Genomic DNA, 121,896 nt, shown 5'->3' with positions numbered 1-121,896 from the left:
TAGCGTATCATTTTTCAATTATAAATTTGAACAAAAATAAAAAAAATACCTAAATGTTCAAGAGGACATATTTTTAAAAAAAATCCTATCATATATTTTCTACCAAATACAAACATGTTATAACATCTTTACAGTATATAAAAAAATAATAAATCTCAATTAGTCCTATTGATTATCTCTAGAGTGACCGATCTGACCTCATAAAAGTTTTCCATCGACCATCAGAGTAAATCGAAAAGTGCACACAGCAGCCAACTCAGACGCCCAGCATCCTTTGATTACACTCCCCATAACTTTATAGTGTATAAGAGCTTGTTATAATATCTTTAATCAAAATTATTATATATAAAATATTATTATATTAAAATAATAACAGTTAGTCATTACATTGAGTGGCATCCACCTGGAGAAAGCATGTCACAGCAATATTTACAGAGGTAAACCACGACCAGCGCTGGAAATCCAAAGAATCAAGTGGCCCCAATGGAACAGGGCTCATTTTAGATCAGCCTGAAGCTTTATCGACATGTACAGCAAGGCAAGTATTGCACCCTGAGGAAGGGGAGTAACTCTGGCAAGATTAGACCCAATCCACATTGCTATCACGACCACCGCGACGAGGTTACTGCTGTTTTTCCCACAGAGCCAACTCGCAAAACGGATCAATATCGAGAGCATGACACCGGCTTGGCCGCCCATAAACCAAGCGATCAGGTAACCTGTCTTGTACCCAGCATCCAACCGATTGTCTAGGAAGGCAATGGCGCTGCAGATTGTAAGTGATGCTTGGTACCCAATTGTCTTCATCAAGAAGAGGATGAGGAAAGTGAATCTTAACACTCCGATGAAGGGACTCCTCTTGTAATGTGAAGATTCTTGGTTTCGCTCTCTCTTGTAATACTGGGAGTATGCCTTGTCCCGCCTCTCATTCCACATCCGTTGCTTCACTTCTGCCCATCTGCGGATCCTTCTCCTTTCATCATCTTCAAAATTCTGCGACTTATTTCTTCGCCATGTTGTCTCTGTATGCCCAACAAATCTCAGTTTCATGTCATATCGAGCCCTTGAGTCTTCATCCGACAGCTCCTGAAATGGGGATCATAATATATGGTGAGAAAGAAATCATGGTACAAACTCAATTTCATGTTTCCTGAAATTGCCAAATCATTGCAGACATCAAATCTTTCTGGATTGCGATTGCATATAATCTATTCTCGTAAACAATTTTATGCCAGGTAAAATATGTAACAAAATATTGATTTCTCGTAAGAACATACATTCACAGAAAACCTAGTTAGTATCTAATGCCTGCATATGTTCACCATAGCGCTTTGTTCAACCAACTAAAAATGAAAACTAAATTAAATTGCGAGTGTGATTTATCTGAACAGGAGTCTTGTTATTAATCTCTTGATTAGGTTGCAAAATAATAAATAATACTAAAAATAAAAGGTAGATCCGCTACCTCAATGGCCCCCCTAGAACTAGCCCCACGGATATGGAGAGAGGTTCATGCAGGTATATAAGCGTGAGGCGCATGGCGGGATCAACACTATGTTGAGTGTCGTGGCTCCATCAAGCACCAATCCCAGGTGGAGGAGCACACCTAACATTGGTGGCTATATCGAGCACCAATCCTAGGCAAGGAAGGAGAATGAGGAAGAGGAGAAGGAATTGCAAATCTTTTAGAAGCCTCAGGGATTGATCAAAAGCTCCATCATCGTTGCATGAAGCATTTTGTGGTCTTTGTCCTTGCATGAAGCCTCACATTGTCATGGTGATATTTTATCATTTTAGTGAGTTTCATTTGCCAGTTGGGGCAAAATGAGAAGCTTCGCTTGTGTCGACCAACACAAACCAAAATTATAAACTATGTTCATTGGTCTCCATCCTCTTGATAGTACACACAATTGAGCAATTCTTCCACTCTTGTCGTACAATAATAGTGACATTGAGAAGTACTACAAATCTTTCAGAACTTCTTTGTGTTGGACATAGCATAATTGCATCTAAATGGGTGTCCTCTCCTATGTGATCCTTTTACTTTTTTCAGATCATAAAGACCATTATTTTTGTTGTTTATGGTTGTCACAGTGTCACATTGTCTCCTCTAGTTGAGAAAGCATTTTGTTGTACCCCACTATGAGTCCCCTTGGTCACACTAGTTCTTCTAGTTTGACAGGCCCTCATGAACTCGCCATAAGTGCAACCCCTTGATGATGCTTGTGCTGCTCTTGGTGAGCTTCAACTTATGGATTGTCGTGTGGCCCTAATAGTGAATTTAATTCCTCATAGATCAAATTTCAGCACAAATCATTGGGTATCCTTTGAGCACAATGTGTGAAGCAATGAGTTGATCGCTTAAGGTGAGCTTTTATTCCTTTCCCTTGTATTGGGCAGTGTTTGTAGCGTTTAGGCATTGTAGACCTATGACTTTCTGAACTGTCATTTTTGTTGTGCCTTTGCCTTTGTTACTATCAAGTGTACTTGTCATTTTCATTTTTCTCTCTGTTTAATCTTTTTTTAGTTTATCTAACAAATTGAAAATAGATAATACCTATACTCCAGGTTGAGGAAAGTTGTTAGATTTAATACTAATAGAGTATTAATACTAATAGTTAATAGTTAGTAAGTCATGATTACATGTTCAATCAATTTAATCACGCATTAGATATTTAGTTATAGGATGCTGTGATTGAGTCTTAGAACAATAGTACAATATTTCGTCCCTCTCAACTATATTAATAGTAATTCCCAATATAAACTAATTGATATGGAAAAACAATCCATGCAGCATGCCAAGAAAAAGTGAAAATGCGAAAAAGACAATTTTCTATTAACTCATGGAAAACTACTCAACCAAGGTCCTAGATGATTATCATGATTATGATGATCCATAAAAAATCACTCGTGCAAATAACTACTTGATCTAAATGTTCAGAACTTTTATACCAATGCAATACAGATATTGGTGGCAACATAAGCAAAAAATTCCAGACCGAGAGCAAGAAACAGTATGAGAAAATAAAGCAAATAATCGATGTTTGTAACTATACATAAATGTTTGAGCATGAATCATATACCCAACTAGATGTTGTGCATGTTCTGGAGAAAACTAATGCAATATTGATGATAATCACCTCATATGCATAACGGATGCTTTTAAAAACCTCACCAGCTTGCAAGTTCTTGTTAACATCAGGATGATACTGCACAAAACAATATTATGACAAACCTGTTAGCAAGGAGCTCAGGTCTCAATGCATAGTAAACAGTTCATAATAGATCAGATAATGCCAAATTTCAAAATATTTTAAAGCATAAATACCCTAAAATTGATCTGAATGCCTGATTTTCTTAGGTAACAAATCCCACATTATTTGAGAAACTCCAAAATGGGTTTTTGACTATGGACCCAGTTGTTGAACCAGATGAAATTGAGAGGTTTACTTTTAATTTGTCACATGCTCAGCATGATCCATTGTCACTACTAGTTGGAAGTATGATAGATGGTCATATGAATTTGACCACTGAGCCCATTTCACTACTGTCAATATATCCATATTCATCCAACAATAGTGGTGTACTTTTGCTACCAATATTGCACTGGTGTCATCCTCTCCACTATTCTTGTCAGTAGAAAGAAGTGCATGATGGAGTAACCAATGCATTAACACGGTGTGTAGCTCACCAGATGTAAAGTTGAAATTCAGCTGCATAGTTATTAGTTTGACATTGTATTTGTTCCTAATAAGAGCTGCCTAGCATGATCATGTGATTTTGCTGGTTTTATGTGAAAACTTCTCACTGACTTGTTGAGATATTGTACTCCATGAAGTATCAAAATTGCATTTTCTGCACAATTCTACAGGCCATGGCACCTTGTATAAGACTAATTTATGGAGTACAACACATGGTTCCATGCTTGATCAACATGTACTTATACCCATTAGAACTATCCTAAACTTGGTCAACCAGCATTTAGTTTACTCTCTACTCTCATGATCTTTTTTTGAATTCCATCTCCTTTTCTAGTTGTTTAGCTTAAGCTTTTAGGAAGAGGATACAGTCAAATTCTTGCACATCAACAACGTTTCCTTATGCTCTAATTATTTCACTTGGTACTTTCCTAATTGCTATTTCCTAATTATGCTCAGGTCCAAATTCTGATTTGATTTGGCAGTGAGTGGTTTGTTAGATAATAACCCTACCTTGTGGGAATAAAAATATAAATTGTGCCCCTTCCTAACACACTTAAACTTTTGAAGTAAATGATGATTCAAACAATTCTCAATAGTCCAAACACACCAGAAAAATGATAGAAAGACACAATTCTTAGTAAAATAAGATGAGAACAATGAAGAAGAGGCCAAATCCAGCCACAAACTGTTTCAAGACCAAATTGAGCGCTGAAAGACTGAGTAAAACTTGCTTGAAGGTACATTAACATTAAAAAAAAAGCTTCGAGGTTAGGGAAAAGCAGAGAAGGCAATCCTCGACCATTCTATTGCCACATTTTAGTTTATTAAATCTCGACAAGACGAGTCCAACAAAAATGGAAACCGTGAACTTCCACGAATCCTTTCAGAGAAACAGATAGACCCGAAGCAAGAAGAAGAAGAGGATAATGATGATGCAAAAAGATCAGGGACCTTTCTAGCAAGGAGGCGGTACGCCCGCTTAATCTCGGTGTTGGAGGCGCTCCGAGGAAGACCGAGGACCTCGTAGTGGTCCTGCTCACCTCTTCTGTCCTCTCTCCACGAGGATGCCGCCGCCGCCGCCGACACATGTCCTGCCCGTTCGGACGGTCCCCGAACGGGGCCAGTGGCCCAGGCCCAAAGACCCACGAACGCGATCGGGGCTCGGGAAGGAAGGCACAGCCGCCCGCCAAAGCCACCGCCGGCGGCCGTAGAGGACGTAGCCGTGGTGCTCGTGCCCATCGGCACTTGAGACGAGAGGAGGAAGGCGGCAGATCTCGACCTCGGCGAACCGCTCCGGCTCCCTCCACCACTAAAGTACTAAACAATCACTGAAAATGGTCCATTTTACAAAAGCCCCTACACTTTTATCAAAATTTTTGCTAGGCTATTTAAATGGATTAAGTGGGTAAAAAATATTTTATAAAAATATATTTTCCTTTTTATGTCGTAAACATTCTTAAAGTTAAATAATCATTTTATAAAATATACTATCCTTGATTTATTTAATTGTTTAAGAATAATATTTTGATCTTATAGCCAAAAAAAAAAAAGTTCAAGTTGTTAATAGAAAATCGACATTTGTTTTTTGAAGGATTAGATTATCACTTTTTCAAGCACGAGAAACCCTTTTTCTTTATGGTAAGTTGGACCAAGGTTAGCACAATTCAAAGGGACTCAATCTAAACACTATCTATTGATACTACTCATTTTATAGACCCTGAAGGAAAATTTTTATTTTTTTCATTTTAAAAAATATATTTAAATTTACTATTTATGAATGATTTGAATTATTAAAGGTGAATAATACAATAAAAATTTATTTATTTCTTTAAAAATAAAAAATTACGTATAAAAGGTAAGACCTAACTTAGCCCAAGGCCAGGCTGAGAATTCACTTGACACATTATGGTCAACCTTAAAGATTGACTGTTTAGCTTAACTTTACAGATTGACCAATTAAACCAGCCGATCCAGTCGGTTAGTCTGGTTCTGAGAACACTCCCTTAAACCCAAAACAACTATACATTAGCCTTATTTCTTGATGCAATTTTCATTTGCCTGAATTAATATCGTATGCCATATGTAATTTGGCCCATAAAAGACAGATACACAACTATCAGATATGAAGATTGTTTCAGAGGCTGCAACAATTCAATGGTGATGCACCACATGGACTAAGAAAACTGACCTAAACTTCAACCGGGCTCAATTCTTCAGCTGTGTTCAAGTCTTTTTCCGTCGTTCCCAGATTGTCGGAAGCAAGCTTCTTTCTCAGAGCTGCTAGTTCTTCCCCGGCATTGCAGATATAGGCAGCTGCCTGCCGGCCGGACAGAGTGGCACCTTCCATGCTATCAATGTAATCCTGTGTGAAATAGGAGCAAATGCAAATCAAAGTTTCATCCACTTAGTGACCCATTTCTGTGAAATACAATCATAAATAAATATCAAAGTTTCAGAAGACCAAACTAGTGTTTAGTATTTAATTGCATAGATGTAAAGGAAGAAAGCAGTGTAAATCTTGTAGGAAGTCAAAGCTCATCCTAAAAAGGATCATTCACTACGATCACTTGTAACTCTTTTGAGTGATTATAGTAGCATCGCAAGAACTTAGAAAATGTTAAGTATCAACCTAAAAACGAGAATAGTATTCAAACAAAGTGCCTGATCCGAAATAACTTCTTTTACCCATGGGCATCCAAATCAGATGGCCTACCCACACATTCTACACCAAATACTATAGGATAGGCTGGAAGGTCATGACGGCCACGATCACCGCATTAGCCAGTCGAGATGCCGTAACGACAGCTTAAAACAGTTTTTATTCCATATGGTACAAAAACGCAAGCAAAACCCAATTTTTAATATGCAAAAAATATAAATATTCTTATTTAAGAAAAATAGTAGAAAATCCTATTCAAACTTTATCATCTGCATAGCCAGACAAATGACTGGCTGTCAAATTCAGTTTAATGGAGGAGACTGGAGTGTGGAGCATTTAAACATGAAAATATTACAGAATACTGCATAAAAGATAGTAAGAGAAATTTGATTAATGCCAATAAAATATATTTAGGGAAAAAAGAATATCAGCCCATTTACCTGTTTTGTATAAGAACCAGAAAGGAAAAAATTTATGACTGGTGTCCTTTGATCTGGCCTAAATGGGTCTTTTCCAGGTGCCTCCCGATACAAAGATTGCCCAATTTTAACAACTGAAGACCAAGTAACTTCTAATCCTCGAGAGGAGGGGAACAAATTTAAGACCTGATAAAAAAGAAATGAAATGAAATAATTTAACTGATCACATGAAGTTATTTCCTTTTCCTGATGAAGCAGTAAAAGAGGTACAAAGATTCTACAACAGGGATATTCTTGAATAGAAGCTTATTTCAGCCAACAATTGCTTCATATATGAATAAAAAGTCCATATCATGTTTAAAGACAAACTATTATGCGTCAGACATTTAATTAGATTAAATGAACGACTCATGTAATAACCAGATGCAGATTATGTGATTCCAAGGCGAGAAGCTCAGCTTCAATCTTTTATTTGTTAAAACCAATCTCAAGTTTCAAGTACAACACTTCTTGCTAAAGCATTTCAAGAGGTGATTCTTATTCTTTTTATCAGCAGTAACAGTAAAAATGACAGACTATTAGTCAAACAATGAAAAACAGCAAACAAAGAGAAGGATTATGTGTTAACTTATAAATCTACCAACAGGCATTCAAAAAAGAGTTTAAAAAAAAAAGAAAAAAGAAAAAAAGGAAGAGCTAATAAACCAATAACTCACTGTGAGCATACCGGTCAGATGACATGAAAACAATATTCTACAAGATAAAACATTGCAGCATAAGGGTAGGGAACAAGAAAATATCCGTTGTACTATAATCACAGGAAATGGATGTAAAATCTGAACCTTGCAAGTGAATCATGCAAATGATTGATCAGAAAAAAAAAATAGTTTGGACCTAATACTCAATTATAGTTAATGCCCACCTGCTTTTGGACTTTTTCGATGATCTCATTGTTAGGCAATGGCATGTATGGGTCACCAGGTGTTAGTACAGCTCTACAAAAAAGAAAGGTGGATCAGTTTTCAATCATGCACCTCACATCAATTCTACCAAGGACAGTTTCAACCATGGGAACAGAGGGTAAGGGTGTATGTGCTGCATGGATGAGAAGTAAACAGCATATTATCAAAAGAAATGACAAAAAAAAGCTTGTAGGAATATGTGCTGCCTAGTGCTAACTTAAATTACAAGTACAGTATAGCACCTGCAGAAATAGATTTTTGATTTGTCCTATTGTCAATATAGATGATATTATGTATCGCTTATGAAGCAGCTTAGAATGTATTAGCAGATCAAATAATTTCTCAGAACTTGAAGGAGGCATATATTCTCTTGAGAATGATATAAATCTGAAAGTGATCACAACATAGGTATTCTTAAGAACGTTCAGCATTCAAGACCCATCAGTTGATAACAATTTAATTCTAAATAAGATGCATCACCTGGTTTCAGTCAGACATGAATAGCAAAAGAAATTTTCTACTATTGATGTACAAGATGCAAGATAGTAATTTAGCTACTTTTTACACATTCAAGTTCTCACTTCGCTGCAATCTTTAAAATATATCATCTTCAGATGAATAGCTTTTGCATATTGTCACACCACCACCAATTCCCTATGCATTTTACTTTCTTGGACTCTCCAACTATTACCTTCTAATCTTATTTGTCACAAATTTCATGTTGCATTAATATTATCAATCTATTCATTCCAAACTTATTTCTTCATTGTAACTCTGAAAATGTTTACATTAATGTCCTTAAAAGTTACACCAATCTATTTTCTAAACTAGAGGCAATTTTTTACCAGCAGTACCTAAGATAACACAAGCACAATATATTTACATGAAAAATCACAAGATGGAAAAGGGAAAAAAACATAGGCAAGAAGGAAGATGATTTCAGTTCACAATTGCATATATATCATAACCCTACAACCTGGACTCTTGGTCTCCACTGACTCGCATTTTTCTGCTTGAAATATTTTCACTAAACGTGGCAAAGCTGTGGGACAAAATTGGACACCAAATTTGAGTCACACGTTACAGTTATTTTACTACAGGCCGCAGCCAATTATTTTGACAGAACATGAGTTTTCCTCATGAAGTAAGATAAAGCTTGTGGATCCTGGGGGAACGACTACCCAGCTCTAAGATGACATTTTTGGCAATGGTTATTCATCACATTGATATTTCCACTTGTTTCTCCAAAAGTGTTGATCAAGTCAATATTTAGACATAAGATCTGATGAATACTACATAGCAATGTATTGTTCCATAAATATATTGTCTATTGAATGGTCTAGCAAAGCATTCAACTATATAGTTGAGGATTGTTAACAAACGTTCTGATTCTAACCATCACGTTACATCATGAATGATGAGACTTGAAAATGGAACATATTTATCCACTGTTAGACTGCCGAGTGAGTCTAGAATTCTGATCAAATTAGGAAAAGTTCATAGGAAAAGGAAAGTTACCAAACAAAAAGAAGAAATACTGCATCAGCAAAAGCACAGTATTTTCAGAAGTTAATACACAGCCATATGACGGAATAAGTATTCTTACTGGATAAGTGAGCCTTGCCCTTCGATGTAATAATCTTCTGGTGATGAAAGTGCAAGGTCCGCAAAGCAAGAAAAATCTGCATCTGGGGTGTAAAGAAGGTTGTCCAATCCTACTGCTTGAGTCAGTTGTCTGCAATCACAATGGCATAAACTTTTTTGAAAGGAAATAGAAAGAGAGGATCATAGGATCAACTTAAACACAACAGGCCAATTATCCAGTACTAACCTTCGTCTTAGTGCAAGGTTAGCACTGGATAAAGTCCCTTGCACTATTAATGCATTGTAGTGAAAATGTATAAAGATGGAGTTACCTTGATATCTCGAAATCTTGCAGCTCTGTTACCCATCCATTGTACCGCAGCTGAACCGTGACAACTGGGACTCCAACTAATTTGTAGATATTGTCAAACATGTCCCACTCTCTCCACTTAGATGGAAGCAATCTTTTAATACCAGGAACATCACATGCTGAAATACGATGAATAGATCATTTCAAACAATATGATGAGGTAAAAAGGATAGAAACATAATATGCAAGATAATGATGGTAGACCTGCAACATATGCGTCAGCTTTCACAATTTTCTGGTGTGTAGCCTGGTAAGTTAAATTTACAAAATTAAAAGGTTGGTAATTGCAAATAATAACAGAAAATTGACTTTTGAAGCCATTCATATAGGAAACATAGACAATGCAGATGAAATATAGAATCAACTTCAACATAATAGTGGCAGAATATGGTAGGAAGAACACAATAAATAATGCTACCACAGGTTCAAGGTTTGGTGAATGTACCCTGTGACCGTACCTCAAAGCTATACCTTTTCTAGAAGTTTAAAAATACATAGTATGGTTCCAGGGCGACCATTGCTCTTCCGACAAGTTAAAAGCATTTCAATAGTATAGTTATGATATGCCGGTAAGGATCAAGTTCTTGGCCTATTACCTTTCACACTCCTAGTCACACAAAAGCTTTTAGAAAATCTGCCAGATACCTAGATTCATGCACGTGTTGTACTACTAAATGAGATTGAGCAAACATAGTTGCTTGCATTATGATATACAGGTGACATGACTTGGACAAACTAATAACTTGTTTGAAGCATTGATGCAACAGAATTTGCAAACCTAACAATAGCAGAGAACCAATTATGAATGCATCAATTTTACCGGCTTTCCAATAGTTTGCCAGAGATCTTAGAGTTTTATGCCATAAAAATGCATAAATGTGCAAGGTTGTGACAGTATACAGGAAATCATATAAATGACAAATGTATTAATTATAATTTAGATGGATGAATGTATCCAACATTTTGGGATCACTTATACTGAAAGGCTATATCACCAGTAATACTAGGGTCATTTCAATCACATTTTTTATATCAAGTAGGGTTAGCTTGAGTCTTATCTTCAACCTGTCATAACTGCAACTCGTATAATTCAACTTAATTGGTGTTCAACCATGATCTCTGAATACCATCTTACAACGAATGAGTTTGACCACATATAATGAATACAGGATCATCGATCAACCTTCGATATAGCAAGGCCAGTGACATATGTTTCGCCATCACGTGATTTCTCATATAGTATCTCCCTACAGCCCCATCTCAAGTGAACCCTATTGAAAAAATTGAAATGGTGGAAAATATAATCAGCCCTGTGACAAAGAATTCAAGTTAATATTAACCATTGAGAAGGTCTTCTATTCATGTCATACCGGCCACCTTTCTCCAGTATATATTTTTTTATAGGCCCACTTAAATATACATCGGGAGAACCCTTCAACATTCGCAATAAGGAAGCTTCTGTCTTGGTAGCAAAAAGTGCAAAAATAGTGAGCATGCATCGGGCACTTATATTATCACAGTCAATAAATCCAAGAGCATAAGCAACAGGATCCCACATTCGCTGAATACTCGTACGTGTACCTCCTTTCGACAAAAACCAATCAGAAAAACTAACCTGGAAAAGCACAATCACAGAAATTTTATTAACTTCCATATGCAATTAGACAGGAAAGCATAATTAGCAGATTTTTTTATACCAGCTGTAGGAAGGAAATTATGAAGAAAAGACAATTACAGTGATAAGGATATCATCCAATCAATATATCAGATAAGATGTAGGCAAATCCATGTCAATATATACAAAGTGTTATGTAACCACTTCATAAGATGATATATATTGCTATAGATGTCTCTCAGTCTTCTGACTTGCAAGAATCATTTGAACGAAGCTTCAGTTAAGAGGGAGGCAATATTATATTATTGTTATAAAGAGACAACTATTACATGACATATAGGGCAACATAATATTCTATAATTAAAATATTCAAAGTGGGACCAAACTCACAAAACATCTACGTAATGACTCCAATAACTGTATTCATCACAGTTCAGATACCATAAATAGCAAAAACTTACAGTATCTAGGTTCCTTATCTCTTGCAAGGCACCATCAGGATCAACAAGAGCTCGAACAACAGGGCTTAGAGCAAGGGCAATAGCATTCCGTGATTTATCATAGAGCTATTAAAATGTAAAGGAAACATCAAGTGTCAACAACTAAAAAAAACAATATATTGCAAATCACAAAAAGGAGAATGGAAATGCATTCTCAAACAGAATAGAAGAAAATTTAGAAAAAAAGGGGAACTGCTGAGACGTGCTCATACATAATACACCATTAGTATCCAATCCAAACATGTTACATAGGGATACGCCGTTTTTCAAATAAAACACATTATTTAATTGTTAAACAAGAGTATCTAGTTATTAAAGATTGATTTTTTTCTGTAGCATGATAGGTTCTAAAAACTTTTTCTGGTGTTCTAGAAATACTAAATAGGACATGCTGGTTCAGCACTTCTGTGACTGTCTCACTTTACATGAAATTATCACCTTGAAGCAAGGATGACAGATAAGCATAAAAACATCAATATGACACAGACTGTACTCAAAGTGACAGCATAATATGGAAATTAATTATTATGTTGCAGTCTGTTGCATAGTTCAAGAATGAACTTTATTTCAAACAATTTGCAGAGAACTATAGATTAACAGAAACATCAAGCAAAATCATGGAACATGAATACACATATAGGATAAGGATGTTCATATTCACATTAAGTTGGTAACTTTAGTATACGTAATGGCCACACAGTTATGTGACTATTCAAGAGTGAATACTTAATAAGCTTTGGAGGAAAAGAACTACTGTGATGGCTCACAACTAATTATTGAGATAATAAAATTTTGCAGAGTTAAGTTCTCAGTGATCTCTAAATTTGAACCTGTAGTAAGACGAATCAATTTATACTAAGTAATCACATTGGAAGTGTAATAATAGTCCTCCTGGCAGTAGTATAAAATGTATCTCCACTGGAAGTGAACACAAAAAAGAAAGACAAAAAAATTGCAACACCAGAACAATTAATAAAATATCAAATATTTCTTAGCAAGTGAATAGATTTTCTGAATGTTTTCCATTTTAACAATTAGGCAACTTTCCCATGTTCCATGACCTCATAGACATTATTTTATGATCTTTTGTACCAAGTATAAGTATAAGCAATATCAAGGAACACAAAATACTGATTAACTCACACCAAAGTAGTTTAGCATAAGTATTTAAACTATTCCAATAGACTATGCAATCACAATGTAACTGATGAATAAGCTACCATCATTTTAGTGCTTAAATAACTTCACTTAATCAAGTTCACACCTCTAGTTGTGTGGTTGCTAGAAATGCTCGTATACCATGAATTGGTGCCCCCAAAGGAAACCGAAAATCAAGTTCTGCAACAAAAGATTAAGTTTATAGATATGAAATTTGAGAAAATGTAACATGCAAGAAACTCTTCTCCATCATTTTTTGAATGAAAATATCCTAGCTTTCAATCCTTTTGCTTGAAAAATATCAAAAATAACATTTTCATGCCGTACCACCAAGTTTACCCCCCTTGTTCACAAAGGTGTGAGTGTGATCCTTAACCAACAAATTTCCATCAGCGCCCACCTGGCAAGTAAAACATAGAGAACAAGCTAAAGAACAATATATCTCCATGTGAGCAATAAAATATAAATAAGAAATTAGCAAAATACAGTCCCAGAAATTAGACAAACAGATAACTTAAGAGGAATAAACCTATATAATAGATAAAGCGCTCTCTCTCTCTGGGGCTAGAATTGTCTACTCAACATAGAAGTTATCCCGATATGAACATTACGTTTCAATTAGATGTCACCAATAATAGACACAACAATAAAAAATGTACTGATGTAATAATATGTTGCGATAATATTTTTTTATGTCATAGTATTTATTTTATTTAATTGCAAGAGAAGGAGCTTTACTGTGATCTAAGTGATCAAGGTTCTAGTCATAGAAACCATCTCTCTTGTTTTCCTATGCAAGAATAAGACAATTACATCAAACCTCCCCAAACCCAACATCAACGGGGAACTCTTTTACTTGCAACTCCTTTCTATTGTCATTTTCTTGTGACTGTTGTGTTTCTAATAGCTACTCGACAACAGGTACTCCAAATCTCATCTTATTATCATACTCCCATAAGTTTCTTTTGCCACGCTTAACTAACTTATGATTTAGTTGAGTGTATCAAAATGCAAAGTAGTCAACGCCAGTGAGCAATAATCATTCTAAAAACAATAAAAATGAAAAAAAAAAAAAGAAACCAGAACTGATGATCAAGAAGATAGCAAAAGCTTTCATATGATGTAGCAAATCAACCAAATGAAACTTCATTTGAATAGTCCTAGAGAAATATTGATAGAAGTTTTATTCAAGTAGAGAAGTCTAAGGTAGAATTTCAATTCAATGGGAGAGCAAAGAACAAAAAATAATAAGGCAACATCACCTCACCCGACACATTGTACTTCACTTGGCACCATTAATTAGCTTGTTCCAACCAAGCACCAAAACTATGATATGGAATGAGATTTCAAACACTGATACTATTTATAAAAAGAAATATTTTTAAAGGAAAAAAAGCAGTCACAGAATCTAAGACCTATTATTCAAGATACAAAATAATAACCAGAAAAGCTAGTCTGAAAAATCATCATTTTGGAATTTGAAGATGTGAATTACCATGTTAAGTGAGGATTCATATTAAAAAGTTATAACTGTACTTTATGCATACCAATAAGTATATGTATAACTTTAAGAATCAAGAGTGCTCAAGTACTTCCATGCATCATATCATCTGAAATGGATAGCGTACATCTGATTTTCTTGTTCATGTGAAGAGCTTTTACCTTTTTCATAAGACGGAAAAGATTGCTGTAGCAGCCAAAAAATACATGCAAGCCCATTTCAATATGATTTCCTTGCTTATCAACAAAAGAGCCCACTTTTCCACCAATAAAAGGTCTGCTTTCATAGATGTCAACCTGCATGTAAACATCAGGAGACTGTCATACATACATGTAAATATATTGCAGATGCAAGTTGTCATGGTCATGGTCATTATCATCAAGCTATGTTTAACCAAACTATTTGAGGTCAGCTACATGAACCTTATCCTACACAAAGCTATATGCATATTGCAAAATAAAATATGTTCTAAAGAATCAACCACTGTTTACATAGAAAGCTGATCCAAAACCTGACAGATGTTGTGAAGGAAAAAAGGGCAGCATAAAAGATTTAACAGGAACTAGGTAAAGAGCAATACCACTGACGCAAGCATATGACACCAAAATACATAATCTGATTGGGTAATAGATATACAACAAAGTCACTAGTAAGAATTAGAAATTTTGGCCAGTATATTGACAAGAAAGTTGAAGAGAGTATATTAAAAAGTACTTAAGTATCTAACCTCATGTCCTTGATCCAAAAGCTCAACTGCAGTTGACATGCCAGCAAGCCCACCTCCAACAATTGCAACTTTAAGCTTAGGCCCTGTGTAGACTTCAGGTTCTGGTGGATATAAACCTTTTGGAGCTGTCATTGGATGAAAATCCATCGATATCATGCGCTAAAGACTTTGAAAACAGAATGACTATTAAATACACTCATACTCAGAACCAATGAGGTAAATGATCATGCACTGATGCAGCTAATCTTATCTAATTAAAACACAGTACATGTTAGGATTCCAAAAGTCAAAATAGAGAAACACACAGAATTTTATTAGGTTTAACACAAATAGTACAACAAAGAACACTCAAATTTGGTAAAGAAACTCTCTCAACCAGCCAGAGCTGATGCTCTCTTCCACAAACCAGAAAAAATACCCATTCGCCCTCCTCTAACTTCACACATACTTATAACCACATATATTTATGTAACTAACTCTAAAACATGCTAACATAACTACCACACAGATATAACTGACTCTAAAACATAATTGTCTGCTATATAACTTCCTGTGTATTAATTTTGTCCAGGATCCCTTTTGTTTTGCTCCTCCTAAAATATACAAGCCATGTTTTGGGCTTGTTTCTCTCATGATCCAGCAAAGTGCCCACATCTGGAACTTGGTTCCTATCAGTACATATAATGAAATGTGAAAGATGTACATTTGTTTTGTAAATAATGATCCTTCCGTAACCAATAAATGAAGCAAATATCCCATTGCTTATTTGTAATTGCTACAACAAAACTAAAAGGATTTAAGTACCTACTATTTGGAGATTGACATACGGAGATCTCTCTCCATCAATCCTTAGAAGAATCAGCTTAAGCAATACAAACTGCAATATCAAAGTATATAAATAATGGCAGCAATATAGCCACCATGGTTGAATATTGAATAACTGATATTGCCACCATGGTTGTATGAAGCATAAGTATTATACTTGGGCCAAAACGGAAGCAATATCATAAGTTTGATCAGATTTGGACAAAACATATTCTTTTTACTGCTAATTAGCTACAGTTTAATCAATATCGCCGCAACTTGAGGCTTCAATGCTTGATCCAATTCCCGAGTTATCAAATCCTCAAACATGTTTTCCAGTCCATCTTTGTTAGAGTTTATGACCTAAATTCTGTTAGGCCCAATCAGAAAAGCTCCTGGTGCAACGTATATTGTGCAACTTCAATTATGAGAATTTTTGGAAATTTGTGGCGGTAGTGGAGGGATTTGCCAAAATCTGGGGCTCACCACAATCCAAGCGGGATGGTGGAGGCGGCATCCCAATGTATGGACCTTTACTACTACTTTTGCACACATATTTATATATAGGTAATTAGGGTTTCACAGTCATGTGATAAAGTTGCAACTCTCCTTTTGCACCAATTTCAATATAGTGGATTCTTTTCCTCTATCTGTAGTTTTTTACCCACCTAGAGTTTTCTGTTTGTTTCTTGCTTTATGCTGATTACCTATTTTTGATATTATTGCTACAAATTTCTTAGACTTCTGATGCTAACAAAGAGAACATTGAGTGTCAGGCCTTCCCAGCTTTATTGGCAATATAAAAGCATTTCCAATGTTTCAGAAAACATCATTAGCAGCATTTTATGGATTAGGGTGTGTAAAAAAGACCTTTTGAGTATGTTTCTTTCAATTTTTTAGGGGTAATAACAAAATTGACTTGTGACTAGAAAACGAGATCATGACTGAAGCATACTTCCTTGCATAGTTCTCTGCAAGGGAAGAAGAAAAAAAAGAAGGGGTCCAACCGCTTGAATTCACGACAACAATACAATTCGGGGAAGTGGCGTTCTTAAAAGAAAAAAAAAGAATGAATTTTGTAATAAAAGAACGGTAAGAGTTGTAAATCCCTAACAAGCGTCCCAACCCAAGCCAATTATACAATAAAAATTGACAAGGGAAGGCAAAAGCTCAGCTGAAGAAGTTCACCGTTATTTCTCATATCCGAAACCTGGCTATCCAGCGAACATCGTGCCGCCGCTGGCGGAAACCGCGGCGGTCGCGACTTGGACAGAAGCGCCCCCCGGCGTGGGCCACGGAACGAGGTAGAAGGAATACACAGGGAGGGGCAGGAAGCCGAAGCCATTCCGACCGCGAAATCGAGCGGAGCGTCCCCTAGGGAGGCGCTCGAGAGCAGCAACAGCGGAAGCGAAGAGCGCGACAAGCGGAGGTATCTCGAGTGGCAGAGATGCTGGCGACTTGGAATTTGTTGCGACACAGAAAGGACAAGGGGGGATCAGGAGGCGGAATCGAAGAGCAGGCTGGCGGAATCAGGAAGGGGTCGAGCTATCCGATCCGCGTTAATGGCGAAGCGAAGTGGGAGGTGACGGGATCCGGTGGCGAGGTGTCGCGCCTGTGCCGTAGTGCGCCTTATCCCTCCACTCCCCCCCACTGCCTAACCACGGTCGGCAGACGCACGGGAGGCAGCAAGCCCCGACCAGAGCAACGACTTTGGCCACGACAAGTCTGCGGCACCGACAAGTCGGGGTCGTGCACTAAGTCGTAGGACAAGCGGCGACGGAAAAAGAAAATCAAATTTAGCCACACAACCTGCGCCATCGAGAAATTCAACAGTGATTCATGCGCGCTTTATAAATAATTAATAAAAATGTCCACGTATTCCGCGCGGATTTAAATTAAAATTTGGTTTTATATTTGCTTGTCATAGTACATTTTTATTTTATTTTTTTTTATAATTTAAATATTTAATTTTATTTTAATGAAAATAAAAAAATCTATAAAATCAAATCGCATTTAATTTTTTAAAGTTATTTTCTGATCAGAGAAAAATAATTATGGAGGTCATGTTTTTTAATTTATTTTGATAATTTACAAACAGTTATTTGCAAATCTACCTAAAGTAAATTGTAATGATCTAAAATCATTTTTTTTATAAAGAGTGTCAATTTTAAAGACCTTTCTCATTATTAAAGATTAATTAGTAAATTAATTTATCATATAGTTACCGCGCTAGATACAGACAATTTATATAACATCTTAAGAAGTGTCATTGAGATTCCCGTCAAAGGAGTAATACATTGGTAAAATGCTTAATATGAACAGATATTTTAAAGATGATCAATTTTAAATATGTATAAATTGTATTTTAAATTTATATCCTTTAAAATCTAGACCTCTGAATTATCAAAAACAATGTGATACCGCAATTAATACTAAAGCATAAAAACGATGACAAATACAAAATTATGAAATAAAATTTCTATAAACGTTAACATTATAGAATCAACAAATACAATCTTATATATCGCAAACAATTTAGCGTCATATAAATTCAAAATATATTTAAGTACGTCACTTAATGCCCAATATGGTCGTACCAAGAAATTATAATGTTGTTTACGTTTTTATAAGAACACATAACAAAGGGCAAAAGAGAAAAGGATGTTTTTTTTTTTTAAATGAACGTTATATTTTAATTTTTTTTTATCAAAGCACCCGTTTTATTATTATAATTATCTAATTATTCTAAAAATGCTTATTTAATATTATTATCTCTCTTATAATAACTACAATTTTGTAATTGTTACAATATAAATTTTTATTCACATTATATTAACTATAATTTTATAATTACTACAATATGAATTTTTATTTATATTGTGATAATTACTATTTTATAATTACCATCATATATTTTATTATTCTTATTTATGTTATAGCTGCTATGATTTTATAGCGTCTTTTAATAAAAAAATAAAATGGGCATCCTTCCATGATGTTTTTTTTATAATTTTTGTCCAATAATAAATATATTTATAATGTCTCTGTTTTTTACTTGTCATTTTATATTGTTACGCAACAAGCTTGACTTAATAAATATCTATATTTTTGTTTGAGAGGAAATTTTAAAGAATACTTTTTGTTAGTTATATGTCTATCTACATTTTAGAACAATTTATTATTTTAATATCTATAAATATATAATTATTTTTCTTCACAAAAAAAAGATTTACTGAATAAATTTGTATACGCATTTAAATCCAAAAGTTATTACTAAATTACACAATTATTGATAAAATTTAGATGGTGAATTTTAAATTAATATAAATTTCGGGGGGTAGCTAACAATGTAATTGTAAATTTCTAGTTTTAGCAAAATAAAAGAAAAAACCCAGAACGGAGGGGCGACCAAATCGACGGACCGAGCCGTGGAGCTCAAGGACCATCATCCCCTCGCTGCCCCTTTCACGGTGGGAATTCGCCGGTGCTTTTATCCGGTTAGCTGGCCGATGATCGTCCTCCAATCCAAGGCCTTCGGCGTTCTGCGCCCCGTCAGTTCCGCCGCCATGCAAGCAACGGCCCTGTTCTCCTCACCTCTCTACTCCTCTTGCTTCCCTGCCGGCGGCTTCCGGCTCTATCGGCCCTTCGGTATTGTGCCGCCGCCTCCACTTAGATCTTGGAGCCCACGTCTCTCAGTCTCCTCTTCGAGCTCCGGCGATAGGATCGTCGCCCGTCCTCCCTCCGAGCTACGAAAAAGGCCCATCGGCGGCAGCAGCGGCGCTGGAGACGAGAAGCTTCGGGCTCTCCGGGAGTTGTTCACGAGGCCAGATGTTGGTATAGATGCTTATATCATCCCCTCTCAGGATGCTCATCAGGTTAGTGTTCGCCAAGGCAAGCAGGAATCGGTTTTGAGTTTGTTTTACCATATGGTAGTGTAATTAGATTCAGTTCGAACCTCAAGTCGTGGAGAAAAAGTTCAAAAACTAGAGATTTTTATACACGTGGAATAATACTGAATTCATGGACTGTAGCTTCTATAAAAAGAAATAAACAATGGAAGAATTAAGGTCAATCAATATGAAATTTCTGCAATAGGATCAGGATAATGTATGTTGGTTATCTACTCATTCTAAAGGATAATTGAGGATGTCATGGCAATTGTTAACATAGATCAGTATGCACGAGTGCTGTTATCGCAACATGAAACTTTGAATTATTTTTGGTAATCTGCATTTCTCTTTCTTCATCTTCACTTCTCTTTTAAAGTGATGATATTCATGCAATGATGCTAAGAAAACAAGGAGTAGCATGATTTCTGGAAACTTTGTCTCTACCCATACCTTGTATTCATTAGCTCTCCTTTCTTCTAGTCTTGTCTATTTCATCATTTCACCAATTTTTTGTTGTTGTTTTGTGTGTGTGGGTGTGAGTACAATACTAAATAACTGATTGAAATTGTTTAGACTACAATGGACTATAGGCTTTTCCTGACTGAGAAACATGTCAAACAAGGTCAGTATTGCACATGATTTGCTTAGTCTTGTACCAGTATGAATTAGTTTACTTTAGGTGCATAACTTGGTACTCTACATTTTTTAAGAGAGTGTTTTAGTCAAAACATTTGCAAAGAAGTGATTATTTTGTTGCTCATATTGCTATGTAATTAATGAAACATGAAGATTTCAAACTAAGCCTAACATTATGTTGTGCACATCCAGTCCTTTGTTTAATGAACTTTTCTAAAGATTATGTTCCAAACACCAACATTCTAATCAGACAGCTCCACATTGGTTGGTACATACTAATTTAATTAGGTATCTTGTTCTGGAAGATATGAATTCATGCATCTTTGTTAACCATTCATTAGTTTGTTTGATTACATAAATCAACAGTACTGGATGCTACTTGTTCTATCATGTACCACTTCCATACTTTCTATGTCGTGAATACTACATTCAGTATTATATTGATATTTAAAAATTGGCATAGTTCCCTTGGAATTAGTTTCAATGTGAAGAACAATGATTAACTCAGAGTCTCCATAGAGCATTTCCAAGGTTCTTTTTTTATTCACTGTATCTAGAATTACTAGTAACAATCAGTCAGAAAGATAACACCAGTGTATTCCACTAATGATGTCATATCATCTGGAGTTGCTAACCAATTCCAATAAAACCCCCTTACGGTATCTATTTGTTTTGCAATCGGCAGAGCGAGTTTATTGCTGAATGTTTTGAACGACGGGCCTACATAACGGGCTTTACTGGTAGTGCTGGTACTGCTGTGGTAACAAAAGAGAAGGCTGCTCTTTGGACTGATGGACGCTATTTTCTTCAGGTAGGTTATTCTTCATGCCATGATTGCCTGTATTATCTGCTTCTAGTTAAAATAGTGGGTGTTTAAACAAATACTTGTGCAAATGTCATAATCTGTGTTATCAACAAATAGGCTGAGCAGCAACTGAATCACAATTGGATCCTTATGAGAAGTGGCAATCATGGTGTTCCCACCACTAGTGAATGGCTTAATGATGTCTTGGCTCCTGGATGCAAGATTGGCATTGACCCTGTGAGTTCTCTTTTCAACCTCTATACGGCTAATTTACAATTTAGAGAATTTGAATGTTAACTGATCATTTTTACCTTATCAATAACCACACAAGATTTATTTTTAAATATATGAAAGCTCTATGGGTTACATGATATAACTAGGGTACTAGGGTATTTGACCTATAGAAAGACATAAATCCTTTATTATAGGCTATTATTTTCTTAGTTATTTCTCATGCTGTCTAGCTATAAATTTGTTTAGTTAGCCTAGGCTTTTGTGAGCTTAGTTTTGTTTTTCAAACTGAGCAAAACATCCTAACCTAATAACTTGATAAAAGCACTAGGCCTGCGGCCTAGGGTGTAGTACAGATGGTGAGCACATGGTATTGCTGGCGTAATGGTCAGGGGTCGATTCCAAGAGGTGATGACCTGGGGGTCGATCCCGCCATGCACCTAACGCCTATGTACTTACATGAACCTCCCTCCATATCCATGGGGCCGGCTCTAGGGGGCCGTTGAGGTAGCGGATCTACCTTTTTTGATAGAAGCACTAGGCCTGTGCTGACTTTTGTTAGACTACACCAATTTTGTCCATGTCACGAGCTGTTTAGGACAGTCTCATGATAATGACGTTGCAAAGAGACACCATATATGTGATGAAAAATAGAGGTTTTGTTGCTTATACAAATACTTATACCATTGCTTATTAATGATGAAAGAGATTAAGTCATTCACATTTCCACATCATGATCATTGGTAGATTCATTTGATAATAGAAAGGAAAACCATCCTGTGACAGTTAAGCAAATTTTGGTATCATTAGTCATTAGCTGAAGGGCAACACTGATAGTTGTTTAGTTGGGGAACAATATCTTAAAAATCATATTGCATATTATATTCACTATAGATCTGCTCATTGACTGTGTGATCAAAATGAGGTTTATAAATCTAATGTGCAATCTAGGTGGGCTATCATATGGGTTACATCTGCATTTGAGTTCATATAAATCAAATTGATTGTGTCAAAATCCAGTCAAATAAAAGATGTTTGGCCAAAATTGTTTATCCTTATCTTATCTCCAAGCAAAGTAAAGTTTTCACGAAGGTTATAAAGTGAGCTTTCTTGGTTATTCCCATTTGCATAAACAGTATAATTGCCATTTCCTAAATTATATCATGCTTTTATTGCAACCTATATGACATTTGTTAAGTGCACTGCTTTTTTTCCACCTCGAGTATGCAATTAAGGTACTCTGATGACACCCCAGTTTGGTCCCACATGATCAGTGAAGTTTCTAAGAGTAGATAGATAAGCTACTATTTATTTGGGGTTAACATTTTGTGTTAGTGGTTGAGCTTAGCAAGTTAATGGGGTACTTCTCCTGTTTAGGTAGTCATGACTTTGCTCCTATCTTCACTTTGTTGTCTATCCCATCATCTTCCAGTACAAAGCATCTGATAGTGGCCACTCATCCACTATAGATCTACAAGAGATGACCATGATCCAAGCCTGTTATAGTCATTGCTCGGGTCTCCATTGTCTTACTACAACTCTATGTTATTCCAAATTAAACTTCAATCTTGACCTTCCTAGTGCTATAAGGAAAGATATTGCCAGTGAACCACCGCACATCCTCTTTCTCGTTATAATCTTATGCTTTCTTGTCACTATAATATTATGCTTCTAATTTTTCTTTTGCTCCAGTTTAGGTTTCTTACACTATCCTATAAGCTCCATCTAATTGGGGTTGCACAGGATCCATGACAGATGAAATAATGTTTTGTCTAATGATACATGAGACTAGTTTCTCTTCTTTTGACATATTTGTTGTCGTTACAAGTTGGTGTGTACTTTAAAACATTCCTCATTGATTCAGTTGATAGACTTAAAACTTATCAATTGTGAAGATATACACAAATATATAATGTTAACTATATTGGACACATTCTTTTCATCTAAGGTAAATTTATCTTTTTCTCACTTAGACAATTGTGTGTTGTTGGTTGGTACTCATTTGATTGTCTTTGTATATAAAGAATGGCTTATTGGGATTGAAGGAGGATGATTTTTTTAACATGTTAAATTCTATGATATTTTTTGAGTTAGAATCAGATGGAATGTTGAGGAGCTGTTTGCAATTATGCAATTATGCAAATATGTAATAAACATCCTTAACCTAATACATTATAGGTAGAAAGAGACTAAAGTTCAATTGATTTTTCCCATTATTTAGTGGTGACTAAAGTGGGCTTTTACACTTTTCAAGGCCCGTTGTTCCTAGTAAGACTCTATATGAGGTCAAGGAATGAAAAGAATTAGAACTCTAGACTTTACTAAAATATAATATACAATTATCAATTAATTGAATATCCAAAAGTATTTGATACTATTAATTTTGATTTTGTTAACATAACTGACTTTGTGTTTCAGAAAATTCCGGAGAGATTCTTTACAATAAATGCCTATGTGCATCTATGGCACTCTTACTCTTATAAAACCTGACCTAATATTTCATTTTGACTGTCATTCAGATTGATTCACCGGTCCATATGCAACATCTATCACTATCATAGTATAATTGCATGCATGGATCTTTGCTCTAGCCACTTATCTTTTTTGATTGTGTGTATGGATCTTTGCTCTAGCCACTTAATCTTTTTTGATTGCATGTATGATTCTTTGCTCTGGCCACTTAATCTTTTTTGATTGCATGTATGGATCTTTGCTCTAGCCACTTATCTTTTTTGTATTAAGTTTCTTGATTATCACACTCATTTATTGCAAGGTGTTATAGAGTCTATTGCTGTGCTTTTTTTTTAAATTTATGAAATCTTTAATTTTGTTTTTTGTCAAATAATTTGTACTTTTGGTCATTGTAGCAGTATCTATTATTATTTTGACCTTGTGGTGTATACAACTTAATGTCCTTCACTTTTTGAAGGGAGCAGTTTCTTTTTTCGTCTACTGCAGCAGAAGAATTGAAAGAGGAAATAGCCAAGAAGGATCATCAGGTAGTTTTTCTCTATGATATCAACCTTGTTGATGAGATATGGGGAGAATCAAGGCCAAAGCCTCCAAGTAACCCAACTAGAGTTCATGATGTTGAATATGCTGGGGTTGATGCCTTGTCAAAGCTTTCGTCCTTAAGATCTGAGCTAATGGAAGCTGGCTGTACAGCTATCACTATATCTATGCTTGACGAAGTTGCTTGGCTTTTGAACATGGTAATTTCTCTCACCTACTGAAAATTATTTGATGGAGACAATTGCATTGGAAGCATGAAACCAAAATCGAGATATATACCATGGCTTTTGTTAGAGTGTTCGGGCATGCTGTAGAAGATAGATAGTGTTAATTGCAATAAGGACGTTTTCATGAATGCTAGCATAAAGACAAGCTGATATCTGATTACAGTTAAATATACATGCCAGGCTTTGATACTTCAATTGTCAATTAAATTAGGAAATAAGTCAAATTATAAACTAGGAAACAAAATAAAATAAAATTGAACCTCTACCAAAACTTCCCTACAATCCTAGATAAGATAATTGCCAAATTTGAGATTTTCTTTAAATATTATTCTTGTAAAGAGAAGAACTTACCAAAAAAAAATCTTATAAATCTGAAAGCTTTTTCCTAATTTGCATTGCCTTCTTCATGTACCTCTTCAACTACTTTCCTTCCTGTTGCTTGACCCTAGTTGGCGCCACCTCGTATTGACACACTGTATGTCAATTGGTACTTAAACCACCATCTTGTTTTGGTCATTAACCAAAACCTTATGGAACGAGATTCTAAGCATTGAGTTGAATCAATCTAAATAGCCATTTTATACAGTGGTCCATTAAAAGTTTTAGCATCTTGTAGGGCCACAAACAAAAACCATGGTTAAAGTTAGTCAATTACATCATTTTTTCTCATATTTACATGATGCCTGTATAATTTTCTTTAAACTAAAGTTTTATGCGTTATACTATGTTGCCTTTGCTGGTAATTTGTATTCGGTTGAAATTTGAAGGATCTACCTAGCCACATTCTTTTATTGTTTTGTATTATTGCTTTTTCTTAACCATTGGAAAAGTCTCTATTTTTCCTTTGCGAATCAATTGAACAAATTTTGAATCTGAAATCTTACAAGGCTTAATTTTTAACAATATAATTATACCAGAGCTCAACAGGATGCTGGGTTCTCAAAGCAGCTAAATAGGTTAAATTCCTTGTTCTTTTTCTTATAGAAAACTTTCATTTATTTTGCTTAAGATAATGCAATCTGTTCAAAATTTCATGGGTTAAGTAGGTTAAGTTCAAGAAAACTTTCATTTATTTTGCTTAAGATAATGAAATCTGTTTGAAATCTCATGTGTTGAATGTTTTTTTACTGCCTCTAACTTCAGTTTTTTTCTGCTTCGACTTCAATAATGTTATAGTGCCTTGATTAGATGGACATCCTATTTTACCTTTGTAGAGGGGAAGTGATGTTCCACATTCACCTGTATTCTATGCCTACTTATTAGTGGACCTTAGCAGCGCCAAATTGTTTATTGATAATTCTAAAATCACCAAGGAGGTGAAGGACCACTTGAGTAAATCTGGAGTAGATCTCAGACCATATGAAGCTATTCTTCCTGAAATAGAGAGGTAATCTGAAGCATTTAGAGAGACCTTTTTTTCTTTAAAAAAAAGCTATACATGGTCTGAGCATGTGCATATTTTCTCAAGATACTTTTAATTAAATTTTGCATTCTTGTTAAATATTATTTTAAATTTAGAGTGCACTTAGGACCAAATATCCTGCTATTTAAATGGCCAACTATAAATGAAAATGAATCACTCAGGTATTTATGATGGTTTGCTTTTATGTAATATTTTAAAATAAAGAATGAAAAGTTGAATTTGATATGATAGCTTATTCATATGCCAATTTAATTGATTATTCATGTGCATCCATATACCTGTGGTTTTCTTGACTCGTTACCAATGAATTAGTCACTACAGAAGTAGACATTCTTTTGGGAGACATCCATAGTTACACTAGACTGTCATACCCTGATGAAACTATTAGCTCAAATTGAGATTGTTTTATCCTTTTTTTTTAACCTAGGCCTAAAAGCTTAATTCCGCTGTTTGCTTCTTTTATCTCTTGTATCTTCCTGTTGGCGATTTAAAAAATTGATATGTATATTCTTTTATTCTAGTCATTTTCCCATTTGGTAAATTAGCTTTCGTACAATATAATACAGACTAGTTTAAGTTTTTTTTTTTTTAAAAAAAGAGAGTATTTCTTTAAGTTTCAATGTTTATTTCCTCTCTCTCTCTCTCTCTCTCTCGGATCACGATAATCTTCCACTCACACTACCTTTGCTTGTGATCACCCATTAAGAGGCGCTTGGTGGGGGCCTGGATATGCAGCCAATGCTGGTGTGGCAAGGTGCAAGAAAGGTTTCGAGATTCTATCCTTGTTGCTTGAGACATGAACACATGCCTAGCATATGTGGAAGCATCATATGCTAACTGGGTGCTAGATGGATCTTCTACCATGTGATATAACTAGCATGCCACTACAGATGAGACTTCATGCTTCACGTGCTGGTCAAGACTATTCCCAATAGCTCAGCATAGTGCTGTGACTTCCACTTGTTATTTTGCTTTTTTTTTTTCTCACCTTGCCTACCTCTATTCAACCTAGCAACCTCCTCACACTTTGAGTTCTGTGAGCTCTTTAATTCTGAAACAATTTCATTGTGACATGCGAATGTGATATAAAAAGGTGTTAACAATTTCATATTTATATGATAATTTAAGGTGATGTTTGATGGCAATAGATTAAGAATTCTTTCTCATGTGGTTGCAGATATAGGTACACTTGCTGAATCATACTAAATACATCACTTGTTAGATCCTGTTTCTTTATTATTTTTGTGTCTTTTCTTCTTCATTGTTTTTTTTTTTTGTTTTTTTTTTGCTTCCATGACATGTAGGTGATTATTTGTTCCTAACAATCAGTGAGAATAATGCCCTAGATAATTTAGTGTTTAAGATTATTTCAAAGTTGTCTTAAAATTGTCAAAAGTTATTAGTGCTTTTATTGGGTATTATGAACTGGATAAAATTTAACCCAATCTTATACCTAATTTACTAATCTTAACCTGGCTTAGTTCAGCTCAACTGAACCACCTGGTTCACCTTATTTTGCCTGGTTCAGCTCCTAATCAAATCCGTTTCAAGCCCAGATTGCATGAGAATCCAACACACTACAAACTTTGTTACAGATTAAATTTGCGAAAACAATTTGAATTAAGCCTCAATCGAGAAATTTTCAATCATCCCTAGTTTATTTTATTTAAGATTAAGGTATAACTTCATCCTTGACCAGTCACACCCAAGAAAAACACAAAACTACTTCTATAACCACCCAATTATTTTTTAAAAAACATGAACTGATTTAATTCCAAAATTGAAAGCGTCAAACGAAGAGTGACAATGAACATGAGCTTGCCATGGAATTCATGTCTCAGCCTCTTTTTATATGGAATGATGCACTCCATTTCCTGTTTTGTTAGTGTGTTGTATTACTATGCACTTGCTTCTCCATAGGAAAGTATGCGTGCAAATTTTACATTGACAAATATCCATGCAGAAAATTATAATAAACAAAACATTAAAAGATTGCTATTTTGATTTCTGAAGGAGATTTGTACTAAATTCTTCTCAAAATCGACTAAAACATTAGTTGTAACTCATTCCAGATCATATTTTGCCTATCAAATGTAGTCATTCATGGCAATAACCAGGATATCTCTTCCTTACATGCTTTCTAATTCCATCTTTTTCTTGTAGGTTGGCTGGAAATGGTTCTAAGCTCTGGTTAGATCCATCAAGTATAAATGCTGCGATTGTTAGCATCTTTGAAGCAGCATGTGATAAACATAATAAAATGACTAGAAAAGGAGAAAAAACAAGAGATGGTTCATCAACAAATAGCCAGGATGTTTATAATAATGGGTCATGTGGAGTGTACAAGGTTTCTCCAGTTACCATAGCTAAAGCAATAAAAAATAGAGCAGAGATAGAGGGGATGCACAATGCACATTTAAGGTAAAAAGTATCTTGTTTTTGATGCACCCACTTTATCAGTTTATTATCTTGACCAGCTAGAGCTATGCTGTAAAGACACACATCTAAGCATTACTTCATAGTTCATACGAAAGTTTTTGAATGTAAAGTGGATTACATAGGCAATTAAGTGGATAAAAAGACATCTATGGACTTATTAATGATAGTAAAGAAATAGTAGACTGAAGACCCAATGCTAGGCACTTCTTGTGACCTAAAGTGGGATTTAAAATGGTTCGACTATGGAGGAGGGAAATTATTGAGCTAGTTTTTGGAAACTTAAGACCCCATGCACATGGTTAGGGACTTAGGGGTGGGCATCTATAACTTGAAATGAATAAAGCTACATGTTCCCATCCACTGCCTTCCAAGATCCAGGATTCCTCCTTTCGCTTGAGATGTCTGTTTGGTTTCCCTTCCTGCTAGCCTAGCTAACACACTAAGGTTACTTGATGTTCCTCTGCTATATATAGGTCTGTTTTCATATTTTCAATACAATCACTTGCTCTTTTATTTTTCAATTCCTTTTTGCTAGCTGCAAATTTCATGCTTCACTTGAAGAATTATATCATTACATCACTTTTCAATTTTCTCAGTGAAATAGTTAACTTTTATATTGATGTAAAGGGGTATGCCATCATATTCAGAGGCACATCATCATTTAATTCTGAATTTGCCTGTACATAGATTTGGCTAAATCTCCACCTCTTGTAGAGATGCTGCAGCTTTAGCTGAATTTTGGGCTTGGATGGAAGAAGAAATCTCCAAGAAGATGCCACTTACAGAAGTAGAAGTTTCTGATAAATTGCTTGATTTTCGAAAAAAACAGTCTGGCTTTCTAGATACAAGCTTTGATACTATTAGTGGTAAGTGTTTTTCTAGATGGATGTTGATGTTGATATATTATATATATATATATATATTATCTATGATGCACCATAATAATGAGCAGCTGATCAGGAACATTTCTTGAGCTCAAGGAAATACCTCATTAGATATTTTATATAGTATAACCTTCTTAGGCTTTGACCTATTTTTTCATCCACTAATATAAATTTTTGAGATGAGTTTATAGTTTGAAAATTTTCCCAAATCACACACCTATGTTTGCTTATTTCTTAAATTGCATCCACAGTTTGCATTCACTGAAATTATGCGCCTTCCAGACTGAAGTTGCAAAATTATCCCTCCTTTAATCCAAACAGTAGAATATGTAATATTAAACTCTCATTGCCACCGTTCTAAAATTTATCACAAAAGGGCACTAATTTCATGGCAGATAAAAATAGTTTTCTGCAATCTTGTCTCCATTTCTAGAAAAGTGAAAAACAAATGTCAAACTAAAGTGCAAATAAAATTATAAAACTATTAAAATATATATAAATATTAATTGTATCTAATTATAATATATAAATTCTACAGAAATAAGGGAAACAAATATTGTAGTGTATCTAATGAGATAACTATTAAATTGGTATATATGAAACTAATGAAATTGTAAGCCTAAAAGTCCTAGTGAGATTAAACCCACTATACAATACCCTGTTAACCTAATACTGTTAACACTCCACCCATTGAGCTGGGCCAATTTTTATTTGCATTATTCATTTTGCACTTGAGTTGTTAATCTTCAGCAAACTACATCCGCATTGAAATTCATTCCTTTTTATATTTGGATGGAACAAAATATTTCCTAGAAAAAATGATTGAGTTGAATTATTCTTTTTGGAACCTTTATTTTCCCTCTCTTCTTTCCCCTGCCCTTTCTCCTCTTCTCTATCCTGTCCTGCACATGCTACTAACAGAGCCTGCTAACTTTTGCTTGTTGGTCTGTTGTAACTTGCAACCTGACCAATCTGATTTGATTGATTGTATCAGTTCTGATTATAGATTCAACAACCAATACTACTGGGATGCTGATCATGTAGATCAGTGCTTTCATAACATTGCCTAGGCTCTACAGATACTATTGACTTTCTAATAATGGAGGATGAGTTCAACCTTTCTTCAAAATACTTCATTAAAATGTTCTCTTTTGAATTATATATGGGTGGGGAAATGTGTTTTGACTGATTGAAAGCATGAAACAGGTGTTGCTAATTTTGAGTTTACTTTCACATCAATGAAGATATCTATTGTTTCTTATACATAGTTCTGTTTTAATATGATTTTTGGAACTTAATTTCCACGTTTGGTAAAATGCAAGTGAACTGTTTTCAGGATACGGTGCAAATGGTGCAATCATACACTATAAACCAAGTTCAGAAAGTTGTAGTGTTGTTGATGATAAGAACCTATTCCTGTTAGATAGTGGCGGTCAATATGTTGATGGTACCACTGACATAACAAGAACAGTGCATTTTGGTGAACCTTCAGCACGACAAAGAGAATGCTTTACCAAAGTCCTCCAGGTGTCCATTCAACTTTTGTACGTTGTTTGTTTTTAATGGTGGATTTGAGTCATTGACATTGCATTTGCATTATGAGCATTCTACAGAAGTGCATCCAAAACCAATTTGTTGGTTATGATGCCTAACAAGAAAGTCCTTGTGCAATGAAAAAAGAAAAACAAACACAATAAGAAGTGGATAACCCAAATTATGCAATTATTTAAATAATGCATCGAATTAATAAATTTTTAAATATCGATTTAAAGATAAAAAATAAAAATGGTGATAAAACCAACCTGGCTTATATGTTTTAGTGTTAATGATTTTTAAACATAATTTTTTTTGTCTCTTCATTTTACTATTATTGAATAAAACGAAAATTTTATAGTTGTTTTTTAATAACCTATGCAAGTTTTCAATATAAAGTGGTGATGATATAATGTACAAAAGCAATAAAATTGAAATTGTATGAGAATTTGATCTCGTCCTTATTGAAAATCATAGAGTTAACCCTGCATCTCCAAAAGGTCTATAATGCAAGCTCTTATCTCATTTGAAGATGTAAAGATTTAACTCTTCTGATTAAAGTCCTTTGGGATGAGATTTATCAAACACTTGGTTTTATTTATCTCTAAAAAGTGCTTCGAATCTAAAAAGTCATCGCTTCCAAACACACCCTGAGTATATGAACTTGGACAAGTTTTTAATATCCTTCTCCCTTTTCAACAATAGTATTTATGCCACATTGATCTTAGTAGGTTCTCCTTGTATAGGGTCATATAGCTGTTGATCAGGCAATATTCCCCGAGGGTACTCCTGGTTTTGTTCTTGACGTACTTGCACGTTCATCTCTTTGGAAAATTGGACTTGATTATAGACATGGTAAGTCCATTGCTGTTTCTTTTTGTAATAAATCAATTGTCAATACATATTAGTTGTCAAATCCAGTGATTAAACAGTTAAACTCCTCCATCTATGGTTGCAGGGACAGGTCATGGAGTGGGAGCTGCATTAAATGTTCATGAAGGGCCTCAAAGTATAAGCTTCAGATATGGAAATATGACAGCTTTGCAAAAGGGCATGATTGTTAGCAATGAACCTGGGTACTATGAAGACAATTCATTTGGTATCCGGATTGAGGTGAAACTCTTTCACTGTTTTACATAAGAAAACATAAGTGATTTACTGATTTGCTGAAGTTTGAGTATATCTTAAACATAATTGCTGATTATCTTCACATGCTTTCATATTAATTTCTCTATAAAAATATCTTAAGTAGGAATTTCTGTGAAAGATAGTATGATGCGACATGATGGGATGAGGGGGGGGGGGGGATAAAATCTTTGTCCTTAATGCCCTGTTTATTTGTTATTTGGAGGTGCAGACAAGAGAAAGGATGGATCCTTTCCTCTGTTTACCGATTGTAAAATAATGGGTGGATGGATTAAAAAATCCATTCGTGGATCATTTTTTTGGGTATTTTTTTGACTCATCTTTTTTTTTTTACTGGACTCCGAATGATAAACCAACAACAGATGCAAGATTGTTAATCAAAAATACAACAAGTTAAAGAAGATGATGGATAGACTATAGTCCAGTATGAGGAGAACTAAATCTACATCTCTGGAGTGGTAGAAGAGGACAAATATGTGGGAAAAAACAGCACATATTAAAAGAAATTTTTGCAGTTAAAAGAGGGGAAATAGGGAAGACAAGATGATGGGAGAGGATAAGGGATACCTTACTGCAAGGAGGATGAAGCTTGAACAGAACAGTGGTAAAAGATGAGAAAAAACTAAGAGGTCTGCAAAAAACACACAATATAGTGCTGAGATTAAATGAGGAAAAATCTACCAATGGGTGCAAAAAAATAGTCAAGATAAGATGGAGAACTAACCTATAAAAAGAGAAGAAGGAGAAGATGGCTGGAGGATGGCCAGAAATGGTTGCTAGTCAATGGTGTTCGGCAAAAAGATTGTGTGAAGATGGCGTTCGGGGAAGGAGTCATGTAAAGAAGAAGCTGGGGTGACCAGTTAGGTAATTAGGGTTTATTGTTTTATTTAAATGAACTTTTTTCTCTCTATTTAACACTATTATACCTCCTAGGCAGATTGACTAAGTGGTCCCCGTGAATTGCTGTTTGGAAGAACTGTTTAATATTGGGTAAAATTTTTGATGCTACAGAGGGTTCTAACTTCTAAAATGTTTGTGCCATCAAGATCTTGCTAGAAAGGGTGAGATATGATGGCAACTCTGTCTGGAGCCGTGAAAATCCTAAAGGGTTCCTATGTTATGAGCACGTCATTTTCTATTGGCGATTTACTTAACCAAAACTGATATAGCTTTTAGTAAATCCTTCTGCAAATAACATTTACTGGAATGGACTAAAAAATCCTAACAGCTTGGCTAATGGATATAGGTTGTTGGTGCAAAACCTTTACCTTTGCATCATTTATTTCTTTGTGCTTGGCCTATTATTATTTTTTCTTTATTGCCATTATGCCTATTTACTTATGTTTTATTTTGGTTGTTTTATACCTACATGGTCGTTCTTGCTAATTGTCATCAAAGTAATCTTTCCAAATTTATCACACTTTTGGTTGCTTATGATTATACGCTTAGCTTGCGCTCCAAATGTAACCTAATTCTGCATTATCATCTAGTGGATAATTAAACTGCAAAGCATTTGTATCAACAGAAGGAACCAATAAAGTTATGAGTCATGACCATTACACCTATTCTTCTTTAGTTTATTTTATGTGAATAGCAGTGGATTCATTGTAAAGCAGACAATTGCATTGGCTTTCTTATGTTATAGCTGTAGATGTAAAGCAGAAAAATGCATTGGCTTTCAAATGATTTTGAGGTTAACTTTTTTTTTCAGAATCTCCTTATAGTGAAAGAAGTTGACTTGCCAAACTATTTTGGTGGCATTGAGTATTATGGTTTCGAGAAACTTACCTTTGTCCCAATACAGGTAGGTTACATATTGTACTTCAATCATGTTTTTTATTTTTGAACTTGTGAGGTAGAATATAATTGATTGAATTTTGTGTCAACAAACTTGTTAAATCCAAATTTTCACTGATATGTGGTGGGTGTTCTTAGAAATTTGTTATGTTATTTTATTTTATTTTTGTTCTTGATTAGTTGACAGGTTTGCTGAGTGCATAATCATTTAGTTACACTATCCTATTTAGTTGTGGTTTTATGGTAATTCTGTTTATTCAATTTGTGGAGTCCTTGACTTATCAGCCTCCATAGTTTTAAGAAAATAAATATATCAAATATACGCTGACATTATGATTTCAAAGTCATTTTTCTCCTGCTTTAATCTGCATTTTTCTTTATTCTTTTTGCTTAGAATTGTGCAAATTCCGAGCAAACCAAGCATTATCATTCCAAATTTATTGATCTATCTATGTATAGCTATCTAGTAATTGGTTAAAGATATGGGAACCTATATAAGAGAGCTGAGTTGCTAACTTGTCAAACATAACCACTAACCCAAAATGTTAAGTCAAAGTTAATGATACTTCACTCATCAAATCTTACAAACTCCTCATTAGTCCACAACTTTTTCATGCAGGTCTAAAGTAGGTTCTTACATTCTCTCTCTTTCTCACTTAAAGCTTGATGTCAACCCAAAAATATATTATCAAATCAACTCTCATGAGATTAGTTGACATGTACATCAACCACACCATATATGATCATTCTATATCTTATAGTGTCAAATCAGCATTCACAAGGTCAAACTATCACTTTAACTAATCAACATAGAAATATTCTCCACATGGTTCTGGTTAGAGCACCCAATTCCTTATTATGGGATGACTTGAACCCCCCAAACTTTCTCAAGGTACAATTCAATGAACTTGACTTGAATGGCCAACTCAACCTGAGCACCCAATCCTTGATGGAGAATCAATTTCTTAGAGAATATTGGATTTGTGACTGTCCATTGTGATTTGAATCATCAAATCCAGATCAGCGTGGATCTTTTTTTCAGGGTGTGAAACCATCATAGCAAAATGACTGCACACTAGTTTATCACGCTCATTTCCTTCGTCTTATCCTCAATAAACATACATTGATGGTCTCTGCCAGATCTCCACTGCTGCCCTCCATCGCTAGTATGCCATCCTGATCCATATCTCCACCAAGATCTGTCCACAGCTGCTTCCTTCCTCCACCATTGGCCAGAATTTGTTTTGGTGCTTCTTTCATTGCCCAATCTATTAGATCTCATCATGCTCAATTAAGGTTTATTCTCCAAGGAAAAGTTTTTCCGCTACCAGGAATTAGCATTACATCATCGCTGACCTCACCGTATTTGCAAAGCCACACCACGAGACACACCTGCCACTGTAATCCTCATCAAATCCATGCTGGAATCACCTGGTTTAATTGCATAACATCTTTGTTGATTCTATTACTAACAAAGCGTAGCTTCATAGCAAAGCAAAAAAAGTAGCATTATCTTTGTAAATCAAAAAAATATGTGTTAGTTGTATAAAATTCTCTTTTTAGAGTTTTTAAATTGGTCTGCCAATATATACATATTACAATAATTCTGTCTATTTTTTTACTTCCTGAATGACCTATTTTGCAGGCTAAGTTACTCGATTTGTCTTTGTTATCTCATGGGGAGATTAATTGGCTAAACGATTATCATGAACAAGTCTGGCAAAAGGTCAGTTAAGTGAAACATCTTTAAGTTAACTTACTATCTTCTTAGTCAAATAATTGGCTGAATTTACAGTTTAATCCCATGATTTTTTTTCATATCAGATGACTCGTTTTACTTGCTTGCATTTAGTTCCTGCTCCAAGTTTATATCAAAAAGAAAATTGACATGAAATCATTTCGATTTTATCACAGCATAAATAATTCTCTCTCCTTGCTTGATGCCCTACTTCATTAGTTTTATATCTGTGCATGTATGCACTCTTATATGTTAAGGTTGTAATAAGTCAAAATTACAAGGTTCAAAATTTCTTTAGCATCCTAAATTCCTAGATGCTAATGGGTCTACCGAATGGTTCGACCCTCATGCTTGTGATGTTCAAAGTCGACTATAAGTCGCTTCCATTATGATCTAGCTTCTTCTTTGTCTTAAACCTAAACTTTTTTGTTGTATTTCTCTTTCTATTGGATCAATTGGAAGGTTTCCAGAGTCCTATTTACCATCATTTCAGGATCCTGTAAATTAAAGTTGTGTTCCAGTCTTATTTTATCGTGACAGAATCACCCTTAGAGAGCCATGTAATGGAGGTTCTCTAGGATAATCTCCCTCTCCTTATTACTATTTTTCTTGAGAGAATGCAACACAGTGAGACCATATAAATTGTGTTTTATCAGTAAATCAGTTACTTAATGATCACAAGAAAAATTGTACTTTTTTTGGATGCTCAAAAATGATTTGGAATTTCAAAGGTACATAAGAATATATATATATATATATATATATATAGAGAGAGAGAGAGAGAGAGAGAGAGAAATGTTATGTTGGGCACCATCGGTGAGCACAAGTGTAAAAAAAATTATTTTTTATTTTCATTTCCTTTAAACTAAACACTAAATCTAAAATCCTAAAGCCTAAAGTCTAAATCCTAAGAAAAAATTATTATTATTTTTACACTTGGTGCTCACAATGGTGCTCACGGATGGTGCCAAGCATATCAAAATTATATATATAAAAGAAGCAATGAGTGCTTCTGCCATCTTTTCATGTGGCTTCGTAGTAGGGTTGCTTTACCTAATCTTGGGATTGAAGGGTTATTTGCTGTCCTTCAATGAGAGAGAAAGCGGGGAGAGGATGTCTTCTTTACCAATGATAGAGGGTGTGATAGGAAGGAATTTAGAAAATCGATTAGGGATTGAGGTAGGATCCTAACTTCCCATTTGGATTCCATGGTGTTCATATGGTATTCATGATTTCACTTGATGTTGATTTAGAACCTGTGTAACCTTTTTTGGATTCCCAAGTCTATGCTCTTGGCTTGTTTAGAGGTTCAACCCGCGAGAATCTAGAAAGAATATCAAAGAAGGGTTTCATTGTCAAATAGATGATGGTTCGCAAATGATGACAATCACAGACGTGGTTGACCATCAAACTATGGTGTTGAACTGTTGATCGATCAATCTGATCTCACGTAGAGGTAGAGTATACACAGAAGAAAAGAGTAAGAGGATGAGATAAAAGGGAGAGGTAATCAGATATATAGTGGTTGTCATAGTTTAGTTGATGGCAGAATAACTACTGTCAATTTTCTTTTATTCTGGTTTTTTTTTCAGAATCATATGCTACTAATATCCTCTTATCTTTTTATCGAATTAACAATACTAAATTGTGAACTGACTTCAGGATTTCAACATTTGTTGATTCATAGGTTTCTCCTTTGTTGAATGGCCGTGCTCGAGAATGGCTTCGGAATAACACAAGGCCTTTGCTACAAAACTGAACTTGCTCTTGTGCTCTTCTCATGTCCCCAGATGCTTCATGAAACACCACTGATTCCTCCCATCCACAACGAAGCTTACAAGTCATTACAGGAAGAGGGGAGGACCAGCATCAGTATGTAACATATGAAACCTGTTGGGGGTTGTAAAATTGTATTGATTATTCAGCCATGCCCATTTAAACCCGGTTACAATCAATTGTAAAAGTCAGCTTTATTTATCTGAAATTTTTCTCAGTTTTAAATTTAATGATATTCATATAAATTTAGGACAGAGGAAAAAAGTGACTAGCTACTATAAACTTACCAACTATATATTATTACAAATTGATGCGCCTTGTGATGCATCAGACATCACTGATCAAATTCCTACCAGCTCTACCAGAAACGTTGAGGCATTGCTCCCGGAGCAATACTGCAGTGGTTAAGGTTTCGATGGATTTCAAGGATCTTGGATTTGAGATTCAATTACGATGTACTAGGTGATTTTCTTGAGTGAATAGTAAATCAGAGAAATGAGTTGTCTTGATCACTACGAGTGTTTTTTTGAGTTATTATAATGGTTGATAAAATTTCTTTATGAAATCAGATCGATCATTTAAGAATTGATGTAAATTAAATATTCAATGTTAATTTAAAAAATATTGAGGCATTATCCCTGAGATTATGGTGTTGGAGTCTATAAATGGTCATAAAATTTTTTTTATAAGATCTAGTCTGTCACTTCAGATTAATCAGAGAATTGAATACGTAGATTATTATATTTTAAAAAATAACAACTTGAGGCATCTGTCAATCTAGTGAACGATCTTGACACGGAAACTAGAAACCATTTATGGCCCCTCCGTTCCAGGCTTATCCTCTTTCAAGAGCATGAATGATGACGATATCCACATGCTTTGTAGTAGATTATAGTCGAAGCAATTCATCGTCTCTGGTCTACTTTTTCTCATAGTTTTTTTTTCTCTCCCATTTCCACTTTCTGCCAAACATCTGGTTGTATTCATGGACTGGACGCGGTATGAGTCAGCGTCGTCGCTTCGTTGCATGCATTGTCAAGCATCACACCCGGTCGACGTCAATCCAATTGATCTTTCTGCCTCTGGCCGGCGATGTTTACATCCCAACCGACGTCCCATTTTCTACAGAGCTGGAGAGAGCAGGGAATCGCGTGGCAGAGCCAGTCCACATCGCGCTGTTGCTCGACGGACCCATCAGAATTAGATCCGCCCAGGCGCCCAATTGAGAAGGCGAAGAAGGCACGTTGGCCGAGCTGTTCTTCCTCTGATCGATTGCAGGTCCATCGACCATCGTTACGTTGCAGATCGAGTTGCATGCGTTCCGCTGCCTCTCTCGACTGCTGGAGACCGGACAGCTGCCTCAACCTCCTCAATTGGCCGTTGCCGGTCGCTTGCCTGTGAAAAGTTCTCCCGGTCAAAGATGACGATGAAGCTGCTTGTGAAAATGCCGCAGTGGAAAATAACTCGCCGACCTCAATCCCGGTTTGCTCAATTAATACAACTTGTGCACCTTTACTGACCTAATGCAGGGGCGGAATTAGGATTTTGATTCAGCGTAAACAATTAAAGTGCAAATGAATCAGATAGGTTCGCGAGCTTTTTAAATTGATTTAAAATTATTAAATTCGAGTCAAACTCGATATGATAATTTTTTCAAGATAAATTCAAATTTATAATATATTTTATTATTTATGAGCCGCTCAAATTCAAATTGGACTCTTATTATTTTTATATAATTTTAAATTAAATATATTCAAATTAAAGTTCAAATAATTTGAATAAACAAATTTAAATTAGTTTGAATTATAATTCGATTTTGTTCAAATTAAAAAATTCAAACAAATGGAATCGAATTTAAATTTAAATTATTTCAAATTATAATTTGATTCTACTTGAATCGAATTGATATTCAAATAAGTCGAACTAAATTCGAATTTTATTTTGAATTTCAATTTCAATCAAAATTATTTGTATCTTCGAGCCTCTAATAAAATTCAAATATTATGTATATTTTTTAAATTTGAACTCAAATATCAATATTTTTTATTATTTGATTTCATTTTCATTTGCACTAATAATATAATATAATTAATAAAATAAAAATATATAAAATTTTATAATTATAAAGCATCATAAAATAATTACTTTATAATTATTTTAAATTAATCATTAAGTACGATGAGATTAAATTTTAAAAAATTTTATAGATAAAATTTAATTAATTATATTAATTTTTTTATCATAAATTAAAAATAAATTATAGGTGCAAACAAATTACACAAAGAATAACTCAGTACTTATATCTATCATTTAATTTTTAAAGTTGTATAATAACATCATAAAATAATTTAATATAATAATAATGTAAATTTATCACTTCTATGGATTACAATGAGACCTGATAAATATCTAAATGAACTGAGCAAATTCTAATAAGATTAGATTTGACTTTGAAGATTCATTCCATAATCTTTTCTCTAATAAATTCATTTTAATGATTATATATTTATTTTTAAAATATCTCTTTTCTCTAATAAACTCATTATTTAATGATTATATTTTTATTCTTAAAATATATTTTTTAATTTCATGTACTATTTTTTTTATCTATCCACGCTGGTTTACATTAGCTCCGCCCATGGACCTACATATTCATCTCATTTAAGATTAGAATTCATTCTCAAGTACTTTAACCTTGTGCACAGTTTTTGAATCCGAGCAGCAAGGGACCACGGCAGGCTGCTTTTCGCGCACACAACGGCTAATCCAAATGCCCAATATCCTTTGATTGCGATCCTTATTTGAAAAAAAATTCCTGCAAATACGCCGTAGCTAGGGATCGAACCGCAAATGCCTAAGTAACAATCTAGATATCCTACCATGACACCATGGCCCTGGGGACTACTTTTCGCATTAAGGAAGCATGCATGGTTGTCGAGCAGAGCTTGGCATGCGCGTTACAACTCCATGAATGCTTAAGTCTTTGCCTTTCCCCTCGTTTCTAATCTGTGTGTGTGTGTGAGAGAGTGTGTGTGTGTGTGTGTGTGTGTGAGAGAGAGAGAGAATGGAGGGGAAAGTGGGGGAGAAATAGAGGCAGGCAGGCAGCCTTGTTCAGCAGAGGAATCACAATCACTTTGATTGTGTGTGGACAGTCAGAGTCTTGTGGCGTAACATAAGTCATTTGGTCCACAAGGGTGCAGTGCCGACACTCTGCTGGGCCTGCGTAGATTACTGCAGGCATCAGAGGGGGTCAGAAAATGCTGAAAAAACGTTTATGATCACGTTGCAGCATCTGCTGGGCGCCTTGGGATAAGGAAGTCGTTGGAGTGGCCACTGTTCCCATCAGCTTCAGCAGTGCATGCATCTGAGATTGGAAGAGACTTTTATATGGGTTCCAGAGTATCGCCGCTACCATCATCAAAGAATGAGGAGCTACATGCAAAGATGATATTAACTTAATCATCTCAATTCTGTTAGTGAGTAAGTAAAAATAAAACAAAAGGGTTAGCATTTGACCGCATGATACAAAATCAATGTCTTCCCTTCCCTAAACTGGTGTGTGTCGTCTCTCTAACCAGACCCGCTTGTCAAAATGCTGAAGGCCATGAATGAAACTCCATTTGGCTTCTGCCCAAAAAATTTGAAGTCTCTTTCCTATTTTCGCTCTGCTCTTGAGTCATGTAGATTTGACCAGAAGGCATGACCCAAGAAGGCCGCTATGGGGAGTTGATTCTTCTTGTTTCATTCCAGAACCAGTGCAAGAAGCCTCGGAGGTAATCAATGTGCCCAAGTATCGTCACTATTCCTTCCAGTGTCAGTTGCCTAAACCTTTGTTTCAGTACAGTATATTTATCATCTCTTCTCAGGTTGCCAGCAGGGATGCAAATTGTCTGTTCCTGTAGAAGAAATTACGATAAAATACGACACTGATAATTTCTTTGTTTTGATTTTTAGAATAATCCAATCAGACATTAGATTTACCAGCTGTAGGCTTCTGTTCAGCTGAGGGCTTCACCGAAAATGGCGGCAAAGACATATATGAGAACGTAGCGGCAATTGGAGGTCGTGGAGAAGCTGAGGCAGACTGAGCTGCTACAGCTAGCTGAGCAGCATTGAGGAAGCTAGTTGGTGCCAAACCCTTCAAATTAGTAGCTGCAGCCATAGAGTTCACTGCCATTGCTTTTGTTGGATCCCACGCAGTAGGAACGCCAGCGAGTGTAAGCGCCGACGGGGCACAAAGGGAAAGCATACTGGAAGTAGATGGAACCGAGTTGTGTTGCTGCTGTTGTTGAATTTGTCTTGTATGTTCAGCTGGCCTCTTCTGATAGTATTGAGCAGCAGAAGCATTGGATTGAGCATATTGAACCTGTTGCAAATGAGGATTAGAAAAGAAGAGCTGAGCCTCAGAAGGTTGCTGTTGCCTAGTGATTGAGTTGGGGACAGGAAGTTTCTGAGGATGATGCCCTAGAATGGGTGCCATGTTAGGGTTGCTCATGTTTGCCTTTGAGCTAGAGCTTGATGTTGAACGCTTTACATTTGTTTGCTGAGGAAGCAAAATTGCAGAGGCCTGCAGACTAGATTTTACATTTGTAGATGCTCTGGGACTACCACTAGCACTCTTTGAGAGTGAATTCGAGGGTGATCCAATGGCGCCTGTGGCAGAAGATGGAGGACTGCTACAAGCCGCAGAATGGTGCTGACCTCCCTGTTTGTTCCCATTAATTCCAAATGATATCTGAGTTTGATGAGCTTGAGAAGGAAGAGACTGTTGGGATGCTCTGCCTTGCAGTTGGAGGAAGCTGTTCTTAACTACTGGAGCAGCAGGTGATGCTCCAACAGGATCTACACCTCTTCCAGCAGATGGCTTGCCCTGAGGCCACTGCAGAGGACTTCCACCTTGTATAAGAGCTTGAGGAAACATTAGACCATGCGGGAACTTAGTAATCGTCGACCCTCCAGGCAGACTCTCAGGGTGGATCCCAAAACTGTTGCCAGAGACTGAGGGCTTTGAACGAGAGGATGCAAGATGCTGCTGCATTTGCATTTGCATTTGCATTTGCATCTGCATCTGTTGCTGCTGGTGCTTTGGAAGATGAATTAGATGCTGTTGCTGTTGATGGGAATTACCAGCAATGGTTGCAGCTGTAAGAGATGTACTAGCTGGCACAGTGCCTGCAGAAAGGTCAGATGATGTACTAGCCAGAGGTTGAATGGGGCTTACTGGTCGGGAAGACATATCAATGATACCGTTGCTTAAAACTGATGTAATCGCAGGTTCACCATCTGCTTTAGCAACTGAAAGGGAGGATTGCTGAGCACCCTTGCTAGCAGCTACAGACTTTCTATCCTCTTCATCATTTATATTTGTGTTTATTGACTCCTTGGCTACAGATTCCGCATCTTCTGATACATGGTCGATCTTCTGCTCTGTAGCTTGAGCAACAGCTACAGCAGCTGATGCCATCTGGTAGTAACCATGCCTAAAAGTTTCAGGAAGGCTTTGCAAAATGGCATGATTTTGTGCCACGGAGAAGTCAAGACCTGGTGGTGCATTTACAGCGCCACCAAACGATGCAAAAGGTATTGTAAAAGCTTGAGGTAGCAGTTCTACCTTCATGTTCTGCTTCTGTTGTGCCTGCTGATAGTATGGCTGCTTATTGCTGTGACCCCCTGCATTGCCCATTCGAACAGAAGCTGCAGTAGAAACACAGGTAAAGTTCCGAAAATGAATTGGTAGGGAAATTCATTGACATAAGAGTCTCTTTTGAGACTCAAAAATATTACCATCAGCAGAGTGGGGATTTGCATCCACACCCTTACTGCATTCCTTAGGACGAGCTTGCTGGGGCAGGAGATCTTGCCGCTGAATACTGACTGGGAAGCCATTAGTACTTTGCTGGGAATGCTTCTGGGTCGACCCACCCAAAGTGCTTGAATTTTGGTGGCTTTGTTGAACATGAGGCAGTTGACTTGCTTGTTGCTGTGGTCGTAGTTGTTGTGAGTGGAGCAAGTGCGAAGGGTAGAAAAAGGGCATTGCTTGAGCATTGTTTGTTCCTCTAAATGAAGGCCCTGTAAATTGGGAGGGAATAGGAAATGGATAGCCATTGTTCTGCAGAAAAGCCACGTATTGAGCATCATTTGCAGACATATTTGCAAAACTCAAGTTCACAGGAGTTGCCGATCCACCAGCTCCACTGCTACCCACAGGTGAACTGATAGCAGCAGATGTCCGCACCTCAACGCCAGCACTAGTAGTAGATGCAACTGCCCCCGCTCTACCAGCACCAGATGCCGCATTAGCAGGCTGTAGCAGCTGCTGCTGGTTTATCGGGAATATGAATGCAGGACCATGCTAAATAGATAATAAATCCATCACCAACAAAGAAATTATCTATTTTATGAAGAGGTCAAACAAGGGCAGGCAAAGAGAATCCTTACTGGAATATTACTTGCTGATCCAGACTGAGGCAATTGCTGGAGAATTAGTTGCTTTCGCTGGGCAGTTTCTACAATCGTACTATTGGCTTGTAAAATTTTCTCTTGTGATGTATTGTTACTTGTGTATGATGGAGTTACTGGTGTCCCCTTAGTGTCTTGCATTGCGCCTGCAATCGTGCCAAGAAAGCCTCCCTGCATTTGATTTCCAGGAAGAGAATTGTCTGACGGTGGAATCATATTCTGATTATGAGGCTTAGCTGCATAGAATGGTGTAGTTCCAGCTGCAGTAGTCCAAACACAATTCATCCTTGCAAACTTCTGGTAGTTGGATATCATCTGTGCCACAAAGCAATGTGTAGCACAGCGGTTCGGACGAGGATGAGACTGCAAAAATGCAGGTGGCTGCAAGACAAATTATGGGAAGCAGTATAAGACTACCACAGTGCATTCTTCGGAAAGCGAGTGTGCATGCAGAGAGAAAGGAAACCTGCAAGAGACTGGAAGAACCTGCTATTCCATTTATTGGAGCAACGGTTTGCAAAGATGGAACTTGACTCATGTATCTGAGGATGCAAAAAGATGAACAATCCAAATTCAAACACTAAATCCAAATAACCCCAGAACACAAGATCGATTACTTACCCGTAAGGAGGAAACGGCCCTGGCCAAGTTCCAACTGCCAATGGCATATGGAGCGAGGATGCTGATCCTAAAAGCCCAAAAGAAAAGAGCAAAGAGACACCCTCAAGTCAGATATCAAGGGGACAAAAAGATCAAATGAGAATTATTTTAACTTTTAGGAAATGTTCCCTAACCAGATTTCTCCTGTTTAGGCTCTGCTTTAACATCTTTAGCTTGCTGCTTAGGAGCTTGCATTTTGTCAAAGCCAGCATCTTCCTTCTTAGGTGGTTTCTCCAGATCATGTTGAAGCTCTGGGATTTGCTTGGCGACTGCTTGCTTCTTCAAATCAGTATCTTTCTCGCCTGACTTCTCAATCCGATGCTCATCTTTCACTATTGCAATCTCTGCAGTCTTTTCCTCTACCTTATCTTTGCTCACTTCAGGTGCCTGATAATGGTAGAAGCGAGATAGAACAAGTCACAACAATTTTTACCAAATTATGGTCATTTTTTAGTGAAACCTCCTACCAATTCAGTGTCTTGGTCAAGGGCATTAAACTCGTCCCTCTCTGGAGATAGCTTTCCGGGAAGAGCCTGCAAGAAACACACAACTTCCTTCAAATAAATTGTGGACGACGAGATCTTCTATGACAGTCAAGGAAGCAACGCCCACTCACCATAAGATCGAACTTAAACTTTTCCTCCCTGATACTCTGGGGCGGGCTGTGACATTGCCAATGGTTTGAGAATTAAACATGATTTACTAGTTATCTTCAACAACCACCAGAACTTACATCTTTTTAGCGGTAGTTTCACGAAGGTTGACGTCCAGGTCTACTCGTTCAGGCGGAAGCTCTTCCTTGTCTTCCGCCCTATCTCCCGTATTGGAGGACCATCCTGTTGAGGGAAGCAGATCTTGAATCTTACTCTCCTGCTGCTGCACATCGGTGAGACCAGTAGGAGTTGCACTGTTCTTTGCCTTAATCTGAATCTCAGATTCCACTTTGGCAGCAGGTGAAGATAAACTCGAGATATTATGTAAAGCCATTGGGTTCGTGGGGCTTTCTTCGTCAAGCTTCACGTGTCTTGGCCTTTTTCGCTTTGGAGCTGCAGAGAGACCAATGAGAGAGAGAAAGAGAAGAAAAAAAAAAGTGTTGCTTTTTCGAAAAATAAGGGTGGAAGTCGATTTGGATGGCAAGAACCCACCAATCGTCGGCGACGAGGCTGAATTAGAACATGAAACGGGCGAAGGAAGCGCGGATGCGTGTGCTGCTGGAGACGGAGACACGGAGCTAGGTGATGAAACTCTCGATTTGGCTTCAGTGCCCGATCCACCATCTGTATCCCTTGAATCGAGTTTATGACCATCCTGCTTCGGAAGAGAGCCAAATTGCCTCGTCATCCCAAATAAAACCTCCGCGACTTCAATCTCGATTTCATCTTGGCACAAAGATGTCGATTTCGAGAACTCTGGTCGGTGTTTCACTCCGTTCATCGGCTTCTGATGCCATATTACAACAACAAAAACAAAAGGAAAACGATTGTCAATCATTCAAACCACCTAAGAACAGAGAAAAGAAGACAAATTATCAGAATTCGCCCAACCATCTTTTTCCGGAGGGAACCGTTGGAAGAAGATGGAGAAAGTTGGGCAGCGGAAGCAGGGCTTAGCCTCGAAGGTGATGCGGAAGCCTGGTGAGTGATATGCTCGCCGCCCCCAGCACCACCGCCACCTCCTGTAACTGGAGGTTCGTGCGCCCTTTTCGTAGATGCTGGAAAACGAGGAGAAGATAACGATAAGAGGAAAGAAATTGTTAATCTCCTAAGACTTTCTAAATCAATCGCCACTTCCTACCTGAACGAGCTTTCCTTGGTACCGGAACGCCGATCATCTCGTCTGCCTTCCACTTCACCGCTTTTGGCAGAAAGCTCTTGCGGGGCAGCTGTTGGTGCTGCTGATGGTTAATATGCTGGTGGTTTTGTTGCGGCGAGGAAGCGGCCACCGGATTTGGCATCGGAGGAGAAGACGGCGGGAGCCGGACGGGAACCGACATGTCTTCATCTTCATCCTCCTCATCCTGGTCTATACTCTCCTCAGAGCTCTCATCGCCTACATCTCTGTGTCTGTTGCTTCCTTGAAGCAACCTCTCCCCTCTTCTCCTCCTGCTCCGGTTAGATCTGTCCCGATCTCGATCTTTCATTGCCCCTCGATCCCGCAGCCTAGATGTCTCCGGAATCTCCATCCTCCCATCCTCTTCTGCCCAGCAAGAAAAAAAAAGAGTTAGAATCCGAGTTTTTTTATAAAAAAAAATCTATATTGGAAATCGAACCGGGTGAGTCTCTGAAGGTGCTGTTGTTCCTCTGCCTCCTCCTCGACAACCCTCCCCCACTCCCGTTTGCCGCCGCCGCCGCCGCCGCCATGGTCCCTTTCCTCGCTTCACGATGCCTCTCCATCTCTCCTCGGCGTCCAATCAGATTACCAGGTTATCCTCATCCCAGCTCTTCTCTCCGCACTCCGACCGCTGCTCTTTCTCGCCCAAAAGGCTCCAGATCCAGGGCACCTTCGACAGAGAACTTCTCTGGATCCGGCTAGAACCTTCCCACGAACTCAAAAAGAAGGAAATTCTCCGAGCAGGCCTCCTCCTCCCCACCCTATCTCTTCTCCTTTCTCTTCCCTATTCCCGCCACTCCCTCTATCTTATGCTTTGCTACCGTCGCCTCCTTCAGCTGCCCCGCATCCGCTTCGCCTCGCCTCGCCTCAATCTTGTCACTTGCTGCACCCGACCGAGGCGCCTTCCAACGGCCCCGATTGCCCCTCGCCCTCCCACCCCCCGCGCTCGTCGGTCCGATCTCGCGATCCCATCCTACGGCCGCGACTCGGCGGTGCCACCGCGGCGCTGCGCTTGCAGTCAGATCAGAAAAATTCGCACCCCTCCCCCCCGGAACGTCTGCCCCACCGCCACGCGGCCGTCCGTCCAGTCGCTGGGCCCACCGCCCGGGACCGGCCCTCCTCTGCGCTCTCTTCCCTCAGTCCTCGCCCCGTCGCCCGTCGCCGTCGCCGTCGCCCACCAGGCCCACGTGGAAAGCGCGCGTGAGCGCAGCGGACGGTCGGGATCCGTCGAATCACCCTCTCCGACGAGGCCTCCACCGTCGGATCTGGGTTCCCTCTGGACCTGCCTCGTTTGCTCTCCCGCCTCCCCACCTTCTGTCGCAGTCGACGTCTCTCCTACGTGTCACCTAGTGGGATCTCATGGTCCCACATCCCACCAGACCACCACATGGCCCACAGCGCTCTCTGATTCGTTATTGTTAGGTCAATATTTTATGGAAAAAAAATAAACATATAATATATATATATATTATTTCCCTCGAGATCAAACATTTAAAATATTTGTGGTATAATAAATGCACTAAACAAACCCCATTTGTTGTTTAATGCTCGATCTTAATTAAATATGAATTAAATGAGATCCATAACTCCATATAAAAATACCCATACGTTGCCCATCCACTATTAAGCTTCCGTAATTTCGCACTTAAAAATTGAAAATTCCATTTTTCAAAGAGGGTCTTAGTAACTCCATTGATTATTACTATGCATACCTTGCCGCCACATTCAAATTTATAGTCATTTTGTTTACATAATTTTGGCATTTAATAGAATATAGATTGTTCTATTTCAATGCTCGTGGTGGAATATTAATTGTCTTCCAAAATGCAATTATCTTCTTTGTGGAATAATAAATTTATAAATCTCTAAATTGTTCATGTCTTAGTAAGATCCTCAAAGGTTCACACTCAATTATCTTGCACACTTCTTACAAATCTAATCCTTTTATTAAAGACATCATACATCCAGTAGGATTAACTTATAATATCCCTTTTTGTTTTTTGTTAGTCTAGTCTCACATGAATTGAAATTGGGGATGGGCCCAAATATGTGGTCAACCAACATGTCGTGCCCAAACCGACTCAATCTCAGACCAAGCTCAAATTTGAATTAGATGCATAAGAATAATAGAAAGAGGTACATAAATGATTGAACTGCACATAATTTTGTGAGTCTTTCCCTCCTTTCTTGCAAATCTTCCATTGAACTGGCTGGACAACAATGAGCCCTCTCTATATCCATAAATCATTTGAGATGAACCGCGTAGCGGCCGGTATCTAAACCGAGTTTGTGCCAGCAAGCAGTAACAATGTTCAATAACAGAATATGATACAAACATTCCAGGAATCCATGAATCATTCAAGGGTTGAACACAGGTTAAGCTCCAAAACAAATAAGGTTAGACAGGTTGCTCCTACATGAAGAAAAATAATAATCACATCTTGAAACAAAACAGAAGTGAATTGAATACTTGCTTAAGATCAAAACTTGCTTAAAGATCTAGATATTCCTAAGATTAAGACTCAAATGATAAGAAGCTAAGCAGTAGTAAAACCACAAGAGATTAATTCCTCATTGTGTAATGATGTCATTGCCATGCTGATATATTCTGATGATAATGTCGACATGAGTCTTAAAATACATGCACATAGATAACAAAGACCAGTAGTTCCTTCAGTTCTTTAAGCACAACAAAAAAGTTATATAGAACCAATATGTTGGTTGCAGAAACATGGAGGATGTTGCGACTATGTGAGAAATAGTGTTTTTGTGAACAAAAGTTATATAGAACCAATATGTTGTTGTAGTGGTTGGGAGCATCTACAATGAAGTGCCATATCTTAGCTCTGAATTTAACCAAAAGTCTCTTTTAAAAAAAAATTTTGATAAGGCACAGCATTGTGAATCACAAGAGTGTCCTTATAATTTCTAAAACGCTTGAGAGAGAATATGTTCTACCTTGCTAAAACTTAGCCCCCGACGATCGACAAAAGCATGTTGTCGACGATGATCTGTTCTGCATGTAAAAGGCCAACAGCATCATTAAGGACTGGCCGTAGATTGTAGCACGGAATCAGTTCAGGAGACAAATGGATGATCTTGTCGGCGAAGAAGATGTTGATTAAGGCTAGAACACCCTCAGGTGAACAAAATTTTGGCATCAGTTTGGCGGATGAGATCGTGCTCCATGTGTAAGTAGGCAACAAGCTTAGATGGCAGAGTTCTGTAAATGAGCTGCAATATTGTGGTCTGGCTGGTCATGGCACAAGGGAGAAAGCAAGGAAACAAAAGTAGAGATCTTACTTGTTCATCTTCTCTTCTAAACCCCCATTGCCACATCCAACTTTCTTCACTGATCCAAATCTTGTGTTTGATTTAAAACCACCGTTGAAGTTGAGAAAGCATGGAAACAAACCTGAAAAAGGCAACAGAGAAAAACTTAATGGAACTAATGAGGCAAGCATGTGATGGTGATTAGGCATCATCAGTCACAGAAAGAAGAAATACCAGAACACAAGAGTAAACAAGAAGGGAACCAGACTGCAAGCAACTCAACCAATCCGTCGGTATATATACCTGCAGCATGTCAGAGTCATTTTTTCTTGGAGACAGAGCAACAGCATAGATTCTGATCTCCCTCAGAATAGATTCTGCTCCCTCACACACAGTAATTGATGTAGAAACTGACGACAACTTAGATCCGTCGCCGACAACGTCGAGATCAAGACGTGAGCCGACACATAAGCCCTGGAAAATCAATTGTGCTGTTGGTCCCGTGGAAGAGGAAGAGCCAGAGCCACAACCCACAAGGAGTAAACATCAACAGGCCTGCGGTCGGCCACCTACAAAGGCCAAAAATAATTTACCATAATTATTGGACAGATAACGATCTCATTCAAAATTATGGTGAGTGACGTCCATGTCAGTGAATGATTTTGACACGGAAACCAGACAATAAATTATATAATTGAAGATTGAGTTGGAAAGCAGCCACACGGCATCTACCTTTATCCCCCACCTCTATCTCTCTCTCATATCTGATAGGGTTGGTGGGGTGGCAAAGCAGAGTCCACATAGCTTTCGGCACAAACACGCCCATTGGTGGACATCAATCTTTTCTTTCAAGGCAAAATCTCAGCTTTGGGCCCTGGCAGCATCATGATATTTTAATAAAAAATCAAACTTTTTGAGTGGATTGCATCAGAAGGTATTCATTGTTTCTGGTCCCTGGTGTTATCTACTAACTGAGTGGTCCGAAGTGGACGCAGCTGGAGCGGTACGGTGCAAGTTTTAACAAGCATTAAAAGGGTCACTGTCAGAGTCCTGGCACTATATATGCATATGTATGCAAATAGTGAGCAGCAGAATGGGGCATTGAGTGCAGGAGCAGGCCACACGCCTTGTTTCCAGATGGAAAAGCACCATCCCACGCCCAAACACATTCGAGAAGATGAAGGCAGTTGTAGGGAAAGAGTTAAGTCCACTCACTTGGAGGTGCATTTTCTGCAGAGTTGTGGTTTGCTGGATCCCTCCTCCTCAACTTCCCTATTTGGGTACGGACGTCCCATTATTCTGCAGGAGCATGCTCGGTTTGTTAGTCAAAGATGACAATGAAGCTGTTTGTGGAAACGGCAGCAACCTTGATGCCTGGTCTGGAGTTGCTAAGTACAGCTTAAGCAGTGCCAAGCTGAGCCATAGCCAAGTTTACTTCTCTATTAAGCACAACGGTCAAACAGGCTGCGACATGTTACAACTTCTACATAAATACTTCATAAAATCTAAGATACATCAAGTAGTTTTCCTCTCTTTTTCAAAGAGATGAACAAACTGTTTTTCAATAACTTTTTCTGTCTTGATGTGGTTGTCTTGCCTTATATCAGAAAAGGATGGATGGATAAACACCATTTCACTGGATTACAAAGAGGGATTATGGAATCAATGACGTGGTTTGAAAATCAGCATACCAATTTTATTCATTATTTACTGAACAGAATAGCAGGTCAATGATATGTATTATAATATGGCAAATTATATCAACACATGCTATATGAAATTTTTTAGTCATTACAAACTAGAACACGTCATTTTTAATTAGTCTTGCACGGCGTGGATTAGACTAAAAAAAGAAGATGCGGAGTCAACAAGTTGACAACCGACTGCAATCCAAAAGCCAGAACTAATGCTACTTCAAATACTAGATATGTAGCTACTGTTTCTAAAATTCACAGTACGAATAGGGACAAGGGCAGCTCTCACAAATTGCTCACGAGCTACCTATCAGTACTTAGCTCATAATAAATACAGAATGGTTGTCCTCCACATAAGTGCACATGTGATATGTCTTGTGAGTATATGAGTGCTGTGATGGGATTAGAGTTGTTTTGTTGATGTTTCTTTGGGGGGAAAAGAGAAGAAAAAAACAAAGGCATTAGCGACATTTGTCTAGAAGGACAACCAGCTTTAGAACTTGCCTTTGCAATCTGCTTAATCTTTTTGGTGGCACCAGCCAGCTCGACAAGTCATCCGCTCCACATCAGTCAACAGCGCCACCCATAATTGACCATCTCTGAATACTTTATTCCTGCAAAGATTACTCTATAAGCATCAGGGGAGTGTGTGTGTGTGTGTGTATATAAAATTGACAAAAAGAAAATGATTAGGTATGATGAAACCGTGGGCCACGGCAGAGCACTAAAGAAGTTGTAATGAAGCAGTCATGGAGCTGGAAACAATTGGTCAAGTTTCAGATCTTCTGTGTATGATAATAAGCCAATAAAAATGCCAATTTTCTCGGCCAAACTTTATCTAACAGACTTGACGATAAGCTAATAAAATGCCAAGTATAGAAACAAGCATGAGTGGGTGGCATTGTCTGTCAACAAAATTATACATTAAGCTAGCAAAGACAGTAGAAAACAAATGTCAAGACAAATGCGGCGTACCATCTGATGGCATATCTCCATCTCAAAGCCAAACTCAGACTAATTTCCTGCCACACTTCAAAAACCAAATAAGTATATACATGAAGTAGACAAGGTTTCCAATGTAAGTAAACTTAGACATATCTGATATGACAATGAGCACAGGCATTTCATAAAAATTAAACGGTTAGCAAGAATGGAAGATCAAAGTCAGCCAGTTACATTCAACAAACCTCCAACAACAGTAAGCTATTGGTTTTTCTCACTATTGATAAAGATTCATATCAAAGCAAAACGCATACACGACGATATCAACTCTCAATCCACAATTAGGTAGCTTCAATAAGGAATGAAAAGCAAGAACAACGGTTCACATTATCTCAAGTAAAATAACATCCAAGCTCCAAGGATGCTTAACCAACAGAGAACAAATGAAAAACACAATATATAAATGAAGTGTGTCAAAAAATTCCACAATGGAACAAAAAATGTACCAGCATCAAAGAACAGATGTGTAAAATCGAGGGGCTACAGGTAATGATGATATTAATTTAATTATATCTCAGTCCTGTTAATGAGCTGGAATAAAACAAAAGAAGCAGTTGGTGATGGTGGTTAGCATTTAACCGCATCATACAAATCATAAGAGGACATCTTTTGTACAGTCAATTGTTTTCCCTAAACTGCACTGGACTGTATCTTTAACCAATTGTCAAAATGCTTAAAGGTTATAAATCAGTGCCATTTTTCCCTCTGCTTCTCCCCATAGATTTCAAATTCCTTCAATTTTTAATCTTCAAACTTGGGCTCCATAGATTTGAGCAGAGGGAGATAGTTTGGCAGAGCTGAGTCCTCTTGTTTGATTTCAGAAGAGATGGAAGGAAACCGGATGCAGCCTATGCCCAAGCTTCAGCATTCGTCCTTCCAGCATAAGTTGCCTGATCTTTGTTTCAGTCCAGTATACTACCTCTTCTCAGGCTGCCAACAGCCTTGCAAATTGTCAGTTCCTGTATAAGAAATTAAAATAACGTGAGACACCCATATATATTTTGTTTCAGACATTTAGATAATCCAACGAGACATTACATTTACTGGCTGTGGGTTTCTGATCAGCTGACGGCTTCACAGAAAATGGAGGCAAAGACATATATGAGAACGTAGCAGAAATTGGAGGTCGAGGAGAACCCGAGGCAGACTGAGCTGCTACAGCTAGCTGAGCGGCATTGAGGAAGCTAGTTGGCGGCAAACCCTTCAAATTATTAGCTGCCGCCAGAGAGTTCACTGCCAATGCCTTTGCTGGATCTGAAGTTGTAGGAACACCTGCCTGTGCAAGTGCTGAGGGGGAACAAAGGGAAAGCATACTGGAAGTTGATGGAACTATGTTGTGTTGTTGCTTTTGTTGAGCTTGTCTTGTTTGTTCAGATGGTCTCTTTTGATAATATGGAGCAGAAGCATTAGACTGAGCACAATGTACCTGCTGCATATGGGGATTAGAGAAGAAGAGCTGAGCCTCAGAGGATTGTTGCTTTGGTTGCTGAGACTGTTGCTGTTGTTTAGTGACTGAGCTGGGGGCAGTAAGTTTCTGAGGATGATGATGCCCTAGCATGGATGGCATGGTAGAGTTACACATGTTTGACTTTGAGCTAGAGCTTGATGTGGATTGCTTTACAGCAGTTTGTGGAGGAAGCAAAATTGCAGATGCTTGAGAACTGGGTTTTACACTTGAAGATGCTCTAGGACTGCCATCAGCACTCCTTGAGACTGAGTTTGAAGGCGATAAAACAGTCATTGTGGCAGAAGACGGAGACGGACTGCCACATACCCCAGAAAGGTGTTGACCTCCTTGTTTATTTCCATTAATGCCAAACGATATCTGAGTTTGGTGGCCTTGGGAAGGAAGCGACTGTTGGGATGTTCTGCCTTGCAGTTGGAAGAAGTTATTCTTAACCAATGGAGCAGGTGATGCTCCAGCAGGATCCACACTTCTTCCAGCAGATGACTTGCCCTGAGACCACTGGATGGAACTTCCACCTTGCACAAGTGCTTGAGGAAACCCTGTTAGAGCATGTGGGAACATAGTAATTGTAGACCCTCCAGAAAGACCCTCAGGTTGGACGCCAACACTGCTTCCTGAGCCTGAGGATTTTGAACGAGAGGATGCAAGATGGTGCTGCATCTGCAGCTGTTGCTGCTGGTGCTTTGGAAGATGAATTGGATGCTGTTGCTGTTGATGGGAATTAGTAGAAATGGCTGTAGCTGTGAGAGAAGTACTAACTGGAATGGTTCCTACAGGACGATCAGATGATCTACTTGTCAGAGGTTGAATAAGGTTTACTTGTCGGGATGACATATCATTGATACTGTTACCAAGAACAGATGTGATGGCAATATCAGCATCTGCTTTAGCAAATGAAAGAGAGGAATGCTGAGTAGTACCCTTGCCAGCCACTACTGCCTTTCTATCCTCGTCATCATTTATATTTGTGTTCATTGACTGCCTAGCTAAAGGTTTCCCATCTTCTGATTCATGATTACTCTTCTTCTGCTCTGTAGCTTGTGTTGTGGCACCTACTGGAGCAGATGCCATCTGGTAGTAAGCATGTCTGGAATTTTCAGGAAGGCTTTGTAAAATGACATGATTCTGTGCCATGGAGAAGTCAAGACCTGTTGATGGACTTACAGCCCCACCATAGGATGCAAAGGGTATTGTAAAAGCTTGAGGTGTCAGTTCTACCTTCATGTTCTGCTTCTGTTGTGCTTGCTGATAGAGTGGCTGCTTATCACCATGGCCCCCAGCGTGAATGGCAGCTGCAGTAGACACACATGCAAAAAAATTGGTTCAGAATTGTTTAACATAAGAGTAATGGTGTCAATGGGTAAAACTTAGGTCGGGCACAGCATAGGTCCCATTCGGCCCATCCTTTTCCATTTGTGCCTGTCTCGGCATGGCTCCAAACAGGCCTTGCCAAGCATGACTTGGAAAGGGCTTCCCCCTCGCCCCGCACAAGGCTTGGGGCCTAGGTGAACTGTGCCTGTTCTAGCCGAACTCAGGCCCGCATGTACAATAATTATAAAAAAAAATAACAAAAAAATTCATAACCAGAATATATATATAAAGGCAAGCCGAACTTGGCCCTCAGTTGTGCCAAGTTTCATCTCCTGTCATGCCAGGCACAGCTCAAATGAGCTTGAACTCAGGCCCATAGGTTATAACACAGCACATAGCCTGGACCCACTGGGTGTCCCGGGAGGGGCACAGTATGGCCTAGGTCAACCTGAGCCATGTCAGGCTGGGCCCTATTTTACACACCTCTACATAAGAGTCTCTTCTGAGATTGAGATATTTACCATCAGCGGAGGGAAGATTATCATCCATGCCCTTGCTGCGCTCCTTAGGACGACCTTGCTGGGGCATGAAATCTTGCCGCTGATTAGTAGCCGGAAACTCAATAGTGCTTTGTTGTGGGTGTTTATGTGAAGACCCGCTCAAAACGTTTGGATTTTGATGGCTTTGTTGAACATGAGGCAGTGAACCTCCTTGTTGCTGCTGCTGTGGGCGTAGTTGTGGGTGAAGCATGTGAGAAGGGTAGAAAAAGGACATTGCTTGAGCATTACTTGTGCCCCTAAATGGAGCCCCTGGAAATTGGGCAGGAATAGGAAAAGGATATCCATAGTTCTGCAGAAAAGCCACATACTGAGCATCATTTGGAGGCATATTAGCGAAACTCAAGTTCACTGGAGTTGCTGATCCACCAGCCACACCACTACCCACAGCAGATCCAATAGCAGCAGACGTCCGCACCTCACCACTGGAGCTAGCAGTTGCTGATTTGGCTGCCCCAACTCTACCAGCACCAGATGCTACGGCAGCAGGCTGCAACAACTGTGCCTGGCTTATGGGGAATATGAATGCAGGAGCGTGCTAAATAGATAGAAAAATAAAATTACAAAAAATTAATTATTTCATTTAACAAGATTTCAAACAAGGATGGGCAACGTCAGCCCTTACCGGCATATTACTTGTTGATCCAGATTGAGGCATTTGCTGGAGAATTACTTGCTTTCGCTGTGCAGTTTCGATGATAGTATTATTATTGGCTTGTAGCATCTTCTCCTGTGATGCACTATTACCTGTGAATGACGAAGCTGTTACTGGTGTCCCTTTAGTGTCTTGCAATGTGCCTGCATTAGCACCTAGGAAACCTGCTTGCATCTGATGTCCAGAAAGAGCACTGTCAGAAGGTGCGACCATAGTGTGATTATAAGGTTTAGCCCCATAGAATGGTGCAGCTCCAGATGCAGCAGTCCAGAAGCTATTCATCTTTGCAAATTTCTGACAGTTGGATATCATCTGTGCTATGAAACAATGCGTAGCACAGCGCTTAGGACGAGGAAGCGATTGGAGAAAAGCAGGTGGCTGAAAGATGAGCAATCCAAAGCAGACAGTGAGCCTTTAATACAAAGCATGCTTTAGCATGTGAATGAGCGTGGAGAGTGAGAGAGAGAAGAAGCGAGGGAGAGGAAACCTGCAAGGAACTGGAAGGGCCTGTAGTTCCATTTATTGGGACAGCGGCTTGCAAAGGTGGAACTTGACCCATGTATCTGAGGTGAAGAAGATGAATAATCAAATTCAAAAACCAAATCCGAATACTTCCAAGAATACAAGATCAATAACTTACCCGTAAGGTGGAACCGGCCAAGTTCCAACTGTCAATGGCACATGTACAGAGGACGCTGATCGTACCAAAGAATAAAGAAAAAAAACTCATGTCAGATATCCTGGTGGCAAAGATAATATAAGATTTATGAACTCTTTGAAAAAATTTCCCTCGCCAGATTTCTCCTGTGCCTTAGGATCTTTAGATTGCTGCTTAGCAATTTGCATTTTATCGAAGCCAACATCCTCCTTAGGCTTCTCCAGATCAAGTTGAAGATCGACGGTTTGCTTGACGACTGCTTGCTTCCTCAAGGCAGTATCTTTCTCGCCAGACTTCAAGATGTAATGTTCATCTTTCCGCTTTTCTTCTGCCTTGTCCTTGTTCACTTTCGGCGCCTAATATGGGTAGCAGCGAGTTAGAACAAGGCAAAATGGCTTTTGCGGACTTACGATCATTTTTTAGAGAAACCTCCTACCATTTCAATGTCTGGAGACTGAAGATTGTGATCTGGGTCCAAGACATTAAAGTCTTCCCTCTCTGGAGATAGCTTTCCTGGAGGAGGAGCCTGCAATAAAAACACATGTTTCTTCATTGACCGAATGACTAGATTTTCTAAAGACGTTTAAGGAAGCGCAGCCACTCACCATAAGATCGAACTTGAACTTTTCCCCATTAGGACTCTGGGGTGCGCTGTAACACATTGTCAATGGTTTGACCAGTGAACACGATATACCAGTAGAAGTTAATAAAACGAACAACAACCAGAACTTACTTCTTTTTGGCGGTGGTTTCACGGAAGTTGACATCCGAGTCTCCGTTTGCATGAGTAACAACAAGCTCCTCTTTAGTTTCCACCCTGTCTCCCGTATTGGACCCTCCTGTCGGAAGCAGATCATGAATCTTACTCTTCACAGCCTTCGCCGACTCGTGCCGTTGCACGTCAGAGAGTCCAGCCTGAGAGACCGGAAAATCAATCAGCGGACCTCCACTTTTGACAGGAGCTGCACTGTTCTTTTCTGATATTGGCGACGAATCTTCCTGCTTAATGTGGTTCTCGGATTCCACTTTGGCTACAGGTACAGATAAACTCGAGGGACTGTGCAATACCACTGGGCTCGTGGGGCTTTCTTCGTCAAATTTCACGGGCCTTGGCCTCTTTCGTTTTGGGGCTACAGAGCGAAGAACCACGAATGTAAGAGAGACAATATTTTTCTTCTTTTTCTCTTTTTTTTCCAATAAAAAGAGGTAGTAGATATGAAGCATAAAACCTACCCATTGTGGGCAAAGTGGCAGGATTAGAACATGAATTGGAAGAAGGAAGTACAGCTGAATAAGCTGCCGGAGATGGAGAAACTGAGCCAGGTGATGAAACTCTAGATTTAGCTTCATTGCCCGATCCACCATCTATATCCCTAGGGTCCATCTTGTGGCTATCCTGCTTTGGAAGAGAGTCGAATTGCCTTGTCATCCCAAATAAAACCTCCGCGACCTCAATCTCGATCTCATCCTGACACAAAGATGCCGATTTGCAAAACTTTGGAGGCCGGTGTTTCGGTCTACTCATCGGCTTCTGATGCCATATAACAAGAAGAAAAACCATGTCAAACATTTAAGCCTAACAGACGAAAAGAAGAAAAGTTAGCAGAATTTGCCAAACCATCTTCTTTCGAAGGGAACCGTTGGAAGAAGATGGGGAAAGTTGAGCGGTAGAAGCAGGGCTTAGCCTCGAGGGCGATATGGATGCCTGGCGAGTGATATGCTCACCGCCTCCACCACCGCCTCCAGTAACTAGAGGTTCATGTGCCCTTTTCGTAGATGCTGGAAAACCAAGAGAGAGCAACCATAAGCGGAAAAAAAAAGAGGGGAAAAAAATTGAAAGAATCTTTGTTTTTTGTATTCTGAGACTTTCCAAATTTATCGCCGCAAGAAACCCTTCGCTTCCTACCTGAACGAGCTTTTCTCGGTACAGGAACACCGATCATCTCGTCTGCCTTCCACTTCACCGCTTTTGACGGAAAGCTCTTCCGAAGCGGCTGCTGATGGTGGTGGTGGTTACTATGCTGCTGATTCTGTTGCGGCGAAGAAGCAGTCACCGGATTTGGCAGAGGAGGAGAAGACGGAGGCAAACGCACAGGAACCGACATGCCCTCATCTTCATCCTCATCGTCCTGGTCCATACTTTCCTCAGAGCTCTCATCGCCTTCATCTCTGTCTCTGTTGCTTCCATGAAGCATCCTCTCCCCTCTTCTCCTCCTGCTCCGGCTAGATCTGTCCCGATCTCGATCTTTCTTGGCCCCTCGATCCCGCAGCCTAGATGTGTCCGGCATCTCCAGCCTTCCGTCCTCTTCTGTCGAAGATGTCGTCCAGTAAAGAAAAAGTCAGAATTCGAGTAAAAAATAACATAAATAACGAAAAAAAAATCATCATGGAATCGAACCAGGAGAGTCCCTAAAGCTGCTGCTATTCCGCTGCCTCCTCCTCGGCAACCCTCCGCCACCTCCGTTTGTCGCCGTCGCCGGCGCCATGGTCCCTCTTCTCGCTTCACGATTCCTTTCCATCTCTCCTTGTCATCCAATCAGATCACCAGGCTCTCCTCTTCCCTCATCCTTTCTTACACCACCCCACCAGATCTTCTCTTCACACCCGACCGCCGCACATCCCTCGCCCAAAAACTCCAGATCCAGGGCACCTTCGAAAGAGAGCTGCGCCAATCTAGCGGGATCCTTTCAGGAGCTCGGAAAAAAAAGGAAATTTTCCGACCAGATCTCCTCTTCCCCCTCGCTCCTCCTCCCTATCTCTTCGCCTGCTCTCTCTTTTTTTCCCTCTTTCCCTTTCTCGCCACTCTCTCTATCTTATGGTCTGCTGCCGTCGGCCCCTTCAGTTGCCCCATCCGCTTTGCCTCAATTTTGTCACTTGCTGAGTCCGACCGAGGCGCCTCCCAACGGCCACGATTGCATCTCGCCCTCCCGCCCCTCCGCGTTCGTCGGTCCGATCTCACTCGCCCAACCGACGGCCCAGCTTGGGCCATGCCACCGTGGCGACATCCGCGCGGTCAGGTCAGTAAAATACGCGACCAAGAGAGCCTACCAACCGCCACGTGTCAGTCTCCTCCAACGGCACGGCCCCGAAAATCTTCGCCGCGACTGGTAACAGCCAGTCGCAGGGCGTGTCGCATAATTTCCTCTTGTGAAGCTTCGCACCGTCCCTCTCCCCTTCGCCCTGTCCTCGTCGCCGACGAGGCCCACGTGGAAAGCGGGTGGGTGCGCAACGGACGGATGAGATCCGCAGAATCATCCGCGTCGAGTAGGTTTCCGCCGTTGGATTCTCGTGCTGACGTGGAGATTGGAGTTCGGGCCGAGTTGGTATCCTGGGGTCTCGCGCTCGAGAGTCCCGAAGCAGGCAGGTCCGTTGGCACGAAAAGATCGTACGGTGCATCGTGCTCCAGATATGCTTCGGAGGCGGGAGATTCCGCTTCGGTTTCTCTCACATCTATTCCTGCCCTCCTTTTGTCCTCGTGCACGTCCATACGTGGCTCCCAGTGGCGTCAGCCGGTCCCACACCCACCAGGCCACGACCGACTTCCTTTTTTATTATCACGCAAATATTTTAATAGGGCCATAAAATATTCCATACAATAAAATATTATTCCAGACAAAATTAAAATAAAGAAGAATTTGTCTAAACACACCCCATTTTTACTAATTTTCTAAACTGTTCCTGCCCTCCTTGCTTTTAGCAAAAACACACTCTTAGATTACATATTTTAATAAATATTTTACCAAAGACGTATACAGATTTTAAAAATTATGAAAGGACACATTATTATTTATCAAAGGGTGTATTTTTTTCTAGATTTTTTTTATTAAACAGTTTTTTTTTAAATACTCCAACTAACGGTCGTCCTAACTGCATAAATTCTTTACAATTGACCTGGCCATGAAGTTTATAATGGAACAGAATTATAAAAGAGAATAAGAGTTTGAATCTCGACGAAGTCAAAATAATATTCTCTTTCATCGTGATCAATTGTAACTTTTCGATTTACCTCCTTATAGATTATTGTGAAATTGATCGTGTGTGACCATTAGGTAGTGTATTCCATCGTTGTACAGAAGAGAAAAAAAACAGAATGGCAAATAGGTCACAGACGGCTAGTTGGAAATATTTTGAGAAAAAATATTCTTTGATAAGTATCGAAGTATCATTTATCTTTTGGTAATTTTTAAAAATCATCTGTGTCTTTTTGTAAAGTGGCAAAAATTAATTAATCCAAAAGTAAATGCATAAAAAAAAAGTCCTCGAACTGCTGTTTAATAATCACTCTTAATTAAATGCATATAAAGAAACCAATCCGTTGTCCAATGACTGAGATGGGCCCACATAATTATATACTAATAATCGTAGGCATTATTCTATTATATTCCTATCAGAATATAATTATTATATTTTTTTATCATACCGATTAAATATTCCGTACATGTAAAGAATATTTTTTTCCCGATTCAAACTAAATTAATATGAGCGACCGGTTAAATCAATTTTAGAAAACAACTGTCGTTAATCGCAAATGACCGATTTAGGTATTATTAAATTGATATATTAATGTCAATTCTATTTTTTTATAATTTCTTAAAACCCGATTAATTTTAAAAATGATTATTTCGATTTCATCGATCATAAGATAAACTATAAATAAATCCTACGAACGGTCCAACGTGATATATTTTTAAATTTTTTAAATATAATATCTTATAAAAAAATATTATTTGTTTCATTTTAACAGCTACTTTCAAAAAAATATAAATAAAATGCATATATTTTATATTAAACAGAATATCAAAATTTTACAGAATTATTTTAGTAACATATAATTAGTTGACTATATTATTAAGATTTCAGAATAGTTAGATTATAATAAAATAGTATAATTTATATTGTTATATTAGAGAAAATTTTGAATGCAATTTGCTTTTAAAACTATTTATATTATATTGTTATCAAAAAAATTCTTTAGGTGATTTGAAAATTTTCGTCTGATAGGTATTTTTTAGTAAAAGAACAATATTTTCCTTTAAAAAATAGATTAATAATATTTAATTCTATTAATAAACTCCATTCAATGTTTCAATGTTATATATTTTTAATAATTTTCGGAGACAATTTACTTCGATTAAATTCAAAATACAATTTATATATCTATTTAAATATTGATCTATAAAATATTATTATTTTTATGTTGCAATTGCACCATACCATTTAGAAGCATCTTCTTTTTTTATAATTTAGATCTTATTTTTAATTAGTCATGGTCTTATCCTCTAATTTGATAAATTTAAAAGTACAAGTAATTTCTTGTCTAATAATCAACGTCTTAAAATTTTTATTTCATTATAAAAAATATCATATAATACGTCGTGCTAAACTTGGAACATCCTCCTTTAATTCTTGTTCATGGAATTTAAATTAGGTCACTCAACCCAAGCAAATTATTGATCTTACCTAAATAATTTATTCTACATCAAATATCAAACATAATTTAAAAAAAATCTAATTTAAATAACATTTCAAAACAATTAAAAATATTTTTCTCTCTGAAATCAATTTTACTATATATTTTTTAACGATTTGTTAAAATTTAAAAGGATGGGTAAATAATTAATAAAATTGGAAGTTTATAATTCAACTGTTAAAAAAACATGAAAAGTTCAAAATATAATTTTGGGTGATAATTTTATGTTTGAAAAATCTTTAACATTTAATGTTTTTAGTCACGTGGAGGAATTTAAAGTTAAATTGACAAAACACTAATGTTGTGTTGATGCACGCCGTGATGCAATTGGAAAATCAACAATGACCCTACTTAGAAGTAACCATCATGATCCACGACGATTTCAACTTTCCAATATTCCACATCGTCCCTATCTATTATCAATCAATATCACAATCGGGATTATGATACGATAATAAAAGATAAATATGAAAAATTTAAATCTCATTTAAAATATATTATATTTGAAAATTTTAAAAAATTTATGATATTTAATCGTCTATAAAAATCTAAAATTGAAATAATTGATTAAGCTTCAAATCAAGTGAGCAACTCGATGAAGCTTTAGACAGATCAAACAACCAAATTAGTCAAGCAAATAATAATAATAATAATAATCCACGTAATTCGCCACGTCATCTTTTCCATCTGGGCCCTACCATTCTAAACAATGGATCCATTATTGCAATGGCATATCCAAGAGAATGATCAATATTATACAAGTCCTTTAACCAATAAAGTTAAAAAAATATAATATTTTTTTTCAAAAAATATTTAATTTAATTTTATAAATAAAAAAACCCCGTACCACGCGTTCTCCGCACCTCTGGCCACCACGTCACCATCTACTTCTCATATTAATATTTCCTTAGTTATTTTTTAAAATAAAATTAATGTAATTAAAAATACTAATTTGTTTGCTTACGTCCGGCATTTTATTTAATATTTGACAAAAAAAATATTTAAAAGAAAAAAAAAGGTTAAGACGCACTAAAACGGTGTCAGGGAGTGCTATAATTGTGCAAATTTTTTTAATCAGAAGTCCTGTTTAATTTTAAAGAACAGTTAGTCCTACACTTCATTCATCAAATAAATTTATATATAGTTAAATTATATGTGAATATAAAATAGGTGGCCAACCATTAAATTATTAATTTATATTTCCTCATTAAATATATAATCCCTTCGTTTCTTTAGGATAAAATAATTATATACCTCTAATCGTTCCACTTGTTGAATTATCTGCGAGACAGCGACTTTAATAGGATTCCCACGTTCAAAACCCACAGGCTTTTATTTATTATTTATTGTTATTCTAATCCTTTGCTCCATAAAAAACTTTTATAATCTTTTATTATTTTAACTTGAAAAAATATCCTTTATTTTTTTATTAGCATCGCAAACACATTTTATTTTTTAAAAATAAAAAAGAAGTTCTATATCTTAAATATATTTTATTCTAATATTATTATAATCAAATTGAATCGGATTTTACCAAACTAGAGTGGGTTTTATCAATATTTGAGCAACTATGACTAATATTATATATAATGAATTTAACTATAATTACTTTGTAATTTTAAGCATATTAAAACAAATTTAATCAAAACTGTCGTAATATTAGAGAATTTTTGAAATATGATGTGCCATCTTGATAATTTTAAATTCATTGGAAATCAATCTACATTTCGTTTATGGCAATCATAGTCGCCACGTCGGATCAGATCTATCACACTTGTGTCAATTTATTAGAATTCTGTGACTTTTTTTTTAAGCTCGGAAAGTGGCAAAGGTGGCCACGATTTTAGGTACACAAAGAAGAAGAAAGTGGATTGGAAAAGGTCACGCTCATTGCCATGGTCCCCTTCCTTCCTCCCTTTTACTTTGAACTTGTCTCTAAAGCAAATCAAGAAAAAAATAATTAAAAAAAAAAGTAGGTGATGACGTGGAGGCTCCTCGTCAATTTTTTTTTAAATATATTGCAAGAAACACAATGCCTAATACTCAACTGAAATCTCATCGAGACACAATGATGTTGGGCAAAAATCAGAAGCAAAAAAAAAATCAAATAGACACTCTATTATGTTTTTATTAGAAGATTTTGTTTGTTTTTATTTTTACGTTATGGCAGAATTGAATTGATCATTGCAAGACAAAGATCAAATTTTAATAAAGCTGAGAAAAATATTATTCCCATAATGATCAACTACAACTTCTTGATTTATTTTTCATAGTTAAAATGATCGTAGAATTGTTGAGATGATGAGTTTCACTAATTTATTATAATTAAAAACATATTTTTATTTGATTAATTATTATATTATGAATAAAATAATGAAACAGATCAACTCATGATGATGAGACGGACCAATCCATCAAACATATGGCATATGCGAGGGAGGAGACTAGCTTGCCCACCAACTTTGTTGATTGAAAAATTTTCAATCCAGCTCAACCTAAAATAGATTACGGATTAGACAAACCAATCTAGGGACCTATCAAAAAATTTAAAATAAAAATTTTAAATTTGAATTATATTTTAAACGGGTCAATTTAAAAATTTTAATTTTAAATTATGATTTAAACGGATATTAGTTCATTATATTTTTTACTTTAATTTTATTTTTGAAAAAATAAATAAATATTTTTAAATTCGTGAACCAATTTAAATTCATCACGGACTGATCTATGCGGATCATGGATCTAGACGGGTCAAATAATTTGAACCCACTTTAAAATAAATTGATAAAATTTTAACTCTATCTATTTAAAATTATTTAACAGGATAAATCGATCTAATAAGTAGAGCTGTAAGCTCGTCAATTTGACGATTCTAATTACTAAAGAACACACTCTCTATCCTAAGACTATTTTAAAATTAGTTTATATATAAAATATTATTATATTAAAATTATTTTAAAATTTGTATAATAATAATTTAATAATTATTACATCTATCGTAATTGTTATAATAATATTAAAAATAAAAGTATTTTTGAAATAAATAGTTTTGGGGTCTTTTCTTAGGCCGGGCAGCTTATTTGGCATCTGGTTTTGCCTTCGTCTCTGCCCTTTGCTGCAGTGCTGCGGGGGGAGTGGGAAAGAGGAGGCGCATGGATTAAGCAGGAAGGGAGGTCATTTCTTCTGCTCCAGAGTTTCTTCACATTTCATCTCTTTATGTCGCCGCTGTTATTCTTCTCATTGCCAATGAGAATCTAATGCCATCTTGTTGAAGGTGTAGAAATGCCTCCATCGCTTGGAGATCAAGAGTTTTCTTCTTTGTTAAGAAAAAGAGGTTTATCGTTTTCTTATATCGAAATCTTGCTAGAGTTTATCATTTTTGGTGTTTTTGTGTGTGTGTAGATTCTGCTAGTGACTGTTCAGTGTCAAACAGCTTCATACACGGATCTAAAAAATGATTAAAACACCAAGCCTAGAGATCCTTTTAGGTCTGCAACAATGTCTAAAGTCCCAATACACGAGAGTATAGAATAATACAAGGTGATTAAATCCTTCATTGGCATCCATAATTAGCATTTAGGTAGCTAGCATTGCTCAAAGAGACTAGTACATTTGTTCGAGATGGTCTATACTTGTGATTGATGCTTTTAGGCTTCCAAATGCACTATACAATCTTATATTCCAACTCGACACAATCTTACTAGTTGATAGATCTCCCAATTTGTCGTGTTTCATACATTCTCGATAACTTAATTAGTGCCTATGAACAAAGTATTTTGTTGATTGGACTTATTGTTTTGCTAATCTAACAAGATGTTTTGTTGATTAGGTGTTAATATTCCCAGACTTGGTGATTCACAATTCAATGTTTCCATCATGAGATTCAAACTTTTGCTCTCTTTTGCAACTCTGTTTCAATTCTATTTCGTCTTAACTAACTCAGTTATACGGCTATGTAATGTCTTTAAATCTATATATGTTTTCCTCATAGCTTATATAGTGTTGCTAATTTACACACGTAGGCGGATCGGTAGGGGTTGTAGATGATTGAACGCCCACCGTCTGTTTCTGTGGTCGTTGTTTCCATTTTTATTTATTTTATTTATTTCTCATTTGAGGCTGCGGTCGTCCAGCGAGCTGGTCGATAAAAGGGTCAGGGTCAGGGTTTGGCCTCCCCCTCTGCTGCTTCGCTTCGGGCCTCTCTTGCCCAATCCACTCCCTCTCGCTCCTCCCCAAGAGAGCGGGGGAGATGGCGACCGGCATCCCGTCTGCTCCGCCAGCTCCTCGTCTTCTTCCGCCGAACGCGGTCACTTCCCGAGACCTCAGCGGATCGCCGGCCATCGTCGGTTTCTCCAATGGGCCCTTTGCCGGTGGTGTCTCTTATCCATTCGCTCACAGTGGACGTCTGGCGAAGCAGCTGAGGTCGTCGCGTTCGACGGCTATCCGGTGCTCGGCGACGCCCACCACTGCGCACGAAGCCTCAGGTACTTGTTTTAGTTCCGATTCGATCTTAACAATCAATTGTTTGGATTTTAGATTATTTTGTGGTATGCCACAAGCTGTAGTGAACTCTCCGTGACAGACTATAGTTACTTTTTAGATTAGGTAGCATTGGTTTTAATATGAGCTGTGGCCTCAGGTTCTCAACCTTTGGCATTGTAATTGAAAGGTTTTATGAGCAGGAGAAGTCTTGTCGAGCATGAATATGTGGAAGCTAATCTGATAGCAAAAACTTGTTGAAAGCGTTGTCCTCAACCGAAGAAGAGACCATTTATTAAAAAAACGCTGTCCTGTTTATCTGAAATTGTTGAAAGAACCTACAGAGAAGAATTTGTGAGCACGTAGAAATTGACAGAAATCAATTATATGCTCATACTTATATGAAATCAATTATTATAGGATAGCAGTCATTATTTATCTAAATTTCTAATTCAATTGTTCACCCAATTCTATATTATTTTTTATGAGTAAATAAGTAAAGTGGAAGAAGATTATATGAATTCATCTCAAGCACATTGAATTTGATTATTTTTTATTCAATTACTAATTAATATACTTCTATCAAAAGTAGAAAAGTAAATAAATAAACTTATCTGAATTGATTTCGACATGCTGTAACCCATGCTGAAATGTGCGAAGTATCGACATGACATAATACAATAAAATTTAATTCAACTATCTACTTATTATATTCATATTCAACTTCTCTTCTTTTTATTCTTCCTCATGTGCTTCTTCCCTTCGTCTCCAATTCTCCACCAACAGTGTGTGCCGACACTTGATATGGTATCAAAATTATATTGTTTTAATCTTAGACTAATAAGAATATTCAAATAGGACCTAGACCTAGTTGCAAGAAATTGATTTATAGGTGAGTGTTTGGAAGATGATATGGACAATACTTAATCTAAACTCTTAAGCATGTCCTTGGTAAGTTGTCTTGGTTCTTGAGCCAACATAAAAATATTTTGCACATTTCTGGTAACTAAAGCTTCAAAATGTACTTAATTGACTCTTTGAATCACTCGAGATGTTGCGTAGATACTTTTAATCTTATGCTTGATCGACTTCTCATTTCATGTTTCATTCATGACCTTCGTGGAGTTAATCTGGAATTGATATGTTTAGCCGACCTAAGTGTTCAGTTATGAATCAAATTTGAATAAGACTTATGAGCACGCTAAAATCAAACATCAGATATACATAGTTTGTTAGTCTTGAATATTTGTATTAACATTGCTTTTATATCTCATTTGGAAATTGTGGAAGGTTTACGTTGCATCAAGGTATTAAGATCTCTTAAATCTAATTACAAAGTGAGGTGTGCACCTCATGGAAGCAAGGTATACATTACAATGATTCAACATATGAATATTTTATAGTCAAAATATTGAGAAATACTCATGTAGTATTCCATGATATTTACTCATCAAAATAGTACCTGTCCCTTATTTGTTAAAAATAAACTGGCATGTGTGTTTCTGTTCACTATAAAGATGACTGTGAAGATTGGGTTCAATTGTATGAGAAGCAGTACCGAGAAAGATATTGCCCAGTGCAATCTAAAAAATGAAAAGAAAGAAGGCACCATAATGATAACGCAAAGCTAAGAATAAGGTAAATAATGAGTATAGCCGGTCATGGATGTTGTCAGCAACAGTATAAAAAAGAAGATAAAGAGGAGATGCTAGAAAATAGATGACAAGGCATCAACAGGCAACATATGTTTTCCATTTTGGAAAGAAAGTGAAAGGATATTAGTTTCTTCTACTCCTAATGATCTCAAATCCTAATAGAGCAAACTAGAGCAACAATCTATATCATAACCTTGTCTAGATGCAGTCCTATCACTTTTGTAGACCTTAAGCTGATCTAGATGATGTGAGATAAATTTAACAGAATTTCCAGATTATATTCTGTTTGATTGGAAGCAACTTATGCTTAATTAATCTTTATGGAAGGTGATACAAGATCATTGTAGACTGCTATAAATTAAGTTGATGTGAATCTTTCTTTATTGTTCTTACCATGATTTCATGGCATGGTACAGGATTTCAGTACACACACTCATATTCATCCTTCTTAGCCTCTAATTTTTTAATATCTTGAATTTCCTTTTTTCTCTCTCTCTTTCCTTTACATTTTAGTTAAATTATCCTTTTAGAGGGCACACTTTTCTAATATGTTGCAGTATCAAAGAAGAAGTCAACAACAAGAAGAGATGTAAGGAATATAGCAATTGTTGCTCATGTTGATCATGGGAAGACTACCTTGGTGGATGCAATGCTAAAGCAAGCTAAGGTAACTTGACGTCTGCATCAACCACTAAATTATCCATTGACACTCCTTTTGTGGTTATATGGATGGAACACTTCCATGAAGTGTCTCATTCTTTAGAAGTTACAAAAGATTGTGTAGGGTAATTAGGGATTCCTTGAGTTTTTTCTTGAAAAAGTTTTTGTCTTCTTTGTTGATATTTTGAATATGGATAAGATGGATATATAATAAGCTCTATTGTTACATCTACTAATTGATTGTGATTGAAGAAATTAAATGATAATACATGCTAACATAATCCTTGATCGAAATACTAACGATGAACCTGTACATGTCTTCTATTATATACTAATTTAACCAAGGCTTCAATCTTATAGAGTAGAATTGATTGGTTTTAGCATTGTTCTTTCGGATGTCAGTTATATAAACTATGAACCAGTAATCTGCTCAGGATAACAATACCATACTTGTAAATGTTAAACTCTATGAAACCTCAGTGCCTTATTTGTCACCTATCTTACCTTTGTTGTCAGGATATACTGCTATCTCTATATTTTTGAAATTAAATGATACTACAATTAGTTGCTTTCATACTTGCTACTTAAACTTATCATTTTTCTCGTGCAAAAATCTCATATCATCTCTGATGATTGCAATTGCATATTTAATATTAATGTCGTATTGCATATGTTATCATTTGTACTATACATGGCCTGCCATATTTTTGATTTAGAATATTTATTTGTCTACATTTTGTATCACTATTATGTTTCTGTATGTTTTCTTCCTAGTACACAGCATTTTCACATTAAAAAATTGTTGGTATCAATTTCATTCCTGCACAATGTATATAGAATCAAGTGACATCCAAATTAACATAATTCATGAATGGAGACACCCATACAAGAAATTTGTCATAACTGGAACGGTGTTCACTGTTTGTGTTTTTTTTTCTTTCACTTATGATAGCTTGCATGGATTAATTAATTATGCCAGTGACTAATTTCCATCATCATGACATGTCTTTCAGGTCTTTCGTGATAACCAAACTGTACAAGAGAGAATAATGGACTCAAATGATCTAGAACGGGAAAGGGGAATTACAATACTTAGCAAAAATACATCAATTTCCTACAAGGGTACTAAGATAAATATAATTGACACTCCAGGACATTCTGATTTTGGTGGTGAAGTTGAACGGGTTCTGAACATGGTTGAAGGCGTTCTTCTTGTGGTACTGCCTTGAGTGTTAATTATGTAATTTCTTATATTTATGAGCTATTAATCCTTTTGATTGTATTCATATAGTCGACTTGTGTTGTTCAAATTAATACACGAATGGATATGCTTTTATTGTTCAGTTGTGGCTACCCAAATAAAAGTCATGGCATATGTGATTGCTACAAGTTTAAATCTCTTAACTCCAAATTCCTAATTAAAATGCATGGAACTAATTTATGCAATGCTTCAATCATGGAATATATTTCCTGTTTGCCATTAATTTTCTGAAAACCAAATGTTATGGTCAAATTGCTATAGATTGTGGAATTTGTGCTCCGTTTTGGGTGGTTGTTGGAGTTGGGTTAAGTTGCTTGAACTAGTTTGAGTTCAATTAAGGTGAATGGGGGCTTGACTGAAGTGGATTCAGTTCTATCAAGTTGTATGCAACTCGTTTGAGGTGAATTAGGTTGGGTTTCTGCCTGATGTGGTTGATGTTTCACAGGGTGAAAGGGGTTGGGTGGGGGGAACAAGGTTGAAATGGGCTATATGGAAGTTGGCTATAGGGAAGTTGATGAGCTAAAGTGGTGTTATGTGGAAGGTTGGATTGAAGTGGGGACTATGCCTATGGTGCTGCTTAGAGCATTGTGCATCCATATTTATAATTTTATTATGTCCAAAAGATCATTCCATTTCCATGTGGCCTTTTATAGGCCTCAAAGTAAGTGCTGGATCACTTCCAAAGCACCATGTGGTTGGGATTCCAAGCACAGACAGCTTTTCTTTGGAGCAATTTCTCCATGATCGGACATGTCTTGCTCCCTTATTGGCTAAGCCTGAAGCATTTGGACTGAACTTGTTCATATAGTGTGGAGCCATTGGTTGGTACGTGTTGGCCATCTATTGGCTTCTAACATAGTGGTTGTTTTTATCCACATCACCAAACTAGTTAATTGTTGGAAGAATATTTTATTGGCCCCCACCAATTTTGATGCACAAAAAGTTTGTCACTTCAGCTTCTAGATAACACTCTAGGCATACAAGCTGATTGGTTAATTGTAGACTTGTGCCACTTCTCCATCCATTGAATCTAGTAGTTGCATCATTATAACATATCACTAACTTTTTCTTAGTATTCTCTGGTGTATATATCTTCAAAAATCCACATCTCTGTTTGCTTACATATAATCTTCAGCTTCCATTTCCAGTAACTAAGTAGTAGTTTCTATTTCTGCAGGTAGACTCAGTAGAGGGCCCTATGCCACAAACAAGATTTGTATTGAAGAAAGCTTTAGCATTTGGTCATGCTGTTGTTGTAGTCGTGAATAAGATTGATAGACCCTCAGCTCGCCCAGACTATGTGATAAATTCCACATTTGAACTTTTTATTGAATTAAATGCAACTGATGAACAGGTAGTCTTTGCGCTTTGATTGATCTGCTTTAACTTTTAACTTGAGGAATTCTTATCCACTTTACCTGTCAAAACTCAAGTTATTTCTTGTGTCTGCAGTGTGACTTCCAAGTGATTTATGCAAGCGGCATTAAGGGGAAGGCAGGATTATCTCCAGACAATCTTGCTGATGATCTTGGGCCACTTTTTGAGGCTATTCTTAGATGCATACCAGAGCCCAGTATTAACAGAGCTGGTCCAATGCAAATGCTTGTCAGTGCTTATTTTCTACTTTAGTTCTCATTGTGTTACCCATCCTTATTGTCATGATTAGCTCAAAGCCTCTTGTAGTTTGGTCCATCTTCTGATAGATGGGCTATTGGCTCCAGGTAGAGGGTCTGTTATTCAGGTGGATATAATCTACTTACATATTTATTTCATGAACTTTTGAATCGAACAATTTACCAGATCCAGGAACAAATTCAACTTTTTCGAACTTCATAAAACTCGGAGAGATGTCTAATTGTCTTGCCCAAGTCCCTACTGATATCTTATTGTCCCTGGAAAGTTGATATACTGGAAATCTTCTCAAGTCAAATATAGACTAATAGTTGATGAGGTTCTTTATCTTTATAATAAGTTTATTATAGAAAAGCTTTAATAAATTTCTATTATGTTTTTGATTCTGTCACAGGTATCAAACACTGAATATGATGAACATAAAGGTAAAATAGCAATTGGAAGATTGCATGCTGGTGTGTTGCAAAAAGGCATGGAAGTGAGGGTGAGAATTCTTCAACTTGTGTATTTTTAATCTATAGTATCACTGTAATATTCTTAGTGTTGTTTATTGTATGACTATACAGTATCATTTTCAACGTGCTTACTTCATTTCTTTGTAGTGTTCTTAACTTCTCTATGGAGGAATTTCATTTAGAACTTTGTTGCGAGTCTATACCTAGTATGGCTTCCTCTGAATAAACAGTTCTGTTGTCTTCCTAGTTAATAACCCTTAGTCACTTTGCCCCTACTGTGGAATATATTTTATGGCAAAGTAGTTACTGAATTTCATTTTAGCAAATAATAGAAGTTGAATTTCACAATTATTATTATTAGTGAGATTAATATCATCGAAAAGATAAAGAAATGCTAGTATTGGATAATTAGAAGCTAATATGGACAAAATTAATATACCAGAGATGGAGATCATAATATGCATGTGTGAGGTTATTAGAAAAGTTAAAATGGAAATTTCACTCTCAGGGAGCAATCAGTCGTATCTCCATTTGGTGATAAGGTGAAAATGGATTAACATGATTTGAATATGTCCAACTACTAATAAGTTTTATTGAATGAATTAAGGTTTGAAGGTGTGATAGTAGAGGGCATCAAGAAAATTCTAGGCAACATGATAGCTGCCCCCAAATAGTTGGGACTGACATGGTTCAATTTGTTGCTACTATAGATAGTAGTGGCAACCACTCATTTGAAAAAAATCTTTTTTGGGGGGATACAACATTCCTTTATTACACACCATTTACCTGTGTTATGCATTGTGCAACCCTTTGAGACCATAACCTTCAAGGCTATGTACTCTTTGAGGCTACAACATCCTTTATCATGCTCTCCATTGCTTTTTTCTCCTTCTTAGACAAGCTATGTATAGCTAGAAAGGAAATCATTTGGTGTTGATAGTTTCATCCATTATTAATTTTCTTCCTATGCTTGAATTCTAATAGGTATGCACTTCAGATGACACATGCAGATTTTCAAAAATCAGTGACCTATTTGTTTATGAGAATTTCAGCAGAGTTCCAACTGAACAAGTACAGGCTGGTGATATATGTGCTGTTTGTGGTATTAATGATATTATGGTTAGAATCTCATCTTTTTGTTATTATGATATTTCTAGGACCTAAGGAGAAATGGTTGTCACTTGTCGCTAAACTATTTACCAACTTCATATTCATGTTGTTATCACTTATGGTTATAATTATGTTGCAGATTGGTGAAACAATAGCTGACAAAAGCTTGGGGAAAGCATTACCTACCATTAGGGTGGAAGAGCCAACTGTCAGAATGTCATTCTATATCAACACTTCACCTTTTGTTGGCCGGGAGGTATAGTTAAATCAATAGGGTTATGTTACGATGGTCAAGGAAGTGCTTCACCATGCAAAAGAAACATTGTACAAAGTGTGATTTTTGAAGCATATTTGAGCATCTTAATGGTTTTAAAGTGTGCAACCTCAATGGTTGCTGTGAAATCCATGTAGTCTGCTCTCACCATTGACTACACTCTCTTCATTGTTTGTCATGCTTGGTTATTTGATTTTGACCTACAAGTCTTCCATCTGGCCCTTCTTGGCATATGTTTTAAGTAAATCAGATGAATTTTAATAGTCCATTTCATCAGTATACATCATATAACTAATTTTTCATGCAATTCTTGTGAATGTTTTTTGATAGGTCAATCAATTAGGTAACCTAAGACCATTACCGAGTTGCTAATCTTATTTATTCTCTTCTTGTTGATTTGCCTCCTTATGCATTTCACAATCTATTTAAAACATTTTGAAAGCTTAGCAATTGATCACATTATCCATCTTGTATGTTGCCATGTCTCTGTATATGAATACTAAACAGTAATATTCACACAAAATGCCTACATATGTTTTCTGTAAGTTACCTGCAATGCAATCAATATAGCACCAAACAATAGAGTATGCTGTCTTCAAGTCCAATTACTAAAGACTCATGGTTTACTGTTTGCTATAGTTATATATAATAAACAACTTATGTAATTAGGATTTGTCAAGGCAGATGCTGTTAATATTAGACATATTGTTGCATATGCTTGAATTTTCTTTTTAGGAAGAGTTTCAGATTCTTTGACATTTTGAGTCTGAAAAGAAAGTTCTCCATATGAGCATGATGAAGGTTCAAAAAATTGAGCTTGTTTCATTCTGAAACTTCTCAACCGTAGACAATGAATCACCAAGAGTATCTGTATAGGTAAGCAACTTTCTTTTAAATGAGATAACCTCCCTACTGTGTATTTGATTTTCAGGGAAAATATGTAACAAGTCGAAATCTCCGGGATCGACTTTATCGTGAACTTGAAAGAAACTTAGCTATGAAAGTAGAAGATGGTGAAACAGCTGATACATTTATTGTTAGTGGGAGGGGGACACTTCATATCACCATATTAATTGAAAATATGTAAGAATCCTCGAGCCTGTGATTTAAATAAGAAAACTAAAAGTTGATAACCCACTTTTCTACATTTGCTCAGGAGAAGAGAAGGTTATGAATTTATGGTGGGGCCACCTAAGGTTATCAACAAAACCATAAATGACAAATTGCTGGAGCCTTTTGAGGTAGAGTTTCCTAGTGATCTCTGCAAAAACCAAAAAAAGGAGATATGTTGTCTTGTAGGATAGGTGTATAATTTAGCCCTTAAATTTTTTTTTTTTTGCAAATTAATGCTGCAGATGGAAATTCTATTGTTATTAAATGTTCATGCAGATTGCTACAGTGGAGGTGCCTGAAGAACATATGGGACCGGTTGTTGAACTATTAGGAAAAAGGCGTGGACAAATGTTTGATATGCAGGGGATTGGGTTTGTCTTCTCCCCTCTCTCAATTTTCACGTGTTCACTGCATTATTGCAGTTTTTCCTTGTATGGTTGTTTATATAAATATTTCTCTATAATTTTATTATCACATTTTATAGATGCTAATCTTCGGTAATTCAATTGAGAAGCTCTGCCAAGTTCATATATGAATAAAGATATGATTTATGCTTGCTATTCTTGGATTTTATCCACAGAAAATGTCTACCACTAAGCTATCCAATTGTGAAGGATTATCCATTTGTGTACTATTTGCTTGTAATGTTTAACCTGTTTATTTTTCTATTTGACCTCTTAATTTCCATATCGAGTGCATTGTATATGCAAGTTCAATTGCTTGATTCCTTTGCAGATAGAAGTGTTTTTCTCTCACAATCAAATATTCATTAGTCCTTTCGGCACAAAGTTAGTTACCACTTAACACCATAGTTTTTTCTATCCTAGAATAATTACAAGCCAACAATTGGATCAACCGCTTCTGAAAGTTTTAGACCTGTGAGTTTGCCACTATCTTAGTTTCAAGTAATTTGACATTAGCAGTTCTATGTGATGCAACCTCTACACCCTATCTTTATCATGCTGCTCCATAAATTTGCATTCTCCAATGTTTGGTGCAGATTATGGAAATTTTTTGTTAGTAGAAAATGAGCATTTGGGCGAAAATTACCTCTGCTCAAAACAAGAAAATGTGGTCTCTTTAACAGCTCAAAATTGCATGGTCTTTGTACTGGCCCATAGTTGGACCATTAAATACTGGCCATACTGGGTGGTGTTGCTGAGTATCTGTGGCTTTTATTTGTTTTTTATGTGGAGTCTCATGATGTTAGAATCTGTAATAATGATGAATAAACATCAAGCAAAGAAAAAGCAGCAGACGACATTTTCCAGGGATGGCATCTTTGCTCTCTGAAGCATCTTTTTCTCACTCTTGCACATTCTTTGGCACTGCCATCATCATGATTTGCTGGCCTACTGCATGTGTTATGCCAAATTATGACAGCCATTGTAGTGCATTTCTGTGATATATATTCTTGAACTTGGTTGGCCACTGTTCTCTAGGTAACACCTAGCAACAATTAAAAACTTACATAAACTTAGCTTGAATTTTGTGCAGGACTGTGTAAGTTCGTTTACACAGCCTTATAAACTTAGCTTGAATTTTGTGCAGGACTGTGTAAGTTCGTTTACACAGCCTTTTTATGATCTGTCTTGTGGGATATGTTGAGCAACATCTTATTTATTATATTTTCTTTTCCTTTAAGAAATACTCATGTAATAATTCTTTCTTTCTCATCTAGAGCGGAGGGGACATCACTACTTAAATACAAAATCCCTACTCGTGGACTTCTTGGATTGAGGAATGCTATGCTGACAGTTTCTCGTGGCACAGCAGTTTTAAACACAGTGTTTGATGGCTATCAACCGTGGGGAGGAGATATTAACACCCGTGATCAGGGATCTTTGGTGATATCATATAATCTGATACTAGTTTTTCTTTCACCAACCTTTATGGTGCAGTTGGTCACTGAAGTATGAAAATTCCACAGGTTGCTTTTGAAGAAGGAACTACTACTTCTTATGCCCTTTTTAGTGCACAAGAAAGAGGCCAGATGTTTATTGGCCCTGGTATGGAAGTATATAAAGGTCAAATAGTTGGCATCCATCAGCGTCCTGGTGATTTGTCTTTAAATGTATGCAAAAAGAAGGCTGCAACTAATGTACGATCTAACAAGGAACAGACAGGTACTTACATTAATTTATACATGAATTAGAAATTTCAAACCATACTTTTCTCCTTCGCATGTCCAACACGCTCATTCATTTCTTTTTGGTGGACAAATGTCCAGTGCCTACTAATTTTGTGAATACTTTTTTATGCCTTATGAAGCATCTACTTTGCATTGCCCTATGGATCCTTCATAAACTGAAGATTCTCGGTAAACAAGGGATAACTCCATATGTTGATTATATATTTGCTATTTCTATTGTTACTGAAAATAGAAATTATCTATTAAATTTGTCACACTTGATTTGTTTAAATTAGCTTGAATGGTGTAGCATGTGTGTGATCTTTGTTCTTTTCAGTTTGTCAAATTCTGATATTTTCTGGCATGTCTTCAGCCTTAGTTCAGGAAAAGAAACAGTTTTTAGTTAGAAGTGCATGAGACAGCTCTTTAAATTGGCTCCAAAATAAGTTTTGTTACTAGGTACACTAACTAATTGTATAATTATTTTGATCTACGTCTCTCATTGTGTGGCCAAATGAAGACCAGTGGATAACTTAGCCATGCTATTTTTGTCACATGTTAGCCAACTAGTCAGCCTCACTACCTCCCTGCATCAGTCTAGGGAACAATCTTTCTCTTTGGTTTTGATCTGTGTCTTCCCCCTTATAAGAATATGCTATGAAGTCATCGTATCTTCTCCATCATGATAAGATCAGTGAATGTATCCACTTTCAGGCCTCCTTGCAGTGGAAAAATTCCCTTGTTAGGATTCTTGTTTGCAACTACCATCCATGATCACAATGTTTCCTTGCGCCCCTGCGTTTTGCTTCCTCCCAACTCTGCGCCCTTCTCTCATGTTTACTCTCTGTTCATGCTCTTCCTTTCCACTCTGATTCTTGCACCTCAACCACAGTGTCTTTTCACTCACTTCCATGGCTTCCTCGAACTTGAATTGCTGGTTAAGGCTTAAGGTGTCACTATTTGTGGTGGTTGATTTGGCAGCACAGATATGTATCTTCTAGTCTGCCCATAGTATTTGCATAAACACAGAAATTTGTTCAGGATAGGACCTCTGAATCATGCCTAGAATCAATAGTTTCTTTATTCATTCATTCAAATTAGGTATTTAAGGAAAATCAGGCTAAAAATAAAGAGACGTATCTAAAGGAAGAAAAAAAACATTGAAATGAGAAGAAATTTATTTTTGCATGGGAGGCATAGCAGCCGATCTACCTTATGGTTGGATAGATAAATGTATATATTTTGCAATTATTAATGGTTACAAAAAGGTAGATTTTAAAGCTAGAGTATCAAAGCATCACTGCATCTAGTCGTTTTTGTCTCATGTTGAAGTACTGTGAGGTTTCAAATGTCATCTTCCACTCATCTTCTTTTGCACGATGTAAGATAATATCTATCTCTTCCAACATCTTTTTTGTTTGGAAGTTGATATTAGATTTTATTGCTCTTGACATCTCCCTCCCTCAGACTAAAATGACCATAAATAGTCTTCTCTTGATATTTCCTCCCGTGGAATAGAGTTGGAACTCTAATTTTATTTTTAGTCCACGATACTTTATCACATGCTGACTGTTGCAACTTCAAAAGATAGGTAGTCATTTTTTCTCTTACAAAACGTTTCTATTTGTTAGATGAATGTCAGAACTTTACCAGGTCTTCTTTTTAACATCTTCTGCACATCTCTTGAGGTAGTATTGGTACATAGAAGAGTTGTTGCTTCAATGTTTCATGAGAAACAATGAAAGTGTGAGGGAAGCTTAAATTTTAATATTTTATTTGCAAAAATAAAATATTAGATTTGAGCTCTATTGCACATAAATGTGATGGTTCCGACCAAATTTAAAGGAAGAGCAAAATTGAAATAAGATTTTGTTTCATCCTCCCTCTTTTCCTCTGAAAGAAGCATAATTATAAACTGCCACTGGAGAAATCTGTCACCTTATTTCTGTTCTCATTTCCTTGAAACTGCCGCTGGAGAAATCTGTCACCTTATTTCTCTCCGCATTTCCTTTCCTCATGGGAAACACACTATTATTGTCATTCAAGTTTCAGAAATTTGATCATGTGATCAAGCAGCAAACATCCACAACCAGCCTAGCCTTGCAATATTTAGTTTATTGTGGTTGGCTTGGATGTTTATTTGTGCATAGCTGTTATTTCTACTTATGCATATGGCCCAAATAAATCTTTCTACCATCATTAAACAAACATAGTATCTAACCATCAGTCTGCATATTAAAACATATTCTATTGGAGATTTTTCATTTCATGTTCTCTTGTGTTGTGTTTGTACAATCATCTAACTAGACGTCCCTTGCAGTGGTTCTTGATACACCATTAAGCTACAGTTTGGATGACTGTATCGAATATATCCAAGAAGACGAATTGGTCGAGGTGACTCCCTTGAGTATCCGCATGTGCAAAAACCCAAAGCGGCTTGCTAAGAAAAGGTGAAGGATCAGGCTGCCATGTTGTCGATTTTTCAGATACTTCCATTGATAGCCCTTGTGCGGGGGCAATATTTCATAGTTCCGTGAACTAGCTGCGAAGCTTAACTAGGCAAATACACCTCGTCCTATTGCAACATACACAAGACCGATACAATTTTACACCACTACAAAGCAATCTTACATTTATATTCATAGATTTATAAATGACTTTGGAACATGTTTATTATTCAAAGCATGCATCTTTTGTACCTCAAAACATGATGTAAAAAAAGGCTCAATTCCTGGTACATGGAATTTTCTTGACACTCAATGCAAGAAATCTTGTTGGAAGAAAATTGTTTGATTGGATAATTATTGAGGTGATAGTGGAGGGATTGAAATTTTCACTTGTATCTTTATTTTTCATCCTTCCACTCTTTTATTTTCACAGTCAATGGCAGATTCTGGTTGATGGCTGGTTGCGAGGAAAGGGTTTAATGATATTTTACTAATTCTCTAATCATATACCTTTAAATCGTTCATCTCGGTTAAAAGGTATTTACTTTAGTAAAAAGTAAAATTCATTATCTTGTCTCACACAGTCAATTTCATGGTCATCTATGAGGAAGTAAATTGAGAAGTTGCAGTTGACCACGATGAAAGAAAATATTATCTCAATTTTATCAAAATTTGATTCTTGTTTACTTCAGTAATTTTTTTCTTCATAACTAATTTAATTAAGTCCCGGGCCTAAAAGTTACTTACTCTTCCATGCAACAGGGAATTCCATTATATTTTTCTCCAATATCTCTTGTTTAACGAGGAAATAGTTAATCATCTTTTTTTCGATTAAGATCCATAAAAGACTATAAATTCTTCTCTCTTTTTGTTTTTTATTTATTTTTTCCCCTGGGACCAAATTCCTAATTTCCTATCATTCATTGTGGCCAAAGCCAAAGGCCTCGTCCAATTCCAGCCACGCGAAAATAACTTGACGTGAAGCAAACGTAGACCTCAAAAATGTCCATGGCACACGTTGAAACCAAAACTCTTGCCTGCTCCTCACCCACCTTAAAAAAAAATAAAAATAAAAAATAAAAAATAAAAATGCAAAAGAAAAGGAGAAAGCCGAAGAGAAGTTTTCCACTCCCTCCGCTTCCGAAGGTCGTACCAAGTTGCCTTTAACTATCACGTAATCGATCGCAATTCGCGGCGGTCATAACTTTAAGCTGGTTATAGCCGGAGCGATGGCCTTCGTGGCCGTCGCCGTCGACACCCTCGCTTCCCGCCGCCCCCTCCTCCTCGACTCCGCCCTCAGCTATGCTCGGCGGCCGCCGCCCCAGCTCAGAAGCTCCTTCCTCGCGCCCGGCTGGCACGTGCGCCGCCGCCAGGCAGCGCTAGCGAAGAAGCAGCAGCAGCAGCAGGGGCGGAGCCGGAGAAGAGGCGGCCTCCTCGTCGTCGTCGATCAGTTCGCCGGCCAGTACGACGAAGGATTCGCAGACGTCGATGTGGTAATCAAATTAAATTAATTAATAGCTAATTTCTTAATTAATTTAACGCTATTAACCATCATCATCCATTTTATCAATTTTAATTTAATTAAATTAATAATAATATATATGTATATATATTTTGCAGCAACTGATTAACTACTTCACCTACAAAGCGGTGAGGACTGTTCTCCACCAGTTGTACGAAATGAATCCTCCAAGCTATAGGTGGTTATATAAGTAAGTTATATAATGAAATGAATTTGTTCTTCACTAAAGCATTTAGTTCTTCATGATTATTGGAATTGGATGATGTCTTGCAGCTTCGTCGTGAACAATAAACCCAACGATGGTAAACGATTTCTTCGTGCCTTGGCAAAGGTACGTAGTCTAGTAGTCGATTTGTTAGCTTTAATTTCGATCTTCGATCGATCGATAGATCGCAACTAAAATTAAAATTAATTCTCAATCATCATCAGGAGAAGCAAGACTTGGCTGAGAGAGTGATGATAACACGCCTTCATCTATATGGACAATGGATTAAGGTGCGATGGTTAATTAAGGTTCTAATTAAGTTTAATTTAATTAATTGTTGTTGTCTACCAAATTAAACATGCACGCATGCTAATTACTAACTAGATCACAACACATTTATTTAATTTGTGTTCAGAAATGTGATCATGCAAAAATGTATCAGAAGATCTCCGAGGAGAACTTGCAGTTGATGCGCGAACGACTGATCGAAACTGTCATTTGGCCGTCCGACGAGACGACGACGACGAACACAGAAAAAATAGATTAATGAAAACAATTTCATTTATTTGATGCATCATATTAAAGCCCTCATCTTTGTAACTAGCTAGCTAGTTCATCATATCATTTCAGATAATTATTACCAATTTCTAATGTTTATATATATATATAATCTTGGTTGTCATACTTAAATATGCTGTATATACAGTTCAAGTTGTGTTCTTTACAAGGATTTAGTCGATGGAGAGACCTCACGAGCATTTATACCTACGACCTAATTTTTGTTTATATTATAAAAAAGGTCGAATGGATTGGTTATGTTATATTGAGAAAAAGATAATTGATTAATATTTTGATTATGTTATATTTTAAATATTATATTTTATTAACATCTCATTAATAATAAAAACATCATATTTTATTATTTGAGGTCTCTTCCATATTTTCTACTTGATTAACTTGTAATTATTTTTTTTTATAAATATTGAATTAGAAATATTGAGGTCTAAACTTCTTTAGGTGCCCAATTCCGACAAAGCAAATATTATTATTTTTATTTAAAATAATTAAATTTTAAGTCTAAAAAATAAATAAATTTTAGGAGAAAGTGCTTAATGAGCTCAAATCATTTATTTAAACTCAAAAATTCTTTTAAAATGATAAAATTTTAACTTTAAGATGAAAATCAAAAGAAGGTTCTTTATTTTCATTATTATCAAAGCTACAATTTTAAAAGACTTGATGAAAATTATTATAATATATAATAATTTTTTTTCAAAATTGATATAATAATTAAATTGTTTTATATTCTAATAATATTGTTCTTAGTCAAAGCTGCTTGAACAAGAATTTAAATATTTTTTAATAAAAAAATAAGATAGAGGACTGTTTTAATATTTTTAAAACTGAGGCACCTTTTGACAAATAAATAAATTTTCCCCAAAAAAATTTAACTCCAAAATTTGATATTTAAAAACTATTTTTCCCCGATAATCCACTCGCCATCTAGATCACGATCTTCTTCCTCTTCGTCCCATTTTGAGCGTTCGATACGGCCATGGCGGAGGCGGTCCATCTCCGTCTCCTTCCTCATCTCAGACTCCGGCCATCTTTTCTCCTCCCGCTCTTCCTGATCTGGCTCCGATCCAAATGATAGACGGTTGCTTGCTTTCTGGGTCACATGCTATCCACCCGTCGAACTCAATCGGCAGTCAACGCCGTCGGCGATCGTCCTCTTCACCACTACCAAGAGCTTCCCTACCTCAACGCCGGCCGGCAGCACTCCAGCGGAGCCGCCTCTGCTCCTCCTCCTTCATACTCATTCCTCGCCTCCCGTGCTAAGCCGCAGCATCACAGCAATCCTTATCCATGGAAGCGCCACCTATTCCGCTTGCTCCTCTTCTTCCTCTTCGGCTTCCTCTTCGGTCTGTACCCCTTCGCGGAGCTGGACGACTTCCCGTTACTTTCTCCCACAGCCGCCTCCTCATCTTCCTCCGTAAGTACCAATAACAACCTTCCGCGCCGCGATATCGTAGTGCTTCTTCCTTCTGGCCCTCAGGAAATCGAGATCCACGGGTTCGACGACAAGACGCACGACATGGATGAGCTACCAGATCCATCGCGCAACGGAAAGCTGCTGATCGTCGTTACTCCCACGTACAATCGCGCTTCCCAGGGCTACTACCTGAACAGACTGGGGCAAACGCTGCGCTTGGTGCCTCCTCCGCTTCTTTGGATCGTGGTGGAGATGAACGTGGCTTCTGTGGAGACCTCCGAGATCCTTATGGACACCGGTGTCGTGTACAGGCATCTTGTCTGCAAGAAGAACTCAACCAACATCAAGGACAGAGGCGTTCATCAGCGGAATACAGCGCTCGAGCATATCCAGCGGCATCGCCTGGATGGGATTGTGTACTTCGCAGATGACGATAACGTCTACTCACTTGAGCTGTTCGAGCAACTGAGGAAAATCAGGTACTGGATGGAGCATTTTTTTGGTGTTCTTCTACCTCATCTTAATTATCTATTATCCAAAAAACAAAATTTTGTTTTTCAATTATGAAGCTATTGAGAGAATCAATTAAAATAAGATCGATAAACAATGAATGGAAATGGAAAAAAGAGTGACCATTTTCTGAAAGCAATCTTTGAGTCGAGATGGAAAAGGAGTGACCATTTTGTGAAACCAATCTTGCATCATGCCAAACTAATGACATTGTTGAAATTTGTTGACAATTTCACCTTTTCAAATCATCAAAGTATTAGTTTTGCTAAACAATGTAAATAGGTAAATTCTGAGAGATATGTTTGTGACTGAAAGATAAAGATATCCTTGTGATAGATCCTCAACAAATTAAAGTAGTGCTCCAAAATAGCAACATGGGCATTGCACTAAAACCCTAACTCTGCTATGAATGGTTATGTTGCCGATAGTGATCCTGCTGAAAATATTAATTGGAGCCTCATACGTCAGGCCTTGCCATCCTTTTTTGCTTTTTCTAAAAAGGAGAATTGTTCCATCTTCCATCTGTACTTGTACCACCCAATTGTCATTCTATAAGAACTAAGTACATTTACATCCGCAAGAGATTGCGACTATAGCTTCAAATACAGGAATTCAAGATACAATAGTATCATGTAGAAAATTCTCGTGTTCCCAAACAAATGGGGAAATTTCTTACCATATGGTTATCATACAGCATAAGCCCTACTACTCTTGCCTCTGAATAAACATGAGAGTATAGCAATAATAGAGAGAAGGATTGTTGAATTTTATGCACGCTGAGAATTAGGACCTCAAACCTCCAATGTTTGTGTTCTTTCTTTCATCAAACACTTTGAATTTCATTCCCAATCTTGTTTGACATAAGCATTTGAGAAGAGAGAACATTGGAGGAATGTCTGATCGATAGACTTGGGTAAGCAATGCAATGTGAAAAAGATAACTACAATAGAACTCAAACAAAAAAATGCTAGTCCATTGTTAATGTTATCATATCATATATGCACTAAATTGCATCATCTGCAGTATTACTAAGTGAGATCAGACTTGCCATAACTACACCAAAGTTTGCGCTAACTTGAAATTGAGACAAGCCAAACGTCTCCAGTTAGTAGCCAAAGTCGGTCTTTACAAAATTTCTACATAATACAATTATTTTTCTGAACTTGAACCTGAATGTCTAATCAAATGGCAATTGGTGATGTTCTCAACCTGACTACCTTTTTTTTACCTTTTAAAAATACTTTTGATGAGTTGTGTGGGTGACTAAACATGATCATCCCATCTCGTAGTAGTGACTATGTATTTTGGTAAATGAGAAAGTAAAAAATCTTACTTTCTTGTACCAGATAAGTCTTGATCTCTTTAATTGGCATTTTCAGGAGGTTTGGTGTTTGGCCTGTTGCAATGCTTTCTCAGAGCAAAAATAAGGCCATACTAGAAGGCCCGGTATGCAATGGAAGTCAAGTAATTGGATGGTACACTAATGAGAAAAGTAAGAGACTTAGGAGATTTCATGTTGATATGTCTGGATTTGCATTCAATAGCACAATAATTTGGGACCCTAGGAAATGGCACCGCCCAAACTTAGATGCCATTAGGCAACTAGACTCTGTGAAAGAGGGATTTCAGGTATGCTTTTCTTGAATCTATTGTTTCACTGAACAAAACTGCCTGTAGTTTCCCATTTGTTTCTTTTTTTATTTTATGTTGAAAATTTTGGATCTTGCATGACGAAATGAGTTGTTTTTCCATGTTTTTTTACTAAATATCTTTCACCTTGCAAGCTATGTTGAAATATAAAATAGAGTTTGCTTAGGAGGTAGCAGATTTCCTTTCCTTTGCAAAGATGTATTTCCACATTTAGCTACAATTTCAAAAGGATATAAAGCTTTTAAACTAAGGTAGAATTAAACTAAAGATATGAAATATAGGTTCAACAATAAGACAATGGAGACAGATAATGTAATGTTAAATGGAGGTATTGATGTAGAAATTGGATGAAGATTAAATGGTTAAAATGGGAAAAAAACTTTTGAAGTGTTTTGCATTTAAAATAAAAAAAGTTGTAGCATGACCATTCATACACTATAGATCAGACTGTTGGGCTACTAAAAAAAACACATGCAGAAGTTAGTATAGGTAGTTAGGCGTAGCTCTAATAAATAATAAAAGAAGTTAAGATGATGAGAATATGTTTAAAGATCATTAAAAATTCTATAGCTGGTCAAATTGAATCGGTAATACTACGTTTGGTTCATAGAATCGAATAAACAATGAATATAATGGTTATTCCTAGGGAATAGAATATGTAAGGAATTAAATTAATTGTTGATAAGGAATAGAAAAGGAATAGTTTTCACATTGGAAAAAAATTCCTATATAAATATTTTGTTGATTTGCCCTGTCTACATGAATTGATAATACAACGTTTGGTTCAAAGAATGGAATAGACAACAAATATAATGGTTATTCCTAAGGAATAGAATATGTAAGGAATTAAATCAATCCATGATAAGGAATACAAAAGGAATAGTTTTCACGTCGGAAAAAAATTCCTATATAAATATTTTGTTTGATTTGTCCTGTCTACATGATTTGGTTGGCTCAATAGATATGCTTGATTTGATTGCCTCTTCTAGCTGACTACCTCACCTACATGACTTATCCATCAAGTTCCAATAGTTTGACTACAATAACTGGCCTAATTAGCTCGATCGATCTGATCAACCCATAGAATCAGCTCGAACGAGCCACGAAATTGACTCAAACGAATCACCCAAATGGCTCAATTAGCCTAATTGACTCACCCAACCGGCTTGACCTAACTACATATCCTGGTCTATATGGCCCGTGTAGTTTGCTTGGCGCAACTGCGCCAATTGACCTGCCCAAACGATCAAGCCACTTGAACCAATCAACCGAATTGTATGACCCTCCCATACGACTCACCCCTCCTACCTAGCTTGTAATCAAACCAACTCATTGACTAACTTGCCCATTCAAATCAGCTTAGTCCATCAACCTGCCTTGATCGCTTGGACCGACTCATCCTGCTTGCTTGCTTGCGGCTTGATCAGCTAGTTTGGCTTATCCAAATGGGCTAATTGAATGTGTCATTTGAAGGGTGGAATAGATAATGAATAGTTTGTCTTTTTTTTTCTTTTCTTTTGAAATAGAGTAAGGAATAACAATCAATATTAATTATGATTTTAGAATAAGAATTCCATGTGAAATATTCCAAGGTTAGTTTTGCAAGCATAGTTATTCTATAAGAATTCATAGAGACTAAACTAACTATTTTCTTGAACCAAATGTTCCATGATAGATGAAAGACGTGTTAGGATAGAGGGGACAAATAAGGCTATTTAATTAGATTAAAATTTCGATAGTACTAGTAAGATAATTTAGGAGGCATAACATTATGTAGTTGATGGTAAATTGTGTAGACTCACTACTCCATGTCATAGTTCTATCTTCTATATAATAATAAATATGGAAAATAACTAGAATTTCCATGTCCTTAGAGCTTTTAGTAACTATTCATACCCAATAAGAGTGGTTATCCATTTTTATGGGTTACTCTATTTTAACAGTTTGAGCGTGCCCTGTATTTTCATATGCTTGAGTTAGCTACTAAGTTCCTTTTCTCGCCGTGCATTTGAAACTTAAAATCATTGATACATTTTAACCCATGTCCCATCCTGATTTCTGTAATTCTGAAGCGTAGGATTGTTTCCTTGCCTGTATTTGTAAGCAAATTAGGATTGTTTTCTCGCCTTTATTTCAAGCTTAATTTTCTGGCAACTAAAACTTTGTAAGGGCAGAGTAGGAACATATTGTGGTGTATTTTGATTCTTTTGTTTGCTTTTGTTTTTGTTTGATGCATTGTAGTCTTGCAGAGCATCTCAAATTCCCAATATTCTTTTCTCAATCCATTAACTCATTTTTAGAAAAAGAACTATTTATTATTATAAAACCTCAAATTAAAAAATGCCCCATTATCTTGACTTTCCCTTTCCAGCCATGAATTCATTCATTCATTTATTTATTTTTATGACAACCAGCAAAATTAGTAAACTATATGGTCATTGTGGTCTATCAAAATGTCATTTGTTTGCAGGAGACTACGTTCATAGAACAGATTGTGGAGGATGAAAGTCAAATGGAAGGGCTACCAAAGGGTTGCTCGAGGATCATGAATTGGCACCTTCATCTAGATTCCAGCAATCTTGTTTATCCTAAAGGATGGCAAGTACCAAACAACCTTGATACTATTGTCCGTTTAAAGGCGTGCAGCTTTCCCAAGGTAGGTCGACTTCAAAAGTGTGAGTTCTAAACTTGTCGTTGTACACGCATCATTACTGACAAAAATAAGAATGAGTACCATGTTCTTAAATTAATTGATTTTTTTTAGGATAGACATGGTGATGGTTTAAGTTGAGTATTCAAGATGCCAGGTGGCCGCTTAGGCTATATGCCCATGCTGCTTATGGTGTTTATCTCTTTTATAAATTATCAGTAAGAATGAGAATTTCATTGTATTAGCATCCGAATTTTCTAAATCTTTTACTCTACTATTTTAATTACATGTTAAGTTATCTTGTCATCCTCCAGGATACACTACCCTACCGAAAGGCATTGGTTATTTTTCTAGATATTTTGTTGGTATTCTGTGTAAGAAATTGCTGGTAGCCGCTAAATTATAGGCACAATACCTTCTTTATTTCTTCCATTCTGTGTCTATCTAAATGGCTTTCAACCTGTTTGATTTGGTGATTTTGACTGTTCCTTGTGATAATGTCCAGGGAAGCACTTGACCTAGAACACTTCGAATTCATGCCCGTTTATCCGAAGCAACTTTCTTAGCGTGGCGACTGCTCAAGGACAGATCAGCACCTCAGATTCTTCCATTTCACAGATTCTTTTGATAGCAAACCAACAATTATTATGCTTTCTATCTGGGTGAGCCATATAAGTATCCAAGATATGTACAGATTAGAAAGCTATCAATTTTTGTTTTCCTTTTTACCTTTTCTTGTAAGCTGTTTCTAGCATCAATTTTGCATTTCGATAGAAGATATTAACTTTCGTATTTGAGAGATTAAGAAAATTAGTAGTATTTTTTTTCTTTATTTATCATGGCAAGAACGCTGCTCCATTTGCTTAACTGTTAGCGAGTGCTACTATCTCACCAAAGGATTTAGCTTGAGAAAGTGTCTGTTAACTTCAAAATCGGGCAGACGCGAGTGACTGCTATTAAAATAAATAAACTTAAAACTCTAGTGACCTTGGTGCATTAATAATAATTGTGAATAAATTATGGATAAATTTATTTATTAATCTATATAAAATTAATTATCAAAAATAGTATATATTGAAAACATATTCATGAACAATTCTGTAGATTTTGTATTCTTTTCAAATCTAATATTCATAATATAATATGTTAAAAATAAAAAAAATAATATAAATTTGATAAATAGATTTTAAAAAATTAATATAGATTATAAGAGTAGCAATAAAATTTTTAATAAAGTTATTAATTAAAAAAAGGGTGACTTAAGTTATGTTTTTAAAGAAAGCGTAACAGAATGGATATCTCAAGACTCCCTTCCCCATATGTGCCTTGCAACTACACCCTCCCCCACCTCACCTGCTCCTGTATAGTGTCTATGCTTTTGTCTCCTTCCTTGGATTCCCTTTCCAACAACCACCACTTTAAAGCCAGCCAGGCAGCCAGCCCCTTTTTTTTTTTTTTTTTTTCAGTTTCACCTCCCCCAAATCCATCTCTCCCAAATTTCATTGACTCGCCAACACTTGTTTAGTTGATAAATGAATGAATGGCTGTCTCCGATGCCCAACACAACAGCAATAATAATTAAATTTTATTTTAAATTGATTTATAGATCTTTTTATGTCATTAAATTTTATTTTTTATTATATTATTATTTATTATAGTTGTCTAAGTATATGATATTTACATGATACATTTGTTAGAATCATCATGTCCATGTTCTTGGCGATATCTATAATGCTTTAATTACTTGTCCCTCTTACCCTGCATCTCATACCAAAATCAAATTCTTACTTTCCATGAGCATTCGCTTAAATCCAATATCTCTAGCTCCGATATATACCTTTGGCTTTCATGTAGTGAATGTAAACAACTCAAATGACCTTATAGGGCAAACTTCCTTATGAATTTCGCGTAGAGTAAGCTATATATGTATCGACGCATGCTTTGAGTCATCCTACGAATTAATACTTTCAAAATATGTGTTCAAAGCTTTGACAAGAGTAAGCTCACTCATGTTAAGTTGCTTCCTAAAGGAGGGTAAATTTAAGTTGACTATTCTTTAGTTGAAAAAAAAATACATATTGAAAAACAAAAAAGTAAACAAGTTGACATTTAATGTTCAAAATTAAAAAAAAAAAAAAGAAGTAAAACATAGTGTCGAACTCATTAGAAAGTCATGATCTATGTGTGGTGCATAGTAACTTCATGGTTCTTCACGAAAATGACAAGCATTTTGATCTCTGCCCAATGGAAATTGTGGTTCGGGATCCATATCATATAAGCCCTCGAGGTATAGCTGAGTTGGTTACGACGCAGTAGACTTACAGAAGAGAGCAAGGGTTCGAATCCTGACGAAGTCAGACAATACCCTTCTGCGTCGTGACCAATTGCAGTTTCTCGATCTCGGAGAAAGATTATATGTAGTATTATTTTGTATTTAAAAAAATTATTTTTACTATTAATTATATACATGCATCTATAATAAAAAAAAATATTGAGTATAAAAATATTTTTCATTCAAAATTAAAAATGATAAAGTTAAATCTCTTCAGTAATAATTAACTTATTGTCAGTCATTATTAGACCAAAGCTTTCTAAAGGAGTTAACATGGATCAACTCGTGGTTATTGTCCGTAATTTTGCATGCTATGAAATAAATAATCCATCGAGAAGGTTAACTTCTGAAATAAGTCGAATTTATTTAATAAGTGAATTAGGAAAAAATAATCTATATATCTAATATTTTTATAAAAAAAAATACTGCGTGATCCAAGTGATTCATTATTAAATAAATTAAATATTTAGTCAGATATTAGTCGATAATCACATCCAACTGCACTACTGGATTTGACTTAACACGTGATTTATTAAAATACAATTAATGAATAATTAAATTAAGAATGGAGATAGAGCTGCTGAGCTGTCGATTCGATAGACGATAACGTTGCAACAAACATGAAACCTTTTGCCTCTGATGGATACTCAGAGCACCACGAATCAATCAATTAATTAATTTCAGTGGATACACCAGTGGGCAAATGAGTGATCCACCTCTAAAATTAATTAGGTCTATAAAAATTTAAATATCTAAATTATAAAAAAACTAAAATCTTTTACTCGTTTAATTTGTTCGACCAATTCAATTTGGGAACTAGTTCAGCATTAATTACAATATTATTTAAGGGTGGAAAAATAAATAGGCTGCAGGGAGATGGTGGGACTCATAGTGATGGATCGGAGTCAATCATTGTGGTGGTTCAAGGGCCACTTCCATGTTCAAATTAAAACGAAAGGGCTCCTAAATGACTTGCCGACACTTCTTTGATATAGTCGTTTGGAAAAATCATTCAAGTGAAATCATCGATCGTCAAGAGTAGGATCGGAGTAGTCGTTTGCCGCTCGCAAGGTGTTGATTCAATCTTAGTTTAGGTTTTTTAATGGCTTCGAAGAAGTCTTTAATTAAGTAAACACTCAAGGGCAATTGTTGTTTTGCTAATTTGCTCATGTTTTTTCTTTTTCTTTCCAAAAAATGCTCTAGATTCTCTAAGTTAAATTTTAATGAAAAATTAATTAAATGTTTATAAATTATATTAATAATGTTTATAAAATGAATTATATTCTTTGTCAAATCTTGATAATCTTTTTTTTATTAAAAAAAAAGGATCACGAGGGTGAGAAGACAGTTATTTAATTCCAATGAAACGTCAAGAGGAAAGGACACTTTACTATGCTAGCTACGTATTACATTTATTTTCTAAAATACCCTTTTTTTCTTTATAAAAAAATAAAAATTAAAAAAAAAACATTGAAAAACTCTCACCTTTGAAAATCAAAGTGTTCACGAAGAAGACAAAGTCACGATAAAGGTTAGGGCTTGCCACAAAGTGGCGGCCAGGATCAAGCGATTAACAACTCTGAAATGAAAGAAAGTTGATTGCGATCGAGTAGATAGAAAGATAGATCTGATTGTGATTTCATAGTCGGTGTTGGTTGGTTGCTTGGCCTTCAACAACAATGAAATCATGGCTAGGGCGACTACAATTTCACGCTGCTCGTGAGCTCGGGGTCGGACTCGCGAATGCTCGTGGTCTTAAAATTTTCTTTAATTTTTTTTTATAATTTTATATTTTGACAAAAATCAAAAGAGCGTCTAATCATATGAATTTTTTATTTTTAATTGAATTATTTAATATAAACTATTTAAAATATATTAATTTTGATAGAATTAAAATATTTCCACATATAATATTGTCTATTTTGAACCTAAACTCTGGTAGTTTTGTTTTTGGGTTCTATCCAAAAGACCTTATATAAACTAGCAATTAACTTCTATAACAATGATTTTATATCGTTTTAATTTTATTTCTCTGAGTGATAATATGATTAAAATAATATTTCAATAAAAAATGATGGAGATTTTATAACACTCACTATATTTTAAATAAATATTATCTGATTATGATCGATCATGTAGAAGTTAGCAATGTAGCTTCTATAATGAGTAGAAGCTCATTACTAACTTTTACAATAGTAACTTTATTCAATAGAAATATCTTTCAATCTATAAACTCATGATCTTTTTCATATAAATATAAGACTTTAATTGTATTCCAACAAAATACTCTTATATTATCTAATCATTTGATTGTGTAGAAGTTAGCAATTAACTTCTATAACAATGATTTTATATCGTTTTAATTTTATTTCTCTGAGTGATAATATGATTAAAATAATATTTCAATCAAAAATGATGGAGATTTTATAATACTCACTATATTTTAAATAAATATTATCTGATCGATCATGTAGAAGTTAGCATGTAGCTTCTACAACGAGTAGAAACTCATTACTAACTTTTACAATAGTAACTTTATTGCATGTAACTTCTACATCATTAAAATAATATTTTAATAAACAAAATAAACGATGAGGATTTTAATATATTCATTACATTTCAAATGAACATAATTTAATTATGATTGAGTGTGTAAAATGTAGCGGTGTCAAAAATGAATCCGATCTGTCAACCCGACCTGAGTCTACTCGAAAATCATTGAGTTAAGGTTGGGGGTTTTGGATTCAAGTTAGAGGGTTTTGAGTTGAATTGAGTTTAAGTCGGATTCAGATTGATCCAAATTTAGAGTTTATGAATTTTTTGATTAAGTTAAATTTTATTTTAAAAATTAAGATGTTTTAGTAGAGTGTTAGTATGACAACGATGAAGTATTAAAATAAGAATAAAAAATTATTAGGAAGAATAATAAAAAAATTAATTTTTTTGTGTTATTTGAATTGATCGAGTTATACATGTTCGGATTTAGAATTAGAATTTTTGAATTGAATTCAAGTGAGATTTGAGTTGAATTTTTTTTAATAATATTTTTATTTCGATCCGATCTAATCCATCTGAACGGACACCTCTATGTACAAGTTAACATATAGCTTTTACCATATATAATAACTATCTATTAACTATTACATCCTATATAAATTAACAGATAATTATTTTAAAAAATAAAGATAAAAATAATTCAAATAGTTCAGATGAGAGCTCATTTGATTTTCATTGAAAATGAGAAATGAGATGTTAATAATCTGACATTAATTGAAAAATAAGACATCATATTTATTTTTGTCCTTTATTATTATTTGTTAATATATTTTTTCCAAAAAGGGGGAAGGGGGTTTTTTAGAAAGCTAGATGGTGTTTTGGATATTTCTTAAAGTTAGATACCTGAAATGCTAACATGTCGAAAGGACAATAATTAGGCAGGAAACAGACGCGGCGAGCGACTTTTCTACCGGGCGACGCCGCCAAGAAAATTACTGACCAACGATCAATCGCGTGGAAACAATTCAGTCCATCGCCGCTAATTTTAATTTTCTTCGCTTAGAATCCGTTCCATGAAAAGCAGTAAAAATTTTGGAAGGTGACGCCAAATCCACGGTTCCACAGAGCTAACCCAACCCCGGTCACTTCAACCAGAGTTGGGCGACGGCGACGGCAACGCGCCGAGCCTTTAAAAGGCCTCCGTGAGCGCTCATCTTCTTCCCATCCCCATTCCCTTCTTGATCCTCCTACTCATTTAATATTCAGCTTCTGGTAAACAGCTTGTGTTATGCTCTTTAGTTTAGGTACTTTGTTTTCTTTCTCTCTTTCTTTCTTTCTTTCTTCTTTATGTTCATGGTAACGTGAGTTCGTTGAGGAGGAGGAGGAAGCAGCGGCTTCATGAACGACTCAGAGAATTAATTAATCTAAAGAACAAATTTGTTTGGATAAAAATTCGATTTTTGTGTTTTCAGTGGGTTTGAGAATCGAGGAGGAGGAGGCTGATGGCGGAGAACGGCGAGTTCAGCTTTTCCAGCGGGCTGAAGAAAGCGGCGGCGGCGGCGTCGATCTCCAATGGACTGCCGAAGATCCAGACGCACGTGCGGGAGAAGCCAGAGAACGGGATCTGCCACGACGACAGCACGCCGCCGGTGAAGGCGAAGACCATCGACGAACTGCACTCCCTGCAGAAGAAGCGGTCGGCGCCGACCACCCCCATCAAGGACGGCGCGCAGCAGGGCAACGCTGCCTTCGCCACCATCTCCGAGGAGGAGCGCCAGAAGCTCCAGCTCCAATCCATCAGGTCAATATTTAATCTCCAAACGAACATCACGTCTCTTTATCAATAAAAAAAAAAGAGGAGGAAAAACATCCAGATTCCTTGCCGGATTCTGGTGGGCCACCGGCGGATCGATTTTTCTAAACCCAAAAGGAAACAATTTTGAGATCAGGAAGGTGGAATCCAATCTTTCTCCCGCGTTTCTTGTAATGAAATCGTGCTGTGCGCAGTGATTCGTTGGCGTCGCTGACGAGGGAGACAGGGCCGAAGGTGGTGAGGGGCGATCCGGCCAGGAAGCCGGAGGCATCCAAAGTCGCCGCCGAGCACCACCACTACTTGGCGCCGACCATCAGCGTCAGCGACAGCGCCCTCAAGTTCACCCATGTCCTCTACAACCTCTCCCCGGCCGGTATCTGCTCTCTTCCCCTCTTCATCACTCAAATCATCTGTGTAGATCTCAACAAGTCTCAATTAGACACTAACAAGAGTCATGAATTCCTTGTAGAACTGTATGAGCAAGCCATAAAACATGAAAACGGATCGTTCATAACATCGACCGGAGCCTTGGCCACCTTGTCCGGCGCGAAGACTGGCCGTTCTCCGAGGGACAAGCGCGTCGTCAAGGATGAAACTACTGCTGATGAGCTTTGGTGGGGAAAGTAAGTCCACACAACTAATTCATGATCCTTCCCTTCCTTTCATGTTTCCTTCTCAAAATGTACCTGCACTATTCACGCAGAGGCTCGCCCAACATTGAGATGGATGAGCACACCTTCCTGGTGAACAGAGAAAGGGCTGTCGATTACCTCAACTCTTTGGATAAGGTACACATGCACATCAAATGTTTGATGTAATTCCTCATATATCTTGAGATGCAATCTGAATGATATACAACATTTTATTTCCTGAAATTAGGTATTTGTGAATGACCAATTCCTCAACTGGGATCCTGAGCATCGGATCAAAGTTCGAATTGTTTCAGCAAGGGCCTATCATTCCCTGTTCATGCACAACATGTAAGTGAAAAATACTAATAAGAATGCTAAAGATGCTCTTCAATTCTACAGTGCTATATTTCTTGTGGACTTCGACAGTCATCCAGATAAGTCATCTTCGCGTTGGCTCTGTTGATCTCTAGTAGTGAATCATAGTTGTGTTAGTAGCAGGTTGGATCATACATATGCATGTATTAGTGCAGCTAGCTAACTAGCTCCTGTTTCTCTCCCTAATGCCAAGGGAAAACATGTAAACTAGAAGAAAAAAACTCTCTTGTGCATGAAATAATTGGATGGATCGCAGGTGCATCCGTCCTACGCCTGAAGAACTGGAGGATTTCGGTACTCCGGACTTCACAATTTACAATGCTGGGCAGTTTCCATGTAATCGATACACACACTACATGACTACCTCCACCAGCATTGATCTTAATCTTGATAGGAAAGAAATGGTCATCCTTGGCACACAGTATGCCGGGGAGATGAAGAAGGGTTTGTTCAGTGTGATGCACTATCTAATGCCTAAAAGAAACATTCTCTCCCTGCACTCTGGCAGCAATATGGGCAAAGATGGTGATGTTGCCCTCTTCTTTGGACTATCAGGTAAGTGTTGGTCGGACGAGATTCTGGCGCATCACCTGCCCATTGCATCGTTACTATATTGCCCTTTGCAACTTAACTAGAAACATTCCATGTATAAATGTGTAGAATCTTGTTATGCCGCAGTGTTTTCGCCATATGGCTTCTTTGTTCTAATGACTTTTGCTTTGTTGTTTTAGGCACAGGGAAAACTACTCTGTCTACAGACCATAACAGGCTTCTTATCGGCGATGATGAGCACTGCTGGAGTGAAAATGGTATTTCAAACATCGAAGGAGGTTGCTATGCAAAATGTATTGACCTATCAAAAGAGAAGGAACCTGACATTTGGAATGCCATCAAATTTGGAACTGGCAAGTGCCCTATCAAACTTGACATGCACTTTGAACTGGAATCATTCATTTTTTTCCCCCTAATGTTTGCAAATTTCTCGCAGTGTTGGAAAACATTGTGTTTGATGAACACACTAGGGAAGTAGATTACTCTGATAACTCTGTCACAGGTGATTAACTAGACAAAACAAACTTCTTGAACGAATTGGTATTGTATGAAAGGGAATCTGGTTCAATGGAATTGTTGATGTTTGCAGAGAACACTCGAGCTTCATATCCAATCGAGTACATTCCTAATGCGAAGATACCGTGTGTTGGTCCGCACCCAAAGAACGTCATCCTCTTGGCGTGTGATGCTTTCGGCGTGCTTCCACCAGTTAGCAAACTTACTTTACCACAGACAATGTATCACTTCATCAGCGGTTACACTGCTCTGGTGAATAGTCCATTGCTTTGCTACTCTTTAGTTGTTGCTTGATCAATATGTTCGAGGATGTTCACCAATCTTAAAAATAAAAATAGGTGGCTGGCACGGAGGAAGGTGTCAAGGAGCCTCAGGCGACGTTCTCTGCTTGCTTTGGGGCGGCGTTCATCATGCTTCACCCTACTAAATATGCAGCTATGCTGGCTGACAAAATGCAGAGGCATGGTGCCACAGGATGGCTTGTGAACACTGGTTGGTCTGGCGGAAGGTAAATTCTTACGATCATATGTTATGTTATAGCTAAAACCTTGTTTAGGAGAACAAACATAACCTTAGCAATTCACTTTGATCGTGCCGTTTCAGGTACGGTGTCGGAAAGCGCATTAAGCTGGGATACACAAGGAAGATTATCGATGCCATACACTCGGGAATCCTTCTGAATGCAAACTACAAAAAGACCGAAGTGTTTGGTTTGGAGATACCTACTGAAATTGAAGGTGTACCTTCTGAGATTTTGGATCCAATTAACACTGTAAGTACCAAACCAGTAGTAGCTCAAGATGCTGAACGACCATATGTTTGTGCCTTAACATTCTTCATCTGTTTCCTCTGGTTGTAGTGGGCAGAGAAGGAGGACTACCAGGCAACTTTGCTGAAGTTGGCCGGTCTTTTCAGGAAGAACTTTGAGGTGTTTGCCAACTATAAGATTGGTCAGGATGGCAAGCTGACTGAGGAGATCCTTGCTGCAGGGCCAAACTTCTAAGGCATGGTGAAAAAAGAACGAAGAATTAGAGAAATAAAGAGGTAGTTTGTGTGGAAGAGTTAAAGCTTAGATGACCTCAGTTAAGTAGTAGAACATACTTGTGGTAGTCAGTCCTGTGTTTTCTGTATGTTATCTTATCTCATGTTACTACAAGCCATCCAGAGCATAATGAAATATGATCTTAAGACTATTCGCTCGATTAAGTTGTAGTTGTTCGCCGAAGATCGACACATGTAGATTGCTGGATCAAACATGCATTTTTCTTTGTGTGATTGGAAGACCAAATGCCATCTTTGAGGAGTGTTGCACATATGCTAGGAAACAAAGAAACTTGTAAGTACAGAGAAGAAAAAGAAGAATAACTTCTTGTATTTTCGAACTGTAGATTTAGGAAGAAAACAAAGGCAGTAAGCATATATTGGCCCAGCTTCCTTTCCAATCTTGGTCCTTGAATTGAAGAATTGTTGTAAATTTTAGATCACGATATGTTTGTGAATGCCTGCAAAAAGATCGATAACCAAAGATTATTATTTATTGATCTTTCTGATTAATTCCTCCTCCGATCGGATTGTCGTCGTCGCCGCCGCCGCCGTCATGCAGCGGCTGCTCGACCGAGGTGCTCCTCCGCGAGCTCGCGCTCCCCTCGTGTCCGATCGGCGACCGTCACCGGAGGCCGATCGCGCCTCCTCTTAATCGAGTAATCGCCGTCGACGCCCCAATCCTCTTCAACAGGGATCTTGCAGGAGGTGGGGATCCGAATAACCTCAGGTCGCTGACCAGAGAGGCGATCCGCCGGACTCATCAGCGTCGATGAAGACTCTCGGAAAAGAAAGGGAGGGAATCTTGCAAAATCGCTGCGCCAGCAGAAAAAATCTCCAACCCTATTTTCAGAAAGAAAGGGAAGCGATGAAATGGCGCGAAGTCGGAGAGGAGGATAGATATTTATAGGGACTAAGTGGATGGAAGGAACGGACGTGATGATCAATGATGGACGGACGTGATGCAGTATCGTATTAACAAACGTTGGAGCGAAGTTGGTATTTTTTTTCTTTTATTAATTTTTTAAACTATAATTATTATTTCTTTTAAAGATACTTTCGAACGATTTTAAAAATATAAGAGAATGCTGTTTTATTTTTTTAATGGAAAATTATTTTAATAAAAACGAAAATTTCGGTAAGAAAATTATTTAATAAGTTAAATCAATTCAAATTTATTCGATTCATAGTAAAAATATTTTATAATCAATAACTCGAAATAATATTAACTCCAATGAAAATATAGCAGAATAAACTAAAAAACAATGTATTGGCAATAGGATATCAAGAAGCATCCGTTCGATTATCATCATCGACTTTCCGCCAATCTCAAAGCATCTGTTCTCGTGCTGCGTACCCGTATTGCCACCGCCGGGTGTTGTCTCGCCGCTTCTTGTACACGACAGCCGCCGCCGCCAGCAACGCCGCTCCAATGATCACCCCCAGCGCCGTCGCCGCTTTCTCCCCGGCGCTCATCCCTCCTACGCCTCCGCTCTCGCCGGCCTCTTCCCTCGCCTCGGAACGCATGTCCTGCTCCTCGACGCCGGCTGACGACGGTGTGGGAGCAAGGGAGGGCGGCGTCTCCGGCGTAGGAGCCGGTGGGGAGAGATGGTTCTGGGGGGACGGGGAGGGAGACGAGGAGAGATAGTCCGGCGGAGGAGCGGGAGGGGATAGGTAGGCACCGTCGGCGACCGAAAAGGGGGAGGGCGAGATCGACGGTGGGTTCGAGGAGAAGGAAAGGTCGACGGCGGCGAGGAGGGAGACGACGACGAGGAGAGAACGGAACTGTGGCGTTTCCATGAGAGAAGAAGTTGACCGAGCGAGAGATCCCAAGTACGCGCAGGGTCCGTCGTGCTCTGCTCTACTTGTAGACTCTGTTTCGTCGGAGTGTTATCACGTGCCATGCAGGTCGCTTGCATGCGAATGCAAAATGGACGGTGGAGAGAACATCACACTCGGATTTCAAGTTCCGTGTCTGTTGCCTGTATTGGACAGGATCCGGTGGGCCGAGCGGAGAAGGACGAACGGGAGCTTCGCTATGTTCACGCGATGGGCGGGGGAGCACGTGGAAGCGTAGCCTTTGGATCTTGTGCAAGGTGAAGGCGACGATATCGATAACTTTTTCGCATCAATTAATAAATTTATCTATTTCTTTATTTGAGATAGTCAACTTCTTCGATTTCCCAACAAGCAACTTTCTAAACTTCATTGAACAATGTAAATTTTAATTTTTTTTGTATTATTATTTATACGAGTTTGATGTTCTATATGACTCTCCCGCGCGTGATGTAGTATGTGTGTGTCGATCCACCGTCTATCACATGTAAGTAACGTCTGATCATCCAAATATAAAAATGTGTCATTAAAAGCACGATCTCTTATGGTTTTCACCCAACGGCTCCGACCCCGCCGCTTTCGATCGCCCTCGAGCCGCACCGTTCGGCCACCGCCGAAGTTGAAGAGCATGTGACTGAACTGTGTCATTTGGGGCACGATCGACGTGCCAAGCTCGTCAGCGCGTCGGCCGACGTCGGATTCCGGCCAGATTGTGGCACAAAATCGAGCTGAGAACATGTGGTCGAGCTGTTTGAGCGGCCGAACTGTGAGAAACACCGACTGAAGCGTCAATCGGGTCCGGTTCGGCGGCCGAGCGATGGCTGGACGGTGCAATGAGGGCGGCGGCAATGGTAATGGGTCGGCTAGGTTGCACACCGTTCGCACAAAATATGCCAATTCTCTTATTATTATGTATACAAAAATAAGATTCTCTTGTAAAGATATTCTACTGATCAAAGAATCATCCCAAACTATGTACAACTGAAATCATGTAAACTCCAAATTCTTATAGACATGCTACAAACTATGTACAACTGATCAATCTACAAACTCCATGAACACAAAGCAACAGATTCAAGAGCAATTTTCAGGAAGTTCACGTTTTAGGAGTAATGACTTATCGATATAAAAGTACATTCAAACAAGAAGATCAAATTTCTAATTGGTTCATAGAACAAAATGACTATTCCCTAGTTTTGAATCAACTGATTAGGGCCTTGTCTCAATCCTCCCAATTCATATGTAGAACCAGACTAGCCATTTCACAAATCCTTAAACTAGAAATCCTGTTTCTGAAATAGCAAAAGAAATCGAGATCAAGAAGGATAGAAGCCTGGAAAAGAAGAAGCATATATGATGGTAAGAGAAAGGGTTTCCTACCTCCACAGCAGAAGCAGCGAGAGAAGAGGAGGAGAAGCTCGCCGCAGAAGGCGCGCAGCCCAAAGATCTTGTTGTGCAAAGAAACGGACTCTTGTTCCGGCGGATCCTTGTAGGGATTGCTCCCGGCGACGATCGGATCGGAGGAGGACGATGCATGAGGGCGGCCGCGTTGCTGCTTCATGCGGTGGAGGTTTCGCTCCACCTTGTCGATGTAGGAGCGCTTGAAGGCGTCCCGGATCCGAAGAGATGGCCACAGATGCATCGCTCGCTTCCTTCGCCTCGCCCGCCTGCCCCCTTGAACACCGTCAAAACTCTCCTTCCTTCGCCGCCCTGTCTACTGGCTCACTGTCGTCAAATTAAGGCGGATCGACTATTTTGTTGAAGAGAAATGATATTTTAATAAAAAATTTAAAAGACATTCCATCGAATATTTTATTTTGAAAATATTTTTATTTTTAATATCGTTATCACAATTATCGTAATATCTATTAAAAAATAAATAAGTATTTACTAACCAAAACACGAAATTGAGAAGGTTGTCTTCTTCTATACAAAAAAGTCTTCTTCTATAAAAAAAAAAAAAAAATTAGAATCCGTCATGGACTTAAAATATTCTAGGATGTAAATCGAGAAATTGCAGTTGATCATAATGCAAGAGGCCCATTACCTGACTTCGTCAAGATTCGAACTTTTTTGTAAATACGCCGTAAATCTACTGTGTCGTAATCAATTCAGAATTTCGAGAGCGAAAAATTAGCTTTTTCTATCGTGCATTAATTCAATAGGCTCTAGAGTCTAGCCGTAGCTATAATCTCCACTAATCTTAGTGCGGAACAAACAAAAGAACCCCTACGACAATGACACCAAATCTACCCCTTCCGTTCTCCCACACGATTTCTTTTTTCGGCCGAAAGCGATCGGCTGACGCGGGCGGGTGGATCCGAAAGTCGCCGCTCGCATGCGCCCATCACCGCCGTACGCGACCGCCAAAGGCTTTCTCGCCGTACGATCATCACCCACGAGTTGTATTTTAAAAATGGTCGGTCGTCAGCACTCAACTAGTGGCCACTAATCTGCCACGTGGTGCGCTATAATTGGCTATGCGACCCGCTTAAATTAAGCAAGCCTGCCTGCCATTTGCGATTAAATAATTATTTTGTGAATTATAATTTTGGCGATTAAATACTTATTTTTTTGAATTAGAGGCGACTGTAGATTTTGGGGCGGCAAATAATTCAGGTAAAACTCCACACCGCCCTCTTCTCTTTCCTCGTCACATTCCTCTCATCTTTCTCGATCGGATTCGTATTTATATGATTCCACTTCTTCTTCCCACTTCGAACCATCGCCACTGATCATCTTCTGGATCTCTTCTTCTCTTCTCTTGGAGATAGTTACTAATGGGGAAGGACCCGGAGGCAGCTGCCGGAGACTACGGCGCCAAGGACTATACTGACCCTCCGCCGGAGCCCTTCATCGACGCCGAGGAGCTGGGGAAATGGTCACTGTACCGTGCCGTCATCGCCGAGTTCGTCGCCACCCTGCTGTTCCTGTATGTGACGGTCGCCACCGTCATCGGCTACAAGCACCAGTCGGACAGCAGAGTCAACGGCCCCGACGCCGCCTGCGGCGGCGTCGGCGTCCTCGGCATCGCGTGGGCCTTCGGCGGCATGATCTTCATCCTGGTCTACTGCACCGCTGGCATCTCCGGCGGCCACATCAATCCGGCGGTGACGTTTGGGCTTTTCCTGGCGCGGAAGGTGACCCTCGTCCGCGCGCTGCTCTACATGATCGCGCAGTGCCTGGGGGCCATATGCGGGGTGGGGCTCGTCAAGGGCTTCCAAAGCGCCTTCTTCGTCCTCCACGGCGGCGGCGCCAACGAGCTCAGCGGCGGCTATTCCAAGGGCACCGGCCTCGCCGCCGAGATCATCGGCACATTCGTCCTCGTCTACACCGTCTTCTCCGCCACCGACCCCAAGCGCAACGCCCGCGACTCTCACGTCCCGGTACAGTAGCAGAATCGAAGATCTTACACTGAATTCTAATGTGACTGTAAATTAACCATACATGCACGATTCAGGTTCTGGCTCCATTGCCGATTGGGTTTGCAGTTTTCATGGTGCATCTGGCCACAATTCCTGTCACCGGCACTGGAATCAATCCGGCAAGGAGCTTCGGAGCTGCTGTCATCTACAACAACGACAAGGCCTGGGATGACCAGGTAATTAATCAAGCCACAAACTGTAGCAATATAATTAATATTATCAAAACATTTATATATTATATATTATGATCTGATGAGTGATCCTGTTGGAGCAGTGGATCTTCTGGGTGGGGCCTTTCATCGGTGCTGCCATCGCAGCAGGCTACCACCAGTACATTCTGAGAGCAGGAGCTGTCAAGGCTCTGGGTTCCTTCCGGAGCGGTTGATGATCGATTAGGGCATCGTAATGAGAATAATGATCATGTCTGTGGCAACTGTAGATTAAACGGCCAGTGATCAGAGTGGTTGCTTAACTAGTGCCCTCCGTTCTCGTGTTGTTGTTGTTGTTGTTGATGATGACTGTATCTTATGCCTCAGGTGTATGTGTCTTTCTAGCATTGCCTAAGCTTTTTCTTAGCTTGGTAAATATTTTCTCATGTGGAGTTATCGATCTTAAGATGTGATCAGTTTGCGAACATGTTCATGCACTTCGTCAAACTCGTTTTAGTCCACTCAACCTGAATCCAATTCGATCGAGCTCAATCTAATTGACTTAAGTTCTACTAGCTAGCACTCGTTTTAGTCCACTCAATTACCAAAATTATATTTTTCTATAAAGTCCAAGTCCTATTGTTAAAATTATATTTTATGTTAATTATTTGATAAATTTATTAAGAGTCATTGATCATGTTAGTAGTACGTGTGTATTAGCACTTACTTTTATCGGTTGTGTTTGAATGATGTCTATTTGAATATGAAGTTCGAATATTCATTTATTTTCGATTTCGATAATTGAATTTGTGAATGTCTCATATGCATCTCGTCCTCTTTTTGGCTTCGTACTTAGTGTACCCAAACAAAACTAATTCATCTTAGACGCAGTGATAAATAAAGATAAGTGATCGATTTTCTCCTTCATCTTATCCTCTTTCCCTTGCCATCATTCGTATACATAATTCAATTCTCACTTTATCTTTTCCTACTTTTTCTTGTGAACTACGTAATTAATTTATTGCAATTTGTAATGATTGTCCTGCAAGTTATTAATATAATAATATAATAAAAAAGAATACGATAACTATGCACCCTTTTTTTCAAAGGACAACAAATTCACGTAAGAGAGAGAGAAGTATTTATTCAAAATTTGATAGATCCGCCACGTGGCGCCAGCGCCTACGTAACGAGATACCATATCCAGGAGTTGTTCCCGCCACAACGTACACGTGTTTCAAAATTTAAGAGCACCAATAAGTGGACGGGTACGGATAGATCGTCGTCAGAAAAGGAAACGATACGGTGCGCGCAGCTGGCGGATGAGGCTGGGCGACCCGAGCGGCACGTGAACTGGGACCCGCCCTTGCCGCGCTGATCTCTGCGCGACAAGTGTATTCCTCAAGCGGAGTGGCCACTCGTCCTCGTCACAGCTATGGGGGCCAGGCGTGGGTCCCTCCGCCGAACTTCGGCTACCCGACAAATACCGCGACGCCCGAAGCTTTTTCCTCGCGTCACGGTGATAATTAAGCGCGGCGGTGAATTACCGAGGATGCCCTCGTCTTCTTTTCTAATTTCCTCGTCACGTTTATTTCGAAAGTAAACGAAATGCGAAGAAAATTATTGTAAAAATCAATTTAATAATAATTTCTTTGTAGCTCACGAGGAAGTGGCATTTCTGTAGTTAAGGTTCGTGATATGGGCAAAATCGGAAAGCCGAAGGCGAGTCTTATCCGATCGCAAATCTCTATAAAGCCATACTCATCTGCACACGCGACACAGGACGATGGCGGCGACGAATCACCACCCGGCGACGGCCAACTTCGCGCGCCGACTCCTCTTCTCGGAGTCGGCTCCGCCGGTGTCTGACGGCTCGGACGAGTTCACCGAGTTCGACGTCTGGGGATCCTTTCCTTCTGGGTCGATCTCGCCGCGCCAGGCCGAGCTGCTCCGCGCCGGCAGGCCGACCCCCTCCGCCCGCGGCGACAGGGCAGGGGATCGCCGCGCGGCGGCGTCGTCGCTGCCGGTGAACATACCGGACTGGTCCAAGATACTCGGCAGCTGCGGCGGAAGTTACAGAAAAGAGGTAAGCAGCGTTTACTTCACGGCCGAATGCGATGTCGGCGAGGAGGAGGCAGAGATAGCGATCTCCGGAGAGCGGCGGATGGTTCCGCCGCACGAGCTGTTGGACCGGAACCGGGCCGCGTCGATGTCGGTGCACGAGGGATTCGGCCGGACGTTGAAGGGGCGAGATCTGAGCCGCGTTCGCGACGCCGTGTGGGAGATCACCGGCTTCCAAGACTGACGACGACAATCCCTAGTTTAATTTCTTCGGCGCTGATCTTCAATTCCGCCTTTATATCGTTTATTTTGGTTTTCCATTTTTGTTCTAATTATGTACTGAGAGATGAGTGCATTTCATTTTCCCCTCTTTTTTTTCTATTTTTTTTTTTTTATTAATGTCGATCGACTTTGGACATGAATCTGTAATGTCAACTTTATGAATTTGTTGTTGATCGATTTTTTTTTAATTATTATTAATGCTATTTTATTTCTATTTTGAGAAGGAAAAAAATTAAAGGAAAGAGACAGGAGGCTTCTTGCTTTTGTCCTTGTTCATGGCTGCCTTTTGTTTTTCTTCCTTCCGTTTCGTTTATGGGAACTTTATATCCTTTATGAAATTGGCCTTGAAATGTTTATATTATACTCCTCTTAATCTTTTTTTTTTTTTAAAATAAAATTGTAAAAAAGTTATATATTTTATAATATATAAAGAATAAATGTATTATTAATTGAATACTATTTTTTAAATATATTTTGAAATAATTTTTTGAGAAATAATTGTAACTAAATGGTAGTACTAGTAAGTGGCTTTTGAATCTGTAAACTCTTTTCGACGTTATTTTGATACCTCAGCTAAGGTAAGGTTCATTTTAAGGATTTTACGAATGATTTTTAATTTACATATTGATTACAAAATATTTGATCCAAAATTTGAAATTGAAATGTATTTGAAAGTTTAAAATTAATTTTATTTTCACTTGATTTTCCAATATAATTTGTAAACAAACTATTCAAAAATTCCTAAATCAAATAACAATTTTGTGGCCTAAATAGATTTAGAAGAATTAATAAAAAATTTAGAGGAAAGAAAAAAAAACTAAATTCAAACCAAACCATTAAACTAAATGGGCCTAATCAGGCTTCCACAGTCAGATGCGTTAATGGATCCAAACCTCTAACCCAATAACCCCAAATACTAAAGCCCGATTGGATTTGAATTCGAATACAAAACACATGAACCCACAATCTTATTGGATTCAAAAACCACATCGTAATCCAATACCCCAACTTGAAAACCCAATAAGAGCCCTAACTCCCACATAAAGGTCTTTCGTATATATAAGTTTTATTTTGGCATAATTTGTATGCAAATCTTAATGTACCAATTTATATGTTCATGTCTAAGATCATCGTGAGATGAGCCATTAGACAACTATCAGACGAAATGGAGGAAAGCCTGTGAATCTAAAGAGAAAAAGAGATCTAAAATGGAGGTTAGGGGTGTTCTGACTTGATCACTTTGACACTCAAATTAAATCTTTGATTGAAAATTTTAAAAGAGGAACAGTAGTCGAGCTTCTGAAATATGGGGATAAGGGTATGCACATATCTTAATCCGCGAAAGAGAACTCTTTTTATATGGTGTAATAGGGGTGGGATGTCACGCCTGTGATAGAGAAAATGTCTCATCGTCCATGTTTTGTATTGTAAAAGGTCTTGTTGTATTAATCACAAATCATGATACAATGTCATTTCATGTACCATATGTCCCTCACGTGCTATATCAGTCTATGTGTTGCTCATGTTGTTATTGAGTAGGCTAAAGTGGTTAAGTCAGTGTGTTCGGCATGCTTAGTAGAGGGGCGTTGGGTGAGGGAGCTGGGCCAATTGGAGAGTCAGGGAGGATTGATGATGAGTCATCATTCAAGGAAAATCTATGAGTCGGGAGGCCCTACTCGAGCGGCAAGTTGTGTCAATCCCTTTAATCGACGAGTTCTTTTATTCTAGTAGTTTCCATAATACTATACTTCTTATATAAAGTTATGGTATAAAACATCTACTTGTTGAAGTAGAAATAGAAATAAGATATAGTAAAAACTAGTGGACATCAAAAGATTATATGGAAAATCTCTAAATAAATTGAAGTAAAAAATGTAAATTATAAAAGAATTTCACTTACGGTTAAGTTTGGCTTGGGCTTGAATTTGGATTATTTCAAACTCTCAATTTAAATTTGTTTAGTTATTTAAAAATTTTATAATTTAAATTTATTTGATTAGTTAGTGTACTAATAGTTCACGATCTTTGTTCATGAACATTAACAAATAGAACACATATATATTCAAGTTTATTCATTACAAAATGTGTAAGATCCACAAATAATGGGTGGATAGTAGGATTCCACCAATAATGAATGTCAATGTTAAAGTTAATATGAGTGCGTGTTAAAACAAGAAAAATATTATTTTAAAATATATATATATATATATATATATATATATATATTAATGTTGAAATTAATATTGATGTTTTTATGAATGTTTGATTTATTTATTGTCCTAAGTACATTTTCAATGTAATAATTTTTGTGAGGTTCGTAAAATCAATAAGTAGAATAAAAAAAACTAAATATTTTGAACCATTGTGAATATGAGATTTAAAAATTTTAACTTTTTTTCTTTTGAAACTAATAGATAATGGATTAGTAATGAATCAATAATGGTCTGAGATGAGATGAGCAGGAAGATTTTTTTTACCATAGATAGTAATACATATGATTTGATATGACGTATTAGAAATTATAAAAATATTCATTTAGAAATATTAAAAGATGTCCTAAATAAAACCAGTGTACTTCGACCTGCGAATGTATTTGACGGCCATGCATCCATGCATTACATCAGCTGCATGCATGCATGCTCGTCTGCTAGACCATCGACGACATGCATACGTACGTACGTAGACGGCCCCGCAGATATAGCATCCGCAACGCGTCGTTAATCGGGCGTTAATAGCAGACGTGGAGGAGCGAAGGAAGGACATGTAAGAGTGAGGGAGGAGTGAGAGAGGAGTGAGGTATTGAACACGTTCAGAGTTCTGAACGCGTTAATAGGTGGAACCGTGTTTTTTATTTTTATTTTTTTAATGTTAACACGTTCGTAGAGGCTGCATAGTGTGAGTGGTGGTCGACCATCATATGGTGATCGACCACGTGGTCAACCATTAACAGCGCGTAAGCAAAACTTACAGAATCAGTCACGCATGCAGCGAATGCAGTGACAGCAAATTTAAGATTTAATCGGTTCAAAGAATTCATTAAAAAGAAAAACTAAAAAAAAAAGTGAAGTGAATATATAGATTCGAAGAGTATATATATATATACACACACACACGAATGAATACGGTCATACTGATACAATCTTATATTATCTTTTGGTATATCATTCAAAGAGACTTGGGGACGGCAGGCAGGCAGGTAGTTCAACCATTAACTTTGGATCCATCGATCTCTTCCGTTCTTACTTCTGTTTCAGCTGTCGGATGGGACCTGAAGATCGAGCTAGCTAGCTAGCTACCTAGCTCTTCTTAATTCACCATATATTAATCACACATCGATCGATGGATTTATTTATTAATTTATTTATTTTAATTTGTAGGAATGAATTTAATTTATTACATGTCCCTGCCAGAATTTTAAAGTATTAATTGTTAATTGCGTGTACAAACGTCAATGTGCTGTTTGAAAAGAAGGAAAAATAGTAAATAAATGCATAATATTTTTCAAATGGAGGAAAATAACTTGAAGTTGCTGATGATCGAACGTGACATTAATATATAATTGATGCTCTGGCTATTTATAAGGGTGAGGATATATTATATTATTTAATTATAGGTGAATATATATCGATCATTATCGAATTGATTATTTTACTCTAAATTATTTGTTGCATAATATACACTTATAGTTTAAAATATTTATTTATTATGCTTATGTTATTTATAAATGCCAAATCGATATATATATATATATATATATATATATATATATACATATATATTATTAGATAATAATACATATATATTATTCTCCTTCTAATTATGATCTTGATATATCATCCTTTCGAGAGTCATCTAAATGATGGAATGGGTTCAAATTTTTTAGACGACGAGAAGAAGTAAAGGCCTTGTTAATAACTTTAGTACTCTTTAGTATCATAGGAAAAAATTTTCTATGTAAAATCTCTAGACATCTTATTTTGTTAGACTTAATCGATATCTTATACTGTTTAAGATTGTCGTCGGATCAAGTAATAAAATTGCAGAATAAAATACAAAATTCATTTATCTTTTCTTTTTTAAAAGGTGAAATTTGCCACCCTAATGATCTTACACGGTCGATGCCACAACTATCTGTGAGGAGGTAAATCGAGAAGATTACAGTTAATTACGACGGAGGAGAGTATTATAAACATTGTCCTCCTTTCTGCAATTCTACTCCGCCGTAACCAACTCAGCTATGTCATGAGAGCAAAAGTTCACTTATCGTTATACGTCGAGATGACTTGACATTTTGAACTCACCTTGTCAAATCAGAAAGGATGAGTTGTTTATAATGATTGAGCTGTTTGAGAAAGTTGAGCTGCTGAGTACTTGAGTAAGAATTTTAAAATTGAAATCGAATTGAATTGTTTAATATTTTTTTAATAAACTAAATAAAATTTAAAATAATTATATTAAAATTTTAAATTATATTTAATCAAACTCTCACCCACCCGTCTATGAATTTAGTGGAATTCGTACATTAAATTTATACGCCTCACATGTAAGCGTGTACACACAACATCCATTCAATTTAAATTAATTTTTATGTCATAAAACTTCAATTCGATATTAAACTCTAATACTTATTCGATTTACATCCATTTTTCGATACATCTTTTTGTCAACCAAAGGGATCCGTTGTTTCAACAAAAAAGAGAGAAAACTTCTCCCTTACTCATCCAATATTTATTCCATTAATTAAACAATCATGTTTTTTTTTATTCCCTCATTCTTCTTCCCAAAGAATAATCAATTCAACCTTTCTTTTTCAAAGCAAAGTTAATTACTCACTTTAAATTGAATTAATTAAGGATATAAAAAAAAGACAAATTGCATCATGATCACGTGCACACAGAAAGCCAATTATGCGATGGATCTTTTGTAGGTTCTAAATAAATAAATAAATAATTCATCTCCCATCTCGCGTCAATTCGACGAAGACATTTGATCATCTCTTGTCTAATCGAGTCCATGGTTCACGTGCACTGTTCGTCTGTTGTAGAATTAGGGAGATGACGATAAGTTTGGAGTCTGGTCGAATCTGGTCGGGTCGGGTCAGGTCAAGAAGACACTCACATGATTTGACATAGCGGTCCAACATCTCCAGTCGGCTTGGCCGTGTCTACGTTTACTTTACCCTAATTTCAATATCAAACAGGACAAGTTCAAAGACCCAATATGTTTTCGGCCTAAATTAACCTAAGTTAAATATAATTAGGTAGACAAGATTCCCCATTCGTGCGAGATTAGGTAGACAAGCTATTTTCTTTAGGGAACTAGGTTAGATCTCCATTATCTCCCGTAGTTTGGTTGATCGAGAGGAGAGGACTGATCTAAAATTATGGTAATTGTTAACTTATCGCTAGCGAGGACGTAGGAGCTAGCAATAAGCTCCAAAGCTTCAAGAATAGGTGGTCAAGTAGTTGGAGCAATAAGCAAGTAAACATCAACCCCACACCAACAATGACGATCGAGCATATGATTTTTTTTTGATCAAAAATTCAAAAGAGTACTTTTAATTATCAATATCGTCAAAAAAGGACTCTACTCTTAATTTTATATCTGAAATATTTTTTAATACTTCACCAAATCTATGTCACTTTACAGTAATTTTAGTCAAAGCTACGTTTGTCACGACTTTAATCAAAATCAGTGGAGCATTAAGAACTATTTTGGATATTAAATTATGAGCCAAATTTTTCTTTGCTTTTATTTTGATTTATAAAAATATTGGTGATCTTATTGCATAAAGCACACGCTATAATTATGGCATTTATAAATATTTTTTTAATTGCGATCAAAATTGCTGAGAGGAAATTAAGAAAATAGATTATCAAGTTGGCCACGGCCCACAGATTATACAACTTTAATTTTTTTATTTAAAAAAATTAAAAAAAACAAAACAAAACAAAACCATGAAAGTAACAAGAGACATTGTCTCATGCGTTTTGGACGTTTGTTCTTCCTGTTCTATCAACAATGAAATAATTGAAGAAAAGTTACGACATAAACATCCCAAAAGTTACAAAAATTATTTTAATAATAATTAATTAAAAAAAGCTAAATTTCCTTTTTTTTTTCTCTCTCGATTTAATAATGAAAAATCCAGTGAGGCCACGACAGTCGATGTGCGGGAGCAGCGGAATTGTGGATCTCCGAGTCCTGCGGATCCGCGAGCGATTGGCCGTATGCCCGTCGACCGTAGCGTCGCTACAGTCAGATTCCACACGCGTCGCTCAGGAGGACCCCTTGCAAGATGATTGGTGCGGCGAAGGGAACAGTGGATCCCCCAACATACTTCCACTGCCAAGCCACTTCTACAGAGTCCATGACAGCGACGTGACGTCAATAATAATTATCTTCCGCTTCCGCTGTTTTCTCTACCTAAATTTTTAATCCTTTTTTGGACTATGCATTTTTTATAATTTCCCCCCGAGAGTTTTCTTTTATCTCACGGACGCCATCGTTGCGCGGATTTGTTTGGGTTTTGAAGGGGGTAAAGTGTATTTAATGATCAGGGAGGGTTTGTTTAGGAAATAGTCATCGTAGTTCGCAGAGCTCTTTTTAATTGGAGAGCAATCTTAATTTCGTGATCTGAGAGAGATAATTAACAGTGGCGTGTGAGAGCCTTTGGCGAGCGCCCTGCGTGTGATCACCGCCGAGTGCGAGGGCGATGGCGATGCCGACTGCGTTCGAGATGGGGAAGGGCGGATCCTAGTCTGGGGAGGAGGCGAGAAGGGCGAAGCTGACGCCTTTCGCACCGTTGTCTGTGGATCCTGGAGCGGGTGGGAATGCATTTGGTGGGGTTTTGGTGATAGATTTGCAGTCCGTGTTTCTACGATTGGATCCGTCGGGGAACAGATGGTGCTGCTTTTTCTCTCTTGAAATTTGAGATTTTTTTTTCTTTTGATTTGTTTTTTGTGCCTGGGTAGAAGAAGAAGAGTTTGATGCTGAAGGTACGGGTTTTGTAGGGTTCGGGAGTGTAGTATCTGGGTGTTTGAATTGAGCTGCTGCGATTTCGTTTTCTGGTTGCGTCTCTCTGTCTCGTTCTCTTCATTGCTCGATCGCAGCAGTTCTGTGCACAAAAAAGGTTAGAAAGTTATTTTTTTTATTGATTCTGTCAAAATCTACGTTTAGGTTACTTTTATCTTGTTGATTGTTTGGTCTTTTTGTTGATTACTGATTTTTTTTCTTCTTTTCTTTTACGTATCAAAAACACACTTTTGTTGCCTTTTTTTTACTTTGAGCTTTTAGCTCGTTGGCTAATCTTTTCCTCTGATTCTTTGTCTTTAACAGTGCACAGGACAGAAGTTCGATTGGATCTTTAGGTTAGAATCTTCAGAACAATCCCTATCCCCCCTACTGACCAACTATTTAATCTGTAAATTGCTTCTGAAGCCAGCAGTTTTTTCATCTCTCGTTTTTTTTTCATTTTGCTATTAGAGTTGGTGACTAGCTCGGATTCCCATGATCACATTTGACAATTTGTTCCAAGGATCGCCCATGAAGCAAACAGACAAGTGCCTGGACTCCCATCTATGGCATGCCTGTGCTGGCGGAATGGTTCAGATGCCAGTGGTGAACGCCAAGGTCTACTATTTTCCTCAGGGTCACGCAGAGCACGCCCAGGAGCTTCCCGACTTTGGAACCTCCCTGCAGATCCCACCTCTTATACCTTGCCGTGTGACTGCTGTGAAATTCATGGCCGATTCAGACACTGACGAGGTATTTGCTAAGATCTGCATGGTTCCTCTGAGACCCAACGAATCAGATTATACTGAAGATGATGGTTTGGGTCTTAGTATCAATGGTGTTGACTCACAAGAAAAACCTTTTGCTAAAACGCTAACTCAATCAGATGCGAATAATGGTGGTGGCTTCTCTGTTCCTCGCTATTGTGCTGAGACAGTCTTCCCGCGGTTGGACTATTCGGCTGACCCTCCTGTGCAAACTGTGTTTGCAAAGGATGTGCACGGTGTGGTTTGGAAATTTAGGCACATATACAGGGGCACACCTCGCAGGCATCTGCTCACTACTGGATGGAGTACCTTTGTCAACCAGAAGAAATTAGTTGCAGGGGATTCAATTGTGTTCTGGAAAACGGAGAAAGGAGATCTTTGTGTGGGAATACGCCGAGCTAAAAGAGGTGGGATTGGTGGAGGTGCAGAGATCCATTCTGGATGGAATCCACCAAATGGGTGTTCGGCGTCCAACTATGGAGGTTTCTCTGTCTTTCTGAGGGAGGAGGAAGGTAACTTATTGAGGGGAAATGTAAATGGTGCGGGTTTGAGGGTGAGTGGAAGGGTGAGAACAGATTCTGTAACTGAGGCAGCAAGTCTCGCAGCTAGTGGACAGCCGTTTGAGGTTGTGTACTACCCCAGAGCAAGTACACCAGAGTTTTGTGTGAAAGCTGCATCAGTGAAAGCAGCAATGAGGATCCAGTGGTGTCCTGGTATGAGATTTAAGATGGCCTTTGAAACTGAGGATTCTTCGAGGATTAGTTGGTTCATGGGAACTATATCTTCTGTTCAGATTGTAGATCCCATACGATGGCCTAATTCTCCTTGGAGACTTCTGCAGGTAACCTCTTTATGCAACAAGTATGAACCTTTTGCAAGCATAGTTATAAGTTTGTTTTTTGGTGCTTTGATATGATTGTTGAACTTTTCATCTCATGTTACCGCATTTTCATTGTTTCCATGCTTGACAGTAATTTGTTTTGGGTCTTTACCCTTATGTGACGACAATATTAGTAGCCTCATTATGTTGTGGAATTCTTTTTCTATGAGATGCATTATATTGTACACTATTATCTATTGAGATTGTCAGAGGTTTATTTTTCTCTATTTTATTTATTGTGTTTTTTTTATCAGTGTTATCCCAATGATCTCATAGTTACTTATCCCCTTGATGTGTAGTAGACACTGGACAGTCAGGTTAATGCTTATAACATCAAAATCAAGAAATTATGATACTTTAATATCAACTTGGTGAGACAATTAAATTTCTAGTTCCAGAACATGTATCTTAATTATTTATCTTGCCTTGACATATAGCATTATCAAAAAAGATCTTTACTTTTTAAAACTTGTTTATTTGTGAATCTTTGTGTTGGAATGTAATCTTCAATCAAGGACACTAGGGTTTCATGAACTCATGCAGATGCATAATTGCTATTCTAGATTGGAGAAAACTAAAGGAAAGCTCAAAAGTAAAATAATAATTCATTTTCCATGCATTCTAGATTTATCCCTCCTAAAGTTGAGATGTGCTGGTATCTTAGTAACTAATATTAAGCTTTGCTAAATTTTCATTGTGTATCGTACATCATTGAAAATAGTTTTTCTTCACTTCATCTTGTTGTTTCTGGATAGAGAATTATTACATTATCTTTGCAGATTTTGTGTTACCCTGCCACTCTGATCCAAGTGTTTTTCTAATTCTGAGTATTTGAATTGACTTGTCTGATAATTTGCATCTTCTCCATGCTTTCTATTGTCTTCTTGACTTCAATTGCCTCTGCCATCTTTCTTAGATGCTTACCACGATTTACACTGTCTTGCAGGTGACATGGGATGAACCAGATTTGTTACAAAATGTAAACCGTGTGAATCCATGGTTGGTCGAACTGGTCTCAAGTATCCCTCCCATCCATCCGGCATCTTTCTCTCCTCCAAGGAAAAGACTCCGCATTCCCCAACATCCCGATTTTCCTCTAGAAAGCCAACTTCCAACACCAGTGTTCCTCGGGAACTCTGTTGCTCACAGCACAAAACCTTTGTGCTATTTCCCAGATAGTACTCCTGCAGGCATACAGGGAGCCAGGCATGCCCAATTTGGTATATCTTTATCAGATCTCCACCTTAACAAACTGCAGACAGGTCTATTCCATGCTGGCTTTCACCACCTTGATCGCACCACTTCACTCCCTAGAATATCTACTGGATTCCTTGTTGATACTCCAGTCACTGATAACAATATATCTTGTTTGCTAACGATTGGAAGTAATACCAAGAGCACGAAAAGCTCCTTGAACACTAAACCTCCACAACTAGTGCTTTTTGGGAAGCCAATACTGACTAAGGAGCAGATATCTCTGAGCAACTCAGGAGAAAATGTGTCCCCTGGGGCCACCATAAACAGTTCTGGCTGCAATATGGAGAAAACAATAAATACATCAGATAGTGATGGTTGTGCTAACAATAAGAATGTGGCTCCTGTCGTTTCATCGTATGGTGGATTCCACTTGTGCAGGGACCGTCATGTGTCAGAGCTTGGCCTGGAAACTGGGCATTGCAAGGTTTTCATTGAGTCGGACGATGTCGGTCGTACCCTTGATCTATCCATGTTTGGTTCTTATGAAGAACTATATGGAAGGCTAGCTGATATGTTTGGGATTGAAAAATCTGAGATGATGAGCCATGTGATCTACAAGGATGCTGCTGGTGTTGTTAAACACACAGGAGACGAACCTTTCGGGTTAGAGCCATGAACTTAGTCCCAACCTGAACAACGTTTCAGGATGCTTTGTGTCTCTCTTGGAAATATCTTTCAATTGCTTCTTTCTTTACTAGTTTTATGTTTTATATCTATTGTTGATATTTTCCCTTAACTGATTGTTAATTCTATTTGAACATTTTCTAAGTTAAACTTTTCAGGCTTTTTCTTATTATTCTTCTATGCATATTGTTATTTTCATAATTGATACTATTTCAGTATAGTGATCACTTAACATGGTTAGACCTTGGCTTAAAGATTAATGCTTATTATTGATTTTAATAAACTTTTTCTACTTAGCTCACCTCTCCTAATTCTCCACTTTGAATGTGTAGTGCCATTTGCTCCATTACTGTCATAGATCTGACAATCTTTCATGTTACATTCTTGTTAATTTGTCATTACGATCTTCCTAATTTGTCCCAATGTGTGTTACTTTTTATCCGCTTGTATGTGACAAACTATGCTTGTTTCCTGGGATTATGCGCATGTGTTTCCGATAAGCTGGTTTTATGCTCATCTTCTTATCATTTTATTGCAGTGACTTCATGAAAGCAGCAAGAAGGCTCACAATATTGACAGATTCAGGCAGTAATAACATCGGAAGGTAGGGAAGTTCATGCCAACAGTACATGTTTACTTTTCGTATGTTGAATCTTTTTCTATGTCTTTCCTTTTATTTCAGTAAACTTAAGTGTAATGAAGGCTTTTCATTTCAATTCCATAATGAGAAATCTATCACATTTGCTCCAAAACATGATACTTCATGGTAATTTTCATAATGCATTTGTCATTGAAACCAGGCCACTCTAGATTTTTTACCTTTTAGTATAATGAATGCTCGAAACACATTCGATTTGAATGCTAATGACATCAGGGCTGTTACAAAAACTACACACTTAACCAAAACTAAGTTGCCAAATGATTCAGTGGAAAGTAAAATTAGTTTATGGACAAGTTTTTGTATCTGATTCATTGAAATTTTCCATTTTGCTTGTTTCTTTCAGATTGGTAGTACCTGGACCACTCAATGCCAATGTGCAGTGCTGCAGTTGATTCACAGAAACCTTCTAGGAGCTGGACAAATTAGATGCTGTCGTCGAATCTTCGCCCGTACGAATAGACTTCTAGTCGGAAACCTTCTTCTCCTCTACTCTGTTGTATTTTCTAAACCACGACTGTTTCCAGGATGCTCTTTGCTCATGTGACAATTCCGTAGCTTGAATATCTGCACCTCAAGGTGCTTTAGTTGCACACTATTGTTCTCATATTACTGCTACTGGCATCTTTGTGGTTGACTTTCATGTGGTTGACTTTTCTGTACACCTGACAATAACTCGAATGATTTTAGCAGGGACAAGTTGAAGTGTTTTGAATCAACCCCCCTACTTGAATTGTTCTCTGAAAATGTCCTTGTTGTTCCATCATTATTATCATTTTACCTACATGTTTTTAAGAGTGTTGTTGAAGTCTCTTGCTGTTTCTGGAAACCCGGTCGGGAGGATTTAAATAATGGCGGCGCACGTGAGGGCCAGATCTGGCACCGGGTAACGTTGGCGCCGTCTTGTGTGGCCCGTCCTCGGTATCGGGCAATCGAGATCGACGTAGTATTTTATAGATCATCTCACTCCTATAAATGCTACTGTTGTTGGACGATGAAATTTTTCATGATTTATTTTTTTGAAATTTTTCATAAAAACTATGAGTCCTTCTTATAGGGACTATTAAGATGATGATTTCGCTTTTATTATCAATAAATGATGTATTAAGAAATCATAAATAATAAATAAATATGTAAATACGATTCGTGTTGTTTATTATTAGTTTACCGTCAAATTGCAATTAAAAAAACGATGACACGTGTATGCGTTGGCTAGAAGTATTTAAGTCTTGCTTTCTTGATTGGAAGAAAAATGGTAAAATTCTCCAATCACATGGTCCTTATGAATCTTTCACATTCTTAGGATAACCAATGATGTCATCTGTTTGTAATTATTTGATAATTTTAGGAAAAAAACAATCCAAAGGTTGTTTGTTTGTTTATTATTATTATTATATAAAATTAAAAAGATGTTCTATTTCTAAATCTCCCCTAATTGCTCCTTTTTATCCTACAAGTTCCTAAAGCTCCAAAAAATATAATACAAATAATTTAATAAGTATTTAAATTAGGACTGTCAGCTTAGCTCATAATTTCTACAATACGAGAATACCTTTCTGATGATGATGAAACATATTTTTACCGTACTTGATGATTTTATAATTTTAAAAACAGATATTTATATAGGACCTCCAAATTACAAGGCAAAACGTGTCTGATAAGCATGTTCCAGTGTTGGGTCAACTCATCTGGTCAAACGTGATGATGTGCCAATGCTGCCTTGCTTTCAGGGCCTTAATTTAATTATGGAAATTTGGACCGTGAACAGGCGAAGACAGGCAACACAAGTGGGTGCGTGCCGTTTAAAGATCCAAGGAGCGGTTCGGGCTCTGTTCCCCGTCGACCGGGTCCGGTTCGGCCCGTGAAATCTGCCATATCTTCCTCCTTGCCGACTCTTCGGGAACTGGGATTCATAAAGCACCGCCAGTCAATTTCATGGACGGCTGTGCCGAACCGGTCACCGGTTCGGCAGGTCTGAGATTTGGGCCGGCATCTCAAGATGGTGTTTGACGGTCGGAGTTGACTAACGTGGCACGAGCAGCTACCTACTTTCTAAGTTTGGTTTAAGTAAATTCTAATGGTGTTGGGATGGATCCATGATTAGTACATTCATTACGATTTTTTAATGAAAGAGTGTTATCGATAAATTCGGATATCAATTTTATTCGAATTACCTCACATATATCATTTGATTTGTTGGAAAGAAAAAATATATATATATTAAATTTTAGTTAAAACACACTAGCTGCACAGAGTGCTAAGAACATTCATCAATGATGTCGAATATAATATCTCAATAGTAGAGATAATGATGTAGAACAAAATCTATGCAATAAACATTCCATTCAAAATTAAAACATGTCATTAATAAAAATAAAATTGACTTTTTAGAAGATAAATATCCAAAAAAATACACAAACAATTGGTATGTTTAGAAGTCACAAAACTTATGAAAATTGTAGTGTGAGGTGCTTGTCATTTGAATATTGTTTTTTTTTTTTTTTTTTGCCACTGTTAAGAGAGATGTACAAATTGCAGCAGCAGCAACGCAAGTAGAATACAGCATAAACCCAAGCGACTTGCAGTGAAAGGTCACAAAAGCAATCCAAATATCAAGCATAAGTTTCAATGTTTATTAGATTCCATTCAGGATGGTATTTTTGCACGCTAGCAGATAGGTAGTATTGCACTATAGCCACTTGTCATGGAATTTAATTATGGACTTGGAAACTAGTAGCATTACACAGTTGTTCTATTACCGATATCATCCATCCAGCGAATGGTTCAGATCTATATAGCAACCTGCATTAAAAGAACTTGTTAAATAGTTTTTACAAAAGTACTTTTATCTGAAATCTAAAATAACATAAATCGACCTCATAAAAACAAAAATCAGACACTTTAGATAAAGTATGAACAAGCCAAAAATTCAAAAAACTGGAAATCAGTATGGCAACTGATTGTTTGCTGCTGCAGCAGGTTCCGACAGATTCAGAGGGTCACAGACAGCTGCTGCCAGCCATTTCTTTCAAGCTTACATAGGTAGCATTTACATCTTTTATTTCTTACTAGATGCTGCTTTTCTCAATTCTTGCCAGCCTTAGCCTAACAGCCTAACAGCCAGAAACTCGCACCATTCTCTATCACATCTCCTAATATGAAGCATGATCTTCATCAACATTATCATCATCATCGATCTATATTTGACCCAAATATTTGGGGCTGGCTAGAGGCAAAATCAAGAGTTCATATTATTTAGTAGGGTACTTTCTGTGATACACAGCGACAAAGAAAGAGATTTAGTCGCAAGCAGGGTAAGGAAGACTTGTGGACCTAGTCCAAGGTTTCTATATAAAAATAAAATTATTAAGAAAATAGGAATGACTAAAAGCAGCAGCAAGATGGGAAAGTTGCAATAACAAAAATATAGTTAAAAAGACAAACAAAAAAAAAAGAAATCCATTTTGACCATGCCAACCAATACAAATTAACACTTGAAGCCAAGTATTGATATTGGTCGAAAAAAGGATTTTTCCATGGTAACTGATACTAATTAATACTTGAAACCATATAAAGAACCTATATACAATACACACTCACTAAACCATGGACTTACTCCATAATTGTAACTATAATAATTGTTAATAATAACTCCAATAATTCTACCACTCCCTTTAAGTTGGGCATAGATATTATCTTTGTCCAACATGTCATAAAAAATACAAAACAAAAAAATGAAAAGATATTTAAGGTTAGACTATGATTGATTATGGTCTTCAAGACAGATTTTCAAATCATGAGGTTGATAACGACCTTCAAGACAAATACCTCAATAAGCGTAGGATGGACTTGGGGATCACTCATAAGTAGCTCATCACATCAGTGCCCAGACATTATGCAAGAGGACAAAGGATTTCAGCATTGTTGTAGGGATAAAGACATGTTATAGTCTAAAATAGGGTTGAATCGCATAATAAGATTTGCATTTGGCAAATGACACATCTTGCTGCTAGGCCTGCAAAGGGCACGAGATGCAGAAGTTACATCTTTACAAATGACAACTAGACAACCGACAATAGTATGGGTTGCAAATGGAAGAGATCTCTAGTCAAAAGAACAGCCATAACAGCAAATTTAGAAGATCCAGCAACAAGTAGAAAGATTCAACCTACTTGTCGTGTCATTAGATCTTAAAAAAGATTCAATCTAACATATGGATGGAGAAGGAAATGATACAGATACAACTCAGTTCCTGTGTCTATAAGGATAAAGAAGTTAATTGGAGCAATAAAACATAAAGACCTAGCTAGACAAGGATCAGCAAACCTTCGAGTTGGTGGCAAAGTTGAGAAAGGGAACAACAGGAATTAGGTTGTTTCAAAGCCTGAAAAGAAGATGGCTGCTTACAAACTTAGTTAATAGTTACTAGGCACTTTGACACCAGAAAAAGGGATGCTTGGAGAAGATCTAATCCTCACAAAACTTACAATACAATCTGTGTCAAATATCATGTTAGTCTAAGGATGGTAATAAACAAAAGAAGAAAAGGGCTTGCCTAAGAAGTTCACATATTCAAGCCGGAGGTACGTTATTGTTTTCCCTGCCTATCATAATTTCATAAAGCATAACAGGGGGAAGAATACGATACATAACTACTGTATCAAGCACATGGATATGAACCATGAAACATCAGACAGCCAACTTACCACGAAGATAAGAAACAGTATATAATACAAAAAATACCAAATAGAATAATAAGTTAAAAATATAAAATTTCAATTCCTTAAATTTTTAATAATGTCAATCTCTATGCCCTAGAAAACCCTAAATCTGAAATTATTCGGTATCTAAAACAAAGCCCTAAA

General features: G+C 37.3%; 14 protein-coding genes and 1 long non-coding RNA gene across 22 annotated transcripts in view; 8 read left to right on the top strand and 7 right to left on the bottom strand.

The window, feature by feature from the left end:
* Positions 1-345: 345 nt before the first annotated feature.
* Positions 346-5,007, bottom strand: LOC141838798 (uncharacterized). Its single transcript, XM_074726379.1, has 3 exons — positions 4,653-5,007; positions 3,141-3,209; positions 346-1,086 (listed from the first exon to the last, which is right to left on the bottom strand). The coding sequence occupies exons 1-3, from the start codon at positions 4,938-4,940 to the stop codon at positions 496-498; spliced, it is 948 nt and encodes a 315-aa protein (XP_074582480.1). The 5' UTR covers positions 4,941-5,007; the 3' UTR covers positions 346-495.
* Positions 5,008-5,704: 697 nt separating this feature from the next.
* Positions 5,705-17,645, bottom strand: LOC141838797 (zeta-carotene desaturase, chloroplastic/chromoplastic). The gene is made up of 14 exons (XM_074726378.1): positions 17,189-17,645; positions 15,197-15,321; positions 14,631-14,765; positions 13,296-13,368; positions 13,075-13,148; positions 11,772-11,876; positions 11,066-11,310; positions 10,879-10,966; positions 9,900-9,942; positions 9,658-9,814; positions 9,348-9,476; positions 7,702-7,774; positions 6,801-6,965; positions 5,705-6,063 (listed from the first exon to the last, which is right to left on the bottom strand). Exons 1-14 carry the CDS (start codon positions 17,343-17,345, stop codon positions 5,890-5,892), a joined length of 1,743 nt encoding a protein of 580 aa, XP_074582479.1. The 5' UTR covers positions 17,346-17,645; the 3' UTR covers positions 5,705-5,889.
* A 1,785-nt stretch (positions 17,646-19,430) lies between these two features.
* LOC141839340 (aminopeptidase P2) lies at positions 19,431-37,767 on the top strand. Its single transcript, XM_074727070.1, has 13 exons — positions 19,431-19,875; positions 21,212-21,337; positions 21,449-21,568; positions 24,499-24,774; positions 26,016-26,188; positions 28,388-28,645; positions 29,378-29,529; positions 30,884-31,074; positions 31,827-31,935; positions 32,039-32,193; positions 33,938-34,030; positions 35,669-35,749; positions 37,449-37,767. Exons 1-13 carry the CDS (start codon positions 19,510-19,512, stop codon positions 37,518-37,520), a joined length of 2,172 nt encoding a protein of 723 aa, XP_074583171.1. The 5' UTR covers positions 19,431-19,509; the 3' UTR covers positions 37,521-37,767.
* Positions 37,768-40,929: 3,162 nt separating this feature from the next.
* Positions 40,930-47,285, bottom strand: LOC141839144 (protein TIME FOR COFFEE-like). 5 transcript variants are annotated; one of them, XM_074726823.1, is made up of 15 exons: positions 46,926-47,285; positions 46,451-46,852; positions 46,201-46,367; positions 45,802-46,096; positions 45,390-45,702; positions 45,273-45,318; positions 45,124-45,189; positions 44,791-45,043; positions 44,618-44,684; positions 44,463-44,538; positions 43,976-44,377; positions 43,322-43,889; positions 43,149-43,231; positions 41,519-43,001; positions 40,930-41,433 (listed from the first exon to the last, which is right to left on the bottom strand). In XM_074726823.1, exons 1-15 carry the CDS (start codon positions 47,047-47,049, stop codon positions 41,390-41,392), a joined length of 4,389 nt encoding a protein of 1,462 aa, XP_074582924.1. In that variant the 5' UTR covers positions 47,050-47,285; the 3' UTR covers positions 40,930-41,389. The 5 variants fall into 5 exon arrangements, with proteins under 5 accessions (XP_074582924.1, XP_074582923.1, XP_074582919.1 ...); XM_074726822.1 differs by having other exon boundaries at positions 41,519-43,231; positions 43,322-43,646; positions 43,773-43,889; XM_074726818.1 differs by having other exon boundaries at positions 41,519-43,231.
* A 1,288-nt stretch (positions 47,286-48,573) lies between these two features.
* Positions 48,574-50,126, bottom strand: LOC141839143 (uncharacterized). 3 transcript variants are annotated; one of them, XR_012602683.1, is made up of 4 exons: positions 49,994-50,067; positions 49,790-49,901; positions 49,445-49,720; positions 48,574-48,899 (listed from the first exon to the last, which is right to left on the bottom strand). It is a non-coding gene; the product is annotated as an uncharacterized LOC141839143 (long non-coding RNA). The 3 variants fall into 3 exon arrangements; XR_012602684.1 differs by having other exon boundaries at positions 48,574-49,720; positions 50,063-50,126; XR_012602682.1 differs by having other exon boundaries at positions 48,574-49,720.
* A 2,827-nt stretch (positions 50,127-52,953) lies between these two features.
* On the bottom strand, positions 52,954-59,894 carry LOC141839142 (protein TIME FOR COFFEE-like). 2 transcript variants are annotated; one of them, XM_074726817.1, is made up of 15 exons: positions 59,503-59,894; positions 59,011-59,412; positions 58,723-58,883; positions 58,338-58,635; positions 57,838-58,234; positions 57,710-57,755; positions 57,541-57,630; positions 57,241-57,460; positions 57,087-57,141; positions 56,934-57,009; positions 56,417-56,824; positions 55,756-56,329; positions 55,142-55,215; positions 53,494-55,048; positions 52,954-53,414 (listed from the first exon to the last, which is right to left on the bottom strand). In XM_074726817.1, coding segments are annotated over exons 1-15 (4,479 nt in total). In that variant the 5' UTR covers positions 59,624-59,894; the 3' UTR covers positions 52,954-53,412. The 2 variants fall into 2 exon arrangements, with proteins under 2 accessions (XP_074582918.1, XP_074582917.1); XM_074726816.1 differs by having other exon boundaries at positions 53,494-55,215.
* A 6,856-nt stretch (positions 59,895-66,750) lies between these two features.
* Positions 66,751-80,129, top strand: LOC141839881 (putative elongation factor TypA-like SVR3, chloroplastic). The gene is made up of 14 exons (XM_074727730.1): positions 66,751-67,058; positions 69,266-69,375; positions 70,382-70,585; positions 71,807-71,983; positions 72,082-72,234; positions 72,656-72,745; positions 73,701-73,835; positions 73,966-74,082; positions 75,032-75,183; positions 75,257-75,341; positions 75,490-75,584; positions 76,895-77,060; positions 77,144-77,339; positions 79,665-80,129. The coding sequence occupies exons 1-14, from the start codon at positions 66,824-66,826 to the stop codon at positions 79,796-79,798; spliced, it is 2,049 nt and encodes a 682-aa protein (XP_074583831.1). The 5' UTR covers positions 66,751-66,823; the 3' UTR covers positions 79,799-80,129.
* Positions 80,130-80,931: 802 nt separating this feature from the next.
* On the top strand, positions 80,932-82,177 carry LOC141841116 (chaperonin-like RbcX protein 2, chloroplastic). Its single transcript, XM_074729238.1, has 5 exons — positions 80,932-81,284; positions 81,412-81,503; positions 81,587-81,644; positions 81,743-81,808; positions 81,934-82,177. The coding sequence occupies exons 1-5, from the start codon at positions 81,021-81,023 to the stop codon at positions 82,063-82,065; spliced, it is 612 nt and encodes a 203-aa protein (XP_074585339.1). The 5' UTR covers positions 80,932-81,020; the 3' UTR covers positions 82,066-82,177.
* An 849-nt stretch (positions 82,178-83,026) lies between these two features.
* On the top strand, positions 83,027-89,153 carry LOC141842114 (putative beta-1,4-xylosyltransferase IRX9H). The gene is made up of 4 exons (XM_074730329.1): positions 83,027-83,990; positions 85,401-85,650; positions 88,142-88,327; positions 88,827-89,153. Exons 1-4 carry the CDS (start codon positions 83,197-83,199, stop codon positions 88,836-88,838), a joined length of 1,242 nt encoding a protein of 413 aa, XP_074586430.1. The 5' UTR covers positions 83,027-83,196; the 3' UTR covers positions 88,839-89,153.
* A 5,224-nt stretch (positions 89,154-94,377) lies between these two features.
* On the top strand, positions 94,378-98,156 carry LOC141840207 (phosphoenolpyruvate carboxykinase (ATP) 1-like). The gene is made up of 13 exons (XM_074728126.1): positions 94,378-94,453; positions 94,622-94,950; positions 95,157-95,335; positions 95,432-95,585; positions 95,666-95,750; positions 95,842-95,942; positions 96,226-96,524; positions 96,701-96,874; positions 96,958-97,023; positions 97,111-97,289; positions 97,376-97,545; positions 97,641-97,809; positions 97,897-98,156. Exons 2-13 carry the CDS (start codon positions 94,652-94,654, stop codon positions 98,038-98,040), a joined length of 2,019 nt encoding a protein of 672 aa, XP_074584227.1. The 5' UTR covers positions 94,378-94,453; positions 94,622-94,651; the 3' UTR covers positions 98,041-98,156.
* Positions 98,157-101,015: 2,859 nt separating this feature from the next.
* Positions 101,016-101,649, bottom strand: LOC141836893 (uncharacterized). Its single transcript, XM_074724359.1, has 2 exons — positions 101,295-101,649; positions 101,016-101,206 (listed from the first exon to the last, which is right to left on the bottom strand). The coding sequence occupies exons 1-2, from the start codon at positions 101,554-101,556 to the stop codon at positions 101,187-101,189; spliced, it is 282 nt and encodes a 93-aa protein (XP_074580460.1). The 5' UTR covers positions 101,557-101,649; the 3' UTR covers positions 101,016-101,186.
* A 975-nt stretch (positions 101,650-102,624) lies between these two features.
* On the top strand, positions 102,625-103,968 carry LOC141838993 (aquaporin PIP2-5). The gene is made up of 3 exons (XM_074726631.1): positions 102,625-103,300; positions 103,375-103,515; positions 103,614-103,968. The coding sequence occupies exons 1-3, from the start codon at positions 102,695-102,697 to the stop codon at positions 103,722-103,724; spliced, it is 858 nt and encodes a 285-aa protein (XP_074582732.1). The 5' UTR covers positions 102,625-102,694; the 3' UTR covers positions 103,725-103,968.
* A 1,306-nt stretch (positions 103,969-105,274) lies between these two features.
* LOC141840932 (protein S40-4-like) lies at positions 105,275-106,022 on the top strand. Its single transcript, XM_074729034.1, has one exon. It carries the CDS (start codon positions 105,275-105,277, stop codon positions 105,791-105,793), a length of 519 nt encoding a protein of 172 aa, XP_074585135.1. The 3' UTR covers positions 105,794-106,022.
* Positions 106,023-112,501: 6,479 nt separating this feature from the next.
* On the top strand, positions 112,502-117,721 carry LOC141839866 (auxin response factor 18-like). Its single transcript, XM_074727714.1, has 7 exons — positions 112,502-112,737; positions 112,845-112,963; positions 113,170-113,201; positions 113,317-114,453; positions 115,439-116,352; positions 116,912-116,977; positions 117,378-117,721. The coding sequence occupies exons 4-7, from the start codon at positions 113,341-113,343 to the stop codon at positions 117,424-117,426; spliced, it is 2,142 nt and encodes a 713-aa protein (XP_074583815.1). The 5' UTR covers positions 112,502-112,737; positions 112,845-112,963; positions 113,170-113,201; positions 113,317-113,340; the 3' UTR covers positions 117,427-117,721.
* Positions 117,722-119,643: 1,922 nt separating this feature from the next.
* Positions 119,644-121,896, bottom strand: part of LOC141839845 (ubiquitin-like protein 5) — a 2,717-nt gene continuing 464 nt past the window's right edge. The window contains exon 2 of the mRNA XM_074727693.1: positions 119,644-119,833. The gene's annotated coding sequence lies outside the window, so the exon portion shown is untranslated. The remainder of the gene's footprint in view (positions 119,834-121,896) is intronic.

This window comes from Curcuma longa, chromosome 11 (genome assembly GCF_044706935.1).
Source record: "Curcuma longa cultivar G26 ecotype Majalengka, Jawa Barat chromosome 11, ITB_CL_G26_1.1, whole genome shotgun sequence".
In the NCBI taxonomy this organism is placed as follows: Eukaryota; Viridiplantae; Streptophyta; class Magnoliopsida; order Zingiberales; family Zingiberaceae; genus Curcuma; species Curcuma longa.
The sequence above is the reverse complement of the archived record's forward strand: the minus strand, read 5'-3'. Positions and strand labels throughout refer to the sequence as shown.

What these genes read in the sequence shown, in the direction of transcription:
- LOC141841116 (XM_074729238.1), top strand. Translation starts at nt 81,021, where the DNA reads ATGGCCTTCGTGGCCGTCGCCGTCGACACCCTCGCTTCCCGCCGCCCC. An exon ending in GATTCGCAGACGTCGATGTG is followed by an intron (nt 81,285 to 81,411) that starts GTAATCAAATTA and finishes TATATTTTGCAG; the next exon opens with CAACTGATTAACTACTTCAC. An exon ending in TATATGGACAATGGATTAAG is followed by an intron (nt 81,809 to 81,933) that starts GTGCGATGGTTA and finishes ATTTGTGTTCAG; the next exon opens with AAATGTGATCATGCAAAAAT.
- LOC141840932 (XM_074729034.1), top strand. Translation starts at nt 105,275, where the DNA reads ATGGCGGCGACGAATCACCACCCGGCGACGGCCAACTTCGCGCGCCGA.
- LOC141839881 (XM_074727730.1), top strand. Translation starts at nt 66,824, where the DNA reads ATGGCGACCGGCATCCCGTCTGCTCCGCCAGCTCCTCGTCTTCTTCCG. An exon ending in TTGAAGGCGTTCTTCTTGTG is followed by an intron (nt 70,586 to 71,806) that starts GTACTGCCTTGA and finishes CTATTTCTGCAG; the next exon opens with GTAGACTCAGTAGAGGGCCC. An exon ending in ACCATATTAATTGAAAATAT is followed by an intron (nt 75,184 to 75,256) that starts GTAAGAATCCTC and finishes ACATTTGCTCAG; the next exon opens with GAGAAGAGAAGGTTATGAAT.
- LOC141839866 (XM_074727714.1), top strand. Translation starts at nt 113,341, where the DNA reads ATGATCACATTTGACAATTTGTTCCAAGGATCGCCCATGAAGCAAACA. An exon ending in CTCCTTGGAGACTTCTGCAG is followed by an intron (nt 114,454 to 115,438) that starts GTAACCTCTTTA and finishes ACTGTCTTGCAG; the next exon opens with GTGACATGGGATGAACCAGA. An exon ending in ACAGGAGACGAACCTTTCGG is followed by an intron (nt 116,353 to 116,911) that starts GTTAGAGCCATG and finishes ATTTTATTGCAG; the next exon opens with TGACTTCATGAAAGCAGCAA.
- LOC141838993 (XM_074726631.1), top strand. Translation starts at nt 102,695, where the DNA reads ATGGGGAAGGACCCGGAGGCAGCTGCCGGAGACTACGGCGCCAAGGAC. An exon ending in CCCGCGACTCTCACGTCCCG is followed by an intron (nt 103,301 to 103,374) that starts GTACAGTAGCAG and finishes TGCACGATTCAG; the next exon opens with GTTCTGGCTCCATTGCCGAT. An exon ending in ACAAGGCCTGGGATGACCAG is followed by an intron (nt 103,516 to 103,613) that starts GTAATTAATCAA and finishes CTGTTGGAGCAG; the next exon opens with TGGATCTTCTGGGTGGGGCC.
- LOC141838798 (XM_074726379.1), bottom strand. Translation starts at nt 4,940, where the DNA reads ATGGGCACGAGCACCACGGCTACGTCCTCTACGGCCGCCGGCGGTGGC. An exon ending in ACCGCCTCCTTGCTAGAAAG is followed by an intron (nt 3,210 to 4,652) that starts GTCCCTGATCTT and finishes TGTTTTGTGCAG; the next exon opens with TATCATCCTGATGTTAACAA. An exon ending in GCATCCGTTATGCATATGAG is followed by an intron (nt 1,087 to 3,140) that starts GTGATTATCATC and finishes TCCCCATTTCAG; the next exon opens with GAGCTGTCGGATGAAGACTC.
- LOC141839144 (XM_074726818.1), bottom strand. Translation starts at nt 47,049, where the DNA reads ATGGAGAGGCATCGTGAAGCGAGGAAAGGGACCATGGCGGCGGCGGCG. An exon ending in CACCTTCAGAGACTCACCCG is followed by an intron (nt 46,853 to 46,925) that starts GTTCGATTTCCA and finishes CTTGCTGGGCAG; the next exon opens with AAGAGGATGGGAGGATGGAG. An exon ending in GCCTAAACAGGAGAAATCTG is followed by an intron (nt 44,685 to 44,790) that starts GTTAGGGAACAT and finishes TTGGGCTTTTAG; the next exon opens with GATCAGCATCCTCGCTCCAT.
- LOC141838797 (XM_074726378.1), bottom strand. Translation starts at nt 17,345, where the DNA reads ATGGCTTCGGCTTCCTGCCCCTCCCTGTGTATTCCTTCTACCTCGTTC. An exon ending in CAAGGGGGGTAAACTTGGTG is followed by an intron (nt 13,149 to 13,295) that starts GTACGGCATGAA and finishes CTTTTGTTGCAG; the next exon opens with AACTTGATTTTCGGTTTCCT. An exon ending in AGCTGACGCATATGTTGCAG is followed by an intron (nt 9,815 to 9,899) that starts GTCTACCATCAT and finishes ATCGTATTTCAG; the next exon opens with CATGTGATGTTCCTGGTATT.
- LOC141839142 (XM_074726816.1), bottom strand. Translation starts at nt 59,623, where the DNA reads ATGGAAAGGAATCGTGAAGCGAGAAGAGGGACCATGGCGCCGGCGACG. An exon ending in TAAGGCACAGGAGAAATCTG is followed by an intron (nt 57,142 to 57,240) that starts GCGAGGGAAATT and finishes TGGTACGATCAG; the next exon opens with CGTCCTCTGTACATGTGCCA. An exon ending in TGGCCGGTTCCACCTTACGG is followed by an intron (nt 57,010 to 57,086) that starts GTAAGTTATTGA and finishes TCTTCACCTCAG; the next exon opens with ATACATGGGTCAAGTTCCAC.
- LOC141836893 (XM_074724359.1), bottom strand. Translation starts at nt 101,556, where the DNA reads ATGCATCTGTGGCCATCTCTTCGGATCCGGGACGCCTTCAAGCGCTCC. An exon ending in TCGCTGCTTCTGCTGTGGAG is followed by an intron (nt 101,207 to 101,294) that starts GTAGGAAACCCT and finishes TTGCTATTTCAG; the next exon opens with AAACAGGATTTCTAGTTTAA.
- LOC141842114 (XM_074730329.1), top strand. Translation starts at nt 83,197, where the DNA reads ATGCTATCCACCCGTCGAACTCAATCGGCAGTCAACGCCGTCGGCGAT. An exon ending in GAGCAACTGAGGAAAATCAG is followed by an intron (nt 83,991 to 85,400) that starts GTACTGGATGGA and finishes TGGCATTTTCAG; the next exon opens with GAGGTTTGGTGTTTGGCCTG. An exon ending in CTGTGAAAGAGGGATTTCAG is followed by an intron (nt 85,651 to 88,141) that starts GTATGCTTTTCT and finishes ATTTGTTTGCAG; the next exon opens with GAGACTACGTTCATAGAACA.
- LOC141839340 (XM_074727070.1), top strand. Translation starts at nt 19,510, where the DNA reads ATGATCGTCCTCCAATCCAAGGCCTTCGGCGTTCTGCGCCCCGTCAGT. An exon ending in ATTCTTCCTGAAATAGAGAG is followed by an intron (nt 26,189 to 28,387) that starts GTAATCTGAAGC and finishes TTTTTCTTGTAG; the next exon opens with GTTGGCTGGAAATGGTTCTA. An exon ending in GCTTTACCAAAGTCCTCCAG is followed by an intron (nt 31,075 to 31,826) that starts GTGTCCATTCAA and finishes CTCCTTGTATAG; the next exon opens with GGTCATATAGCTGTTGATCA.
- LOC141840207 (XM_074728126.1), top strand. Translation starts at nt 94,652, where the DNA reads ATGGCGGAGAACGGCGAGTTCAGCTTTTCCAGCGGGCTGAAGAAAGCG. An exon ending in CTACAACCTCTCCCCGGCCG is followed by an intron (nt 95,336 to 95,431) that starts GTATCTGCTCTC and finishes AATTCCTTGTAG; the next exon opens with AACTGTATGAGCAAGCCATA. An exon ending in TGCCATCAAATTTGGAACTG is followed by an intron (nt 96,875 to 96,957) that starts GCAAGTGCCCTA and finishes AATTTCTCGCAG; the next exon opens with TGTTGGAAAACATTGTGTTT.